We start from the raw sequence: 144,179 nt of genomic DNA on the forward strand, positions 1-144,179 counted from the left end.
AACTAAGATAAAAGTTTAGTTTCCTCACTGTAAATCCCATGCAATTTCCTTGCCAAATACAATGTTCTTCAAATATCCCTTGCGTAATTCATGAAAGTGGAAAATAATGTAAGCAAAAGGATTGTAGAATTTCTTACATTCTTTGAGTATATGTTAAGTGATAAGATAAAATGAATGCCTATTAGAATGCCTTTCAGATAGCATTTAATTAGTTGCAAATATAATAGTGTGCAGATTATAGGCCAATGAGTTTTAAGCTTGTGCCCTGTAGTTTGGGGTTTTATCCTTCTAAGTGATTCTGATTCCACTGTATTGTGATGATTTATACTTCCTTTAGGTGGTGGTGGCGGGGAATCATGCTGGTACATTCTTGGGCTTACTTATAAAGCTAAGTACCCAGTGAAATCTGTATAATTAGAACAGAAAAAACTCAAGAGTATTTGAACTTGTGAAGATTTCCATGGAAATAACTTTTGCCAATTAGAACCTTAGAGATGCGACCAGTTATATTGACATTTGTTCCACTCTGACCACTGGATGTTATCAGACTGGTCTTGTCTAATGAGGCTTTCTCATTGATTTAAGAAATATATTTGAAAATACATGTAAATGAATAGTGTATTTATATATACTATAATATATTTATAGTATATTTATATATCCCCGAATTAAATTAGAAATTGTAGACAATTTGGCTTAACTTTATTTTTCTAAAACTGATTGGAAAATGATATACAATGAATAAAATATTAATTATATCTACAGATTTTTCTTTTCTAGAAAATGTGGTAAAATCTTAGACATTTAGAAGACATACCATGAAGTAATAGTGCACTAAGTAATTAGCATCTACTATTAAGACAAATATATCTTACATCAGAATAAAAAATTTTGAAAGTAAGAGGTTAGTGATTTTGAATCAGTGATATACTTTATGGTAAATATGGACTGACATTAGCATATAATTTTAGTAGTGCTAAGTACTTAAGCTATTTTCTTGCATTTTTATTATGTGGCTGCATGTTATTAAAATTCAGACTTATTATTTGCTTTGTTGTTGTTATTGTTGTTATAACTTTGTCCAGAAATATTTAAACAATTGTGAATGTTTCAAATACTATGAAAATTCTGATCTTCTAGAGTTGTGTAAATAGACTACAAAATTTGCAATAATTTCCGCAGAAGCATCTTAAAACTAAAATACATTTATCATATGGGAAGAATATTATCTTATTGTAATTTTATATCACCACTGCTTTGTTAATGAACATGCAGCTGTAGAAAATACAACTCTTCAAGAAGGAAGAAGAAAGAACTGGAGATTGGTAGGGGAGGGTAAAATCCTTCTCTGTAGGAAAAGAGGAGTGGTGAAAGGTGAGAGATAAAGAAAACAGTAACACACTTGAAAGGGAGTTCTAGATAAGAAGACTAGGAAGGATAAGGCTTTAAAAACTGGAGACAGATAAGAGTTTATTGTGAAATGGAGGAACAAAAAGATATAAAGAGAATGCAATTTTTAGGAAGAGAGAATCAATAGATTTTCAATGTTAAAAGTAACTGGGAAATAAAGATAGAAGATCCAGGGTAAGGGAAACCTCAAAAATAGTCATGTATATGAGGAATGTTAGTGTGTGTGAGTGTGTGTGTGTGTGTGTGTGTGTGCACGCATGTTCCTAGTGACACACCTCTAAAACCCAGAAAAATGGGAAAATTTTAGAACTCAACATACCCAATATAGGCATGAAAGTCACCTGTTGTGTGAGTTCAGATGACTGAAATTTTAAATTGAATTTTAAAGTGATATAATGGAGGAGTGTTATGATTTTAATTCAAGAAAGAACAGCAAATGAGAGCAGAGAGAAATATGTAATAAGTAGATACCATTTTGAAAAATACATTATTACTCTGTGATATAGTAGCACTTCATGTATAACAACTTTCATTTTAAACTTGGTATTTACATGTGTGAGGTCCTGGGTTCAATCCCTGGTATTGGGAGAAGAGGAAGGAAGGAAGGAAGGAAGGGAGGGAGGGAGGGAAGAAGGGAGGGAGGGAGGAAAATTTAAGTTCTGTATTCAAATACAAACATTCAACGAATTTTTCTAGAAATAACTGACCTTTGGGAAGAGCAAGGATTGTCTGTTTTATTTAATGTTATAGAAGGTATGAGAGAAGATAGTATTTATCGTATATATGGGTGTAAAATGTTTTCTAGATGTAAACATTGTGTATTTGTTTAAATAACCACTCATTACATACCATGGAATTTTATTGGCAATCAAGGAAATTTAAAAAAAATCTTCTTTTAATTTGGAAATCTTTTATAATATTGAAACATAGTTTTATTTTATGCACAGTTGTTGCATGTTGCCAAAATTATTTCTTAGGAGTTCTCAAAATTGTCTACAAATTAATAGTATTACAAAATTCTGATGCTTGAGTCTCTTCCTTAGGGGTAAGACCATAATATTTCTTAAAATCTTCTCCTGTCCCCAATATGCAATTCTAATGTGAAATCTGGTTTTGAGGACATTTGCATTAGAGGGATATTATATACTTGCAGCTTATATATTAATAGGGATTATCCGTCTTCATTGTTGGTCATATTTCCTCAATATTAAGTATTAAGAAACAGAGTCATATTCCTTTTAATGTTGCAGAATATTAATGGATCATGAGTAAATACACCTCTTTTTATTGCTGATGGACAATTTCTATTATGTAATCATGTATTTGGGACTAATTTGTTAGGCTCTAAATTTATTCTGCAGTTTCTAGAGAAGATTCTATGAAACATTGTCTGTTTCCTGGGACAAAATATGCTAGTAGAACCCTTTGATTAAAATGTTACAAATAATAGTAAGCATACGATCAAAATAATTTTGTGTCAGGTAGTTTTAAATCTTCCTAAATTGTCTCATTTTGAACATATGATTAGTGACATAGATTTTATTTTCTACTTGTGATCACCTTGCTGCTGGGGAATTATGGAGTAAATTGGTAATTGTGCCTTTCACTGAACTATTGCATTTCTGTGGGTTTTTAATTGTTCAGATGCTTGTAGTTAGAGTCAGCCACCTGCACACGTGAAAAGTATGAAAAGTGTGGATTTAAGAATTTGGGTACTCTACATGCTTTATTTGGGGCCTTTTCCCTTGTGCCCCACCCAACCTCCCACACCAGAGTTTATTGTATAGTTCATCTCTGTTCAGCTTTAGCACGTATGCTGTTAATTGCTAAAGTTTGTTAAACAAGTCTTCATTTTCAGGGCTTCTTGCATTATAATATGGGCTGTTAAAATGCCACCAAAATAAAACACAAAACATAAAAAATCCATTGTAATTCAAGGAATGAGGTATTAACAGACAGGAACAGACATTGCTCATATGGGTCTGGGGTAACTTTAATTCAGTATAGGGTTTTTCCATAATAATAGTCCAATAGATTTTGCAATTGATGATGTAACTTATTGTATAATGCTTTTCCTTCTGAGTCATGATAGTTGTCTCCTATTGATAAGAGCTTGTAATTGTATAACTATGGGATAAGACCTATGATAAGCAAGTTTTGTTTGTTTAGAAACTTTAATAGGTTGGGGAAACCTAGCAACTAAGAGATACAGCATTCCATCAACTTGTAAACTTAGTGAATCCTTATAACTGTGCTTCTAGAGAGAACTGTTGTTAAAAAGATCCCTTGTAATATTGTTCATCTTTGTTAAAAAATCAGTTATTCAACAAACACTGAGCTCCCAATATGTTTCACATTGATGTACAAAATAAATTCAGCCCCTGTTTTCATTCAGCTTGCATTCTAGCTAACATATGAAGGGAAAAAAGTAGAAATATACTTTAATTAATAAATACATAATTTTATGCCCTTAATCAATTGAAAAGATAATTCTGTATGATTATGAAGCTGTAACAACGTGAACCTTGTGAGTTTGTTGTGCTATCTGAAGCATGTAGTACGTAATATTTTCATCACAAGCATATGATAAATGTTTGTTGAATGAATAAATGAATTAATAAATAATCCCAAATGTTGGATTATTGTGAATTAATTTTTAAAATTACAAAGTGCTCTACAAATGAAGATATTATTTCACAAATGACTACAGTATTGCTTACTGATCAGCCTACCTAATTATTTAAAATCTGTTGCTATGGATTATGGATGAAATATCTTGCCAAACAAACTGACCCAATGTTTTGGGGTGAGCTAATTGGGGTCTGCTTGTTGGATATAGAAACTAGACTGGTGGTCCTCTCATAGTGTTGAATTTTTAATGATTGAATATTGCTTTATTCTCTATAAGTAATTATTAGAACACCTACTCATAAAGTAATATAAAAAATCTTAAAAACACATAATAATTCAAAGCACTTTGAAAAGTCCTCTGCTCACTTAAAACTACTCAGTAATGCCACCATTCATTAAAAATAATACCAAACATTCCAAAGTTTTGGTGAGTATTTTTACTATTCATTTCCAGGTTTTCTTTAACAGCTAGTAATCAGATGGAGGAGAAGCAAATCTAAGTCAGATGGTGGTGTTGTAGCTCTGCTCTGTCTTCCTTTGGACCACTGCATACATACCATCTTCTGTTTATACGTTTGGCTAAAAAGAGAGTGAACTGAAGGCAATTTAATATCACAGATGCTGCTCTGTTATGCCGGTGCAGCTGCATTCACCAGCGTGATTCCAGAAGGGGCTACCTTCCCTGCGCTTTCCATTGCTACCAGCCTCTTCAACCTCCTGAGCAGCTTCATGGCCACCTTTTTGCCTTACCCACTCAATGTAATCTAAGATAGCTAGCTTCTGCTTAAAAATTTTATGATCATATTATAATGGTTTTGTATTATTTTTCAAATTTGAGAGATACATTTAGGAATTAAAATACCATGTACAGTGGGTATCTCTAGCATTTGGTGTAGTCTTATTTTCTGAAGGGAGATTTTGTTTCAAGGAGAAAACAGCACACCAGCAAACAACAACAAACTAGAAGTGAAATTGGAAGAACCTTCTAGAACAAAACAGACTAGTAATCAACTCAAATTCCTGTTGAGCTAGTGTCTTTTGAAAAAGCTAGAAAAAAAATGAAATTCGTCAATTGGACATGGTTGATTTCTATATCCATGGTATAAATGTGTCTAATTTTAATGAGGAAAAGAAACCTGAACAGAAAGAATGAGTTGAGAATACTTCCTAGGTGGATTCCATTGTCTCTGCTTCTTGCCAGAAAGTCATTATGTTAGTATAGACCCAGGCAAATACTAAATTGTGAGGGGTGGATTTTTACTAAGATTCCTCTTCCTGAAGTGTACTTTTTTTAAGAACAAGTCTTGTGATGATCTGGGTTGTCTTCAGTCTTTACCTTTCTTCTCCTGCATGTGATTATTCAATAGGTTTAACTCCTTGTCTAATCTCAAAATAATGCTTTGAAATTTGGAATGTTTATACTTGGCAATGACAAAATATTTTATCTTTCAATTTGCTTTCTTATACAAAGATACAAATCCTACCTAGAAATTCAAATGATATGGTTAAAGGCATTTACTTTTCATAAAAAACAAATCAAACATTTTGTTTAGGCACTAGCATTTCCCATTTATTCCTGGAAGGTTTTGTCTTTATTTTCCTTTCCTCATCGCACATGTTGATCTTTTTGGAAAAAAATGAATGTTTGCCAAATCTAGTCTTAAGTTAGAAGGGAAGGTAGGGGGAGGGTGAACACTAAAACTTGTGACCAAGAATAGTAGCAACTGATTTCCAAAAAGGAAGGCTATGTGCCTGGGTAAGTGATTAAGTTATAATTATACCAATTGATATCATAAATCATACTTTGGGAAAATGAGTTTTTGAGACTTGTGACACCTAATCTCATTTTTATTTTTTACATGTATTTTAGGGAAAACCACCACATATGGAAGATAATAAGAATGATTTCTTCCTCTAGTGTGGTGCATTTTAACTTTATAACTCCATGCTTAGCCCTAGAAAAATGAAGCAAATTGATAACATTGAAAATTTATTTTAAAACACAGAGGAAAAAAGTGTAACCTACTATATCTGGGATATGTCTTATAAATACAGAGAAATATTTTACTTTTAAAGTAGCTTCTCTGAATCTCTGTTGAAGACCAGAAATTATTAGTTTGATTTGCATATTAAATAAACTATTTCAAGGATTTAAGCAGTACAAACCATTTTTTTATTGTTGTTGAAATAGTATTTCTTCACTTACTTCCAATCTGTACTTCTAGTATTCTTTGCAATCGCTGCTACTGTGGCATCCTGCATGACTATTAATAAAAAAAGTTTCAGCAAGGCAAATATCACACAACATCATTGAGTTTTAGTGTCATGAGTTTGTATAAGACAAATGATGCACACAATAAGATTCTGCAAGCCCTTTCAGCATCTTGCATTTACCAATAAACTGAAAACTTGTGAGAAATATGACTTTTCTTTATGCACTCAAAGGAAATATGTAAAAAGAAATTAAACAAGAAACCAGGCGCCTCTAGGTAAAGGAAAAACATTAAAATTTCATAACAGTTCTAGAATTTGCTCAATAAATTTATGTTGGTATCAGAATGCTATTCAAGACAATGAAAGTACTGTGAGTCCTAAGGTTAAGTGAGTGCTTGTGAGGAAAATTATAGCTGCACAAAAATATTGTAGACTTCCAAATTTTAAAAGCATTAAACATTAAGGATAAACACGTACTTTGCTCATTTCCTTGGATTAAGTATGGTATTTTAGAAAGGTGTACACTTTCCCCATTTTACCCATCAAATTTTAGAAACTCAAATTTCAATCCACATGTATTCATGAAGAATATTAAATCCCAGCCAACTTGTATTTATTTGCATGGGTTAAAATAAATTAAAGTTCTGAGAAATATTTATGGAAAATATCTAGTTTGTAAGACTGTCTACATTTCAACTGAAACAAGTTAAGAACCATGATACAACATCTTAGGGTATATGTGTTCAACTGTACTGATTTAATAAGAGAAATATGACTATACTTTTCTATTTAAAAATTTGATATGTAAAGACACTTATTAGAGCTGTGTTATCTACTGAAGTAGTGTAACAACTATTTTTTGAGATATATTTACAAATGATTAAATTTCTACTGTGTCATTTAAAAAAGTCTAGCTATCATTTAGAAACAACTAATTAACCCCAATTTTCAACCTGTTCTTTTACTTTTTTAAGAAGAATACATCAATGATTTTTAAAAAGCTAGAAATAATCTCATATAGAACTGAGACATATCATGTTAAATTAGCTACAACCAGAGACTTAATGTAAAAGTGTATTAAATGTGTGCCCTTAAAAGACAGAAAGCTCTAAAGGAGTGCTATATAAAGTGGGTGGCAAAGTTTTTAGAAACTTTGCTACTTGAAAAACCAGCTTTTATTCCCCCTGGAACTCGTATGTCCCATACATCACTGTTCTATGTTAGATGTGTGGTTATAAAATTGTGAAAATGGAGGCTTTTCTGGTAGCAAAAGGGTTAAGTTCTTTTTGCTTTACCAGTTTCAAATTACAATGAGAAGCCTCTTCTTTCCCAGCAGGGTTGTGCTTACACTACTCTTTAGATCTCTCTGGAAGAGGGCTGGTATATTTGTGCCTGCTGGAGGTGGAATTAACAGTAAGAAGGAGAAAGGGATTGAATGGACTTACAGGAAGGATTTCAAGTAAATTCAGGGAAACACATTTACTTGAATAGTACAACCTTGAGTCTTATTTTACACTAAGACGATACAAAAGATGTTAAAGTTATCACCAAGCTGCCGGACAAATATATATTCCAACACCAAGGTGCAGATCAGCATAGATCTGTGATTCAGAAATCAGGATTTGTCTTGGAAAGAGCTCAAGGGTTGAGAAGAACTCCAGAACAAGTGAAGATAACTTGGGAACTACAGTTTATCAGAAGATCAGCTTCCGTTAATTCAAATACCAAAGGCCTGATTATCATAAATTCATATAGGAATGCATAGGTCATCTGATCACATAATATTGGCCGTCTTCTGCTCCATCAATGCAGCAAAAACTCTTAGCAACTGTGGATAACTGGAAATCTGAGTTTCAGCTTTCTTAGAAATAACTACTCTTGACACATTCCAAAATATTTAAAATAGGACAGGAAAATCAGTGAGGATGTCGTGTTCAGAAATGTCACTGTCATGAAGATAGGTAAATTTGTTTTTACAGCTACTGGGAAAGTGTACCTCCTAGCAACTTAGATTTGTTTTTAAGAACAAGGACAAGAAGGACTAAAAATATCAACTTTTACTTCTGGACAAAAATGCATCTGACTGTATTTTTACTTAGGGGTGTTGTGGGTTTCCTCTGGAGCTGCTGGGTTCTAGTGGGTTATGCAAAAGGAGGTTTGGGAGACAATCATGTTCATTCCAGTTTTATTTATAGAAGACTACGGAACCATGAAAGACGGGAAATACAGAGGGAAATTCTCTCTATCTTGGGTTTGCCTCACAGACCCAGACCCTTTTCACCTGGAAAACAAGCATCCTCTGCGCCTCTCTTTATGCTGGACCTGTACAATGCCATGACCAATGAAGAAAATCCTGAAGAGTCAGAATACTCGGTGAGGGCATCCCTGGCAGGAGAAACCAGAGGGGCACGAAAAGGATACCCAGCCTCTCCCAATGGATATCCTCGTCGCATACAGTTATCTCGAACAGCTCCTCTGACCACCCAGAGCCCTCCTCTAGCCAGCCTACATGACACCAACTTTCTGAACGATGCCGACATGGTCATGAGCTTTGTCAACTTAGGTATGTTGTTCATTTATTTGTTAATCTGTGTTATTACAGAGTGGAAGTTTTCCTAATGGTAAAGTAGCTGCTTGGTAGGTGGCCGTGTTTATACAAAGTCATTTTCTGTAACTCTTCTCTCTAGCTTCTGTTTCCTTTCTTTCACTGATAAAAGGTAAGATTTTCCTTTAGGCAACAAAATCATGTCTCTATCTATATATTTAATGTGAAATTCTAGAATTAAAGTTATAGTTTGGGTAGATTTGGGTCTCTTCAGAGCTTTGTAAAATTTCAACCTTGCTTAAATATATGAAGAAAAAGGCCATAGTCTAAAAAAGGGAAATTTATGAGGATAAATGCTTTAGGCAAAAAAGAAAAAGAAAAAGAAACAAGAACATATGGGAAAGTAAAAGTAACATCCTGAACCATTTTTTTGTTGTTGTTGGAAATTTAAAGAACGTATACTTTCATGTACTACTTAAAAACTCTCCTGTAGGGGAAGCAATTACTATAAAATATTGATAGGAAATTAACCAAGATCAAATAATACTATTAAATATTACTATCAAAGAATCTGGGATGCAATTCTGAAATTCTATGAAAACTATTTTAGAAAAGAAGCCTCAACCTAACATTTTTTTTAACTATAATGATGAAAATATATCATACCTACTTGATTTTTTTCCACAGGCAAGAGACCTGTAAATCATGCTTTGATAATCTTTAACTATATATAATTTTTCTTTTATTTGAGGTAAAATGTTTAATTGAGGATTTCTGTATGTAGCAATAATATTTGTGAATAATTTTTTAAAATTATGTTTTATTCATTGCTGGAAATTTAGGGTAGTTTTTAAATGTCGACAATATCAAATAGTAAATTGGTGCCCCAAATTCTCTCTGACAATAATAGTAAAGAGTTTATCAGTTCAAAAAACTTTTACAAGGGATGTTGTTCTTTTAAATATTTCCATAAAAACTAAAGGTTAATATACTATCCTTAAATATTCAAAGGAAAATAACATTGAATGTTTAATTTTTAAAGACTAAAAATTTTACCAACAAATTTAATCAACTGGAAAAAGCTGAGAACTTTATAATGCAAGAACTTTTAAAACACTATTTTAAAAATTACAATCTGCTTTGACTTAAAATCGACATGTTTTATTACACACTTAATTAAAAACTTCCTCATATCTCAAAGCAAATATTCTTTGAAAAGTCAGATAGCAGCAAATCTTAATGACACATGGATGCTTTTATAATATATGTTGCTTAATATGCTCTGCTCATTTGCTTTTAGCAATGACTTCTAGCATGAAGGATAAGGTGCTTAATAAATCATGTCTTATGTTGGAGACAAAGCTCTCATTATTAAGTTTTAGTAAGTCATCATTTGTGGTACTGGTCAGGTATTCTGGAGGCCTTTTCTTCTATATATAATTAACAGGTTTCACTTGGACTTCTAAAACAGCTTAATTCCAAATTAGTTTGATTCCTTTTTCCTAGTGTAAGAGGCATGAAAATGTAGCTCAGAGTACATTTGACTCTGTAGCATTTCTAAAGTATTTTCAAGACTTTAAATTTAAGCTACAGTATTTTAATAGTAAATTTCCAATCTAGCACAATTTACATATTCAAAAAAAATTTAAATCACTCAAAGTATCAGTTCAGGTCATCTAAAATCTGACAGACATCCTCTTTTTAAAGTATTATATACTTTAAAAAATCAACTCAGTCATTAATTTATTCTAATAATGTTTTAATTGGGTATTTTGATTGTTTGTAAGAGAAGTATATGATAATTTTATAAAAAATTAAGTCTTTTTGAATTCAGGTGCCATTACATTTTAGAAATCTACATACAACAAGAAAGTAAAAAACAATAAACAGCTTTATTAAGTGATTTCTATGTTCTTTTTTTATTAAGAGACATTTTTAAATCATTGAAATTTTGGTTATATTGTTTATATTATAATAGCACAGTGATTTATAAGTTTATTACCAAGAAATATGTTCATTTATTTAATTTTAGAGAAACAATATTGGATATGAACTTTAGAAAACTATTTTTATTATACTTGAACTACTAAATAATGGCTTATCCTCACTAACAAACCATATCATTTCTTCATCATCTAATAATTCCAAACTAAATTCTTACAAGAAATTATTGATTCTGATATTGGCTGAATGATTCTAGTAGTCTCTGAGGAAAACAGAACCGTGATTTTATTACCCTTATAACGTGCCTTCTAATATATCCACTTCTTACACCCAATCACTACTTAGTAAAAACTTATTAACTTCTGTATTATTCCACAGTAAAACAGGTCAAAGCATACTCAGAAAAGGTATAAATGTAATATTATTATGAACTGCCCTAAGACTATTACCTGCAACATATTTCATGATCTTATAAGACCCAGGAGAATTTTATTTATTTTTTGTATATCTTACAATATGTATATATAGTGGAAACTAAGTGCAAATGAGACAAATTAACAGCAGAAATGGATTTGTACTCAGGAAGTAACTTGGACATGTAAATATGTGGAAAGAATCTGTTGATATTTCCCATAATAAGGTGAATTATATAGAAAGGATCTACTAGAATACTTTTAAAGAATTCTTTCATATTGTCATCTTCAAGCCAAATAATGGATTTGGTGCATTTATCTTATCATTTAGAAAGACATATTTTCCAATATAGATTTTGCTTATCAAGAACAATTAAACTTAATCCAGACTCAAAATCATATTTCATGAAATATCTACTTTTAAAAAATGTGCAATGTATTTGTTATATCTACTTTTTAAATTTCCAGTGAGATAATTTTGTATTCATAAGTGGAAAATATAATTTTCTAAAAGGCAAAATAAAATGTAAATAAATAGATTTAAGTCATGTAAACACCTAATACAAAACCCAAGTTGTCATTTTTAACTTTAAATTATTTTAAGTGATTTGCTCACTTTGAAGAAACAAATATGAATGATTAATTGAATGAAGAGTAACTTTCTACTCTTTTGTATGCATTATTCTTAGGCCCGATTTTGTCAGTCTCAGAGCAGGAGATCTTTGCAGGTTGAATTCCCTTGTTTTTCCCTGAAACTGCTGAATACCAGTGGAAGTTTTGCTAAATCAATACCACGTTATTTTGTTAGTAATAAAATCACCTTACTGGTATTTTTTTTTTTTTAGCCTCTCTTTTTCAACAGTGTTCTGTTAGTTTATATATTAAATACCCATGCAAAGGAAAGCAGTGATTAGATTATGTGCTTTCAATATTTAAGTATAGTATATTCTTGTTTATATAAAGAAAAAATGCAGTGTATTTCTAAGATTTTTTTTAAAATTAGAAACTAATTTTTATTTGATCTTGACAGTATAACTAAAATGGCATAACATTGTGGATGTTTCAGGGGAAATTACAAAAAACAGTAAACACAGGAAATTCACTTTTGTATTATTCTTTGTATGTCCTTTTATGAAAAAGTTGAACTTTGGTTTTCTTAATGTTATTTTATTCACTGATCAGCTAGTTGGCTTGCAGTCAAATCTATAGATATATTTCAAGAATATGCATTAATGCTCAAGCATTAAAGTATGTAAATAAGATGCTTAAAGTTTTTCGTGTTTTCTAACCACATATTTAGTGTGTTAGATATGAAAGAAAACAAGGCTTTCAAAAACTTTAAATTAACTCCTCCTTTTCAAAATCATTGGACTCTCATGATATTGGAAGAAAAAAAAATGTTATGTCTTAAATTGACAGATTTGAAGGACATCACTGATATTTATTGTTGTTTCTGGCTAACTCAGGTGCCAGTAGAGAGGAATTTATATACACATCTACCTGAAGATGCCTATCTATGTTCTCTCCAACGGGGTTATTAACACCTGTGTAACATAAACACAGCCATAAACACATGCAAGAATTTTTTTTGAAGTGGGGGATGGGTTGAGAGGAAAGATAATTTGAAACCAGTGTGATACATGCTCATGGCCTGTGCCTGGAATAATAAATGCTAATATTGGATAAAACAGCAGTCATTCTTTAAAAATTTTAGCTTTTGAAGAGAAAGACATTATGGAGGGAAGAAAAATTTTTTTTTCTCTTCCTCAATGACCCTTTGTATCCATAAATGTGACCACAAAGATTATTATTCCACTTAAAAACATTTGATTGTCAAATGCAGCTGCCATACATAGTTATAATGATAGTTTAATTAAACATTTTTGAAGCTTGCAGGGGTCACCAACAAATAGCCAATTTCAAAAGTTTAATGAGAAATAACAATGGGAATAACATCTGAAGACAAGGCCTGGAAGGATTTGGGAGTCCCCCACCATCACCTCCAGCTCCTTCCCTTTTCTCTTCTCTCTTCTCACCCCACCCCCAGCATTCTTTGGTCCTTCCTCTTTAATTCTGTGGTCTCTTTAGCCCCAGGCTCTCTGGGCACCTCTCTCCCTACTACCCCCACCTTCCTGGGGTCTGCCTTTGGTCCTAGTTTCTTCATACTTAGAGGCTTAGATTAGTTGAAAATCAATTAGTTCCAGTTTGAGAATTTAGGTACAGTCTCCTGTTTTCTCTTTGGTTAAGAAGGAAAGGTTAGGAGGTGCCAATTGCAGCCTCCACCCACTGGGAGAAAAGCTCCCCAGGGCTTCAGAGCAGCCCTGGGTTTGCCAGACCCTGTAATTGTTACTCCTTCATCCCCTTCTTCAGGGTCTCCTCATCTCTCTTGGAGGCTTCCATTGAGAGAATTTAGTATTTCTATTCCTCTAGCCTTAGAGAATCATTAAAGAATTAAAAATGGAAATTCAAAGGAAAGTGAAAGAGAGGAAACAGTACAACATTGAACAAAAATAATTTATCAAAATCCAGTTCCCATCTAGTTTATAAAAAGCTTTTGTGTTTATTATCTTTAATTAGTACACATGTCATAGAGTGAAGAAATTATTATTCCTTTTTATTTTAAATTCAGAAGAGATGATAACAGGATGAAGAGATCAAAAGTAATAATTGGAGGCATAGAACAATGTTGATGACACAGGCAGAAAGAAAACAGTCTGTAAAAAATACTTGAAAGAAAGAAAATGACTGAAACCAGTCATTAAAGGCTGGTCTTTGAGTTTGCAGGTGGAGGGTGTGTTGGGAAATCCTCAGTCTACCTCATACTGACACAGCAGCTAATTCAACATCCCCAACCACATCAGCTCCAGGGAAAAGCCTTTCATCCTTCCACACTAAAATACCAAAGTGGGGAAAAGTGGGCGGTGGTGTCTCAGTATGTGTATACAAGAAGCATACAGAGGGTCTACTCATATTTACAGTCATAAATAATGTAGTAGCCCAGCTTTAAAAGAAATAAAACAAAACAAAACATAAAAAACAACCCACATGTTAAAGGAAGAGGCTTCCCTGATGCACAGAGAGGGGCTGAGATCAGAGGAGCCACTGAAGAGTTGGAGGGAAACAATGAATCCCTTGTTCTAAGTAATATTTATGAGTGCTTCTTTGCACCTTTGGTTCATATTTTATTGGCTGGGCTGTGGGATTTCCCCGTTTGCTCATCTCTTAAAATAATACCCTTGGCTCAGATGTCCTTTAAAACATACCAGTCTGTTCTGACAACTAGCTCATTTACTTGGGAGGGGAAGGGGAACTATTTTGATTTTGATGTCAGATTGGGATGATTAAGATTCAGCTTACAAAGTTTGGCAGTGAAATAAAAATAGTGATGATAGTATTCACCTGCTTTTTTCAGAGATGTTTAAGAGAATCCAAATAATCAACTGGCAACCCCTTGGTTTGTAAGAGTCTTGTCCAAATGATGGTTAACACACTACAATCTAAAAAGGTAGACAAAAAAATCTATTAAAATATACAGTGTTTAAGATGAGGAGGAAAGTCATTTGTAGATTGGTAAGAAAGATCTTTGGCACTTTGAGAGAAAACAATTACAAAAGCAAACTTTTGTATCCCAAGACAATAGATCATCCTCTGCTTGGAAGACAGTGAATTCAAGGGCTCTCCTGTAATATTTCCATACCAAAGCCTTATTTAATTATGCAGAATTTTATGTAGAAATTAAACTAGGATTCTGCAATTTTACAATTTCTAAGTCAATGAACACCTTCTCTTCATAATCTATCCTTTAATTTTTCTTTTCATAAACAGTAGAGTATTGGTGTTTGCATTACAATAAATAATTTTGTATTTTAGAAATGACCTTCGTTGTTTTTAATTGAAACAGGTTTCCTGGAGTAGTTAGAAATAAAGAAAATAGTTTAAAGAGATCAGGATCAATGGATGTAATTATTTAGATTTTAGTCAGGATTATGATTTAGGTCATGTCTAGGTCAAAATTAAGAAAATATTTGATTTTTATAACATTTGCAAAAATCCTTTAGCTATTTTTATGCCATCATGATATGAGAAGTTCAATAGTATATGTTTTGCATAGATTTTCAGCCCCTATTGTGAATCTCTGATGAGCCTGTCTGTATGGGAAGCACAATCCTTTCCCGAATTTAAAGTCCATAGCATGTTACTGCTCACATGGCTTTAATTTACAATTAAACCTCATTGTTTTCTTTTCTGTGCTTCTATCAAAGAAATAGAGTAGCATAGAAGAAGCCAGAATGTTTGGATAGGAATCCCATATTTCCATACTTACTAGCAGTGTGTCTTTGGGGCAAGTTACTTCAATTATCTGTGCTCTGGCCCATTATCTAAAAAGTAGAGATAAATAATAGCACTTGTCTCATTGGGTGTTGTGAGGATAAAATGAACTAAAATGCATACAACTTTAAGAACTGTATTTGAAATACATTAAGACTTCAATAAATATGTCATTGTTATTAGTTTTGTACTTGTATCCACCATCTGTACCATATTTGCAGAAGTGGTACATAATCTGTGAAGCCCAGTACAAAATAAAAATATAAGCCCCTTGTTCAGAAATTACTAAGGATTCCCATCTTGGATCCCAAGATGTTCTGAGCCTAGGGCACCCAAACAGACCTCATGCCCCAAATACTGGCCCTACAGGTTTGAATACATACAGTGACAGCAGGACCATATCCTATTTATCCTTTTTTTTTTAAACCCCCTTAGTGATCTATCAGGTCACTGAAGGAGAGACAACATTTACAAATTGAATCATTTGAAGAATGTTTAACTAATGTTATGACTATATTGTTGCAGACAGAGTTTTTTAGCCAAACAAAGGATAATGCACTACTCTTAGATGGGTGGGGAACTTTCTTACTCTGGGGCAGAGGGCAGAAACTGTTGTTAGAAAACTCATAGGAGAGATGTATGGAGAATGTACAAAGAAATGCCATCTAATCAATCCCTATATATTCAGAGTGAAGAATAAATTCCCAGACCATACTTTTATGCCAGGTTTCCCATTAATTGATCCTGAATGATAGCCAGAGGATCAAGGAGCCAACTAGTGCAACTCATGAAAGTCAACTTTTTGATACAGAGGGTGGGGTAATGAAATGTGAAGATCTATTTGTGAGACATAAATTAAAAATGTTGGGCAAAAATGGATAAATTAAGGATTGGGTATATGGTCGATAATCATTGTAGAATTACTTCAATTTCAGTGCAAGTTACTGATATATATATATATACTGTTTTGCTTTGTCTTAGCTAATTTCGGATGAATTTGAAAAGAGAACCATAATTTATAATGGTAGGAAATTACTTCAGTAGTTGATGAAGTAAAGTTATAAAAACTAATCTTGGGTTATGAAAAAAGATACTTAAGTTGTATATAGGTAAGTAATTTTAGCTGATACATTAAAACTAATTTAGAGAAAACTGAAGTTAACAACAAGGAAGCCAAGCAAAACCTCTCAAACAGGGAGAAGTAGCACTTTGAGGTCACAAAACAAAAAGAGACTGCAATTTCCAATCAACAAACCCAGTAAGGAAAGTATTAGAGTATAGGCAAATATGTAGAGGAAATACAAAGAACAATACGTTTTTTTAAAACCTAAGCCTGTTTATTATCAGTCCTGATCCTTCTGAAATGATCCCTTGCTGTGTGTTAAAGTTTTTGAATTCGGAGTGGAATCATGAAACTCACATTTACCATTTATACACCACGGCCTATGTTACAGACAACAATAATGTTAGGATGAAGTAAATTGGGTTTATTTTCTGTCTTGTTTGCTATCTTTACTCTCCCTGAAGTTTTTGTGACTCAGGCAGAATTTAGTGGAGGAGCAGGTATGTCAGCTATTTAGTTCTCATAAATAACAAACCACTAAGCTTTGAGGTCAGAACCATCTCCCTGCCCTTTCATCACAGAAAAATACTGACAAGAGAACAACTTCTTTCCTGTATGTTCTATGTCCCAGCTTCAAAGCTGCTAAGTATGATAATTTTACTTCTGTTACTACCGTTATTATTCTATAGTTATTAAAGGTGGAAGAGGAGAAAATCCAATTTGAAAATTATGTAGCTTCCTCTGTAAATAATCTTGATGCAGATGGGAAAGAAGTGAAAGTCACTGATTAGATAGGTTTTATGTTAATGTTTTGAAGATTTTTTTTTTTTTTTTTTTAAATTGAGGAGGAATCATTCTTTCTCCCTTAACTATCTCAATAGGGTTTACATGTAAGGGCTTTGAAGTCAGACTGGTTTGAACACCAGCTTTGAATTTAGCAGCTACATATCCTTGAGCAAATCATTTTACTTTATTGGAACTGTTTTTCATCTTTATAGTGCATATCATAACACAAAATTGTAGTTAGGATTTAATAAGTTAATATTACAGGCCTATAAGCCTACATGAGATAAGTATTAAATAAATGGCCCCTACTGCTACTAAAACAACTGTTACTATGGTAGATTCTAAGTAGTCCTAAGGAGATTTTAAGGAGATCTACATATACATTCCACAAGACTTTGGCACATAAATGTCAATGAAGTTGTGAAAGATACACATCACATTTCTTCTGTCCAAAAGAAAATCAATCATTGTATTTTAATGACTGTCTTCAGGTTGAACAGTTCATGGACTTGGTTCCCCCATTGGGATGTCCTGAAAAAGTCATTCTGTGACACTGCCTTCATGTGACAGACCATGGTACTTCCTTTTGAACACCCAAGGCAACTTTCTCTGAGATGAGTTGCTGGTAGTTGTTTTTCGTATTACCTTTGGTCAGATTCCTAGAACTGCTTCATGGTTTTACTTGAGTTGTAGATATTATTATAAAGTAAGGGAAATTGATTATAAGCTAAAGTAATAATAATACACAATTAAAAGAAGTCTCTGAAAGAAGGAAACAACTTGAACAATTTTTAATGCTTGCTTTCATAAATCAACTTGTTTTCTCAGTTTTAATTTGTGTGTGTGTGTGTGTGTGTGTGTGTGTGTGTGTGTGTGTGTTTTACTGGGGATTGAACCCAGGGCCTCAGGAATGCTAGGCAGGTGCTATATCACTGAGCTATATCCCCAGCCCTGAGTTTTAGTTTTTTGTAACATCAATTCATGATGAAAATACAGGTGAATAAACTATTGAACTCTATGTAGGAAAGTCACTATGCTTAAATAATTATTCAATCCTTAAGCTTTTAATATTGTCTATAACTTAAATCATGTTTGAACTTATGATTTCTAATTTTTAGCATTAGCATTACTATTTGTATAATTACACAATTTTGGTTTTATTTAACCATCTAGCCTTAAGTATTGTGACTTTCCTGGACTATTTATTTGGACTGACTTGTTTTTTTCTTCAGATGACATCCAGATCTTTGTGTCAATTTTCTTGAGTTGCCATAATAACTGTTATAATATTTAAAGCAGGATGGGAATTTATGAGTTTGATACCAAAAGGCACAGAAAAAGCTATTCATGAACTGTGGACATATTTGGTTCATGGTATCTACATTGTAAATTTATCACAATTATTTTTGATATTTCAAAATATATTAAGTGAGAAAATAGGGGTTTATTAGTTTTTTATTATTTGGCAAGTTGCTAATGGGAGTTAAAATCATCATTTCTAGCCTTTTAATTGTGGTGAGTAAAGTTCTTAAATTATGAATTTCAGCTACATTTATCTATATGTTCAAATTGACATTAAAGATTTTCTTCTTCCACATGACCATTTCAAAAACAGTTATCATTCTATAGTTGTTTATGTTGAGGAAGAATTTTACTTTTTAGAATTAAGTGAACCAGAGCTGGGGTTGTAGCTCAGTGGTAGCATGCTTGCCTGGGCCCAGGTGAGGCACTGGGTTTGATCCTCAGCACCCCATAAAAACAAACAAATAAATAAATAAATAAATAAGGTATTGTGTTCTTCTACAATTAAAAAAAAATAGAAAAAAAAGAAGTGAACACCATTTATTGCTTTTTTTGTGTGTTCAAGACTTTTAATGTATATGACATTGTCAAGTTGTAGTATAATTGTAGCAGCAATAGTATTTAAAACAACAATAAGAACAATATAATTTTATGCCAGAAATGAGGATAAGTGATTTGCATGCATTAATTGAAAAATTAACCCATACTTTTTTTTTGTTTGTTTTTTGTTTTGGGTATGAGGGATTGAACCCAGGGACACTTAACCACTGAGCCACATCCCCAGCATCCACTCTTTTATTTTTAATATTTTATTTTGAGATAGGGACTCACTAAGTTGCTTAGGGCCTCTCTAAGTTGCTGAGGCTGATATTAACCCATATTTTAATTCTATTGGTAAGTATTTTTCTCTCCACATTTTATGCATGTGAAAGTTTAATGTTATCGGCAGGTTAATGACTTAACAAAAGACATCCAGCTATCTCATCTAGCTAGTCATACTGTAGCCATGATCTGTCTGGCTACAGCTTTTATGTTCTTGGCCATTATTCTCTAGCTTTATAACCCCCTACTGAACAGATAAGAAAGGTGCAACTTTTAACACTAATAATGGTTATGCTTTGAAAAGGCATCTGAATGTGCGTTATGTAGCTTCATCCAAATTGCTGGTGTATATAGCACTCAAGGAATTAGATATGATTCCATAACACATATCTATGGAAATGAGCTCTGAAAGGTCATTCATTCAGTCATTTACAAATAGAAGCTGATTACCTACCATGGGGCCTGCCACTGTGTGAAAGATTGTGCATGTTTTATTGCCAAGATCACAGTGCAAGGGAGACAGGCCTAGGCCCAAAATTCTTGATTTTTGCGCCAGGATTTTTTTTTTTTTTTTGCTCAATGATACATATTTAAAATAAATCACATCAAAAATATAACATTAAATAAAATTAAAAACACTAACAAAAACCAAAACAATGCATTCTTTGTTATTTAAATAACCAGATTTAATTAACCTCCTGCACATAGAAAATATTTTTGAAACCTCAATCCCTTTAAAGAAAATTTTTAAAAAAATCTGTTGCCTTAAAACAGAACCTAAGGGCAACTTTTAGTCCAGAAAACAAGGAGTAAAGGCAGAATTAAGCTGCAGCGAAACTTAAGGGCTCTGCCAGAAACCTGTTTTTGTAGCTTAGGAACTTGGTAATATGGGGCCTCCAGTGATATTTAAGGAAAGGCCTAAAAAGAAGGTTAGATTTTACACAGGATGCTAACTGTGCATTCCAGAGTATAAGCATAGTTCAAATACTCATTTTTTGTTTGTGTTGCACTCAGGAAAGGAAAGTAAAAGAATAGCCAATTTTTAAAAATTAAGTTGTTTGATCTGTCTCAGTATTGGCCCTGGTCTAACCTGACTTCTTCAATTGTATGTAATAAAGCTGTATATACTTGTATTCTGTTGCTAACAGGATTAAGTTCAGTGTTTACTTTGTTGCTGTCTATACTTACTGAGCATTATGTGGTTTCAGCTTATAATCAGATTTAGGATTACAACTTAGGAAATTTAAAAAAAAATTCAAGAATTGGTATTAGGTCCTTTTGGTATATTTTCTTGAATCTACACAGGATGTAGGGCATTAAGTAATAATTATAAGTTAATTATTGGGAAAATTTGACCAACATTCTATGATTGTTTCACACTTTACCAACAGTCAACTATGATTGTAAAAGGAAGATTGCAGCAATTTGTGGATCTGAGTCTACTGGCGGATCATCATCATTGTTGAATATCCACCTGTCAATTTACGTTAACAAAACCCCAGATCATCTAAGTGTAATTTAAAAAGTAGATCTCAAGACCTGTAATAAGTCCTGCTCTATTGGATGTTCGCTGTCTTGGATAGATAGTACTGCTTATGATATACAAGTGGATATGAAAATATTATTTCAAGTGCTAACTTATCTAAGTGACCCTATTTTACAGAGGTGGAAATATGACCCTGAGATATGAAGTCATTTTCCCAAAGTGCTACATCTTGGAATAGGGGGAACTGAATTAGGAGTTCAGTCTACCCATTGCTGTGCTGCGCTGCCCTTGAAAGGCTGTTTTTGGGACATTGCTTAGCTCTTAGTAAAGCTCTATGTATTTTCCCAACATATTGTGTATAGAATTTGCAGTATTTTTACTTAATTAGTAATGGACATAAAAATGTCATAAAGTGACATAAAATTCTTATGAAAAAATCTAATAATGAGTTTACCAAGAGTCTTCCCCCTGGAGTTCAACTCTTATGGCCTTTGATCTAAGAATTATGCAGCAGTGGCTTTCTCAAGGAGGCAAATACTATAAAGAAGTACTTTGCAGACACCAAGCATACTGACCTTTGTGCCATGCAAACTAGCTGTTCACTAACAAGGAATAGAAAAAAAAAAAAAAAAAACAAACAAACTGATCTTTGTTTTTGATTCCTATCTTTAAAAGAGAAACTGGGCAGGAAAAGGAGTAACATTTGGCAAAATGGGAAAGAGGCAAAATATTAAAGTTACAAACAGTAATAGGCCACAAGAGCAGGGGTTAGAGGTTGGAATAAATAATAGAGTTCATTTGGGATGCTGGAAGATTTCCAACCTATTGGCTAGTATAGAAGGCCACACAAGCAGGGTTGCACTGAAGCTAAGTATGAGATTTGTCTCAGCTTCTCTGATCTCACCCCAGATTGGCCAGTGAATCTCGTGAGAAACCTACTAAAGTGGAAGTTTGGGCTATAGAAAGATCTACAACCTATCAGTTAGGAAACCCCTGCTGCTACAGATAGAAACTGGCAGATAACATCTGCTCTGTGCTGCAGAGCAGCAGCTCCTCTGTGTTCCATACATCCCTGAACACTCCAGATTTGATACGCATCTCTTAATCTGTAGCATTTATAGCCCTACTCATTTGTATGTGTAATGTGACTTCCATTCACATAGCTTACTCTTTGCACCTGAGCTGCGCAAAAGCTAAATGCATTTTTTCTTCTCTTTACGTATATTATAAATTAAAAGTTAAAGACTTTGGGTAATTCAATTTTTCCTATAATAATACCTCTGGAATAACAAAATTTCTCAAAATAAAATGCTGAAGTACATGAGGACAATTCAGTCCCAGTTATCCTCAACTCTCAATACCATGCAGGGGTAAAACAGCAACAATAAAACCAAACAGGGAAAAAAGAGATGATATTGTTGATTTATTAACTTTTAGCTAACTGCTCTGAAAAGCCAAACAAGATGTAACTAATGAGAAAAAGTTGAGTGTTTAGGATATCATATGCTGCTTTTTAGAAATTCAGTTTCTCTCCCTACATCCCTAAACATTCCTTCTCTGTCCACCTATACCATGGCTGTAACATAGGGAGTTGTATGAAGGATCTTGACTTCTCCTTTCTAATAATTTAGTCTTACCAGGAAGTCAGATGCTGAAATTAAAAGCCAATGAATAAGCCAAATATTTTATTTAAATTTAATTAGATGAATTTCATTGATATATGATAATTAAAGTATGTGTTTAATCATAATTGTTCAAAACTCTTAGTCATTTTCAATCATTTACTTTTTAAAATCAGAATTCTTGTTCTTCATTTACTAAAGTGTATTTCATTGAGAACATTTCTATCTCCTTTCAGGAAGTGTTTTCGGAAAATTTGGAGTCAAATAGATTTGAAATATGTGAATAAATAGTAATTGAATGGGGTTTTCCATTTTCAGGACAGGACTTTGCATTCATTATGCTAATGAGCATGTGAATCTCTGCAAGGAAGATATGGATTACAGTGTCTCACATCCACATTGCAGTCTGGACCTTCTAACAGAGCACCATATGTATGTGCCTAGTATTAAAGGAAGTCATCCTGAGAAAAAGTTGTCTATGAGGAATGTCTATTTTATCAGAGCCATTTTAGAAATACAGCAAGTAGGGCTTTGTGAAAATCAACTTTGTTGACACTGTGGGCACACCGTACAAAAATTTTAAGTAAGCAGAAAAATAAAAAAGAGTATAATTCCATGATCTAGAAAACTATTATTCATATTTTATATATATATATGTATATATATATATATATATATATATATATATATATATATATATTTTTTTTTTTTTTTTTTTTTTTTTTTAGGTGGTGCTGGGGACTCAAACCCAGGGCCTGAACTACATCATTAGCCCTATGCCTTTTTCATATACTTGAATGATGTTTATTTACTTTATTTTTGTTATTTTAGCATATGACTTTTTTTATTTGTTCATTTGCTTTTTTGAGCAAAGTTTTTATTTTAACTGATACATAAGACATACGAATTAAACATATTAATGGCATAACATGTGGTTTCAATACGTGTATACATTGTGTAATGTCTACATCAGGCTAAATATATCTTTCTCCTAAAACATTTACCATTATTTTTTGGGGAAACATCCAAAATCCTTTCTTCTAGCTTTCTGAAATATACAGTACATTATTGTTATTTGTGGTTCCCCTTGTCTGTGGTAATACACCAGAACTCTTTGCTCCTATCTAACTACATTTATCAACATTTCCTCATTTCTTCCTCCCCTCTGTTTTCCTCTGGCTTTGGTTACCACCATTCTATTCTCAACTTCTATGAGATCAACATTTTAGATTCCGTAAGTGAGTGAGATCATGGATTACTTGTCTTTCTATGCCTGACTTATTCACTTAATGATCTCTGGTTCTATCTATGTTGTTGAGAATGACAGGATCTGTTTATTTACGTATTTATTTATTTAATGACTGAAAAGCATTCTGTTGTGTGTATGTGCTCTAGGTTCTTCATCCATTGATGGAAATATAGGCTCTTTCCGTTTCTTAATGTTGTGAACAGTGCTGCAGTGAACATGCTGTTGAGTTTTTGGAGTTCCTTAATTCTGGATATTTAACCAAGCAGATGAATGGTTTCAAAATATTTTCTCCCATTCTACAGGTTGTCTCTTACTCTTGATTTTTTTCCCTTTGCTATGAAGAAGCTTTTTAGACAGATATGCATCCATTTGTCTGTTTATTTTGGTTTACTGTGCATCTGGGTTTTTCTTCTCCAAAAAATCTTTGCCTGTTCCAATATCCTGAAGCATTTCCTTTGTTTTCTTCAAGTAGTTTCATATTTTCAGATTTTTGCATTTAAATTTTAATCCATTTTGATTTTTTTATAACTTATGGTAAATAGGTGTCTAGTTTCATTCTTCTGCAATAAGATATATGTGACTGAAGAGTAATCAGAATTATGCAGGTATAATTCCTCATTAGTTATACTATTTAAAGGTGCTATTCTGGTATTGAAGGAAGGGACTAAATGCAAAACTTTATTTTGAATTGATCAGCAATTATATACTTTTACCTACAAATTACATATTTTTAGTTCAGTATCAAATTTGATTTTTGAGTCAAAGCCCTTTCACCTATGTGAAATATTCTAAGATGTTTGGGAATCACTTTATAGTATGAGCCATTTATCTATCTATCTACCTATCTATCTATCTATCTATCTATCTATCTATTTATTTATTATTGTTTGTATAAGAGCAATATATTTACTTTTTATATTTGTATAAAGAAATATTGAAGGGCTAGGGTTGTGGCTCAAGGAGTAGTACGCTAGCCTGGCATGCGCGGGGTGCTGGGTTCAATCCTCAGCACCACATAAAAATAAAATAAAGATGTTGTGTCCATCGAAAACTAAAAAAATAAATACTAAAAAATTCTCTCTCTCTCTCTCTCTCTCTCTCAAAAAAAGAAATATTGAAAAATTATAATAAATGTTTATCAGTCTGGGGCACAAGCAATATCTTAGACCATGTTTTGCAGAACTGTTATTTAAATGATCACATTGAATGAATCTATTAATCCACTTTTATAACCTTGACATCTTTAGTGCCTTCATGGTGGATAATTATTTCTTATGGTTATGAAAGAGTGCCAGGTACCATTACAATTTTGTTTTGGCTAAAATTGGCTTCTAACTGATAACTGATGAATTTTCTTTACAAATATACAGCATCTTATCAGTTTTTCAGCATTGAAAAATTTTCAGTCATTTCATAAAAACTCTTTGAGTTTCATTAATGTATTAGAGTGCAGTTTTTTAAAAAGGCATTTTAGTAACAATCAGAAATATATATTCACATAAGATATTGTATTAACTATAAAAATAACTCAACTGAACTAATAGTCAGAAAATTAAATTTTGAAAATCAAAGAATAAATTATATTAAGACTAACAAGTAGAAGAAAGTGAGGGTCACAGTTTTATATTAGCAAGCCTAGGATTCAAGGAAAAATGAATGTCACAAAGCAGAAAATTCACTGTATAAAAATAGCTATAAAACTCTATAAAGCTCTGACATAGCCAAATCTTTGCATGGAAAGAAATTAATCAGGGGCTGGGGCTGTGCTTCAGTGGTAGACTGCTTGCCTAGCATGAATGAGGCACTGGGTTTGATCCCCAACACCACATTAAAAAAAAAATCAAAATGTATAGGCAAAAATTGTTAAAAGTGCAAGTAAAAATTAATATAGGCAAACCTGTAGTATGAAATCTTATCATATAATTAAAACTGCACAACATAGCAAGCCCACATACTAAATGTGAAGTAATGGTGTGTTTGAATAATAACAACTAATAGCATTAAACTAATTTGACTTATGCCAAGGATTGTACTTTGAAATAAGTTGACAAGAATCAAATTGTGTAGAAAATATATGTTTTGAAATCCCACAGAAGATTTAAGTAAGTCACTAACCAGGTGTATATTCCAAAATATAAACATTATGGACAGTTAATAAAGACACCAAAACACATTTGAGTGCGAACAGGATCATAAAGATGGGGAACAGATTAGTGTTTGTCAGGGATTAAAGGTACGATAAGAAATTGACTACCAAGCAACTGTAGTGATGAGACTATTATGATTGTTGTGGTGGCCACAGGATTCCACACAGTAAAAAGCTATAAAACTAATGGAAAATTTTATTTGAAAAAAAAAACTAGATGAGGCAGATATTTTATGTGTCCTGTCTACAGTTAAGTATATAATTTCATAATATATTTTATAAACATTTAAAATAAAACTATTAAATAACTAAAGTAAATTTACTGCTTATGAAATAATATTTAGGAAATACCATAAATAAAAATTTATCAAAATGTAACATTGATTGCCAAAACTATACTCTCTGATAAATTAATGCCTTTAGAATTTTGTATTTAAAATATGGAAATGAATGTAGATTAATAAACAACTGACTCGGCATACCCCATTAAATCCTGAAAGAATGATATTCAGAAACAAATCCAAAATAGACTAAACTAAAAGATAAAAACTGTAGAATCATTTAAAGCTTGTTAATAACTGATCAACAAAACTTTTGACAAATGTAATAAAAATAAAAGGAAAGCAAATAAATAAAAAGAGAAATAACAAGTAACCAAATTATCAACTATAATACTTTATATGTTACTACATTGACTCTATTTTAATAAGTTGAAAAATCTTAATGAATTAACTCAGACATGATAAACAGGAATAAACAACACCAGTAGTTACTGTTACTGACAATTTGATCCTATCCTATTTTTCAAAGGAATTTTGAAGTTTTGCCATTTTGTTGAAAAGGGAATAAAATAAGATTGGGTTAATAAGATTTTAAATGCATTCACAATAAAAATTTTCTGCCAAAATATCCTCATGAGATAATTAATGAGTCTTTTATATTGCTTTAATGTATTTTTTGATTCACCTTACTATATTTTTAAAATAAAGAAAAATATTAACCAATATAAACATATTGGTCAGACATTTAAAAATAAGATAAATTTGTTAGAAATTCATAAAAATTGTCTTTCACCATCAACTCCACAAATTGCAGTATGACATGGTTTTGTTTCTTTGTATTGCAGCTAGAAGATTTCAAATGTTTTCACATTTGAAAAATTTGCAATAAGATATCCTCAAAAGAGAATTCGCCATAAGATGATATTGTATTTGGTATAAATTTCTAAAGTTCATCATTATTTGGAGTTGTTTCAGCTTACTCAGGTGCTGTTTGTGCCAATAAGTTCTGTGGTACTGCATATTCCTGTGTCAAAAGAGATTTGATTTAAACAATGATAACATGGTGCTTGTAAAGAAAAAATAGAACTAAATTTTTGCTCATCCCTTGTATCTTTGGTTATATAACCGGTAATTCTTCATAGAGTACTATGTATATTAAAGTATAGATAATAAAAATGTGCTTATTGCAATTTCATAATATATTCTGAAAATGCAATATTCATAGTGACAATTTTTGAATTTTAACACCAACTTTTTTTCTGAGAGAAGTATTTTGTTACACTGTTTAAAAATATTGAGACATATGATAATAGAAAGCAGAATGACTTATGGTTGATATTGTTTTGCATTTAAATTCTCTGCAGAAATAAATTTCTTTCTTTCCTGGACCTGGCATGGCTCTCTCTATTCTCCTACCCTGGGTACCTCAGTGATCTTCATAGAAAGTTAATGGTGTCTGATAAAATCAACCTGGTTCCTAGAGAAAGGGGTGGGGGTGGCAACAGAACCTTGACAGCAAAAACTAACAAGTGTGTTGGTTTATCACCACCAAAAATTAACATAGGTCTGAAAGTTCTGAAAATGTTGAAAGTCTCAGAAGCATAGAGTTATTAGTAGTGCTTACCTCAAAAATTAATTGAAAAGTTACTAAAATAAATTGGTATGAATAAATGAGTAGACATAAAATTAAGAACAAAGCACAGTAAATTTCTTCAGTTTAAACTATAGCTAGGTAGAAACTCTGATGAAAAGATTATATTCTGATGCAAAAGGAGTAAAAGATATACCAACATAATAGTGAAGAAGGTTTAATTGGAATCCTTAATTAAAAAGAACAGGTAAGACTTCTGAGTAAAACTATAAAAATAAAAAAAATAAGTAAGTTCAAAGACAGATAATCTCATGAATGAGAAAAAAGATGTAAAATGTATATAGGTTTGCTGTAAATCTCACCAAAGTTCTTAACTGGATCTTTCTTGAATCTTGAAGAAAACACATAGGGATTCATTTTCCAATGAAAACTAGATAATAAGTAGCAGAACAGGAAGTTTAGTAAGTCTTCTTACCAAATCTTATGAACAAAGCTCTACCAAGTAATAGAGTATCTTGTCATAATTTAATAGTAGAAGCAGTATAGTATTTGGGTATAAAAGGGTATATATCCATGAAAGAGGATAGTCAAGAAAGAAATATATTTCTTTATAAGTCTATGTGCAATAAGTGGATACTAGCTAGTGAAAGGGGAATTAAATGTTTAATTAGTAATGTTTATTTAGAAATATTCATTGGAGAAAGAAACTCTATAGTTAATGGAAATGGAAAAATCTTGGGAAAAAGACAGCTATATTTAACTAGACAGCTATATAACTATATCACAAATGAGCAATTTCTCAACCTGAGAAAAAGAAAATCATCAGAAGATCAACAACCAATTGGACTAAAATATTTGGAATAAATGTAAAATATAAACATTGCCTACTACATGGATAATGAGCTTATATAAATTAAAAAATAATAAGTCTCAGATAAAATGTGCAGAATGTAATAGATGTATGGATCAAACTACACTTAAGGACTATTACAACTTCTTATGCACATGTTTTGAAGACAAATTACAAATTGCATAAGAAGAACTACACCAATGTTCTTATTCACTTAGTCTCTGAGTAATAAATCTTATATTTTCTTCTTTATATTTTATTAGTATTTTACAAGATGGTATATGGTATTTGTATTATCATAAACAAATATTATTAAAGTGCCTATACCAAAATTTCTTTATGTTATGTATTTTATATAAGTTCTAGAGTTTTCTTTTTTATTGAGCACCTGTTATTGTAGAACAAGATTTTATATAGCATGTTTCCTGATTTGGATTGATTTCAAAACAGTGAGGACAAATAGACATAAACATTAAAAAAAATTCTGGACGTTTTAATAAATTCTCATTACTGCAGCTGGGGTTGTGGCTCAGTGGTAGAGCACTCGCCTCTCACAAGCGAGACCCTAGGTTCGATCCGCAGCACCACATAAAAATAAATAAATGAGATAAAGGTATTGTGTCCAACTGCAACTAAAAAGTAAAAAAAAAAAAAAAAAAAAGAAAAAGAAAGAAATTCTCTGTACATAATAAGGTTAACATTCTTTTTTCTGTTTTTCAGTAAAGAAGAGCATGAAATTTGTGTTAATGAAATTTTTTTCTGAATGTACTAAAAATTAATGAAATCTTTAACTCTCTTGCAGAGCCATACACTTTAGATAGCAGTGAGATAAATTTCTTAAAATCTGACACAACCCAAATCTAAACTAAAAGAGGCTTTTCAGAAATCATGATATGAAGTTCTCTAAGAAAAACTGAAATGCCCTCCATATTACAAATTCTCAGATTCTTTTGATGTCCAATTGGCTCACTGCCCATCCCCCTCTCCAAGAATATTTCAATAATATTTTCTGGGGTTGAAGGCCCACTTTGTATTTCTCTTCCAAGGGCACTACTTTCTACCTCCATGAATAAACTGGCTTTGGGCCACCTCCTTAGTCTTGCTATTCCTGCCTGTCTCCTCAAAAGCATTAGCCCCTCTGCTTCCTCCTCTGACATATATAGCATAGTCCCTTCAGTTGCATTCAATTACTGGTCCAAAAAAAACAGTCGGAAGGGGGGTTTTCTACAAGTAACCTTTATTTAAGTGATAAGATAATCCCCTGAAAGAAAAGATAGCACAACAACCTGTTTAACTCCTTAGAATGCAGAAAGGAAAATTAATGGAAAAAATTATAAAGAGCTTTCCTTATTCTCTTCAAATAACAAAAGAAACAAGCAAAATATACTAAAATCTCATGACTCCATAGTTTAGGGAATATAAAGAAGAATGGGCCACAATTTTTTCTTAAGAAGTGCATAGTCAGCCAGGCAAGGTTGAGCACACCTATAATCCCATCGGCTCAGGAGGCTGAAGCAAGAGGGTTGCGAGTTCAGAGCCAACCTCAGTAACTTAGCAAGGCCCTAAGTAACTCAGTGAGACCCTGTAGCTAAATGAAATACAAAAAAGGGCTGGTGATGAGGCTCAGTGGTTGAATGGTTGAGTGGATTCACTCCCCAGTACAAAAATTAAAAAAAAGAAGTGCATAGTCTATTAGATAATTCCAAATGATAACTTTATTATCCCCCATTTACAGATGAGGAGCTTGAGGCTTGGAGAGGCCACATTTATACAAGTCAGGAAGATGGGATTATAATCTTTCTCCTAACCACTGTGATGAATAACCTCTATATATACATTTAGTGGATGCAAAATAAATATGTGATGAAAGAATTTTTGGTAGCAAGCACACAGCTTATGATATATGACAGTGCCCCTGTCAAATAAGCATTATTTTGAATGCCTTCAAAGAGGTCAGGATGACTATGAGTAGATAGAGGGTGATGGAAAACAGGTGCCCCAAATAAGGCCCACATTGAACAGAATTTGGGACAACAGAGCTCTGTGGGATAGAGTAATGGTTTGAATAATACCATGCCTATATTTATATATTTATTTTTAATGGTGCTGGGGATAGAACCCAGGGTTTCCACACACTAGGCAGGCATTTAACAAACGAAGCCACATCCCCAGTCAATGGTGTACATACAGATTATGCATATATCATTGGGTCCCTGGTAAAGACATATCTACCTACCAATTATCTTCCTATCTAAAAATCTTTAAGTGCATATGTGTATATCCATAAGCATATATATGTGTGTGTACATATATAAACATATAGTTAAAATAGTTATTAAAATAGTTTAAAATACATATACACACATAGTAGAAATAGTTAACATTTATGTACTACATGACATCTGCTAGGCATATCCTGAGTACTTTATACACATTATTTATTTATTTCCCAACAACAAAGTTATGGTGAAAGTATATACTATTATTAATCCCCATTTATAGATAAATAAAATAGAGTATAGAAAAGTCAATTAACTTTGTCAACACAGTACACCTAGTAGATAACACCTGGGATTTGAATCCAGATCGTTCAGGAAAAGGTGGCACATTAGAGGTAAACTTGAAGTTCTACTCTAGGCCAAAAAATAGAAAAGAAAATTACAACACTGACAGACCTTAGTAAAGGCCATGTGTGCAAAAGATTTGCAAGTGATTTTTAACCACAAGCTCAAGAGGAAACAAATTTTGCCAGAAAAACTTACTGAAAATTTAGGTTTATTAATAGAATAGATTATCAAAAACAAATGGTGTGACTCTACTTTGTACACAACCAGAGATATGAAAAATTGTGCTCTATATGTGTAATATGAATTGAAATGTATTCTGCTATCATATATAATGAATTTTAAAAAAGGTGGAAATAGTTCTATCTTACTTGTCAATCAAAGAAACCTAGGATTATTTTTATTTATGTCTGTTCCCTATAATTTGAAGTTCATGTAGAAAAAGTACAACAAGTTCAGAAGAGGCAAATGTTTGGCTGTGAGAGTATTCTAAATAATTTAATTCAGAAGCACTTGAAACATTTTAAATGCTTTCTATCATAATTAGGATAAAATTTAAACCCTTATCTGTGTTGAACAAGGCTCTAAGTAATGTAATTTCTGGTGAGCTTTCCTACAAAAAATTTTTTATTAATATTTTCTTCAGATCACTCAAATACAGTCTGCTCATTGTTCTATTTCTTACACAAGCTACTGCTCTTCCTCTGGGCCTTTGCACCTGCCTTTCCTGCTGCCCTAATATTTGTCTCCAATATGTGTATGCTGCTTACTCTCTTTTTACTAAACAGTTACTTCCTCAGTGTCTGTCCTTGATCATCATACCTAAAGTAGCATTCACATTACTTTCTATCTTGTTATCTTGATATATATGTATGAATGTGTGTGTATATATATGTATATACACAATAAATCATAATCAATGCCTGATAATACATATGTGTTCATCAGTTCTTAGTATTGCTATAGTTTTTTTTTTTTTTTTAGGAGATAAAACATGAACTCTAAGGATAGGTGCTTTGTCAGTTTAGTTCATTTCTGTAGTCCCAATCCCTAGCACTGTGCCTGACATACAGTGGGCTCACTGTAAATACTCATTAAAGGAATAAATGACAGGTCATTACTTGGAGAAGGGAAAATGCAGTGAGGAAAATTGCTTTCATCAAATATTTGAATTGCTTTTTTAAAAAAAAATTTAGATGTTAATAGACCTCTATTTTATTCATTTATTTATATGTGGTGCTGAGAATTGAACCCAGTGCCTCACACATGCTAGGCAAGTGATCTCCCACTGAGCCATAACCCCAGTTTTTAATAGTTGTATGATTAGACATAATCTGAATGAAGCTAAATTACTAATAACCAATTTTGGGCTCAAAATGAAGATGGATCTTGTCACAATTGCAGCTATGCAGAGAAAAAGTGAACTGTTTGTTACAGGTGGTGTTCCTTCTTACCAAAGATGCTCTAGCATTGATGGCCTCATTGGGTAAGATTTACAGAGGATCACACTTGGACAAGATGAACTCCAAGAGACAATTGAACTTGCAATCTTTAGTTTCATGATTAGAAAGGAAAGAAAAACATCCCTGCAGCATCCTTTGTCCTACTTGACACCTGAGTCATGTTTCTATTTTAGGGCTGAGAAAGACTAGAGAACTTATAGAAAATCAAGAAGAAAACTAGGAAAAGATATTATCCCCTTGCAACAAAGTCCATGATAGACATCCACAGACTACAGCATAAAATCCTCACTCTTCAGTCATCAGTAAATAATTATTAAGCTCCAACTACATGCCAAGCACTGTTTTCATACCTGAGGTTACACAACATGGGAGGAATAGGATGTTTTTTTCCTCATCTTGATGACATCCATCATTTGGTAGTTAAACTTATATGTATAGTTAGGAGGTACATGTATGTATATATAGAATTTATACACAACATAAATATATTGAATTTTGACTAGTACACCTATCAAACAGCTAAACTTTGTGCATTGCTACTGAATGAAAAAAGTCAACAAAATGTGGGGACTGGGAAGTGCTGTTTTTGTTTTGTTCACAAATTCGCATTCTTTTGGCTGTTGAATGATTACACCAAAGTGACAGTAGTTGGTCAACCAGCAATTAGGAGTCAGCTGAATTTTTGCAGGATATTTATTCTTACATTAGGGTGGTCTTCCAGGAAACAGAACAACAAACAGAACATTTTACAAGCAGCATTATAGAAATATACACAGAGAAGCATTCTGGTTGAAAGTGGAAACTTTTGACCTCGCACAGGGAAGTCTAAATGTAACAGCCCACACTAGCAGTTTTGACTAAGAAAGTAAATAAGTATTTGAAAAGTTATTTGTAAAATAATAGCTTAGGCATCTTAATGCATAGAAGCATTCATCCTTAGAAAAATTTTAATTGGCATAAAATGAAAACGGCTCTGAGAATATTAGTGATCTATGTGAAAAAACTATTGGTATGACATGAGTTATTGTAGAAATCCTTTTGAAAGTTTTGGAGTGCAATTATCATCCTAAGAACATTGACATATATCACTGACATTTTGTCCTGTAAAAATGGACACCCTGTACAATGAAGATCTGACTGTTTCTTGTATAAATTTCTAAATGTATTAGGTAATGGAGATGTTAAATACCCTGATTTAATTATACAATATGCCCATGTATTGAAACATCAAAATGAAAAAAAAAAAACAAATAGAGCAGACTTTCAGGCAGATTTGAGTATATAAATTACTATGACAAAAAATAATATGGACTTGAGTCACTTACACATGAAAAGAGAAAGAGGACAGTAATTAGTGTGTGGATAAGAGTTCAAGTTTAATTGAAGAAGGAACACATGACAAGAGAAATGATCCAGTGCTGAACTCGACAAACTGGGAGACTATTATTTTTTCTGAAATGAGGCTGTAAATAATTCTATCATGAGGCCTTCTTGCTTCCATCTTTTCTAAACTACCTTCTGTGGCATTTCCCAGGTGATCTTCAACAACTATAATAATAAAACTACTCATGAAACAAAATTATCAAGTCAATACTTGAACTTTCCTTTTTATTTTATTTAAAGTATACATTGACTAAACTACAGAGAGAAAGCAAATAATAATTCAAGATAGTGCCTTTGCCCCACGTCAGCTTCCTTATTCATGTTGAATTTTTTGTATTTTCAGATAAATTCTTATAAAATAACTTTTTCTTATTATTAATGTATGCACAATCATTATTAATGTATGAACAATTTATATTTATGGAGTTTATAGTCTCCCAAGTCACTCAAAGACTGTGTGGGACCCATGACAATTTATTCACTATGAGGAATTCTGACATTCCAAAATATTTTTGCTTTTTCAGCTAGATTCCAAGGTTCCACATGTTTTTATACTCTCTGTATAGGACATCCTTCTGCCTCTGAGATTTTTGTGTCTTGAAAGAGGATGATGATAGAAAGAAGAAGGAATTAGATTTGTGTCTTTGTTCCCAATTACCTTCTTTCATAAAAGGATGTGAATAAGGAGTTAAAAATATCTGCCTAATGGTACAATGTGTTTTCCAAGAACAATGGCATGGAGAAATTTTGATAAATTGAATCCAGAGAGTTTATAGCATAACCTCCATGTAACAGAGGAACAGAAGCACCTCTGCTCCTGTATCAGAGGGAACTGATTCTTGCTTCCCAGTGTTTCTGGAAAGGCTTTCTGCAGTGCTTTTTATGATAGTTCAATCTCACATTTTAATCAGGATGAATATGGTGGAAACATAAGTGACATCAAAGTGACAGTTCAATGTTACTATCACCCAAGTATAAGCATAGAAAGCAGAAATCATCTTAAGATAGTAGGAACATTTAGTACAGTAAGTGGAGCATTGCACATTCACACAATTTATGGAAATTCCTCCTCCCTAATTATATCACTACATCAAAACATCAAGATCATAATTTTGTTCCAGAAATTGCTACACAGACTCATTTTAGGTCTCAGCTAAATTTGTTAGAGTAATTTATTTACTTGCAGTTGTCAAGTGATTTGTATGGTAAAATCATATCTTGGAATAATGCATAAAATTCCATGTTTGTTTTTCATTGTCTCAGTGAATCTGATTTGTTGAGAGACTAGGATTTCTTGGCAAAATATAAATCTCATTATAAATGTCCATTGAAGTAAGTATGACGGCTCTGTTTCTTATTATGTACATGTGCAGTGTGAAGATATTAGCCATAAAATTTGGTGAATGTCCTCTGGGGAATTTCAGATTTTAGTATGTTTCAAATAATGTGCAGAATAGCATTTGTTTATAGTTTTTCATGTGTATAGGAAATAATAAATACAACTGACAGTCATATACATGGTGAATTAAACCAAAGCTATATGATATATACAAGGTGTCATATTTTGCTTTTTAAATGAATTTAGAATGAATTAAATGTGTCATAGTCAATATTTCAAAATGTACAGTTTTAGTTAAACATCTAAGCCTTTTAGAAAATATTTTGGTTGGTGTTAAACAGCATTATTACCTTTTTTCTTGATAACTTTTATATCTTGATGATTCCATTTATATGAGATCATAGGTATGTTTCTGTAGAATTTCAAAAGTTCTGATGGCAGGAGTTAAACTGTACACTTACCAGATTTTAAAGGTTAAGGAAAGAAATTTTCAGAAGAGCATGTAAATTTTAAAAAAATTCTTAAAAGAAAGCATTAGGATTCCATTTATTGAATACACATTGGTTTTTAACTATCTGCTATGATCTATTTTGGAATCTCAAGTTTGGGTAACAGAGTAATCTACTAATTTGTAGAAATCATAAAATCAGTCTCAAGGAAAAAAGTTCATTGTAAATAGGAAATTACTTCTGGTTTAAATGCATGATGTTAAAAATGAGTGAAGATATTTATAATCTATTTTAGTTATAAAGTTGTATAGTTTATGGTACTGTTGCTTTCCCATATTAATAGTTTTTGGTTTTGATTTTTAAAAACTTGCTGTCTTTATAATGACATCCAATGAAAGGGAACTTGATGGTGTTTTCATTGATTATTCAATTCAAAATTAGGATTAATAAAACATATTGACAGAAGCATAGTTAAAGAACAGATAAATTATCAGTGGAGTACCTCTAAACTCTGTTCTTCCTCTTCTGAGCCTAATGTCTTTACTGGGCGAAATGGCTTAGTCTAGAAGAGAGAATGATCAGTTCTTATGCTCATGACTTACTGAGTCTTGACTTATATCAGAATATATTTATAGCTTTCTTACTTTATCTATTCCTGAATGATTGTGCTTGCAGGAGAACCATCTAGTACTTTACAGGTATATGCCATCTATTCCATGGGAAATTCAGTCCCCAGCAATTAGGTTAATGCAAAAAACAATGTAACTCTGAATCTGGAGGAAAATGTGATTACAACAAACATGATCAAGTGTTTAAGATAGCATGAAAGTCTTTGAAGCTTTAGCTACACTTGTCTTTATGGAGATGCACTCTTAATCTTTAGTTGGTTATATTTTCTGAATTCAGAAGCATCTTAGTTTATGAAATGCTTAAAAATTTAGCAGAAACTCTTTAAAATTTTAATGCTTTCATAAAACTATCTAATGAGATGATCAGTTTATTTTAAAAGCTAGCGATTTATCAATAGTCTAAAAATCATATATCCTAATTGGTAATTCTGGAGAGAAATAGAAAGGTTATTTTTACAATAGGATAAAGTAAACATGAAAATTAGTTGTCTTCTTTTTTCAAATTCAATATGCGTACAGAAAAAGCAAATTTGGAAAAAGTCTTATTGCATTTTTATTTTATAATATATTTATGTTTTTGCTTTAAAGTTTTCATAATACTCTGTATCAGTGGTCAGGAAGAAGATTTAATGATATTTGTTCTTAGGAAGGTGCATTTGGTGTGGTCAAACAATTAGTTTTTTTTCAGCCCCATAGCCAAAAATGTAATTGAGTGAAGAAAAATAATACTTTACAGTTGAAATTAATTATTTTAGCTCAAAAATTTAAGTTATGTAAATATAGTTTATTCTTTTGGTTGTGACAGCTAACTGGTTTTAGACTTATAGTTCAAATGTTACAACCAAACCAAACAAAAATCCAATAATCTGGAGAAAAATTTTAGGTAACATTTCTAGACTTTGAATAATAGTCAGTAGAGAACTAAATCTTCAACAGAGTGGTTACACACAAGGTAAAACCCCCATTAGCCCAGACTTTTTTGATTGGAGGCATCTTTGTAGAACCATAATGCATGAAAGTGGAACCTAAGCAAAGAACAACAACCAGTGAACTGTGAAGGTAGTGAAGGGAGTCCTAGACTCCCAAGGTGGATGGGAATTTTAGGAAGAGGTAGTATAGGAAACCGCGTAGAAGTACTGAGCTTTCCTTAAGAACTTGGCTTAGGTTTAGCCTCTATATGTGCAAGTTGAGATTCTAAGGTCTAGCAGGGAGCAGCTGCTACAGGATGACTATTGCAGATATGCCAGAAGTCAAGCCACAAGAGACCTGGGGGTTATTGCCCAACCAGAGTAGAGAGAGCTTGCTGACTTCCTGGACATTCATTTAGAATCCCAGAAAGGCCACATGTTAGGAATAAGAGTACCTAAGCTAGAATCATCCCTAGAACTAAGACAAATTGAAGTAGATTCACTCTGAGGAATTTTACAATGAATTGTGACTGATTAAGAGAACACAATTGGAGCCTGGGGTTGTAGCTTAGAGGTAGAGCACTTGCCTTGCATGTGTGAGGTACTGGGTTCTATCTTCAACACCACATAAAAATGAAAATAAAGGTATTGTGTCCATCTATAACTAAAAATAGAAAAAGAATTTTAAAAAAGAGAAAATTTATCTGGCATTTAATTTGCTACTAGAATAAAACTCATCTAGTCTTAAATACTGGAAACATGTATATTGTCTCCAGAATACCATTCAAAATGTCCAACTGGAAAAACAAAAAATGATGCAATCATGATCCAAAGCAGTCAACAGAAATTGACCTCAAGATGATACAGATGTTTGGATTAGCAAATAATGATTTGGGCACTTTAAAGCATGCTTAAAGTTGGAAATCAGCCTATCATCTATCTATCTATCTATCTATCTATCTATCTATCGGATTGATCTTCTTTATCCATGAATACTTTGTTCCTTCCACCTCCATATTTTGAAGTCCTAACTGCCAATACTCCAGACTGTGACTACAGTTGGAGATGACGCCTTTAAAGAGGTGATTAAGTTGACATGACCCTTTGGGTTGAGCAATAATCTGATGGAACTAACATCCTTATAGGAAGATGATATTTGGACACACAGAGATACTAGAGGTGTAAGCACTCATAGACAACATTGTAATGAGGCCAAGAAAAGGCCTCAAAAATCAAATCAAAACAAAAACAAAACCTACCAACCTATACTACTTCTAGCTTCCAGATCTATGAGAAAATAAGTATCTGTGGTTTAAGCAACAGTGTGTGTGGCATTTTGTCTGGCAGCTCTAGAGAACTAGTATAATATATAAAGGAATCAAATGAAAGATGGAATGTGGGTTAGTGAACTTGAAGACAAATGAATGGAAACTATTTAAAAGTTTAAAATGAAGAAAAGATTAAAAAAAAAGATTAGAAAATAAAACAGCTCCAGTGACCCTTGGGACTCTCTGTTAAGTGGATTAAGAAAAAAAAAAAGTTGAGTAGTCAAAAAATATATTTGAAGAAAAAATGGCTGAAAATTTGGTAAAAAAAGTCAACCTAGAGATTCAAGAAGTATAGTGAAGCCTAAGCAAGAAAAAACAAAAACAAAAACAAAAAACAAAGAAAGTTACACCTAGTTACATTATGTTTAAGCTGTTGAAAACCAGATGAAGGAAAATTCTAAAAGCAACCAGAGCCAAAAAGGACACATTACATTAAAACAGTGATTCAAGCAATAACTGATGTCTTATCTGACACAATGGAAAACAGACAACAAAAGAACAATACCTTTAAAATGATGAATTAAAGTCAACCCAGGACTGGTGTTATAGCTCATTGATAGAGCACTTATACCCTGGGTTCAATCCTCAGCACCCCAAAACAAAACAAAACAACAATAAAACTACTATAAGAAACACTAGATGAAAAATTTCAGGGCACTGGGTAAGTATATTAGTATTTTAAAGAATGTCTATGTGACATCTCTAGTTAACATTATGCGAGAAGGTGGGATAGTAAGTCATTTCCCTCTAAGATATAGTATTAAAAAAAGTATAACTGTCCTTACTGTGTCTCCTATACATTGATGGAGGTCCTAGTCAGAAAATTAGATCGGGAGAAATAAAAGACATAAAGGTTGAAAAAGAAGTAAAACACTCTTTATTCATAGATGACATAAATATATACAAAATACTAAAAAAAGTTTACACAATCAAGAAAAGAAAAAAATTGTGCACTTAGCCTATACAAAGTCAATACAAAAAAATGTATTTCTATATCTGACATCCAAAAATTGAAAAATAAAATTAAGAAATACTATGTACTATAGCATTGAAATAAATTCAACAAAATATATTTAAGACTTAGATATGAAGATTATGACATATAGCTGAAATAAATTTAAAGAGACACACAATTGGAAGGAAAGATCAACTTCATGGTTTTAGAAACTCAATGTTATTGATATGACAATCTCCCTCAATTTGATTTATACATTAAATGAAATAGCAATTGAAATACCAATAAAGTTTGAAGACACTGAAATTGATAAACTGCTTTTATACAGTATGTGAAAATGTGAAAAATCTAGAATAGCCAAAATAATAATGGAAAGTTGGAAGACTTTCACCATCTAATTTTGGGAGTTAGTATAAAATTACACAATGGTCAAGACAGTGTGGTATTGAAGTAAGAACAGACATATACAACAATGAAACATTTGAGAAATCCCCAAAATAAGCACACAGAATTACTTATGAATTTTTGACAGTGTTGGCAAGGGGAAAAAGAACTTTAACAGATAAGAGAAATTCCTTTTAATAAATGGTGCTGACACAACTCGAACATTTTTTAAAAAGCTGCATCTTAACTCCCACCTCAACCTCTGAATTTATATTACTTAGATCATAGTATTAAATGAAAAACTTTAAACTACAAGGTTTTTAGGTGAAAACAAGATGATACTGTCATAATCTAGAAAGAAAGAACCATTAAAAAAAGGTAAATTGGACTTCATCCCCCCATGAAAATTTCTGATCATATATCACCATTAAGAAAATGAAAAGGAACTCTTGCATGGTGGTACACACCTATAATCCAGCTATTGGGATACTAAGGCAGAAGGATCACAAGTTTGAGGCCAGCCTTAGCAACTTAGTGAGATCCTGTCTCAAAATAAAATCCAAAAATAAGGCTGGAAGTGTTGCTCAGATGTTCAGTTCTTAGCATGTGTAAGACCTTGGGTTGAGAGAGAGAGAGAGAGAGAGAAAATATGGTGGGGTGAAGGGGAGAGAGAGAGAGAAAGTCATATCCTCAGGGGAAAATATCACTATATATATCCACCCAAATGACTAACATGTAAAATACATGTTGATTTCTACAACACTTAATAATAAGATTAATAACCCAATAGCATATGGACAAAAAAAAATGAGCAGGAACTTCAAAAGAAATGAAAGGGCAAAAAACATGCAAAAAGTTCTTGAATATCATTAGTTATCATTAGGGAAATGTAAGTTATAACTACACTGACTAGCAAAATTAAAAAAGAAGATGGCCTCAGTGTTGGAAAAGAGAGATAATAGAGATGCTAGAAGTCTCCATGTATTGCTAGTGGAAATGTAAAACAGAACAGCTGTTGAGGGACATATGCCCTATGACTCAGCAATTGTATAATCATATACTTGAAATTCTATGCAATTCATTATATCTCAATTGTATCTCAGAAATTAACTCCATATGATTTTCCCAATAACTCTAACTGTGAAGTTCTTTGTCACAGACAAAATATGCTAGAGCACAATCTGTGTGTGTGCTACCATGGGGTTGTCTGTAAAATCACACACACACACGTAAACCTTGCCTTTGCATGATGGCATATTAACTGAAACTTATGCATGTTAAAACCGTGTCTTTTGCTCCGAATGGTTCCATGCAACTGAAACCATGACAGAACACTGCCAAGTGAAGACAGATTCAATATGCACAAGTTTCAGTTAACTTTGTATCATGCAAAGTGAGCTTGCCTCTGTGTGTTTGTGGATGTCTGTTTTTATTTTTTTTTCCACCAAGTTTACCAATTTTTTAAATTGGTAAATTTAAATTGGTAAATTCTGCAATCTTACTAATTTTTAAAAATACACAATCAAGATATCACTTCTGTGGCTTTTGGAGTTGGGTTAAATTCCAAAGAAAATGAGAATTAAATGGTATTTGGAACATACTATTTATAATATATTATGTTCCACACAGGTATAGCAGCAAAAGCACCATAAGAGTGTGTAATTGGATGTTTCCCTAGTGTAATAATAGGACATAAAAAAACTTCTTTAAAAAAGATATAAATAACTTGGAGGAGGTCCAGATATGGAAAACATCCACAGAAGTATTTGAAGCAGTATTTAATGAAACAACTTTAAAAGGCTGGGATGATTCAGGCCAAAGTAAACTAACTCTCTCTCTCTCTTTCTCTCATTCTCTCCCCAGCCTCCATCCATTAATTATATCTTATTATGGCATAAAGGATTGTTTTAAAACTCATTTATAAACTATCTGTCAAAATAATATTTTAAAAATAATATAGAACGTTATTTTAAAACTTGCTCTATTTAGGTAATTTTCAGCAATTCTTTCCATATTTTCAATTCTGGGGAAAAAACACACTTGACCCTAATATGTTTTAAAAAATTAAAGAAGTTTATATACAATTAATTTATTTTAGCCTTCCATATATTTTTCCTGATTTGAATGTTTATATCCCTCAAGTTCAGTATAAGAAGTGTTTTAAACTTGTAGTCTGAGATAGTATTTACATAAACTTTCTTAACATTGATATTTTGTATTGAAATAAGAGGTTACAAAAGAATAGCTTTGTGAATCAGTTATTGGTTGACACCACCCTCTGGAATATGTTAAACTGAAATGTCTCTACATCCTACACCTTGTCAACTGGCAGTCTACAAAGTCAGCAGACAAGAATCTCATTCTTACTACTGATTCATCACACTTGATGTTTAATTTCATTTTGCTAAATTCAGTTTTCACGCTGGACAAAGCAACTATTGCTTCTAGATGTATATTTCCTTAAACTGGTAGAGGAATGTTTTTATTTGTTGGTTTTTGCTTTTGAAATACATCCTCATCAAAAGTTCTACATACATATGCATTTATAGGATTATGTGCATATGCAGTATAGGATTATATACATATGCAAATTATAGGATTGGTTTATATTCTCTACTTAATGCTAAATAGTTTTATTGCAAAAATTCAGTAATAATCACTTTTAAGATTACTTTGCATCGATTTATTGATTTTTATATAGCATTTAATAAGACAATGATTATTATTCCTAAATATACTGTATGACATACTTTGAGCCCTTATAAATACCACATGTAATTAAAATAATTATTCATTCTCTGGTGGTTTTAGGAATCCTTTGCATATCTTCACAAATTTGTTAATTTTTCATTTTGGTTTGGTTAGGGAAATTGAGCCATGTAGCCTTCACTTAGATAAATATTTATATGGTATTATAATTCTATTTCATACATAAAAAAGAAGTCAGTACTTCATTATGTTAAACCAAAACATATTGAAAACACACCAACAGTGGTATGGATTATATGCCTATTTTTTAGTTCTAAACTAGTACTGTTTAACTTTAAATTCATATCTCACTTTAGTTTTAAATTTAAATTGAAAAGTGTTTGTAACTCTTTCTCCCAAATTGTTTCTGACAGAAAATTTCTCTCTTGGTCCCTTGTCACTGAAGTGATTTTCAAGTGTTGCGAATCTGCTGTATCTGGTACTCTCTTTTTGAACAAAATAAATGCTAGAGTTGGCATTCTAGAAAAGAAAAATGGGTTACTAGAGACTGGATAAAATCCAAGTCTCAGACAAAGAGAAATGGAAAATGGAACCATAGGCCCTTGAGCCCCGAATAATGCAGATTAGGGTAAAGCAAAAAAGTAGTATCTATAATGTCTATACTTGGCAACAGATCTGCTTCCACTTTGAACTTCAAGCTGAGCACTCTGTGCATAATATGTGCTCAGTAAATGTGAACAGACAGATTTGCAGTTTATTTACAAGTTTATTTTCAGTTTATTTTTGCACTGATATGCAGTGCAAAAGGTAAAATAGCATTATTTAACTTAGTTTTTCTATACATGTGTATTTGAAAGCAAAGTTTAGTTACTCAGGACATTGTATCCCATCCACATTATTCAATTATTTTTATAAGCTTTGATGAAATCTTGGGTGTTATTGTCTTTTCATTGTTGGGAAGTTGGTGAGGAAAATTTGAGACACTGTACAGGTTTTCATAAAATTATTATTAGACACTCTCTTAAAAAGTAACGTGAATAGTTCCCTGCAAATAAGGTTATATCAGAAAACTAAACAGATTTCTATTCACAGTGATGTCTTCTCAAACTACCCCTATACAGATTTTGTGTCACTTGTTTAGTATTTTCCAAGCATTTATATAACTTGTTTCTGTCAATTTAAATATATTTTTTTACTTATTTATAAGTAAATTGTTGAGAATATATAAGTATTGAGTTTCACTTATTTGGGGGAAAGGGCAATGTGTATTCTCATGGACATCTAGCACAGTGTCTGCCATATGCAACAGTTTAATAAAATGATGATTTAATTGAATTTTTGTAACAAAATTGAAATGAATGGGTACTGACCTGCAAAAGAACTGTATAAACCAGCTGAGCTTGTTTCCCTTTGTGATAGTTCAACATCCTACAAAAAGTAAAGACAGCCTTCTATATCACAGACAAGTGGCAAGAAATGCTCCCCCCAAATATATAGTTTTACTCATCAATCTAATGCAGGTAGCATTGATAATATTTATATTTATGGAGTTATTTTCTCAAAATATAAGTAAAAGTGAATGGAAAGTAGGATTTAGGGGAAGATAGGACATACCTGTTCATAGAGTCTAACCTAAAGTGACTGAGAACAGGACTGTTTTATATTACAAGAGAGACATAAGACACACATGGAAAATGCTTAATTTAATTAACACTAGTTTTGTACTTCTCTTCATGATCTACATTTCTTCTATATTTTAACTCTCTCAGGGAGTAATTCTTAATTGCCTTCAGTAAGATCACTTTTTGTTCTCTCCTTCCCCACCTTCCCTTTTGTTCCCCAATCTTCTCTGCCTAAAATTGCTGACTTAAACATTCAATAAATTTGAGCTATACTTCCTTTTTTCTCTCTCTCACTAAATACATATTATTTATTCTAAAATTGTCAGCATTCAATATAATGTCTTGTAAATATTACTTATCATTTTTCTAGTTACTAGTATTCTTGTTAGTGATTCTCTGAAAATTACATATTCAAAATGTCTACACAATCTTCATAAACTCATTGGATCATTCCATGACTAAATATGGGATATTTTGCATGATTTTGAGAAAGAAGAAAGAAGACACTATAGTCTCCAGTTTCTGTGTTGTTCACAATTGGCTTTATTCTTCTGAGATTGTTGTCCTGAGTACATCATATTTTATGACATCCCTTGCTTGAGTTTATTACATAATGAATCTTAACACCATATTCTCTAAGATGCATTCAATTTCTCTTTCAAATGAGTTTACTTGACTATTTCCTTTACTGTTGTCTGTCTGTTCTATTTCAGGATTATTTATAGCTTCTTAGAACTATTTTTAGTTTTACTGGTTTCCTTCAGGAAAGAAAAAAAGAAAGATTAGTTCTAACTGGAAATATGTGAAGTATCTCTTAGGTTTGAGATAATTGTTTTTCGAGTGTCCCTGAGTTCAATCCCCGCCCCCCCCACCCCCCGTCCCTGCCCCAGCCAAAAATAAAAATAAGAGTAATTTGAACATGTTTTCATGTTTGCTGCTATGAGCATACATAAAGAGGTGAGAAAGCAAAACAGAACTTTAAAACATTTATATACAAGAACAATTTTTGGTGTGTTTGGGTGTGATTATAAGAATAACAGAGGGATTTTGGAGAGTCTAAATAGACTACACTCTGATCAATGCCATGTGATTTACTGAAAGTCCTCTCCAAAGTTAGATATTCCAAATCAACTCTATGATTTATTTTTAAAGGAGAAGTTGAAAAACAGTAGCACAGTAGCATTTTGGAATTAGCATAAATATTGGGACAGTATGTAAAGATAAAATTTCAAAATCCATGTAGTAACCTCATGGAATGTTTTGTAAAAGGCACTGTTAAAACTAGATTTGAAACCATGGTTCATGATTTTCCACATATATGAACTTGGATAAGTTATTTTTTCTTCCTCAGTTATATATGTTATATTTTATCAAATACATTTCACACATAATTAAGTATAAAACCAATTACTATTAAAACAAATGGGAGGCACAAAACTCCATATTTAAGTAAATGTATTTGGGTGAGTGTTTCCAGAAGATGAAATAAACACAGCATTTAAGTAAAATTTTGATTCAGTTGCTTGATAGATTTTAAAGACTCCTTTCTGGGGAGGTATGCCATGGGAATTTGGGGAGACTGCTGTGTGGCAGGGCTACTTATGGTCCAGCCAGCCAACCCACAGTGAAAGATATGAGCTCTTCTGCATTTTCAGATTCTATGCTCACCAACAGTGCTGAGTCTTGCTGTCCCAGTATGGGCTATTTGTCTTGGTGCCTGGAGCACAGCTGTCATTTGAGATCTTCCTTGATCAACATTCTGGGAATTATCTTTCATTTTTGTGTTGAACCTTCTTTTTACAATATCCATGTCTTCATCTTCTTTCTGAATTACTTCCTTGTTTTGGTGAAGCAAATTCTTTAGGAAGTTACCAAGTTGTTTTGGGGGGATTCAAATTTTTGATATCATTGATGTGTAGAAGTACCCTTATTATAATAATGAAAATTTGATAGTTTGGTTGGATATTGAATTCCAATTTGAATGCTGATTAATTTTCCATCATGATTTTGAAGGCACTATTCTCTCGTCTTCTAGATTGGAGTGCTGCTCTTGAGGAGTCTAAATTAATTTTGATGTCTGATTTCTATGTATGTAATTTGTACTTTTGTCTCTGAAACTTTGCAGAGTTTTGTGACTACTTCCAGTGTCCTCAATTTTCATGACATTGAGTGTTCACTGAACTGAACACACAGTAATTTTGAATCTTGAAAATTTGCATTTCAGATCAGTGAATCAAAGTTATTCCTCACCTCTTGTTGTAGAAACACTATTATTTGGGTTAATTCTGGACTATTTTTTCCTTACTTTTAACCATCCTCACTTCTTTTCCACTCCTTTGACTAATTTCTTTTCATTTTGACAGTTTCTTCAAGCCCGTCTTTCACATTGAGGTTGATTTCTGTTTTACTTCCAACACATGTTTTAGCACCAAGTATTACTTTCATAGAGCATTTTATATTTGTTTCATAGATGCAGCAGTTTCTTTTAGTACTCAAAACATATAATGGTAGTTTTATAGTGGGTTACTTAAAAATCCACTTTTTAAAAGTTAGGTCATTTTAAAATTTATATTTCAAGGTTGAAAAATTTCTGAGAGTTTATAAATTTCTTAGAGGGTTTATAAATTCAGACTCAAAACCAGATACTACCAATCTAATAGATATCTATTAATCTTTAGTTGTCTGCTCTTATTTAATAGCCAGATATTAAAATGTTGATTAGAGGCTCTTCATATATGAGTGAAACTTGTCAGTGCCATTTGCTCTCTTAAGATATTTTACTTTTACTTTTACCTTCTATGGAGATAATCTTTTCTGCAGTAAGCTCAGATTTCAAGGAGAGGTCTCTCATTCTCTTATCTAAAAGACAAAAAGCTGGCTGTCAATGAGTGAGGAAAAGAAACTTGGGAACTCAGCATCACATATACATGTATTTGATGTTCTTCTGTTGTTGTATACTGTACTGTCACACTCTTATCTATGCCTAGTGATGCCAATCAAGGATTCTCTGTCATTCCCTCTCTAGAAAACTTCGAAAATTCTGCTCACAGTTAGTTACTCAGAAACTCAGAATGTGGAGGGAATCTGAGAATTTACCTGATTTGTAAACATTTAATGCTCAAGGATACTTATTTTAACTTCACACTTCTATCTGTTCTTCACAGTTGGTTTTGAAGGTACTAGGTTTTATCAATGTCTGTCCATTTTGAGGAATATGCTTTAAATCAGGTTGGCATCCAGCTTTTTTTTCTATTGCTGAATTCAGGCCTTTATGTAACAGTACATATGGGTCGATTGGATGGATTATTATGTTATTACTTATTATGGGTTATTATCATTAAAATCAAGTCAAACTTTCAACAATGAAAGCACGAGAAAAGAGCTTTCTAATAACTAGTAAAATTGGATAGGAGATTCAGGAAATTATTAAATTTGAATCCAAAATGAGATGGTTTGACATGGATCTCAAAAGACTTATTGTTCCTTCCAGGTGTGCATCTAATGAAAACTTAGAGGGTTTACAAATTCTGACTCCAAACCAGATACTGCTCATAGAGTCACAGCTGAATTTTGTTCTGAGTTTTGTGGTTGACCTTAAATCCCAACACAAAGGAAAGGCTCAGGAGTGTGAAACCAGATCAACCAAAATCTGAGACTGTTCATATGAAAAAACTGTGACCTGAGACCACTAAGGATCCCATAAGTCTAATTACAATGTGGTCTTATTCAATGGATTATTATAAATGTAGGAAGACTGTGTGATTTGTTTATTGATTCTGGCACTTATATCTTTATTAAATCTTCACATGTTCTGAAGTAGGTCTCCAGTCACAGAAAACATCTCTTAATGCAACATATTGATTCATATAACTCATATTTTAATAATGTATAACTAAAACTTGTTAAACAACTCATGTACAATATATTCAAGTTTCCAGCTGTAAACATAAAAACTGATCAAACGAGCTTTCACTTTGGAGGATGATATTAGAAAAACTTCAATCATATAAAAGCCATTGTAACATCCAAGCAAAAAATAAACAAACAACCTACCTCACAAAACAACCATATTTTTGATGCCATTAAAAGCCAATTTTTAAAATTTTTACCAGAATAATTAATATAAAATTATATTAAGAATTCAAACAATCAGAGTGCATCTGGTTAAAAACAGAAGACCCTATTTCTAGCTCTTAGAATCTGTTTCCTAGAGGTAACCATGAATACATGGTTCATCATGAAGAGAATTTCTTCTGACATTTTAACATGTGTATACAGAGACATTTAGGCACACATATGCATAACTTTGGGATTACCTTGAGTATATTACAGACGAGCTGTTTAAATTATCCTTACTCTTTCTGCCTATTTTGTTCGACTTAAATAGTTGCTGTACCAGGAATGAGAGAAAGATAGGCAACAAGACAGGATGAATGAAATCAAAGAAAGGAAGGTGGGTGGAAGTTGGAAAGAGGAAGCAAGAAAGACAAGGCAGGCAAAGACAGGAGGAGCCTAATACTGTGATGCTGAGGACAAAGACTATGCAAACCCAGAAATAGACACATTCACCCAACCCTACTCTCCTGCCTCTGGAAGTTCTGGAAATTGCAGTAGGTATGGGGTTTATGATGGATGTGTAGAAGCTTACATTTTTTGGTGTTTGAATGTTATACCAGTCCTGCATCCCTGTGTTGATTTATATAGACAAGATTCTCATTTGGGATAGTACAAACAACCATATTTTTAAGGAAACCAAACATTTTCAACATTTTAGAAGTTTAAAAATTATGAATATATTACCAGATATTTGGAGTAATTATGCATGCACACACACCCACACACAGAGAAGTAAAATTTTTTTATATGTAAAACTTTTGATTAGTTTTGTGAGAAACACCAGTGAGCATATAGGAATTAGATTATTTTTAAAAACAGAGTACACAGTGTCTTCTACAACATATCATTCATTCTGTAAATTATTTTAAATAGAACTCTATTACTTATCATAACTTAAAAGCAAAATTATTTCTGTTTTCATTTTTTCTCCTCCCAAGTGTAATATATTCACTAGGGAATCCTAGAGTTCATGACTAGCCTAAGCTAACATGTATTTTTAAAGTACCAACACACCTAGTATAAAACTGAAAATAAAAACATGACCTTAGGATTCTGTCTAAAATATTGTTATTTATTTGAATTTATTTCAAGCAAAGGAAAAATATAAATATATTTTTGGACTAATACTGATTTATAACATGGGCTGGGCAAATTTAAGAGATGTTTGAGAGGTTTTGCTTTTGAATTATTTGGAATTAGAAGGTCTGGATTTACTCTCCTTCCTGAGACAGCCAACAAACTAAACCAAACAAAACACCCCCCAAAGCTAGACATGTATTTCTACAGTCATTCATTATATGTGTATGTATGTACTGAACAGGTACTGTGTAACAGGGATTGAAGTAGAGACTGAGTACAGTAATGAGCTAAGCAGAAATACTTATATTTTAAAGCTGAAAATCTACTGTGGGAGAGAAAAACAAATAATCACATTTTGGAAACAAACACAGACCACCAGTGGCCCCTTGCCGTGCTCCCTTAAATAGAATGGACAAATCAGCTCTTACTATATGGAGTGTATATGCAATATATTCTTATTGTTTTATTTATCTTAGAAACCAAGTAGTTGTTTTTCATAAAATTTCTTTCTTTTCTTTTGGTTTCCCTTTAGTTATATATGACAGTAGAGTCCATTTTGATAAAATTATACATGATTGGACTGTATCTTATTCTAATCAGGGCCCCAGTCTGTGGATGTACATGGTGGTGGGATTCATTGTGGTCTAGTCATATATGTACATAGGAAAGTTATGTCAGATTCTTTCTATATAAACTTTATATGTCAATAAGTCTAATCATATTTCTCTGTAGTTTCTTTCAACATTCCAAACTTCACAGATACAACCCATTTGGCAAAAATAAATTTACATTTGTTTTTGTTTCAAAATGACAGATTGAATCACAAATTGAACTTGAGTGAACCCTATAAAAGTTATCAAACCAATTTAAACTTTAAAGCAGTTAATTTGAGAAAGACATTTATTTATTTGTTCAGCTACAATATCTCAGATCCTTTAAACTATGCAAACTCTGTCTTAAACCCACTTCCTTTATCCCCCATAGAGAAGTCCTGAACCAATTTAACATCAACTTTAAAAATTTTTCAATGATTGTTTTCATTGAGCATAATCATTTTTTTCTGAATAAAATGTTCTTAAAGTTCTACAAAATAAACATTGAATACACTAAAATTGTGCCATAAAAACTTTGTTAATAAAAACCCTAACTATTGATAAGCTTCATTTTGATGGCATATGTAAAATGACATCTAGATTATCTCTCAATTGTGACCAAAAGACGTGAAAATGGATTTCAGGGCAGGGAAAGAGCTATTAGAGGGTAATAGACATTTGATGTCTGTCTTTTCACAGTAGCACAATAGCTAATCCTGTGACTCCTGACCTTTTAGTGTCTTGTAACCAAGTATTGGCATTAATCTGCTGCTTATCTGTCACCCACCACATTTGATAGTCCCAGTCTGTTTTCAATTATCAGTCATTAGAGAAGGCACTGAGCAGTTTCAGAAGAAAACTCACAAAACCTTTGACCTCTTGTTGTCAGATAACCACAAATACTCACTGTAGAGAAACTATCATTTTATTGATTTCCAGATGTAAAGGAAAGTTCTTCTCTGAGCAAGGACTTACTGTAACCTCTATCACCTTGAAGTGGTTAAAAAAATGGACTGTTTTTTTTTACTGATGGAGCAGAAGAATTCACAAGGTCATTAAGTGAAATCTGGATAGATAAGAATGGTTGACCTCTAGCTGCCAGGCAATCTATAAAAGGAACAGGTTTTTCCACTAAAGAAAACATGAGAGCTAAATATTTACCAAAAGGTCATTATGGGAGAGTTGTGCCTTTGTGTTGACTCTTTACAGGTAAATGTGAAAAATTTTCAACTATTTGTCCACAGTGTGATTGAAATCTATTACTTACATTGTAAATGTATTCATTAATCTTTAAGGATCATTTTTTTTTATTATACAATATGAATTAATCAAATACCATCATCTGTATTTATTCTGAACTAGTTTTGACATATAATACTAATATTTAACCCACAAGAGATGAATATTTGTTTTTAATTCCAAATAATACTTTCCTTTATGAAATGCTCAGAATAAACCAATAGCAAAATAATTCTACATATCAGCACGTGTTTAAAAATAGCTAGTGAATTTAAGTCTCCTGTAGAAAGGAGTGTGTCAGAACTAGCAAATTTTTTTTTACTGATATTTCTGGTAAATACACAAACATAAAAATATGTGTTACTATAGGGTCTATATCTTGTAGATGAAAATATCTAAACAAGATATCAAATAAATTTAATTATTTTCTATCTATCCAGTTTTGTAATATATCTAGCCTATAGACTAAAAAAAAACCTCTACAATAACAAAATTTTTTTAAAATCGACTTTACCATTAATCTAACCTGTGTTACAGATAAACATAGGTTTTTATTTTTATTTTGTGCTGAGGATTGAATCCAGTACCCCACACATGCTAGGCAAGTGTTCTTCCACTGAGGTAACTGCCCAGCCCTTTTAAATTTTTATTTTTGAGACAGAGTATCACCAAGTTTCCCAGGCTCCTCGCATACTTGGAATTTCCCTGCCTCAGCCCCCCAAGTAGTTAGGATTATTGGCATGTGCTACTGTGCCTAGCAAGTTCTTTGGTTTTTATGTCAGTTAGCAATCCTACATAATTAAAGTTATATTGATCATTTACTATTTGGGTAGGAGGAGAAACAGAAAGATAAAGTGCAAAACAGAAAATATGGATACTTCTTGGAAGTATACTACTCACATAGTAAATAAAAAGTGACTGAATAATTACAATGCAAGTTGAAAGTGACAGAAGTAGCTATCATGACAGCAGTTTCTTTTTGAGAACTTGCTATTTTCTAGGTACTGTGGTATAATTCTCTCTCTGCCTCCCCCCCTTTGCTTCCTTCCTCCCTTTCTCTTTCTCCCTCTCCCTCTCCCCCTCTTCACCTCAATTTCTGTCTTTCCTCTCACCTCATATGAGAAATACCATTTAATCTTTACAACAACACTGTGAAGAAGGCTCTTTCATCATTTCCATCTTGAGCTCTTAAGTCTTTTCTTTTTGCATTTTCTTAACTATTAGAGGTCATCTCAGAACATGCATCTAATAATTATTTCAGGGTTGGGTAAATGTAGTAACAAAACTGCTTTTAGGAAAATCAAAGTGAGTGCATCAGAAATGCATAAGGAAGGTAGAATCTGACACCACAAAATGCCTGGACTTATTCCCTATGTCTTGTCGTTACTAGTGGGGATGGCACCTCAGTTAGCCTATTAAATGAGATCAATGTCACAGAACAACCTAATTGGACAAGAATTTTGCTACTATGAGGGAGGAATACAAAAATATCACTTCATAATCATATCAGACCAATGTTCTTAAAAACAAGAACATTTTTCAAATTTCAATAATGATCCCTCTCTTTCCTGAATAATATTACTGACTGCTGCTTCTTTACCAATTAAAGCTTTATCTTTCCTCCCTTATTCTCACATTTGATACCAAATGATAAAATTACCTCTTCTTCCTCAGAGCATACAGTCCTCAGCAAAACTCTGCCTCTTATAGCCCTCTACCACTCCCTTAAGATAATCCCAAATGAACCCTTTCTAACACCTTTGCACTGAGATTCCCTGTGGTAACAGTCCCATGACATGTGTTAGTCAAATTTCCATTGCAGTGACAAAGTACCTGATATAAACAACTTAGAAGGAGGAAAGATTTATTTTGTCTGATGGTTTCAGAAGTTTCAGTCTATTATCAGCTGGCTCCATTGCCTTGGGCCTGAAGTGAGGTAGAATTATGGTGGAAGGGCATGGTGGAGAAAAGGTCCTCAGCTCATGACAGCAGGGAACCAGAGAGAGCAGGAGAGGAGGAGGTCAGGGACAAGATATAGTCCCCATAGACACACCCCTAAGAGTTTAGTCCTTTCATCTTGGTTCCATCTCCTACAGTTTCTACCATCTTCCTATAGTGCCACTTGAATATGAATTCCTCAGTGGATCATCTATTGATGAGGTCAGAGTCTTCATGATCCATTCGCTCCCCCAAATGTCTACCTTGAATGTTGATGCATTTGGAAACAAAGTCTCCAACATATGAACCTTTGGTGGATACTTTACATTCAAACTATAACAACATATATTGAAACAAGTAAAGAAACACAGCTTTATTCACCTTAGGGATATTCCCAGTGCTCTATTTTCTTCAGGGCATTGACATAGGAGGAGAGAGTAGCTAAATACGAAAGAAGAGAAAGCAGAAAAATGGGTGTGGGAGACTGGGGTCAAGTAGAAATATTGATCTTGGGATGGGAGAGAAAAAACTTTTGTCTTGAGGCACAAACAGCAAACATTACTAGTTGAAACTATGGTATAAACAAAATCTTTAGGCTATTCTTAGCTTTGTAGTTAACTGTGATTTTGAAGAAATTATTGTGTTTTTTTTCCTTTGCATTTTGGGAGAAATAATGGGGATTGTATCTTGTTAGACCAAATGAAGGAGAAGAAAAGAACATTTGGAATATATTAATTTTATTATATCAATCATAGATTGATATAATTTCGTTTATGATCAGTTTAAATGTTGAATGTATTAATTTTTAAGCCAGTTCTTGATATGTTTAGCTATTATTATTATAGTATCCTAAATAATCACCAAGGAGGGCTCAGTGCTGGTTCAGGAAGGCAGGAATAATTATGGGCCATTTTCATTCCAATTCCAAAGATTTACTTAGTAAGACTTAATTCTTTGTGCTCTTAACTTGTTTATATTTTTTATTTTATTTTATTTTTATTGGTTGTTCAAAATTGTTTATATTTTTTAAAAGCAAAATAACATAAACATCTAGGCTCCATCTCCTATAGTTTCTACCATCTCCCTATAATTCCACTTGGATATGAGTTCCTCAGTAGATCAATCTATTGATGAGGTCAGAGTCTCATCAAATTTCAAAATATATGCATTTTATTTTATTTATTTAAAAAATTTTAATTTGTTTTAATTAGTTTTATATGACAGTAGAATGCATTTGTGCACTTTGGTATATCATATATAGATGGGATATAATTTCTCATTTTTCTGAGTGTACATGTTGCTAAATCATATCGTTAATGCAGTCACATATATACATACAGTAATAATGTCTGTTTCATTCTACTATCTTTCCTATGCCCACATCCCATCCCCTTTCCTCCCATCATTTCCCTCTACCTAATTAATCTAAGGTAACACTATTCTTCCCTAGTGTCCCCTGCCTTATTGTAAAATAGCATCCACATATTAGAGAAAACATTTGGCCTTTGGTTTTGTGAGATTGGCAAACTGGCTTTGGATGATATTATTATTATTATTATTATTATTATATATCAGAGTATTTAAATTATTTAAGTATGTCATCTTTTGTTTTGATATTTTCCTTTATAAAATTGAATTAATGGAGCATGTGTGAGTAAAAATATTTCAACTACTGAAAATTTGAATACCAATTGAAATTGTTCTTTGAAACCAAACTTTCAGGGGTCACTTTGTTTTTGTTCAGGTCACACATTACTGTTGTTAAAAGGCTCTCAGGACTTCTGGAATCTGCAGTTTACCACACTCTCTGGAATGGTTATCCATTCGTACAAAACATGTACATATGCATTCACTGACCAATAAATAGGTCTTTATAGGGCCAACTTTATGTTTCTCCGTGGACTAGTCAGTGAAAGATATCTTGCAAAATGATACATTTTGGTAGTCACATGATAGCTTTACCTTTTTTTTTGTTTTGTTTTGTTTTTCCTTTTTCTTTTAAAATGAGACACAGATAAGTAATAATTCTATGAGTAATCTCTTAATGATTTTTTGCACTCAGCAGCAACCAACAATCTGTATTCTTTCAACAGCTGGCTAGGCTCCTGGGAGAATGCTATCTTTGCCTGCAGCTACTGATCCTATGTTACAGCTCTTGTGTGGGAGATTAAGACTGATTGCCCATGAATGCATCTTCTTAAAGCTGCACATAAATCACTAAGTAGATAAAATTGTAATCTTCTTTTAATTAATTCTAGTCTTCAGATACTGTAGACAGGAAACTATTTAGCACGGGACATTTCTATTTAATTTCTATTAGTTACAAAGTCATTCAGAGAGGTATCTGTTTGGAGAAAAACAGTCCTTAAATTCTGTTATATCTCAATAATAAAAGGTTTCAGTGTGTGTCTTAGAAGTTTAATCTTTGTAGGACTTTGGCAATTTAGAGCATTTATGATGTAGTTTGGTGCTTACAGAAAGACAATCCTGTTTCCTTTTACTATCAGCCCATTAATCATGGAATGTGAATTTTTTTTTTTTTTCTGGTACTACTGGGGATTGAACCAAGGAACTTCTGCATGCTAGACAAATGCTCTACCATCAAACCAGACTTTTTTTTTAAAAAAAAATATTTTGATACAGATTCTTTTTAAGTTGCCTGGGCTGGCTTTGAACTTGCCATCCTCCTATCTCAGCCTACTGAGTAGCTGGGAATACAGACATAAGGCACCATGCCTGGCTGAATTGGAATCTTTTGATTCAAAATTTTACTCCTTGCTTTCTTTAATATTCTGCCTTTTTAACATCAAAGCATAGAAATAAGTTATTTCTCCTTTTCTGCCAGAGTAATTCAGTTTTCGGTTGCTCTAGATAGCTGTGGTTTCACAGAGATAGAAGTTTGGGGTATGCATAAAATCTTAGAAGAAAAAGGAAGTGTATTTACCACCATGATGATGATGATGATGACGATGATGACGATGATAATTTGGGTGGTAAAATGTTTAAATTTTGCTGATCTTTTGATGGATTGTTTTCTATGAGTTTGTAATAACACAGCTCAATATATGTGTATATACATACATATTTACATATATAAACATGTATATACAAATATATAAGAAAGTAGTGTTTGCAACCATCAGTTGCTGAAATGTGGGATTATCTAGACCTCATATAAGAAAATAAACTGTACCATTTTAAGCTATATATATGATATGAAAATTTAGAGAGGTACACATTCTTTTATATACAGGGATGATGGTTGAATTGATTGATACAGTGTGTGTTTTAAATCTAGCTATACTTGTTCCTAAAATATATTTCTTGTTCACATGAGAGAAATAATATCAATGGTCTGGATAAAGGAATAGTTTCTGCTAAAGAAGTAGTAGATCTCAGTAAGTCTCCACACTATGTCCATCCCCTTGGGTAAGTCTGGATCTGAATGAGTTAGCCCTCCTGCTTTTGTTGGTTGGTTGTTTTTGTTTTATTTGTTTTTGATCAGTTAGTAAAAGCCTTTTCTAGCACCAAGAAGGACTCAGGCTTTTATGGAGCCTCAGAATAGATAACATTTACTTGTCAAGATAAAGTTGGAAGGCAGTGTGTTGAAGAAGAATGAACAGAGTCCATAAAGAGTGATAATCCCTATTGTAGAAATATCTTAGGGGCCAGCATTATTTGGAGAGAGGAGAACAAAATCACTTAAAAAATATCTACTTTCCCAAAAAACAATCAGATTAATAAAACAATCGACAAAACTATAGCCAGAAAAACACTTAGAATTATATTGATGAGGGGAATTGAAAATCTTGATGCTGGGATGAAATCTTTAATCTTTCAATTATGAATTTTGGGCTCTTAGGCAAGTCATAAATCTGATGAACATAAGTAGGGCTGTGAGAGTTAAATGAGACATGTGTCATACAAACAATACTTAAAGAAGTTACTATGCCTACTATGGGGGAATTCATCAAGATCACACTGGAAAGAGAGGGCTGGTGTTTGGACCATTTATTCATTCATTTAACTCACTACTGTCCACCTCCTTTTCTGGATCAGGTATTGTATTTGTTAGGTGCTAATTACACATTGGTGAACCCCTTGTTCTCTAGCCTCCTTTTTACTTCCTTGTGTACTTCTGAATGACACTGTTTAAATATACTAACAGTGAACTTGTCTTTAAGTGCAGAAGAGTAGGCTGTCACTACTTAGGTGGTATGGGCATTAACAAGGATTTATAATGAGCTTTAGGAGACAGACATCTGTTATTGCCTAGCTGTCACCACCCAATTTCTTATTTTTAAGTCAAGGATATTAATATTTGCCACCTCCCTAGCATTACTATTTGAGGTAACTGAGATTACCCTGTTGAATATTTGTGGGCATCATTAGGAGTGCAAGGCTATATAAATACAAGTCTTATTCCATTACTCACTCCAACATGTCCCATGGAATTTATTGTTGCAATTATGATTCAAAGCAATAGGATCTAGGAATCTGAATCACTAGACAAATCTGCAATGCCACTTTATTCTGTGTGGTATATTTAATACAACATTTTATTAAACTCTTTGAAAATTTGTCCCCTTAAGGGTTTAGGTTAAATAGCCTGGATTAGAAAACTGAAATTTTATAATAACAGCTGAAATTCTAGCTTTCCACTTTATTACACTCACATCTCACATGGGATCCAGAACAGTAGATGACTTTAAATAACATGAATTCAATACTCATCTGCATTATGCAGGTGCACACTTTAGATGAGATCCTGAGAAATTAATGTCCCAGCTCTTATTTCTAGGACTGTTAGTTTTTTGGTTTAAATTTCAAATATAGAATTTATCATTAATGAGAAAATTGGATAATTGTTATTATCACTTAGAATTTTGAATACTGTCTTTCTCAATGCAGAAAATACAATAATGCTTGGTTGGTGCATATATCATGGTATATGAAACTCTGTAAGTGGGTTCAGGGGCAGAGCAACTAGGCAAACACATGAACATTTCTACAAGAAAGTGATAGAGATTTAAATAAACTAGGATAGACAGAAACTGTAAATCACTTTGTATATCTTAACTTTCAGTTCATCTTTCAAATGAGATTAGAGCCAAATTTGATTTTTTAGAATTTTTTTGAATATTAGACTTGGAAAGTCATGGCTTTAAATCTGTATTTTTAAAAAATGGGACAAAGTAACATACAAATAGAAACAGCACATCCTGGCATTTAAGAGTCATAGGCCAAATTCTCAGGTTCAAATCTGTCTGTGAGGCATTTATTCCCTAATATTCCTTAGTTTTTGTTTTATTTTCAAAATGAGCATAATAATTGGACCTATCTTGAAGGCTGTTATGCAGTACAATATTAATAGTAATAAAATGATAAAATGCTTTGAATAATATCTGGAACATAACTGCTACTTAACTACTGTGACATAATGTCATCTGCTTAACTTTAGGATCACAAAATAAGAAGGGAGTGAGTTAAATTTAGTTCTGTGAAGACAAAATTTGTGGCTAGTTTTAATATTAATACATGCACATTGATATATTAGATATCCAATTAGTAGGTATTTTTTACACTTAAAATTTCCCTTTCCTGTGTCTTAGGCAGGAAAATGGAGAAAAGGAAGATGAAGTGCTCATAAAAGTCTGCACTATTGCTAGCAGAAATTTAGAAAGAAAAAAATGTAAATTATGGAAACAAAAAAATTTAAAATAACCTAAAACAAACAAAGAAATTAAAGAGAGAAAGAAAGGGAGAGAGAATTTCATCAAAACAGGGGAGAGATCAGTAGAGTAGATGAAGGGGATTGAAGAGTAAGGAAAAAATGGACAATAGGAAAAGGGAGAAACAGGGGAATGAATCTGACAGAACTTTCAGATATGCATGCAAGAATGTGGCAAGGTGGGTCCCAGCATCATGTATACATACAGGACGCTAATTTAAAAAAGAAAGGAAGGAAGTAAACCATAAATGGATTGAAGAGGGCTCTGTGGAGCCAAGGGAGGAAAGCAGGTTGGAGGGAGTGATGGGAACTGAATCAGACAGAGCAGGTTGTGTTTAATACTTTTGTGATAATGTCAGAGTATGTCCTGGTGCTGTATGTAACTAGAATGAATAAATTTTTAAAATGGAGTTTTCATCCTTATTTAGGGAAAAATTGATTAATGATCCCTCTGGAAATGGACCTCTCTAGGAATAAGATAATAATATTATTTTCAGCACCTCTGCTGAGCACCGCAGGACAGACATGCCTCCAGATGTGACTGACTTCTGTGTGTAGCTTAGGTATCTGAGGTGCAGGTGGAAATGAGCTTCTGTTGTCCTGACCACATCCTACTTTTCTAGAGAAAATAAACCAGAGGCTTTGTGGAGAATAAAGGCAAGGACTTTGTGAGCTTCCTTTAGTCACTGAGCAATCCCTCGAACACAGTTTCCTGGATGTTCCCAGAATGTCACGATCTTCTCTATCCCTTAGCTAATTCTTCCTCTTAAACTCCCAAGTCTCATGTATTTATGACCATGTTGATATAATTTCAGTTGATCTTCTAAAGATATCTTTATCTTAATCAAATTTTTTGAAGCTTTGAATCCATTAGTACCATTTGTACCACAATTTTAGCTATAAAATACATCTTTGGAAAAAAATTTTAATTGCTATAGGCTATAATTATACAATACCTTGAATGGACTTTTTGTAACACTGCCCTATAGTATCTGAGATACCTGAGATTTTTAGAAATCTACCAATACTGTGAAGCTTAGCTCCATCAAATGGTAGTCTATTTCATGAATGAATCCTTTGTATGGGTAGCTCATTAAGAAATTTTCTGGTGTGCACTAAATGTATACTATATCAGGCAATACACTCTCTAACCAAATGACTCAATAAACCTAAGACTTCTTGCCCTAAATCCTTTATTATTTCTTTAAATTCTCAAGAAAAATATTTATTTGACATTATTTGGTAGGAAGGTTGCTAAATTCTAGTTTCCCCTCTTAATTCTGAGGAAGAAGAGACAGAAGTCTTTGGAAGACTTTATGCTGCACCAGGATAAAGAATTTATAAAATTTGTCAGAAGAAGAAGGAGGAGGAGGAGGAGGAAGGGGCATGGGGAGGAGGTAGGAGAGGGAGGAGGAAAGAAGGAGAAGGGAGGAAGGAGAAAGAATAAGAAGAAGATTCCATTTGCTGAAGGAGAGAAACTTCTGGGGGAAACATTCTAGAAATAATCTTTCTCCTGGCTATAAAGTTATAGCTGGGCAGGAATAAAGAGCTGGGCTTGTGCACAGAGGATGGCTCTAGATGACAAAGATGTCCTACAAGAAAGGACTTTCAATGTTTTCATCATAAGAAAATATCTGAGGAAATATGTTTAACTTGGTATAAACCAATTACATAATGTATACATGTATAAAACATCACATGGTACCTCATTAATATCTATAGTTTTTTGTATCAGTTGAAAATAAATTAAATTTAAATGAAAATATAGTATTTCTGTAAAGAATAATCTGTTGTATTTACTTGATCTTTAAAATGCCACCAATACAGTTCTTTGTGCCTCCAGTTCCTTAGCTCTCCTTCCCATTTTCCCCACTGTGCTAAATTCAACACTGACTTACCTGGAATTCTGGAGGTTTCTATGACATCCTCCTAATTCCTGAATGAAACCTTCTGTGTTCTGGTACTTGAAACATACTGGTAATCACTTTACCACCTTCGTTTTCAAAAACGTTTTGGACAGCCTTTCCTTTAGGATTCTGGAATTTGTATAAAACCACAGAGGTTACATTGCTTTTGAACTAAAGGCTATTGGTTTGTGGAATTTCCTTTAACTGGAAACACATACGAGTCTGTGGTTTTAGTGTTTTCTCAGTTTTATACTATCCTGCTTGTTTGTTTTCATTTTCAAAGGTAGAGAATTTCCATATTTTATAAAGGGCTAATTTTTTCTCTGTTTTCTTTCTTTCTTTTTTTTGGTTCAGTTGAAAGAGACAAGGATTTTTCTCACCAACGAAGGCATTACAAAGAATTTCGGTTCGATCTTACTCAAATTCCTCATGGAGAAGCAGTGACAGCAGCTGAATTCAGAATATACAAGGATAAGAGCAACATTCGATTTGAAAATGAAACAATTAAGATCAGTATATATCAGATCATCAAGGAATACACAAATAGGTAATAACTTTATATCTAAATTGTTTTTTCTGCAAACAAATGTTAAATCCTTGTTAAAAGTTGTTGATAACCTATGTGATCTGTCAAACCTTGTTTTCTTTGGAGGTAATGACACTTAGAACTAGGTATAGAAATATTGAAAAGTAAGAGTAATTGATCTAAAACTTTCCTTTCTATTCTTGACACCAATCCATGTACTAAATGGATTCCCCCTGGGCTTTCCAGATCTTTTCATGCTGTAAATTTGTCCTTCACCTAGGAAACTGCCATTTTATTCTGCACATATGAAATTTTTAAATAGGATGATTTAAATCATTTGGTGTTCCGTAAGTCAGGGGAGAGCTGCTTTACTTTTCTCTGATACAAGTGTAAATCGTATGTGCCTTCTCATGTGTATTTTGAGGTAAAATGATTCTTTAGCAACAGGTCCTAACAGTTAACCTTTATGTATTCTGTCTAAAGATGCTTAATTAAGAACTGTACTAAACGAAGTATATGAAAACTTCACTGACAATTACTACAAATGAACCCTCAAACATAAGAGCTGAAAAGGGATGTTAGAGTTGTTCTCTGACCTTTAACCTGATACAGAAATCACTTGAATAGCACCTTTTACAAATAATGTTATTTTTGTTGCATATGTATGTTACCTATACAAATGTGTGTGTTGCATACACACCAATTGAAACTCCAATTGAAATCCTATATCTGTCTTCTAGTAGTGTCTATGCGTCAGATCTAGATCTTTCTTTCAGTGAAATATTGTGTCTTTCTTTGATGAGACAAATATGTTAAATAGTTTTCCTGTCCCCTCTAAAGCACACTTCTGACTTGCTATTTCTAATTCCTGATGTTTAGATTTTTTTCTTGGTTTTCCAGTGTGCCAGTTTCCCAGCAAGTCTTCCATTGGAATATTAGTTCCCCATAATATTCAAAGAAGATAAAAAGCTTCTAAGGTCACAATACATTTGAAAAGCCTACCTGTAAACCATTTTTTTAGAAGACTCATAATGCAAATCAGAACATTAAGGTCTTAGAAAGGCTTTGTGGTAATGATAAATACCTATAAATTTTATTTGACTGCAAACTTTGGCATGTAGTGTACTCCTGGTGTGTGGTGCTGGGTATTGAACCCAGGGGCACTCTACCACTGAGACACATCCCCAGCTATTTTTATTTTTCATTTTGAGACAGGGTCTTGCTGTGTTGCCAAGACTGGCCTCAAAATTGCCATCCTCCTGACATAGCTTCCTGAGTCATTAGGAATACAGGCATGTGCCACTACACCTGACTGGTGTATAGTACTTATTAATATCCTGTGGAACACTGGATAAGCAGAACATATTTTAATATTTACTAATTTATATGCATCATATCATTATTTTTACAGCAGTAATTTTAAGGCATATAGGCCTGTATTCCTATCTCAACTTTATCACTAACTAGCTATTTGTCTGTGGGTAAGTAATGTTCTTTTATTTTTTTTTAAATCTCAGTTCAGTGGTTGTATTTATAAAATGAGGACACTAATACTGTTTTCTAGTAGATAGAGCCCGGCTTTCATAGTGAATATTGTAATACATTCTTTATATTAAATAATTATAGTGTTTTTTGAAATAAAGTGGAATGAATTGAAAGCAATACTCAAAATATTACTTAATAATAGTATTTCCATAATTAACAAATTATTTTATTTCTAATTCTATTTCTTGGATTCTACATCTGGACTGTACACTCCTTAAAGAATGGTTAATGATGTTGGGTATGATGGTGGATACCTGTAATCCCAGCTACTCAGGAAGCTGGGCCAGGAGTATTGCAACTTTTAGCAAGATTAAAAAAAAATTCAAAAGCAGTGGGGATATAGTAGTAGAGCACCCCTGGGTTCAACCCCAAGTACCAAAATCAAAAAGAAGAAGAAGATGAGAAAATATCTTAAATTACTTTTACCTATCTCTAGCACTACTGATTTGCTTGGTTTGAATTAATATTATGAAATAATTATAACTCATTGTTGAGATATTTCTTTTATCAACATATTCTAAAATGTTTGAATTATGTTTATTTTTAGTCAGTCACATATTTTTATACATTTAAATTATAGATAGTTATTATTATTGAAAGTACTTTTCACAGGAGCCATTGGTATACCACATTTCTATCCTCTGGAATATATATTTTGATTGAATCTAAATACAGTATTTTTCATTGACCACAGTTAAAAGATCTAACATTGTTTTATGTCCTGTTGTGGTGTGGGAGGTGGACCTTTAAGGGGTAGGACTTTAAGTGAGGTCCTTAGATCCTTGGCTCATACCCTTAAAAGGGATTGTAGAATCTTGTTGCCTTGTTTTTCAACACCTGCTTCCTGGCTGATGAAGTAAGTCGGCTCTGCCAAAACTCCTACTGTGATGTGGTACCTTATCAGAGGTCCAAAGCTATGGTGCTGATCAGTCATGGATTAGAAGTTCCAAAATTGTGAGCTGAAACAAACGTTTTAAGTTAATTATCTCAGGTATTTTATTATAGTAACAAAATTAACTAATACAGGTCTGTGTAAGCACAGGTCTGTGTTCTATGTGTTCAGGATATTGTTTTGAATATCATCTTCTTAAAGCTCTCTTTGAACTTTATTTCACCTATTTTGTAAGAATATGATTCATATAATTTAATACAGGATAAAATGATAAAAACAAATAAAGAATAGAAGAGTCTAGTGCTAATAAGTTTTGGATTTATTTCTGAATGAGCTAGAGATGATTTTATTAGTAATACATTTTGAATATTTATGGTTATTGATGTCTAGTTTATTGAATGTGCTAGTTTGGGAAATTGTAATACTCTTAAAAATGGAACATTTTCTATCTTGAACCTCATTATTTTCTAATTACACTTGGTTTTTAAAATATTACTCTCAAAGTTTCTGAAATTACATTTGTAGTTTCTTTTAGTATTATATAGTTTGTCTAAATCTTCACTTATTTTGATATATGTTTAAATTGCTCTTGGGTACAGTATTTTAATAATTTTTTCCTGTGTCTTTTGAGTTGATTTATAAAATCTAAAGTACATGTATGTATTTGCTTGGAATTCTCTTGCATTGCCATTCTGTATTCTGGCCTGGCAAAGGTTCCTAACCAATTTCCTGAATAGTATTTTTAAAAATTCACTTCAAACAATTCAATATTAATTCAATTCTAGAAAATTTAATATTTTCAACATCTAATGTTAAATATTGTTGCTTTTCATATTCTAGAGTTATATTGTATCTATTGTCCCTCATAGTATTTGCTTTTGCCAATGTATTTGAAATTTTCTTTTACCAGTTATCTTTTTCAAACTCTAAAGCTTTCAGACACATTCATGTATATCCTATATTTGAATTTTATATATCATTGATTAGGTTAGAGACTCTCTGGCAAAATACCTCCATTGTCTTTGAAATAGGCATTTGCCTATTACCAGGAGTTTTTTATTCTTCATAGTAAGAAAATATAATCCTATGCCTGTATATACAGGATTCACTTTTTGCACTCCCCTTTTTCTTCTATAGAAAAATGTTCAAGGGATAGAATATTTCAGGGTTCTTTTTTTGCAAATTTTCAAGATCACAATTTATATGTAAAACCCAAACCTAGAAAATGACTAGAAGAAAACTTAGGGTAAATGCTTTAGGATGTTGGTCTAGGCAAAAAGTTTTTGAATATAACTTCAAAGCCCAGGAAATAAAAGCAAAAATCAACACACGAGATTACATCAAACTAAAAAGTTACTGTAGCACAATGGAAATAATCAACAAAGAGGCAAATTATAGAATGGTAGAAGGTATTCTCCAAATATACCTCTGACAAGGAGTTAATGTAAAGAACATATGAGAAAACAAATAAGTCAAAAACAAGAAGAAAAAAAACAATCTGAATGAAAAATTAGAAAGTGCAAAAGTTCTGAATATATCCTCTCAGAAGAAGACATCCAAATGGCCAAGATATCTATGGAAAAAAAAAGAGCAAAAATGCTTAATATCATGGAGATACAAATCAAAACTACAACCAGATGTCACCTTACACTACTTAGAATTAGTTAGAATGGCTTTTATCAAGTAGACACAGATAACAAATGCTGGTGGGGATGTGAAGAAAGGGGAACTCTTATACATGGTTCATGGGAATTAAATTATAGCCTCTTTGGAAAACTGGGGAGGTTACTCAAAAAATTAAAACTAGACCTATCATATGGTCTAGCATTCCCTGTGTTGGGTATATGTACTAAGGCTATGAAATCATTATGTTGAAAAGACATCTGCACTCATCATATATTTATTGCAACACTATTTACAAGAGTCAAGAAATGGAACCAACCTAAGTATGGCAAATAAAATATACACCCACTTACTGGGATACTTATCCAGCAATTTAAAGAAAGAATAAAATCCTGTCATTTGCAACAGACCTGGAGATCATAATAATAATTGAAATGAGCCAGGCAAAGAAAGATAAATGTCATGTGATTTCACTTATATGAAAAAATTTTAAAAGCTGAGCTCATAGGTGCCAAGAGTAGAATAGTGGTTTCTAGAGACTGGGGAGGGTAGGAGTGAGAGGATATGGGGAGAGATTGGTTAATTAATGCAAAAATACAGCTAGTGAAGATGCATAATTTCTGGTATAGTATTATATAGAAGGATGATTATAATTAATGATATTGTGTTGTGTAAATCAAAATAGCTTGAAGAGAGAAGTTTGAATGTTGCCACTGTAAAGAAATGATAAACATTTAAGATAGAAAACTAAATATCCTGAGTTGATCATTAAACAATGTGTACATATACTTAAATATCACACTGTAATGTATAAATATACAATTATTATCTGTCAATTTAAAAAATCAAAAATAAAAATTTAAGTATGAAAATAATCTAAAATAATATAGCAATATGAGCAAGGATTTGGGGATTCATATATGGGAGAATGCTGTACCTCTTGGAGTCTCAGTTACAAATCTGAAAATAATAAAAACAAAAGGGTAAGTATTATAGTATAAGAAAAAGTATTTCAGATGTTTGGAAAGGACAAATGTTTAACCCAATGCAAAGACTATAGTTGATATGTAATAAATAAACAGCCAATATATTTCAGGTGACATAATTGGGGCATCTATTTTGGTTTGGAGAATTGAAAGTTAAAGAAAGGAAAAGTCGGTTGTTACTATAATAGCAATAGATACTGTTTGCTAACACCTATGTTTATGCAAAATAAGGGAAGTTTTTTATGCTGGGTGCCTTTATTCAATAAATAATTATTTTTATTACTTGATCTTTGATGCATTCAAAGAAAAACAATGTGTGAAATCAACACCTCCCATTTAATAGAAATTCTGTTAAAGCTCTCTGTGAACAGGGAAGCTGAAAATTCAAGTGTTAGATAAATGATCAAATTTTTGTTTAAAACATCCCCCACTTTTTTTGGCACCAGGGATTGAATTTAGGGCACTTTACATTCAGCCACATCCCCATCCCCAGACTTTTTTCATATTTTATTTAGAGATAAAATCTCACTGAGTTGCTTAGGGCCTCACTAAGTTGATGATCTGCCTTTGAACTTGGGAACCTCCCACCACGGCTCCCCAGCTGTGGGGATTACAGGCATGTGCCACTGTGCCTGTCCTTTAAAACATACTTGAAGTGATATGAAGATGGGCTGGGCTGAGGTGGGGATTTCTTCATAAGTTGATCTAATAGAAATATCAGACACATATACAAGTGTAGACAAAGACTCATGTAAACTGTCACTGTATTATTATTTGTAATCATAAATTTAAAACATTTCAAAGTTAAATGAAAAGAGAAAAACAGAACTTATGTTTTACTCTATTTCCTAGAAAGATAATAGCAAAAAATAATTTTGTTGTTAAAAATATTTAACAACACTGGAAAGTGCTTAGGCTATAACATCAGTTGTCCAAAAGGAGTAACGTAATTATGAACAGTACTATGCTAATTTAAAATAAAGTTTTGTTTAAACAAATTGGAAAGAAGAATCAAATATTCATTGCAGGCTTGTGAAGAATTTAAAATTTTAATTCTTTAATCTTTTCTGTATTTTCTAAAGTTTTATGATGAAGATTATTTTGATAACTTAAAATGAGCATAATTATAGTTGAGTGAGAGAGAGTGAAAAGATAATGAACAATTTTTGCTACTTTTATGTTTTTACAATACATACAAAAAGCAGAATTCTCAGCTTCTCCCTGGTAGACAGCAGCAAACACTCAAGCACTAGGATTTAAAAATAAGTTGCTCTTATTTTTTTCTTAAGTTATAGAAGACATTTTACCCCCAGAAAAAAAAAATGAAGATAAAGGACTAATTTTTTCTTTCATTTATTTGATAATAAAAATTTCCTGCTAATTTGAAAATTTGACTTTAAATCTCTGAAAGGAAGTATAGGGTCAAAATGCTTACAAATCATATGATCACAGTTAAAATAGAAAGTCTTTAAATATGAAAAAGTGATTTTAAGATCCAGTTAAAAAGTTTATTGATGATAAAGGAAACACACACACACACACACATTTCCTTTTGTTATTTTTAAAGCAAAAGTCACATCTCAAAAATTCTATCATTATCCAAGTGTGGTGGTGTGTGCTTGTAATCCCAGTGGCCTGGGAGACTGAGGCAGGAGGATCTTGAGTTCAAAGCCAGCCTTGGCAATATATCGAGGCACTTACCAATTCCATGAGACCTGTTTTTAAGTAAAATATAACAAAAGGGCTAGGGATGTGGCTCAGTGGTTAGGCGCCATTTTGAATAAAACTCAAAAACATTTGAAAGGTCAGTGCAGTTTGTGCTCTGTGCATTTAACACATATATAGTTCCACATATATAATTCTTACTTTCCCTAAGGAATTTCCTAGATGTGTCTGGGTAGGGATCCTTGCAGTAATCTAGACTGATGCTTTATGGATGTTTCATATTCAAAACATCGTTCAATGTATTAACCATATAGTCTATGAATACTTTTGACAATGCTATGTAATCAAATTTAAAAACTGGCAGATTCATTATGTCATGTCTTGCCCCACTTACTTACTTTAGTAAGCCTCACAACTCATAAAATTATACATAGTATTCCTACCATCTATCACCCCCCAATTTATGCCTACATGTATTTAAATGTGTGTAAGAGTATTCTGATATTTATCCAAATCTCTATTTTTCTTGGTAAAAAGTTAACACACTTTGTATCATTTCACTTATTTAATCTTTCATATAAGGCTGACAGCCCCAAATTATTTATAGAAGGCATTGCTCTTCAGTCACACCTCATATATGTGGCATTATTGGGAAATGAGGTTTCCACATGATTGAATTTTCCAGATAATTCTGCTGAGTTTGGCATGCTTTTGTTAAGTGTCTACCATGTGGCAAGCATAGAGGACATAAGGCGGGGTAAATAAGACCTCAAAAGCTTATAGCCTGAGGGCTAGGGGCTGTGGTGGGCCCGCCTCACACAGACTTTAATAACTATAATACAGGGTGCTAAGCACTATGATGTAAGTATGCACTAAGTGTTGTGGAAATACAAATGAAGGAAAAATTAATTCTTTATGTGGGAGGGTGGGGACCTTAGGGGAAGCCTCTGAGTGGTTTTACCTTTCAGTTGAGCCTTTTGAGATTGGCTATAGACAAACAGAGAGACAGAGAAAGAGACAGAGAAGAGAGATGTCATAGAGGAAATGTTCATAAATATTAAAATGCTTTAATGAATAATTAATTAAATAATATTGTACAAATAAAATTATCCATGCCAGTATTACCACTAATAAGAATGGTAGTAGCACTTAATGCATTTAAGAGATATTCACTATGTGTCTGGCTCTATATTTAGTGCTTTACTTGAATCAGATTTTTCTCAAAAAAAATATATACATCTATATAAAAATCAAAGAAAATGTGCTATATGTAAGTCAACATTTTCCTAATGCTTTGCTCTGAATATACATTTCTGTACTCCATTGCAAAAATATTTAAGCTAGCCTGTTCGATGTCATTAGCCACCTTCACTACTTGGATATATTTAGTTAAGCTGTCATCATTTCCAGTTCACAGTCAGCTTCATTTTTACATCATCTCCTTCCTCCTGATTATTTAAGATTTGGGATTCTTCTGTGGGCATTCTTTGGAATATACACTGACATTTTCTTTTCTTTTTTTCTAAATACCTTTATTGTATTTATTTATGTTTATGTGGTGCTGAGGATCAAACCCAGGGCCTCACAAGTGCTAGGCGAGTGCTCTACTGCTGAGCCACAACCCTAGCCCTACACTGACATTATCTCTCTCTTTTTCTTTTTTAACTGACATTTTCTACTCAGGGATATTTCCTGGGCTCTTGAGAGCAGTATACCACAGCAGAGAACTCAGATGTTAAATGATGTTGTCTCTAAAGCATATAAGAACAATATGCAAACATAGCTTGCATGCCTCTTTGTGCAGAAATTATCTTCTATCTCAGTGTTTCTCAACTGGGGCATCTTGGTCCCCAAGGAAACATTTAGCTATGTCTGGAGGTATTTTTGATTGTTACAATTAGTGAGGTTGGGGTTGGAGCTGTATGCATGCTGCTGGCATACGTGTGAGTGTACTGAGATAAGTTATGTGGGTAAGGACGTTAGTAAAACCTTCTGCAAGGGACAGGGTACTGTTCTCCACAACACATATCACTAAGGTTGAGAAATTTCTGCTCTATTAGAATATTTAAGTCTTAAACCTAAATAAAATGTATCTTTTAATTATTCTTTGACATTTGTCATTTTGGGTAATAAGATGAATAATAAAAGAGTTCTTAGGAACTCGTTCTAGGTACATTGCTCACTCATTGGGTATATGTGGCTGGCTTACTGGTTGTAGTTTACCTTTTTTACTTGTTAAATAAAGGACCTACTATTTGTATTCTGGTAGCAACATTTAGATTTTTCTCTGCAGGGGAAAAATATGGGATGATGTAATTCAGGAAACCAGCTAAATATTAAAAATATCTTGATTGAATTTTCTTAGTCTGAATTCAACTTCCTTTTCATTTATGCTATAATATTCTTTCAATCCCAGGTAACATTATTATTTTACCTATTTTAATCTAGATCTTTTAAATATACAATGAAATTAGATATTCTGAAAAACTGATATTTGGTGAGATTCACAGAATTTTAAAAGTTGCCATTCAAAAATATTAATCATTGAGTAAATACAAATTCTATTACTTTTAAGCCAAAACTGCCTGTGAAATAAACTTTTAACATAAACTCTGGAGAACATAATTTTTTAATTTATAGTCTCTTGCTAACATTCTCAGTACAAGAACTGTAGATTGGGTTCCTAAATGTTATAATGGCATTTACATCAAATACCTAGAAAAAGATAGATGTTTTCTCCTTTGGTGGCCATCATTTCACTTTTACTAGACTCCATAAGCTATTCAAAGAAAACAGGAAATGGAAGGAGGTGAAATAGTTACAAAAATAGAAACGCTGGGAAAAGTGATGTCATTGTGGACTGTAAGCTTTGTGCTTTGTGGAAATGAAATAGTATAGCATATTTTCCTCTAAAATATATCTGTGTAGCCTCCAGCAATTTCCCAAAGCTTTTCTTGGCTTGGTTTAATGCTTCATGATTAGATAGGGGAGTAGCGATACTCTTGGTTAGCTATGCCTTTTCTTTCTCCTTATTCATACACACACACACACACACACACACACACACACACACACACACACACCCCTAATGAAGGATGATTATTTTAGATTTTGACTTTTTGTCCATGCACTTTTCTTGTGTTAAAATGGTGAGAGATGTTCTATTTTCTGAATATGAATTTAAATGCATCCTATAAACATCTCATATATCTGTTAATGAAAAATCTCTCAACTTGATTCTGTTTGCACTTACTTCCTCAGATTTGGACTATTTCTCCTTTCCATATTTTTAACCAAGTTCACTGTGTATCTCTAACTCTCTCTCTCCTCTGATATAAGAATACTAGTTATATTGATTTAGGGCATTATCTTTTGAGTTCAAATGCAAAACTTTTTATAAATAAATAATATTTTAACAAGAAGGAGAGAGTAAAATAACATACACTGAATGGATCCTTTATTGGACTCCCATTTATCTTTCACTACAATCATTTTTTCAAGTGTACTATATCACAGACTCATGACAAATATTCTTGCTCTATTTTAAATATGATTAACAAACATCTTAACTTGATTACCTTTACAAAGATACTGTTTCCAAGTTAGATCACATTCACAGGTGCCAGAGTTAGGACTTCAAGATACTTTTTTGAAAGACACAATTCAACTTATAATGGAGAGTAAGTCAGTTAGTATTTGGTAAGAGGAATGGAACAATTTTGAGTGACAGGAAATAAGGGATTTGTTGTAGGGATTTTACTTTCTGCCATCATGGGACCTGGATAAACAATTCATGTAAGGTTGTGGCTTTGACATCTGGTTGTGGGACGAATGTTGGTAATATAAATAAGGAAAAGGGAAGGAAAATTGATAAAAGAGAACAAGAACTAGAACTTGCCAGGATAAACTGGAAATCCCTGGACAAATTGAAACCCTTGTCTGACTCATGCTTCTCGAGCCTTCAGCTTCCATGATGTGAGTAACCTGCAGGGGAAGCTGATGTGCTTCATCATGAGTTGCACATAACTTTTGCCCAGCATGTACAGAAGCTGAAGGAGGTGATCTTGCAAGGGGAATTACAGGCTAGGTTTTCAGAAAGCAGGTTGAGTCAATACTCAGTGGGAGCTGGAAGAGCTACAGCCTGTTCCCCAGCAACAAGGTGAGCCAGCAGAGCAGTGACAATGCATGTGAGCAGTGTGTAAGCCTGGCACTTTACTCATTGTCTAGTTATAAACTCAGCTGCTTCTTTCCTTCCACTATCCAACTCATGTGCAGATTTTTCTCATGGCTAACTTTTAACAAAGAACCAAAGAGGGAAGGGAATTTGGGGATACATACTTCCAGTTTAATTAATAGGGAAATATACAAAGGTGCAGCAGCCCGATCAATACCTTTTATAACCATTCATAACTTCCAAAAGTATAACAACAAAATAATTCTTCAGCCTTTTATTTCATCATTGGATGTTGTTTACTCCTTATCTGGCTAAACTGTATTCCCCGTTTGATATGCTGTAACTTAAGTCCTGAAATATGAGGTGAGGTACTATAAAAACTACTTTTATTATATACTAAGTGGATGAGGAATGGAAGAGGAAAAAGATTACTGGTTAATATATGCATACATATGTTAATATCAAAATAAGGAAGAAATACCATAATAATATACTCCTCATTTTTACAACTGGTCATATAGTTGGAATTGGTATGTGTAAATTCCTTCTTCCACTATCCAATTCATATCCTCTTTGTTTTAGCAAGAACTATAGCTGGTTATTTTTCTTTACCTAGTGAGATAAATCAAACACTGATTCTTTATTTTATTACATTAGCACAGCTGGGGATTGAACCAGAGCCTCATGCATGCAAGGCAAGTGCTCTATTACTGAGCTACATCCCCAGCATTTATTTACTTAATTTTATTTTGTGACAGGTCTCACTAAGTTGCCCAGGCAAGCCTTCAGCTTGAGATACTCTTGTGTCAGCCTCCTGAGTAGAGGAATTATAGGCATGTTTGGCGTTGCCCAGCTAAACATTGATTTTTAAAGTCTTTGGCTCATTATTAGTAATGACTGCAGAGAGCTACAGTTTCCCATTGAATTATGTTATATGAGAAGAGATTACTAAGAAATAATACTCCAGGCAACTCCTTGTATTCTTCCTTACTCATGTTATGGTGAGAACAGTCCATTTTATTTTGATATTTAGAATCATTTATCCCACATAGTATAGTAGATTCTTATTGACTTCTTGATTCACAGTCATGAGAATGCCAAAATGGCCAGGTGGCTTTTTCAACTTTCAATCTAAAGGAACCATTGCTATCTCTATTAGTGTCAGAATTGTGCCATTGGGGACAAAGAGCTTTGGACCACTCAGAGACAAATGTTTCAGGAATCAGAAGCAAAACTTTTGCTAGTTTGATCAGGCAGAGTGAGTGAATAAGAAGAGGCCTGCCATTCCTAGCCTTTGATTTCCAGACCTATGATTCATCTGGCTATGAGAGAATAGTTATACTGGATATCTTAGTTATTGATTTGGATAATATAAAATCTTATTCCTTTAGATATTATTTCTATGGATATAAGTTTATTCTTGTAAGACATTGGCATCCAATTTGTGGAATAACTCCGTCATCAAAAAACCATTCCATTGTCCTGGGCCAGGATTTCAAAGTGATGTGAAACCTCAACATCAGTGAATTCCATGAGCATGAGAACACTCTGTTTTCTCTAAAATGAATTTGTCAACCAGTAGCAATTCTGTATACAATTCTATGAATAAGTGAATTAAACATTCTATAAGTTCATGATTGGTGATTTTGTGAGAAGCATCAAGGGCAGATAAGGCAAATCCATATTCATAATAACTATTTCAGGGCTGGGGATATAGCTTAGTTGATAGAGTGTGTGCCTTGCATGCACATGACCACATGGCCCTGGGTTTGATCCCCAGCACCAAAAAACAAAACAAAACAAAACAAAAAACAACAACAACAAAAAAACCCCATAATACCTATTACAGAAAGTACATAGTACTGTTCTTCTAGTGCTGAAGTCAGTTGTCCAAAATGATAAATCAAACACAAGGTAGCTGTCTAATCCTTCTGGGGAACACTACCAGAAGGAGTTATTGCAGAGATTTGACTTCCAAGATGGTGGGATTTAACAGTCCACATAAGGTTTTTGTTTTGCTTTCAATGCTGGACATTAGGTTCACAGGACAGTCAGAAAGGAAAGATAGATGTGAGTTTGAGGAAAAAAGAAATAAAAAAAAAAAAACCACAACCTGTGAAGATATCTGGAACCCATGAAGACAAACCTATCCTCAAGCCACCAGCTTCAATGATGCAGGTGTTTCTGGCTACCAGATCCTTACAGGTGTTCACATGCTTTGCCCTGGATCCTGAGAAACAGAATTAAGGAGAATTAGTGGGATCTTAAAAAGCTGTGGGTACAACTTCTGCTCACACCAATAAATGGTGCCAGCATATGTTGACAGTACTCCTAAGCTATAATAATGCTTGATCATAAAGCAGACTTCTAAGCATAAATAAGTCTACTGCTTTTACTTTCACTTTCCAAATGTTACCTAAGTTTCTTTTGTAGCCAACCCTAATCTAAAATCATGCAGAAGGCTTCCAGTTTTGTCGAATTGACATAGTAATATAAAACTACCATAAAGAGTGTATAAATGTTAAACTGAAAAAAGTGAATGAGTTAGTGAATAGATGGATGGATTTGTGTGATGTTTTAAGTCACTCTTTGGCTCCATTTTGACCCAAGTGGGTTGTTTTAACCTAGTGGCTCAGTTCAAACTTTTAGTATTCCAATCCAAAACCCCAATGATTTTTTTTTTTTTAGAATAACTAAAACAATTAAGGCATAGTTTGAGACTAAAGGGAGCTGTTATTTTATAAGAGAAAGTTTTCTGAAATTGGCATGTGGAAACCTGAGGTGTTCCTCCAATTGCCTGAGTGACCATGGGAAATCAATTTATTTCTACTGAAAATTCCTCATGAATAAACTGCTTTGCTAAGTAATTCATATCTCACTAATTCTAATATTCTATGATTTATTTTAATTACTTTCAGGAGTAAAAATCACAAACAATTGATTTCACATCAGACACTTTCAGACATAATCTTTTTGTGGTCTGCTAATAAGATTATCCCATTTATTCAGCTCAATAGGTGGGAAAGAAAATGAACATTTCAAACATCCCATACAACCTGCAGGTTTACTAATAGGCATGTTTTCACTTCTTATATGCCTGATTGTAAGGAGAACACATTATCATGATATAACCATATAGATAAAGATATTCCCTTTACCCAGGTAAAAAAGTCAAACAAATGAAGAATAGGAAATTGAATATTTATGCACTTGGATTTGTGTCTAGACATAGGTATATGATGAGTACACTTAACATGGTCATAACTATAAGAGTTTATTAACATAATTAGTTTTACTCTTTTTTTTCCTTAAGGTACAGGGGATTGAAACTTTCATGCATGCTAGGCAAGCACTCTACCCCTGAGCCACATTCCCAGCTCTATGTATTCATATTTTAAACCATGATTATAAAATAATTTATTTTTTCTTGTTTTACTCTTGAAACATACATGTGATGACTCTTTTCAAACATGTATTTTTGACATTATATATTTATCACTGGAGCCATATTTTGAATCATATATTACAGAGTTAAAAAGTAAATGATTTTCACTTCCATTTTTGTTACTTCAAAAAGAGTGATTTTTAAAATTTGTGTATGATATTGTCAATAGAAATATTTCCATCAAAAGCCCAAGTATCCACAGGTTTTTGCTGTGGATAAATGCTGTATCTCAAATGCAATATCTACTTCTATGCTTATGTAAGTTGTTTTTAAAAGGGTGAATTACTAAGACAGGCAATAGTTGGATAATTGAGACAATATTCTTAGGAATAACTATTATATTTCTTGGGTCTTCTTCTTTTGTACTTCCTCCTTTTCTTTTTCTTCCTTTCCTCATTCTGTTAACCCCTCTTTCTCCCTTTGTATTTTTTTTCCTTCTAGTAAACAATTATAACAGCTAATTTGAAAATCCAAATTGAATATTGATTAATGTCATTTGAAGGCAATATGGCTTCCCACATATTACATTTCCAAATCTCACAGGTCAAAATTAAGCAATTAACAGACGTTTGTGTTATGGTAGATCATGTAAAGATTCAACAATAACTTGTCTGTTCTTTCTTTCTAATATATATTATATATTGTCTCCATATTATATTATATTATATTATATATCAGTCTTGAGAAAATCTTTTAAGTTTTTATCATACCATGTTTTTATACACGGGGAAGCAGAGGCTGAGAAATTCCTTGATTGTTCAAGTTCTATCCCCAAATCCTTTTATTTCATTATAGTCCACAGATATTGGAATAAAGATGATAAAGTTAAGTTTTAGCTCTTCCATCATCATGTTTTTAGATATTTATTTCAGTTTTCCATTCTACCAATTTGTATTCTCAGATGAGTTATAAAAATGGTGGTAACTCAAATTATGCCTCCTGCCGCTCAGTCTTGAGTGATGTCTCTACCCTTCTGAAATTTTAAGATTCCCAAGGCTTGTATGCAAAATTCTTTTCTCTTTCAATAAATAAAAAGCACTCTCACTAGTAAGTATGTACCAACCCAACGATTTCCCATACATGATTAGACATATCTAAACCTCTGATTAAAGTCAGATCTGCTCAAATGTATTTGTATTGAATATAAGAGTTTATACACAGTGTATATTATATTTTTTACCTTTGAATACTTATACTTAATATGCCTAGATATTTCTTATCAAATAAATCTATTTGTGTGAGTACTGCAAATTCTTTATCTTTTTGTTGTTGGTTGTTTGCAGTACTACAGACTGAATCTAGGGCCCCTGCTTGCTAAGCAAGTGCTCTACTACTGAGCTATATCCCCAGGAACCTTCCCCCTCCTTTTAAATTTTTATTTTGAGACAAGGTCTCTCTGTGTTGTTGAAGTAGGATTTGAACTTGCAATCTTCCTCCTTGGGCCTCAGAGTGGAAGAGATAACAGGTATACCTTGTCACACCTATTAAATCCTTTACCTATTAAACAAGATTCAGCTTTCAAAAATGCATGATGACTTCATTGGCTGGAAAGCAAATTATTATGCTGATTTATATAATGATTTATATCATTCAGGCAAATGCCAAAATTTTACCTGAAAAGGAAAAATACAATTTTAGTTGTTATAAATCTCTATCAATATAAATTTATTTTCACGTATTTGTTTTTGCAAAATTTCATTATTGGTAAAATTGCTGTAATGTCAACAAATATTGCATGTTTTCATATAGGATTTTCCTTCCTTTTATAAAAGAAATACTTTTAAACAGTGTTATAGGCTGAATTTTGAGTCTCTCCCCACAAATTCATATGTTTAAGTCGTAGTCTTCAGTAAGACTTAGTCTCCATATGAGCTAATTTGAAGATAGGTGCTTTGCAGCGGTAATCAAGTTGAAGTGGGGTCATTAGGGTAAGTCCTAATTCAATTTGACTAATGTCAAAGTTGGACACAGAGGCATTTATAGAGGTAAGATGATTATCTATATGCTGAGAACCCTGGAATAGCTTCTTCCTTCAGACTTAAGAATTCTGCTAACACTTTGAGTTTGGAAGTATATCCCCCAAAACTATGAGACAATAAATTTGTCTTGTTTAAATAACCTAGTCTGCGGTATTATATTATGGAAACCTTGAGAAATTAACACAAATACCATTCTGAAATATTTGCTTGCATTCGTTCATGTAAATGGATTTTATTTACTTTGCTAGAAGGTAGATTTTAATTTTAGTTTTGCTAAAGTTAATTTTCCTGAAAATTAGTTTTATTATCATTGTATGAAATGTAAAGGGATTATAGAATTATTTCTGCTATAAGTAGATATATTTTTTCTATATGTGATTTCTCTCTACTGTATACTTTATAAATAAACTTTAACATTTTTTATAAGAATTTCTTCAAAAAGTTAAAATAGTGAGACAGATCAATTTTGACAAGTTTATTTTATACTGTTCATAGGAAATGCTTAGAATATTTTACTATTTCCACTGATACAAGTTCCATATTTCAGTGGACAAATTTTATGCTTCAAAAAATCATATTTAACTTTTGAAGAATGGGTGGGGATTTATTTTAAGTACTATTATGAAAAGTGCTCTATGAGTAAAAATTACAGAATTGCTTTCACTGAGATTATTAGTAATAGCTTTGATTTTCTGAAGAGATGTCTTTCAAAAGTTATCTTTGTTCTTTTTTTTATTTTTTCAAGTGTTTTAAGAATGGCATTATATGCTTTGTGGAGTTGATTAGGACATTTTTTACCATATTTCAAGTGAAACTTGAAAGCAGTGGAGCCCTTGAGTATTTCTTAAGTCACAGAGTGACTCCTTCTTCTGTTTAAGAAGTGAATACTGTGGTTGATTCCAAGATTACAGTCTGAGAGGTATTTAGCAAATATCTCAAAGCTTTAAGGACAATCCTTCTTTTCTTGGATTATGTTTTTTTGGTGGGTTTTCCAAGTTAGGAGAAAGAGGAAGAATTTGATTGACATTCTATGACGCTGTGACTATAATGGGTCCTTAAAATTCAAGTTTGAACTAAATGAATACTTTTATCACATTGTACTGTATGCTTGTCGTGTCTGCAGTATCTGAAACTGAGTCATTTGTCACATCTAACAAAGCAGCTGAAGGCTTCCTCTAGAAAACACTATTATTGAAGTGGTATAGAGAGAGTAAAGTAGGTGTAGTTCAATATAGGATAGCCAGATGATTTACTTGATCCTATTATACTTATTTAACTTATCAAGGCCAATGGGAGAATAGTATAAGTCAAATTAAAGAAACAAAGATGTCAGTTCTAAAATATTCAATGGGTATGTTTTACTTTCATTTCTGTTAAAAATAGTTTTATTTTCAATTTTAGGGTTCTTTGCTAAGATAAATAATATATGTGATTTATTCAAAAATTGTTTTTTACATTTTGTAAGCCACTTTTGAAGTGACTTCTATGATGTAGATTGATAGCAAATGCAGTAGAATAGTACTGCACTTATGACATACTTCTGATTTTCTCTATATAAGTAAAATGCTTTTAAATAGATTCAGCATAGTATAAAAGGTCATAAAAATGTATAATAGTGCTATTTCTATTTTACCTTCAAGGAGTTTCAATTTCATTATAATTAACCTATTTGAGCTTTAATTTCATCAATATGAATGATTAAATGAAATTTAATAAAGATAAAATGTCAGAAATAGTTAACATTTAGCTTAGAGGCTGCTGGTAGTAAGGAAACAATGAACAAAATAATCTGTTATATTTCAACAAGTATATACATTTGTGAATTTAATGATAAAATCAAATTTCATAAATGTTAACAACCACACCCTATGCAGACTATCCTGGAACAGGCGAGTTCCTTTTCATAGCCACAACTGTCCCTGGGGACTTACTCTTGCAGAGGATGTTATTTTCAGTCATTGTAGGTTGTGCCTCTCAACTCATGGGATTCATCACTTAATCCAACAGTGCCGTCTGTGACCCCTCTTGGCCTTCAGTATCCATATAACAATTATAATGAAAAATGGAAAATATTAGAAAACTATCCCTGAAACAGATGCTTGACTCATATCCTGCCTGTGCTCCATTCTTTTGAGAATCCATTTTCATCCAACATGGAGCAGCTTCTTTCATTTTTGACTGTATTTATTTGATCCTTTGTTTTGAGGACTACTTACAGATGTTAGTTTGAAGGAATACTGATGACCAGGGACCAGATTAAGACCACTAAGTCAGTTTGGAAAGGCCAGGAAGAAGCAGGAAAATGGAAATTACTTTCAGATATTACTAATCTGCATCAGGTTTGGATTAGGAGACCAGCAATAAAGGGTTATGTATCTTATTACTCATCACTTGAGTCACTTGTTCCCTTGTTCTTTAATCAACTCCTGTTATTTTAAAGAGTGCTTTTGAAATGTTTTCACTTAAGGATAGGAAATGATGATCTTCATTCAAACCTTTAACTTATTTTTTGTTTCTTTTCTCCTTAGGGATGCAGATCTGTTCCTGTTAGACACAAGAAGGGTCCAGGCTTTAGATGTGGGTTGGCTTGTCTTTGATATCACTGTGACCAGCAATCATTGGGTGATTAATCCACAGAACAATTTGGGCTTACAGCTCTGTGCAGAAACAGGTGATGGTAAGCACTGAATTTCATTTTTTTTTTTTTTGGTGGGGCTTCATTGAACACATTGAGAGTCACTGCTTTGTGTGGGATTTAACCAATATGTGTTTTACACTTATTTATAGAGTATAACACATTCCATATGATCATGCAGTATATTAATTAGTTAACTGATTTAGGTACTCATTCATCCACTACACATTTCTTTGCAGGCTTTGAGGATGGGAGGTAAAGAAAAAGATTATAGTGCTCCTGACCTCAAGGAATTTTCAGTCTGGTGTTCAGGACCTGTGTGAAAACAAGTAATTACTATAGAATAAGAATACCAAAAGAAAGCCATATGCAAAGTGCTACGGAGCTATGTTTTGATTGTGGTGGTAGTTGTACAACTATTTAATTTGTAAAAGTTTATAAGTCCGTACATCAAAGAAGAGTGAGAATTACTGTAGACAAATTTTATCTCAAAATGGGACTAAAAAGTGACAAATATCCAAAAAGTGCTAGAGAAACCAAGGAGATATCAGGGATATAAGGGAGGTGAGAGGATGAAATTCAAACAAGAGTCTCAAAAATTTCATAAAATAATATCAAATTAGGTCATAATACAGTCCCATGTTTGGTCAAAGACAACTGTTCCAGAATTGTTTGTGGGAGGGTCTGTAGGAAATCTTTTATTTAAGAAGCCACAGAAGAAATTCTAATTTTTATGCTCCCAATTTTTATTGAGTGCCTACTATTTGCCATGTGTTGGTTTAATATTGGAGATACAATGGTGAACAAAGGCAGAGTTGCTCTAAGAGGTTTATAATCAAATGAGACATGGGATAGTAATCACACAGTAACCTTGGTGAACACATGTCACTATAAGTTGAGTAGTCCAGTGGACATGTGAACATCAATGAGCAGATCTGAATTTCAACCTGAAAGATAAAGAATATATGATTAGGGGAAGAAATTGGTAGGGGTGGGGACAGGTGTTTTGGAGAAATGGAACATAATTTGTAAAGACTATGTGAAGAAAGACTTTGGCACATTCAATTAGAAGTTCAGGGAAGCCAAGGCCAATATATTCAGAGCTTTGTCAGCCTCTAATCACTCCAAACATTCCAAATTGAAATTTATACTTCTAGTTCATTTGAAATTATCTCAGGATAGGAGGATAGAGCATAATATCTTTAATGATGTGTTGACCTGATTAATGATTTTAAAACATTTAGAAATACACTATGAGGATATATGTGGTGCTCTTGCCTCTACCTTACAAATGTCACCATTAGTCTTATGGAGGCTAATCTTTAAGAAGAGAATAAACCTTATTTAAATTCAGTGCCTTTAGCTTTCCTCAGAATCAAACAAGAGAATATTAGCCACAGAGCCTGTCTCATTCATTCCTCCTCTGTATTTCACTAAAAGCCTACTTAATAAACTACAGAGTGAAGTACAAGTTGGGTCTGTCTGGGACAGGCTAAGACTCCATTGGTGGCATTTTTTCCACCTATAATAACTCACAGCCTGTGGATCATATCATAAACAGTTTGTGACTCCAAGGATTGAACATATAGAATGAGGATGACAGAAACAAATTAAGTAGATCACAGGGTTAGTCTAGTGAAGATTTCATGAAACTCAAATTCTGATCTGGATAAAGAAAGTTCTTTCTCACTGAGAGTGTTAGAGACAAAGTTTCATACCTTTCCTCCACCCCAATCCAGACCTTTCTATAGATCTTAATTACAACACTGAACTTTTGAATTTTTATAAACAATTCAAATATTTTGGATTATAGGTTATTTCCCTATTATGGTTTTGAGATTATTGTTAAGGATCCTCAGAGTTCAAGCATTATAAATGTAGGCTGAGAAAAGCACATGTTTAAATAATCTTCCAAGAATTCTTACAATGTTAAACTACTGTACATTTATGGTCAGAAATGTGACTGGGAAATCTGCACCGTGGGGGTAAGCCAATCGTTTCTTCCCTGGTATGTGGCCCAAACAAGAAAAATTAAATTAGTGGTATGTGCTTCTCCCAGTCTTTTCCTTGGGGATATGCTTGAAATGTCTAACTAAACAAATCAAGAAATCTATGAAATATGATCAGCCTGTTTCCTTTTGATTTCAACCCCCCTCGTCCCACATGAATTTTCTTAAGTTTTGTTCTTTTGTTTTTTTTTCACTCTTTTCTTATAATTCTTTTACAATTTGTACAACTTAACTTCTGTCTTTCTGTGAATTTATCTTTTTTTTCCTCTGAGAACTACTTTGTATTTTGAGTTTTCCTTTCTCTCATTTCTCTTTTATCTCATAGGTAATTTTACTTTAAGTACTATTATACTATTTCTCTATTTTTTTGAGCCTAAAATGAACTAACATTTAACTCTTCAAAGGTTTCCAAATTTTAGGATTTGTTTTGAGATATGGCCTTTTTGTTTTTCTAATATCGTCTAATTTGAAGTATATTAAAATAGTTGCATGTGCTAGGCTAGCTGGATTTTTGCTTTATGCAATCCTTAAAATAGATTTTAAACAGAAGTGGAGACTACATGACCTTGGAAAAGCAAGTGACCTTCCTGGTACCTTAGTTTTATTAACTGCAACCTCATGGAGACTATACACATGACGTTTTTCTATAAATATGAAGAACCAGATGCTTCAGTGTGTTAGAGTGTCACTCATTACCACTGCTGGCATTCCTAGTGCGACATTGCTTCTAACTGAACAGACCATCTTTAATTGGCAATAATTGTTTCTGAGTATGTTTATTTCTCAGCAAAAGAATTTAGAAATCAAAAGGATAAAACTACTCAGGAAAGTCTGCTTTCAAATTCATTTGCTGGCTATTATTCATTTGCCTGACATAAAATTACTGTCTATACATGTTAAAAGTTGAAATGTTCAAAGAGCATATACCTGGGACACAGATACGTGTGTGTATTTAACTATAGAAAGAATAGAATGCCTTCCTGATAAAAATATGCAATTAAGACACTGTGAAAGTCAGAATATAGATGATTAAAAGCAAATAGAACAAAGCCAAAAGAGCCTTGGTTGGGGTGGCTTTTAAGCTGCATCAGCTGGGTAGGCTGTTAAGTAGTAGAGATGAAGAAGAAATCACAGGGGTGGTAGTGAGAACAAGAGAGAATTCATTCCTGGATGAGGAAACAATGTGAGTAAATACATAGAATGGCAAATGCATGGCATATTCTAGAAAAATGTTATAGTATAGAACTGGATAAAACAATACTTATGTATAAAATATGGTTGCAGATGCTATTAGGAAAGTGATCTAGGAACAATTCATGGGAGAAACATGGCATCTAAATTAAGTATACTGTATTCTTGTAACTTAGTTCCTAAGTCATAAAAGAACTAGGCTTGTTGCTTAAATAAATCACAGGAACACAATTATGATTACATAGTTGAATGAATATCCATTTCAGGAGGTCCTGGCATGTGTATCTCTCCTTCATAACTATATCCTTGATGCTTGGCATAGTGCAGGTTGTAAATGCTAAAAAGATGTAGTGGATGATCGAATGAGCTTGTTATTTAAAAAGTTCTTTTAGGCCATCTGCCAGTGAACATGTCTAAAGAAGACTTTTTGATGTTTATTTGGGGTGATTCTTAACCAAACCAATTTGATATAACACAGGAGCAAAATTTTGTAGAGCAAACCTGTATATTGCAATAGTTAAATAGTTTCGATTATAAGGTGAGAAAAGTCAGTGATATATATTATTAAATTTAGTTTACCTTACCTCTGTAAAAAAAATAGCAAAAAGGACTAAATATATTTTGGAAATCAAAAGGCTGTTGAAATCAAAAGTAGCACTATGATTCCTCAGAGCGCCTGTACAAAATATGGCAGTTTGTGGAATACTCTTGTTAGAAATTTGTTAAATGAACTGCAGTAGATTTGGCAAGAGAGTGTAAGGGTATTTTATTGATTTTTTTTTTTTTTTTTTTTTTTTGCTAAACATAATTATCTGAGCTCCATATGTTTGTTTCAGCAAAATAAAACAAACACATGAGCAAGCAAATTAAAAAAAAAAAAAGCATAGTTGCTTCTTAGTGGCAAAATATAGAGATTACAGACAAATTGTTTTATACAATTGTGTAAATTATTTTCCAAGTTCTCAAGTACTCTTTTTGTCGTTAATAGATCTCTATGATAAAATAGGTACTATTTTTATTTTTAATAGCAAATGAGTAAGCTTAGATCTATATATTATAGTCCATTGTAAGATTTTCAGTTCAATAAATTGGAAAGACACATTAATCATCTTACTTATTAGTTCTTTATTAACATTTCTAATAAATTTATGGCGATGATTTTTTCCCCTAGATGCATACACATGGTTTATTATACATATAGCAATTTCATCTAGCTTTTAAGACTTGGATTTTCCCCTAAAAACTATAATTTTCCATTGTTTGATGCTTTATATAGTTCTAACTTTCCAAGTAAATTAATTCTTTTTTCAATCATGGGTTTATAGAATAATTTAAAGAAGGAAAAACAAAGATAGTATTTTTGGGTTCATTATAATGTCTTTTAAAAACCCCTATGTTTTCAAACATTTTAGGGCTGGCAGTACTCACAATGAATTTTGCCAATGACTTTTTTCTTTTTTAATCAATCCCGCTTATATGTCAAAGAAAATTCAGTCCGTATGTTTCTGATTCATTTGTATTCAAGTCATCAAAGTGTTGTTTTGTTAGAATATTGTTTAATGTTCAAGAAACAGTATGATGTCCTTTTTAAAATAAGACTCTAAAGGCCATTTTTCTTTGACAAAGCCACAGTCTAATATCAAGGTAAAATTTTGGGTTTAAATTCAGAGATTTCAATTTTCACTGAATTTTGTACCAATATCAAGAAAAAGATTTCAGAAAAGAGAGGTATTAAACGTCAAATTAAATTCCATTATAATTGGTGCTTAATGGTAAAATGAATTTATAAGTATTGCTTATAGATAACTTGGAATTTAAAGTTTTAATAGTTAATTTAAATGAGAAGGATAAATAGAATCTATAAATATTCTGGATATATAAGTCACAAAAAGAAATCATTAGGAAAATAGATTAAAATACCAATGTTGATGAACATTAATATTTTAATAAATATTAAAATTAAAATGAATATGATAACAATTACCCCACAAGAATTGTGAGGTTGTGTTGGCAGTAGTATCTGGCATGTGGAAGTGCAAGAATTCAGGTCTGTATACTAAAATGAACTAGAGATTACACAGTGACTTTTCACTCACTGTAGATCTGGGAGGTTCTCCTTTCAATTAGGACAAGGTCTTTTATTCAGGCAGTTGAACAGATTATTTAAAGAGGGTTTGAATAAATTTACATGTCAAACTCTGTGTATGTGAGAGAGGGTTCTTCACCTAATTTTTTTAACTTAATAAATCCTGGAATATATTCTTTTTAGATGGAAGTTTTTGGATAAATACATAGGGGAAGGGTAAAATTGATACATGATCTAAATTTGAGTTGGCAGCACAGTGTATAAGTTGTTTTGTTCTTAGGTTCATTTTCTTTTTTTTTTTTAAGAGAGAGTGAGAGAGGGGAGAGAGAGAGAGAGAAATTTTTGATATTTATTTTTTAGTTATCAGCGGACACAATATCTTTTGTTTGTACGTGGTGCTGAGAATCGAACCCCGGGCCACACGCATGCCAGGCGAGCGCGCTACCACTTGAGCCACATCCCCAGCCCCTTAGGTTCATTTTCAATAACTTTGATAAAAGCTTACTGATAAGAAACTTTTAAATATGTTCCAATCTAAGACACAAATCCAAGAGATATTAACACAAAGAGACATGTATCATGTTTAATGGAAGTTTTTATTGGTTGGCTATTCATATGTAACATAGAATATTAAATTTTTATTACTTAATGTGGTAGTAAGGCTCAATTATTTTATTTTTAGAAAAATAGCAGTTATTTTGGGGGTAATTAATTGCACCAAATGGAAATAGGACAGTTTTTTTTTTGTCTCTCAATATGGTTATGTAAACAAAGCTAATTTATGATAGGCTGATCTACATTAACATCAGAAAAAATTTTCAATTTAAAGATGCCACTGTATAGATTAGTATTTGACTCAATAACCTATAAATCAGCCTCAGACATTACAAGAACTTCTTACAAAAAAAGTAGAATTACAGGCAGGACTTTAATGCTCATGGAACACATGGTTCAAGAATAGTGATATTCTTTGCTAAAGACTAGGAACTAATGGTTCCTAATAATACATGTTATACTGATATTTATAGCAAACTATATAAAATCACTTTTACTGTATATAAATAATATTTCCCATAAAATAATGAGAAAACAAAGAGATTTCATGAATTGATTGGAAGAACATTAAGACAGACCTTATGGGGTGGGTTCATAGGGGCAGGAAAGATGGTGGAATGAGATGGACATCATTAACCCAGGTACATATATGATTGCATATATGGTGTGATGCTACATTAGGTACAACTACAGAAATGAAAAGTTGTGCTGCAGTTGTGTACAATGAATCAAACTGCATTCTGCTGTCAAATATACCTAATAAAAATAAATAAATTAATAAAAAATAAAAGAGAGGTTGGTAAGGAAACACTGAATTTTTATCTTAGTTAAAATCAACCATTATGCCAAGATTACACTCATTTCTAAGAGTCAAAGTACAATTAACTAATTATATTTTACCAGGTACTATATTTTAGACAAACTAAAAAGAAGTTGCTACACTAAGTATTTCAGAGCTTTATTCATATTGAGAATAACCATTTCTATCATCAAACAGCATCATACATCAACAACAAACACTGTAAGTACTAAAAATATTTCAAGAAAACAAACCACTGTAGGGGCCTCCTGCTCAGATTATAAACTGTACCGGTCTGCATGTATTTCCCACAGATGTAAAGAAGTTAAGTGTTTATGTGTATATGAATGTCACAATGAAAGCCACCAATATGAATAATCAATCTGCACCAATAAAAATAATAACAAGGTAAATTTACAGCTTTATTCTGCTTCTAGGTTCACAATAGTTTTTTCTATTTCATTTGTCATAGTCTCAACAATTTAGTTCCCTTTTATTTTCTCAAAGTTATTATAAAAAAATCCAGAACATCTTCAGTCATCAGAAAAATTAAGTGTAAATGAAGATATTAAATTTTATGACCCATAATTTTCCAACTTCTATACTCTTTAACCTGTGATTATTCTTCATTCATTCCAGAAATTGATAACTGTTATGGCTATGTTAATAAGGTATTATGGTTTGGATATAAAGTGTCCCCCAAAGACTCATGCGTTGAAACATTGGTCCCCAATTCAGTAATATTCAGAGGTTGGGATTTGGGGAAGTAATAGCATCATGAGGGCTCTGACCTCTTCAGTAGATTAATCTATTGAGGGATTCATACTTTGATGGTTTTATTTGGATGTGGTAGAATCTGGAGGAGGTGAGGCTTAGTTGGAGGAAGTGGGTCACTAGAGGTGTGCCCTGGGAAGGTTTACCTTGACTCAGGCTTCTTCATTACTCTCTGGTTCCTGGCTGCCCTGAGGTAAGCAGCTTTCCTTCACCAGACCCTTCTGCCATGATGTCCTGGTTGACCACAGGTCCAGAAATAGTGGAGCCAGCTGATCGTGGACTGAAACCTCTGAAAACCAAAAGCCAGCATAAATCGACTCTCTGCTAATTAGGTTTTGTTTCATGTATTTTGTCATAGCAATGGAAATCTAACACATGGTATGGGATTAGTTGTTTTCTATAACCTTGATTTTTAAAAATTTCTATTGTTTCTTATTATATGAGAAGTCATTTAACATACTAATAAAATTTGTGTTCAAAGTTGCTATACACTATAATATTTCCTAAATATGCCCTGTTAAAATCACATTTTTCCAAAATTTCTTAGTATCTTTTGAATAACAGCATATTCCTAGTTAGAAAAACAGTCTAACATCTAATGTTTGCATTGATTATAGAGTATACAAATGAGTATGTTGCTAATTTTTTCCTTTTACCTTTATTAAGAATAAGTGTGTTTGTTAGGGTGGGATATAGCTCAGTTGGTAGAGTGTTTGCCTCACATGCACAAGTCCCTGGGCCCAATCCCAGCACCACAAAAAAATAAAATAAAATATAAGAATAAGTGTGTTTGTGTGAGAGATAAAGAGATTTTAATATAATATGTACTTAATAAGTCTGGTATGTATTCTTTTCAAATATAAGTTTATGGTTAAGTAAGTTTGTCATATTATCCTTACTGTCCTTAGGACAGCCATTTTTACCTCAGGGAAAAAAAATCTCAAAAGTAAGCATCTGTTGTTAAGGACTATCTGTGTCAAGGATCAGTTGATCTATGTGGCTGGTTAATCTGAATATCAGCTGACAGAGCTAATAAGTAGCAGAAGAAATTCAAAGATCAAGGGTGATATTTTCCTTTTTCTCCTGCTGTTTTGACTACAGTTTCTCATTATTATTTATCTAAGTTCACAAAGTTAAATTATGTCCACTTATCACAGGATCTTTTAAACATCTTAAGATTTGATAATATTCCTCTCCTTTTTCTGAATGTTATCTTATAAAGCAATTAAGTCATTTTTGTTTATAAAACCATATGGCTCCCTGTGTGCTGAATTTATGGTGATGACAATTAGATTTAAATACATGAGAATGTCTATATCCAGGAAACAACAAGTTTTACATATCTTTCTAGATGTTCTGAAAGGAAAAACACACTCCCATGATTTGTTCTAGATAAATATTATAAATAAGTAGTCCTTTATGCTTTATGTATTCTTTCAAGTTAAGGATAAGCAGAGCTTCAGTCTTAAATAAGTATTTAATAATAAATTAGGAAGATAGTTGAAAATAGTTATCTTCAAATACTTCAAGAAATTAAATTAAAAAGTTGGACTCTCTCTGTAGTCCAGAAGTCATATAAATGTGTAAAAAGGGCAGATTTAGAGCCCAATTCAAGAAAAAAGTGCCTGAGAAATGCAAGTTAATGGTCATGGAATTGTTTGTTCTGTGAGTGAGTGAACTACATGAGACCGGAAGAATTAATCATTTAGCTGATTAGGGATGATAGCAAGAAATAATTTCTCAGGTAATTTCGAAGGTTTCTTAGAATGTTGCTGAACTACATAATGTAAGCCAATTAAAACCTATAAGCACATAATTATACTTTAAGCATCATACATATGTAGATAATATATGCAGAGATAGTACTTAAATAGAAATGTATCATTTTTAAAAAAGCTGGTATTAAATAGTTACATTCAAAACAAAACTCAAGGTATTGATTTTCATGTGTAAAATATGAGACAAGGAAACTGGCAAAAGGAAGCAAGAAAGATTAGACATCTTTCTTTATGTGTGTAAAAGGGAAATATCCAGGCATATACACATTCTCAAGTATTCATGTGAGAGATCAAATATAAATTCTTAATTGAAAGTCTGTATTTGTTGAGTTTAAACTCCTCTTCATTGCATTTAGCCTTATATTTTCTTCTACTTTTAACTGTGACAGTAATTTACTTAGAATCACAACAAAACATAAAACTCAAACTAAATTTTTCCAGAACACATCAATTTTATTTGCATACTTTAATTTTATTTCATTTTTTGCTGGACTGGGGAGTAACCCAAGACCTCCTACATGGTAGGCAAACCTCTACTACTGAGTGACACTTGAACGCCCAGAGCATTTTAGAGTGACTTCTGTTTCTATCATATTTCTATAGAATTTCATAATCATTAAAACAGAAATTAATCTTTAAGAATGTATTAGATTCTGAAAATCATTTTCTGTATGAGCCAAGCCTTGGAGAGAGAGTTCAGAGATGGCTAAAGGAAACAAGTGCATTTGTCATTTTTTAAAAATATTAATTTTTTAAGTTGTAGGTGGACACACAATACCTTTATTTCATTTTTACGTAGGGCTGAAGATAGAACCCAGTGCCTCACACGTGATCTGCGAGCGCTCTGGTCATTTTAATGCGAATGTTAACAAAAGTAGACATTGAAAAAAATTCTTGTACATTTTTAAAATGTTACTAGATTGTAAAAATTACTAGATTTCTACTGAAAATTACCAGATTTCTACTGAAAATAAAGATGACATAAATTTCCCTTGGGGATTAAAGTCAGTATTTGTTAATTTGTCAAAAACCCAAGTAGGCTGTGACCCATGGGTTTTCTAACTGGGGTAACATCTTAAAACATTATGAATATAAATCTTTCCGCTTTGCTTAGTTTTTTTGCCCTTTGCCCACTGCTTAAAATTTTCAAAATCATCAATGTGTCTTTTTTTATGGCTAGAGTAAATAAATGCAATTATTGGAACACTGATAAATTTCTACTTTATTCAACCAAAGAATTCATATTTTTATTAATCATGATTTTCATAAACTGTACTTCATGTGTTTTCAAACATATCAACATTTATTTTCTGACTATACAAATATGCTTTATATATTCTTATTTTGGTAATATTTTTACTAATAACAACTGTTCTTCCATGCTATTATTTCACCTTTTTAAATTCTATATTGTCAATTCAGGTTTTGCCTCTTAAGGACATCTTTAATTCATTATTAATAAGTATTTAAACCATGAATTTGCTGCGATGGTCAATTAAAATCATGTTAATTATATTAGTGGAAACTAACATTTTCTGACAGCTTACTAAATGACAGGCATTTTGCTAAATTCTTTGAAAGGAATGTCTACTTTTTCTTCTCTATTATTATCTCATTTTGTACATGAAGAAGCAGTCTTAGAAAGCATAAAAATCTTTTGCCCATAAATCTAAAATGGACTGGTTTTCAGAGCCTGTCTTTTATATACTAACTCTTGATTAATCTTGTACAAATTCCAAGCTAAAAAATGTACTTTTATAATTTCCTATTAAAATGATGTTATTAAAAATGATTATTATAGGACAAAATTGAATCTTATTTTGGATCTATTGGGAATTACCTTTGAGTTTCTTTACTTTCTGCCTGCAGTTTAATTGTGATCTGACCCACACAAAACAATAGCATTTCTACCATTCTTTCCCTAAATCTAACTACTTCAATTTTTCTTTTAGTCTCTTACATAATCATAGTTAATTTGATAAATTCATAAATTGGAAAGAGGAAAATGTAACTTTTGTTAGTCATTTACTTCAACATCTAATTAAATTTAGCTAAATTTAATTTATTTTAATTTGATAATGATCTTCCCCCTTCTTTTCTGTCTTATGCTGCTTAGTAATGTGTTCAGACTTCCTTCCCTTATTTTCTCTATTTTTCCCTGGCTCATACTCCCTACCATGGAATCTTTATATGTACTCCTTTCCCCCTACCTCCTCTTTAAAAGACGTTATTTATTTTTCAGTATACAGCAGTTTTAGGTTAAGAGCAAAATAGAGAGGAAGGTTGTGAGATATCCCATGTGTTCTCTACCCCCATACATTCATAGCCTCCCCCACTGTCTACATGCCTCACAACATGGTACATTTGTTACAGTTTATGAGCCTACATGGACACAGCAATAGTGCTCAAACTTTGTATTTGGGTTAACTCAGTGTTGTACTTATGCTGAATATTTTTTATGCCCTAAAAATGTTATATGTTCTATTTTATGCCTCCTTCCCCACCCTGGCAACCACTGATCTTTTTACTCTAAAGTTTTTCCTTTTTCAGGATATTATGTAGTTGGTTTTGTTCAGTATGTAGCCTTTTCAGATTGGCTTATTTTATTTAGGAATACACATTTATGTTTCCTCCATGCTAGGAGGTGAATGAAGCAGGAGGATCATAAATTTGAGGGGAGCCTGGGCAACTTAGCAAGACCCTGTCCCGAAATAAAATTTTTAAAATGGACTGGGAATAAACTTCAGTAGTTTAGTATTTTCCCTATTCATTTATTTTTTTATTGAATATTATTCTACTGTCTGTATGTACCAAAGTTTATTTATCCATTCACTACTGAAGGTCACTTTGGTGGCTTCTATGTTTGGGCAATTACTAATAAAGCTGCTAGGAATATTCATATGCTGGTTTTAGTGTACATACACTTTTTCCTACTTACCAAGGTTTGTAGGATCCCATAATAAGAATAAGTTTAGTTTTATAAGAAACCACCAAACTTTCTTTCAAAGTGGTTGTGCCGTTATGAATTCCCATGTTGACCAGTGAGCCCTATTGCTCCATATCTTCACTAGCACTGGTATGAGTGTTCTGGATTTAGGCCCTTCTGATAGGTGTGCATTTCCCTGAAGATACATGATGTGGAGCATCATTTTCTAGGCTAATGTGCCATCTGTATATGTTCTTTGATGTGGTGCCTATTAAGATCCTTGGCCCATTTGTTTTTAACTGGGTAGATGTACTTGAGTTTCAAGAGTGTTTTGTGTATTTTATCAGATATGTCTTTGGCAAGTATTTTCTCCTTCATTCTGGCTTGTATTTTCCTTCTCTTGACAGAAGAGATTTTTAATCTTAATGAAGTCCAGCTTTTCAATTTTTTTCCCCATTGGTCATGCCTTCAGTAACCCCCCCCCCTTCTCTACCTTTTCTTAAAATGTCACCTGATGCTTAAGCTTGTATTTTAAAACAGGTACAGCAGACTCACACTGAGACTAGTCAAGTATTCAGTTTCTAAAACTTATTTACTTTTACACAAAATTTTGGCATAAAATCCATTCTTTCTCTCAACCTACTATCCCATCTCCAAGTATCAAAGCTGATAATCAGCATTATCTCAGCCATAAAGAGTCCTTGTGCTACTTGGATTATATTTTGGGGAGCAACACATTGGATGAACTTTTCCACCCAAAATTTAGAAGAAATACTCTGTCATTTAAACCTATTTTTATTTGTCAGTGTGTTTTGCTTTTTTAAAAACCTCATATTTTGAACAAAATGGTTTTAATGTAATTTGCAGATCCCTTAATTTAGTTGAAAATGTAGAATAATTATCCTGATTTTAAAAAATTATGTATATTTTTAATATCTGTTTTTATATTTTTCTTCAATCAGTACTCTGAAATGGACCTTATGCATAGTTCAGTTTAGTCCTGTATAATGATTAATAGGGAGGCAATATTTTTTCCTTAATAAATAAGTGTGTTTATAAAATATATTCAGTAATAAACTAAAAGATTCAAATATGTTATTTTATCATGTCCACTATATATACAACATTATAAAATTAGGTTTTAAAAGTAATTGCTTTTGTTTGAATAGTATATTTATATTTGAATGAGAGCTGCATGGTAAACATAATTACTTATCCAAAGGTTAGCATCACAACTCCAGAACATACTTGAAAAGGGGTTTTTAAGATCAGTGATCTAAAGTAAGCAGTGACAAACAGGAGTTAGTTGTGGTTCATTATCTGGTGAAAGATGTATTTTACAATTTTTAAATATTTCTCTTAATGGGAAGAGATATGAAAGTGTTTAGCTACATCTGTATTTCTGTTTTTGATTTTCCTTAATTCAGAACAGTAACCATGGAGCACCAATCTTGCCAAACAAATGCCAATGTCAGGAACATATTCCAGTTTTTGTTGCTTTATTCCTATTCTAGACTCTTAACTATGGCTAAACTAATGATCTGAGGAGTAAATATTTTTCATGGTAATATCAAGTTGTGGCCATGAAAAATGAGAAATAGTACTTATTATCATCATGCACTTCAGTTAACTCTGTTTTTTCTATTCTTTCCACTTCAGTTTAACTTCTTGCTGATACCGATTTCTCAAAGATATATTGCAAAAATAACAGTAGAGCTGAGTGGGAAGAGAAAACTTTTCACCAGGAGAAGGGAGGAGCTGTAACTGTGGTTCTGTGTTCCCAAGAGTTGAACTTTGGCACTCTAGGAAAACCCAACAGATATAAACAAACAAACAAACACATAAAACTAACAACCAGAGCCATAGTATGTATTGTGAATTGTGATCCCAATTTGGAATTAGAGGAAGCATCCTATGATAGAGTGATTATATATCCCAGCTTCTTAAAAATGCATACTAATTTCTCTGTACTGTGATAAGTTTGTTTCTTTTTTTCTTGGTACTGGGGATCAAGTTCAAGGCTTTCTGCAAGCTAGGGAAGCACTCTGATACTGAACTATATTTTCTTTTTTAAATTAAAAAAATTTAATATGATATATATGACAACAGAATGCATTACAATTCATATTACACATATAGAGCACAATTTTTCATATCTCAGGTTGTACACATAGTAGAGTCACATCCTTTGTGTCTTCATACATGTACTTAGGGTAATGATGACCATCACATCCCACTGATTTCCTCCCCATACCCTTCCACTCCCTCCCCTTTTCCCCTTTGCCCTATCTAGAGTTCATATACAATGGAATATTATTCAGCATTAAAATATTTTGAATAAAATCATGGCATTTGCAGGTAAATGGATGGAGCTGGAGAATATAATGCTAAGTGAAATTAGCCAATCCCAAAAACCTAAATGCCAAATGATTTCTCTGATTTAAGGATGCTGATTCATACTATGTTGAGTTACATTTTCAATCCTTCCATTTTTATACTCTAGACAGGGTCTAGGGTCTCTGTAAGTTGTCTAGTCTAGTCTCAAACTTGTGAACCTTTTGCCTCAGTCTCCCAAGCATCTGGGATTCTAGGAATGCACCTCTGTGCCCAACACAAAATTTCAACTTGAATGATAGAAACTAGGGAAACCACCAGCTTTCTCACAGCTGCCAAGGAGTATTGAATCCTTATATTCCTACTTCTTAGGAAAGACTAACCCTGAACTTAATGAAACAGGCAACTATCACAATACTAAGTAATATATATATATGTATATATATATATATATATATACATATATATGTGTGTGTGTGTGTGTGTGTGTGTGTGTGACACTGACAAGCATGAGATGGATGGTTTTCTTCTTAAGGTGGAAAGCTTTTATACAGAGACCCATGATGAAAACATCAGCCCTAACCAATTACTAACACTGTAATCTGAGGGGAGAGCACACTACTTTAGGAATAACAGGGCTGTTAAAATCTGGCCCTTGTTAGATTGATTGATTAATTAATTAATTTGGTACTGGGGATTGATCCCAGGGGCACTTAATCACTAAGACTCATCCGTATCCCTTTTTATTTTTTATTTTAAGACAGGGTCTTACTAAGTTGTTTAGGTCTTCACTAAGTTTCAGAGCCTGGCTTTGAACTTGCAATCCTTCTGCCTCAGCCTCCTCAGTTGCTGGGATTAGAGACGTGAGCCACTATGCCCAGCCTTTGAACATTATTTTATCATTTTTTAAAGATATGACTGACATCTTATTGTGAAAAGTAAATAAGATGATGTATGTAAGTCAACAGATAAAACATCCGTCTTCAATAGTTTGTAGCTATTTCTTCTGTTTTGATTTCAGAAGTATTCAATCTGTAAACCTCTCAATTTCCAACTTCCTGATTCATTTGAAAGACATGCTTCTTATTGCTCTTAGATATGATTTATATTTATTTGTGGAGGTATTCTTTATAGGATTTTTCTCTGAGGTGGCACAACTAATAGAAAAATGAAAATCGTAGTTATGCTATGAGGTCAGATGTTGCAGCTGAACTGAGTTGAGCAAAGGATAAAAACTCCTGGAAACCAGCTATTATTTTGCAAGCAAATGGTTCAGAAGGATGCTTTTTCTCTGGGTGCCACCATGAAATCATGGTGTTATGCCTGGTCGCTAATGCAGGGTAAGCCAGATTACATTTTTGACATAATTAAAGACATGAGAAAACCATGAGGAAAAGATCCATTTCTTTTTACCGGGAAGAATGATCATACCATTCTATGTGAAGGAAAGAATTAAGCCCTAAATGTCTTAACTCCACATTTTTGGAAGTAAAAGTACATACTTACTATGGCATATTATAGTAGGTATTTCAGTATTAGTTCTCCACTGTGTATTTTAGAAAATACCTTTACTTTTTTCACTCTTCTCTTTACTAGGTATTAAAATAGTTTATTTTTCCTCCATTTTGGTAGTATAAAAGTAGCTTGTAATCATTTTACAGATTCATTTATCAAATAAAAGTGAGATCAAATATTTAATGAACTATGATTTGCCATATTATATAAAGCTTTTGAATAATATATCAATTAACTGATAAAAAAGAACTCTTATTATTATATTATAACACATTATATTTTTAAGACTGTTGGTTGATTTCTGCTAAAACTTTGCTTCTCAATAATTTTATTTAAATCTTCCATGCTATTAAAAGAAAGAATTCTCTGTGTACACTTTTTTTTTAATTTTAAAAAAAGCCATATAATAACTGGAAAATAAACTAAAAATAATTCACTTTTCCCATGGTTTTGTGAAAATAATGTTTCTCCTTTCTTAAAATAAATGAGGGCTATACAACCAACTGCTAACCAATCTTTTGGGGGCATGTGAGAAATGATGTCGGTAAAGCTCATAGGGCCTCTGGGGAAAGGTGCTATATAAAGACTAGAGCTATTAAAAAATCAGGGCTTTTGTGGAGGTAAACCACAATTCTTAGTATGAGATTCATATTTCAACCGGCAGAAAATATTGGGCCCCAGGATAAACCATCTGTTGGGCTTGTCATGCCTGAGATAGCAAGCCCCTCATTTGAGACCCAAGTCCATGGAAGGAGACTTGCCATTATTCATCACCTCATCTCTGCCCTTCATGCAGTCAAAGATTTTAACATTTTGGGCAACTTCCACAATTGTGAACAAACCTTGATCCGGCTCCTTTATGACTCTCAGTCTCTTGGTCCCCAGGCTCTCCTTCCTGGAGTCTCATGGGCTTCAGTTCCCAAAGGTTTGTGTTTTTCTTGTCATGCCTTTAGTCATCCTGCCTGTGTTTGTGACCAAATATCCCCATTCCTTTTCTAATCCCCACCATGTTCTCAAACTGTAGGGTATTACAGACTCTCTGTACAATTTTTAGAAACAATGTCAACTCTTTTAAAAAGCTCTTCCCCTTTAAACTTCTCCACTCCTTGTGTACCCCAGTCAGAGAGGAAAATGAATTTCTTCTGCTATAAGTTACCAGGATCCTTACCACGTTACTCATCCTCAGAAAACTCACAGTTCACATCCCTGTGTCAGGGTATGTTCCCCTTGGATTTTATGTCTCAGGTGTGTCTGTTTTCCTTTCCTTCACCTGCAAAAAATCATATGCTTGTTTACACATATTATTCCATTTTTCCTTCTCTTATTTTTATAAATTTTAATATTAAAATAATTATAAATATACTTGATGTAAAACCAAGTGGTTATGTTTAAATTACTCTTATAAATGCCAGTATACAGATGAGAATGGAAAATTCTAACAAAGCATTGCATGAGAAGCTTTGTTTGCTAAATAGAACTCAAAAATTACTGTGAAGAATCACTTAAAAATCTTACCTTGCACTCCACAGTTCAAAGAAATATTTTTCAAATACCCCTTAATAGTGAGTTTCCATTACCACTGAAACAGTTTTAAATCACAGTTTTTCCTTGTTTTTGTTTATAAGGCCATGTAAACCATTTTAAAATTTGAGCAGAAATGTTAAATTACATTTGTGGTATTTCATATCTGTGGCTTATATGTGGAAATGGGTCTATGTTTTTAATACAAAACTGAAAAGTATGCTAAATTTTCATCAAAGTATAACAAAGTTGAAATTGTAACTAGATTACAATATGCTTAATTTAAGGCTACACTGAATTAAAGTATATATGGAATTTAAGTAGACAAAATTCTATCTTCCCTACATTTCTTAAAATTTCATGTAAACATGATTTAGTCTATATGCTGGGTAGCAAGTTCTGGACGTTTTAAATCATCCCTTTCCAAAAAGAGTAGAATTTCAGTATAATTTAGAGTAACAGAATCTGTAATTGAAAAGTATCAGAACCAAAGTTAACCACAGGTTGAAAATAAGTGAAGATCAAGTAGATATGTGAATGAGAAACAATGAACTGATTTGTCTTCCACGAAATAGTCTATAAAGGAAGTCTTCCTCTGAAAGTCTTTCTCTGAATGAATGAAAGATAATTTGTGCATCAGTTTCATCACAGGTGTTTTTGGTTAAACAGTCATCGCTGTGGGTTTATAGGAGAAAAACCAAAGTTGGATTCTTGCTAACATCTCCGAATGATATCAACGTTTAGACTCTGATAAATCCTCAAATGAGCATTTTTCAAACTGTGTATCCTACAAGGAAACTAAATGCTCATATTTGGAACCACTTATCCTTATAACATCAACATATGTCTAAAGAACTGTTTTATGTCAGAATCTCCTTTAATAACCGTGTTTAAAAAGAAATAAACAATTTGAATGCCACATTTTGCAAAAGAAATGGTCTGAAATACAAAACCAGTGAGTTTGGGATGGATCTTTGGTTCACCAGCTGACCTCCATTAATATAAATTTGAAATAATTTCAGTTGGGTTCTTATGAAAGGGATATCCTGGGACATTACTCAAATCTATACTCTGTCCCAGTACTCAGATAAAGTCGTAAGGGTCAGAGTGTTAGAACTGGAAGTCGGCAAAGTTTAGTAGCCTCACAAACGTTAGTCTTAATTCCTGTAAACATTTCTTTAGAAGATACCAACCCAACCCTACCTTTATTCATATTTATCAACAAAACAAAAAATAAAAAAACAAAACAAAAAACTTTATTTTACCTTGCTATCTTTACAATAAGCTTGAGGTGAAAACAAAATGGCCAAGGTGCAAATAGTTCTAAAAAAACCTTTCCATATACAATAATTATTGGACATCTCAATACCAAACTCTGGGCTCCTATAATTTTTTCATTACTCCTTGTACTTCATCATCCAAGCATTCCATAATTCATAAACCCGGGATAACGAGAGACACAAACTGACATCAGTGAGATCAGTGGAAGACTGGCACATTCTTCAAAGAATCTGTTCTATATCCTCTTCATCATCTCCTTTCCCTTTCCACTTGTGTGGGAGAACACAAGTGCATCTCTGCTTGAACAATTCCCAGCAAACATGTTCCTCACTTCCTGTTATCACTCCACATGTTTACCAGATCACAGCCTTACCCCAATCCTGGTGTACATCATAAACACATGTGTATTCCACAGGGATTTTTTTCTTGCTCTGAGAGCATATTCCAAAGGGAGTTTTCATCCCATGATTGGCCATCTCTTGCTTTAGTGCAATTGCCAGGGTGCCTGAAGAATGTCATTGCTGTCTGATTGCTATTCTGATCAATTACCTTCCATTGGCTGCTTCTCTTTTCTGGAGTCTGTGCTGATGCTGACACCGAAGCAGATGTGTGATTTTAAGCTTGTTCCATTGCTGCCATCCTCTCCCATTGTGAAACTGCTCAGAAGCTATTTGTCTAATGTAGAGAGAATATTTTTCTACTACTGTGTCACATTCTGTTAATCAAGTGCCAAAGTAGTGCTACCTTGTCCTCCCATATGTTACAGAGACTTTGGATTAAAGAGTTTATTAGATTTTCTTTGAATCTCTTTCCTTTAAAAATTAGAAATTCAACCATTGGAGCTGTGCCAGAAGTAACTGAATTTATAGGCTCAAAAATCACTACTTCCTTTTGCTCCCTGAGATATTGTTATTGTTTGAATGTATGCTTTCGGGGTTCACCTTTCCCTTAGGTTGACTTTTTGCCCACGAAGTAGCTCCTCTTCATTCAAATGCATGTCTGTTAAATTAAAACTACCAATGTTCTAGCTATATCTAAACATGGCTGAAACCATGGTGACTAAACTTGAAATCTAGCTGGTTTGGTTCCCATACTTTTATTTTAATGCTCATTTTATAAATGGTCTATCTTACTTTTCGTTGTGTTGTCAATGTCTCCATCTGTCTAAACTAGAAACCACTCAAAAATAAGGGTCAGCTCTGAAAAGCATATCCATGGTGGTACACAGACCATGTATAGTTTTCCTTAATCAAAATGCTTTAGGTAGTCATCTTTAATTATGTATTTGTAATATTTTAAAACATACTATATATTTAATAACAAAATTGAAAATGTTCAAATAAACTTTTATAAAGTATTCACTATTTTAATATATGCAATATAGACTGGATTCCTGTCAGTATTTTAAACAAAATTAATTGTTCAGCCACTCAAAAGCTTTAGTTAATATAATCAGTGTAGGTATACTATGTCTTAAGAAGTAGGCTAAATAGTTAATGCTTCTGTGTGTAGTTCAAGACTAAGGGTAACTGAGCAAGCACTAACTTATGGAATCTTAATAGTCATCTCATTGCTGGAGTAAAAAGGAAACCAAGAGGAAACTTAATAATATTAAAAGTTATTTTAAAGGGAGTTCACATTGATTTGAAGGGTACTTTGCTTCACATACAATATCTACCTTTGTAAAACCTAAGAAACCCATATTTGTAGCATACATCTTTATAGTTTTCAGAACATAAATCTTTAGAGTAGTATTATTTCTCCATAGATAAAAATTAAAAGATTGAAAGTCTTTGGAATAAAAATAAAAGAAATCCGCTTGCAAACCAAAGGAAACTTGGAACTTTGAGTTAAGTGCAATTTAACTTTAAAAGGGTCAGTGTGTGTAGTAATGAATGGAAAACTGATTTTATTATATTCCATTTGTGAACATCTAGCAGCAACCTATTTCAGCATTAGAAAGATCATATATTAAAAATGATTTCTGTAGTCATCAATGTATACAAGTAAAAATTTAGTTCCTGTTAAATTAACACTTCATTAAAACATCAAAATAAAAGCTTTGACAAATACTTTTTTATGTCATACTCCAAGACAGAAAAAAGTTAGAAAATTTGAAGAACAGATTGCCAGTTATTCTATTCTGTAACAGTTAAGTTTCTCAGTTCTTTTTTTTTTCTTTCTTTCTTTTCTTTTGCTGAGCTCTCTGTCACTGGAAACATCTTAAACCAATTTCAAGTGCTACACCTGAATAAACATGTTGTAAAAGTGTTTATGTATTGAAGTGGGTCAGTTCAAGGTATGGTATTTGGCTGGAACTTCTAATTTCTCTTTTTACAGCAAAAGGGCTGCCAGAAGGAGGAAGTCTGAGCTGAATTAATACATTTGTTACAGTGGAAGTAGAATGGAAACTACTCTGACCACAAATCAAACTGCCTCTTTTATTTATGCCAGTGATAGAGTTTTTCTAAGAAATGTAGACTCTGGCATAGAGCCACTGTAAGTTTGCATTTAAAAGAGAATTCTATATGCTTATTTGTTCAAGGTTTACTGCTTTGATTATTTGTAAGTCCTTTTTCTAGTAGGATTCAATGTAGTGGCATTTGTGAGGCAGATGACCATTTTAATACTTGTATGCATTAGATAATTTTCCCCAGTATGTTGTAGTACAGTTGTTGAGGACACCTATGCCGCCTGGATTGGGGCAGACTCTCTTTTAAAAATCAATATCTCCACATTTAAAGGACCTCTGTGTCCTTCCCAACAGCTGCCTAGTCTCACATGACACAATCTCATATTCTGACGGTAGAAGCTCTCTGCACAATACAAGTATACACAAAAGTGTTTATGCTGCCAAAATAAATTTTGTTAAGAGCAAGGGTTTATTTGCTAAAATGCCATTGATGCTGTTTCAGGACTTGTTTTCTTTTTCTTTCTTCTAAGGTGGGTCAGGTCCTATAATGGACTGAGACTGCTCCACAGACTTTACAGAATAAATATTTTAAGAAAACATGCACATTTCTCAGGGGGAAAGCCGGAGTCAATCATGCACATATTTCAAACCACATTATAAATTATTCTTACAGGATTGGTAGTGTCCATATCTAAGTAGTAACTTTGTATAAGTTTTGAGTAATTCTCAACTAAATTTACAACTTAAGGTTAAATAATTCATCCTCTTTGAGTGACTTTTAGGGAACCAGATATCAGTCAATGGTTTTCTTTGTATACATAGATATTATATATAAGTTGATATAGTACTTCTATAATTTTTACATAGACTATATTTAATTTTTAGTGACAATTATTTTAAATTAGAAAAGGCTAACAAAAGTATATTATAAAAATTCACCCGAACACTTTTCTCTTTCCTGAGAGTCTTCAGACTTGGTTTGCTTCTTCTGAAACTTTTTCAATAAACATTATTCAGGTATGTCAAACTCAGGAGTGCAATTCTAAAATTTCCTAGTTTACTTCAAGATACTTCATAATGAGGATGAAGTGCAACTTAAAAGCAAGCCTCCATCCCCGGAAGGGTCTTCCAGAATGACCTGTGAAGAGCTTTAAGTAGAGCACAGAGTTCTCAAGTTTGCTAAAGCCCTGGGCAGAGGCGAAGGCGGAAAGGCTCTCAGCGTTAATTAATACCTGAAAGGCTGAAATTGGCTGGAGAAAGTAGAAACACCTTCTAGGCATTCAGCTTTTACCACTTAGAGGAAAATTATGAGGTCTTTAGTGTGGAAGAATCTGCAGATGAGATTTCTGGAATTGTTATTCAATGTGGACATTTCCAGGCTGATGGGTAGTCAAACCTTTCTAGGAGTGTCCCTGACTTTGAGGCCTGAGAAGATATCAATGAGTGAATGTGGCCCAAGGGTGTTCTGTGGTGAAAGAATGATCACAATAAAAAATTAAGCATGAATGTTTGTCTGTAATAGTAGCCCCAGGAATGATAAGAACCTTGGCCTATAAAGAAAAAAAAATTCTGATACTGCTTTAAAACTTTTGCCTTTTTCAAAGTACCCTCAGAATTGATTCACATCAGGTAAATTTTATCTCTTGTAAAATAATTCCTTGTGCGTTGTATTCTAGGACGCAGTATCAATGTGAAATCTGCTGGTCTTGTGGGAAGACATGGGCCTCAATCAAAACAACCATTCATGGTGGCCTTCTTCAAGGCCAGTGAGGTACTTCTTCGATCAGTGAGAGCGGCCAACAAACGGAAAAATCAAAACCGCAATAAATCCAGCTCTCATCAGGACTCCTCCAGGATGTCCAGTGCTGGAGGTAAGATAAAACTAGAGCAGCAGTTGTGCACAGAGAGTTATGAGGTCATATGTTGCAAATCAAGTAGCCACAATAAATTTATCCTCTGTATAGACCTTCATTTGGTATATTAAATCTTCCAGTGATGTTTCTAGCATCCCTAGAATGTTTCGTCAGTGAATCACTCAGTAATTCATTTCAAAATAAGTAGGACTTGTCTTCATATGTTGAAAGATTCAGTTCAAATTAAAATCAAACTGGCATTAATTAAATTATGAAATGGCTAGATCAACAAAGTCAAGCCCAAACTAAATGACATAACTTGCTTTGTTTAACCTCCCCAGGGCCTCTAAATATGGATGCTCAACCAGGAAAATCAGCATAAATTCTTCTCTTTAGTGCTATTTACTAAATTCTTACTCTTTAGTACTTAAATAGGGATAAAGCAACTCATTTCTTATCTGAATATAGGAACAGGACAGATTGTATGATAATTAACGTAATATGTATATTTCCTTAAATTATTTGGAGGACTGTTATTTGGTGTATGACTACATATATATATATACATAAAATGTTTGGGCAAAATATTGATGTTCAACTGATATCAGTGTACCAGGAGTTTAATCTGTTATTTAATAGAAGAGGAGATAAAATTATAAGTGATCAGAACGCATCTAACTTCCAGAATCTAAAGTGACAAAATCAGGCTAATTATACCAAGAAGACTTTATTGAGTCCAGGCTACAAACAAGTTTGAATAACTTGTTCTTAGATGAAAATGATGGCTATTTTATTCCAAGAAATTATTTTTATCTACAAAAATATGTTTGAACATATTCACCTAGAACAAAGTATTAGTTCATTTATACAATATGTATTCATTTTTGTTAATATCCCCTGAATCATGTCAGGGACAATGGGTGAGCTGGTACCCAAACAGACATCATTCCTTCATGTGGTATTTCTGCAAATTACAATTGTAATTTAAAATTGCCTTTGACATTGTCCCCCAAATATTCTTTTTCCCAGGTTTCTTGAAAATGAAAAATCATCCAGCAGCTATTTATTATTCACATTTATTATGTATGAGTGTTTAGATAAGAAACAGATTGTAAAAACTTTGTTTTTTGTTTTTATTTTTCTGCATCTGAAATTCTCCACAAAAATACTAAATGAAATTCATTGAAGATTTCCCAAAGTGTAAACACCAGGAGAATCATGTTAGAATGAAGTCCCTTTGGTGCCCAGCAACAGAGGCAGGAGGGAAGAATTATGCATAGAAGAATTATACATTATACTGAATTAAATACTACATAAAAATGATGTTTTAAAATAATTTTCCACCAAAGACATTTAACCCCTCTTTCATTTGAGAGTAAACATGATATTATGCTGTGTTACAAAGCTATTTTGTAAAGATCTTCACAAGATATTTAGTTTGGCAAAAAGTTGTAATTGCTTAATATGAAGAGGGAGAAAAATAACTTTCCAAGACCCTTTCTTCCTTGTAAATACTAGCCTGTCAAAGTTGTATATTTTTCTTTTCATGTAGAATGGCTCTAAATTTGGTTGAAATGTTTTTAATTTAATGTAGCAGACTGCATTAAGAGAAGGGTTGGCTAAACTTTGAATAGAATAGTAAATAATTTTTGAGGAAATTACAAAGAGAAAAGTAGAAGTCACATACTTAGTATTAGAATTCCTAATTACTCTGGCAGAGGCGTTCCAGCAATTGAAATCATCAAAGTCCTTTTCCCTATTGGCTAACTCTATTTATCTTCTTCCTGGCCACAAGTAACAAATGTACTTCTATACCCATAGATGAATAAAACACATGGAGCAGAAATCACGTAACTTTTCACCAGTTTCCTAACACCATTTAGAGTACGAAATTATTCTAATATAGACCAATATTTTCTTTTTTAAAAGTTTGTCATTGGCAACCATTTCTGTGAAATATGTGGTAGATGGTTTTGGAGCATGTTCATATTTTGATAATAAGAAGAAAGAAGGTAGCTGGTTTGTGTCTATGAGACTTAACCTTTCAATAGGTAGTAATCAAGGGAACTGGGAAAAGCCTCATAGGATTTGGCCTAAAAGACAGGGGTTTAAGGAAAAGGAACACTTAGTATAAACAGAAAATTTGATACTTAGGGGACTTGAAATGCCAATGAAAATTTTAAATTATCTGAGTATAAATAATAAATGCTATAACAGTACTAGCTTTTACAATAAAATACTGTTTAAAGGATCCTTGGCTAAGAAGGAATAGAAGGTGGCTTTTAGGGAAGAAAGTTGTATTCCATGTTTAGTTGCATCTATCTTTCTTGTCTTTTTTTCCTCTCTCCCTCCCTTTCTCTCTTCCTCCCTCCCTATTTCCCTCCCTCCCTTCCTCCTTCCTTTCCTTCCTTCAAAGCGTATCATTAAATGTTGAAAATATCAAATAGCACAGGATACAGGAGGATTAAAATCCAAGTTATTTTTGCTGTCCTTACCCTCATTTCTTCCCTCTTTCAAATTGCTGTCCTCTGATTTCTTAATGCATTTATTCTTCCATATCCCCATGAGAAAGCTTAGAACAGTGTACAGCACATAGTGGAAGTACCCCGAATCCCTATGGAATAAGTTAATGTGTTGATTGCATGGGGAAAAATAGCTTCCATAAAAACCATTACATCTAGGTTTTCTGCAAAAACTGCCCACCTCTACACTGTTCTTCTTCAGGGTTTTGGCAAGAAGTTTGAGCCAGGCATTCTGTGGGAGATATCGCCTATTTCACATTAATGCAACACAATGAATATTCCCTTGAAATTTGAATATGTGTGGGAAAGAAATGGAAGCAATAGCTGAATTTTAAGGTAGCTACTCTTTAAAATATGAAGACACTAGATTGGTAGGACTTTTAAGGAACTACTTAAAGAACTACTTAAACTTAAAGAACTACTTCTAAGAACTACATAAAATGCTAAAAACAACCAAGTATAAAAACTCTGGAAGAATTAACAGGGAAAATGGTAGGTCCTGTTGTTTTAGTCATCTTTTTCATTGCTATGACCAAAAGAACTGTCAAAAACAGTTAGAGGGGCTGGGGATGTGGCTCAAGTGGTAGCGCGCTTGCCTGGCATGCGTGTGGCCCGGGTTCGATTCTCAGCACCACGTACAAACAAAGATGTTGTGTCTGCCGATAACTGAAAAATAAATATTAAAAAAAAAAAATCCCCCCCCCCTCTCTCTCTCTCCCCCCCCCCCCTCTCTCTCTCTTAAAAAAACAAAAAAAAAAAACAACAAAAAAAAACAAAACAATTAGATGTGAAAAGTTTATTTGGGGGCTCATGGTTACAGAAGCCTAAATTTATAGACAGCCAGATCTATTGCTCCTGCCCTGAGATGTGGCAGAACATCAGGGCAGATGAGTGTGGCAGAGAGGCTCAGGGCATTACACAAGGAAGCAGAGAGACACAGACAGCTACACTCTTGAGGGACAAAATATATTTCCCAAAAGCACATCCCCAAAGACTCACCTCTTCCATCCACACCCTGCCTGCCTACGGTTATCACCTAGTTAATCCCCATTAGTGGAATAATGCATGGATTAAATTAAGGTTCTCATAATACAATCCTTTCACCTCTAAACTTTCTTGCATTCTCACACATGAATATTTTGGGATCACTTTATATCTAAATCATAACACATGTCATTACAGGATGGTGAAAAAGATTATTTATAGCATGTTCACTACTAAGGATTAGTGTACATTTACTTCTCAATTTTTATAGGCATTGTCTCTTGCCTAATAGATTGTATATAAATCCATGCCTCTTGACACAAGAGATATTAATTAAAACAAGAAAGTAGAATTAATTGGAATTATTTCTTCAAAATGTTTTATATTACATAATTAGTGTACTCTTTAGTATTTAAAAATAATAAAATCATAATGTTTTCCCTTATTAATTCTTCCATGATGTTGCCCTGCTATACTGATACTAACATGCTAAGTGTACTTCCAAATTTTTTCTCCACATACATTTTCTCTCTCTCTCTTGAGGTACTAAAGATTTATTCCAAAGCTCCCCACATACTAGACAAGCACTCTACCACTGAGATACATCCTCAGACCTTTGTAAAATTATATTTTGAGATGCCACAGGGTCTCCCAAGATTGTCACAGGGTCTCACTAAATTGCCAGACTGTCCTCAAACTCAGTGATCCTTCTGACTTAAACTCCTGAGTAAATGAATCTCTAATCCACATTATTTATATAGAATTAACATTAATAACTATTATCTGTTCCATGAATCATGCAAAATTCAGGTACCATTCCTAAAAAATTATTATTTTAGTGCATATAATATGTAGTCAGCTAGCTTTATCTGTCCATTTTTTCATTTAGTTATATATTGTCTATTTTTAATTTAATCTTGGCTCTACCACTTTCTAGTCTTATAATCTTGGATTAGACATGAATTACTTACCTGAGGAAAAACATAGACTTTTTTTTTTTTTTTTGAAAAGTGAAGGGATGGATGAAACCATTGCAGACAGATGTACACAGTTCCAGGATTATGTACTGGTGTTGAATGGGTAGTATAAGCAAGCATTTCTTTGTGAGAAGAGTGGAATATCAACTAGGAAGCTATGCTTAGGCCCTAAACCATAATACATATAATCAGAGACATAGGAAGAAAGAGCTGGAAATGTAACTCAGTAGCAGAGGACTTGCCTACACAAGGTAGTGAGTTCAATTCTCAGTAATGCAAACAATCAAAAGCCCACAAAGAAAAAATAAGAGATGTATGAGGTGAACAGAAATGAAGTTTTATCCTAGGATTCAAAGTTACTGGAAGAAGACAGTGTAGAAGGAAGAGGTAACCAAGAGTACAAAGGGCTTTCAATAGGCTATTAAAACTAGAATAGTGAAGTGAGCCAAGTAATGGGGCTTTGTGGACTAATCTAACATAGGATCTGAGGGAGAAATAAAGAAAATCAAGACTCTTTCTAAATTTTCAGGTATGGGCTGATGATATATTTCAGGTATGGTGACTGATGATTCTGTTAACTAAAATAGTGTTGAAACAAAGTAAGGTCAAAAGTAGAAATAGTCAAATGGATAAAGAAGATGTGGTATATATACACAATGGAGTTCTACTGAGCCATAAAGAAGAATAAATCTGTGTCATTTGATGGTATATGGATGGAAATGGAGAATATCATACTGAATGAAATAAGCCAGACTCAGAAAGTCAAGGGTTGAATGTTTTCTCTTATATGTGGAAGCTAGAGAGAAAGCTAAAATAAAATGGGATCTCAACAAAATAAAAGGGCAAGTAGTAGAGTAGAAGCAGGAGACCAAGAGGGAGGGGAGGCAGAGGGGAAGAAATGGGAAATTAACTTAATGAAATTATATCATGTGCATGTATGAATGTATCACAATATATTCCAGTTCCATATATATAACTGAAATGCACAAATAAATGAATAAAAGAAGGAAGACCAATAGAGTAGAGGATCAAGGGGAGGAAATTGGGGAGGGAAGGGACTAGTATTGGGGTTGAAATGGAGAAAACTATTTTATATATTTATTATACACATTTCTATTATGTAGAAAATTATTCATATGTCAAAATAAATACCACTATTATGCATAATTTCAATGTACTAAAAATTAAAAATGGAAACAATAAAAAAATAAAAAGCAGAAATTGGAGGCATCTGGGAAATTTTTCAATTAGAGGTCTTGCAAGCAATTAGAAGCTAAATATTTTGCTTAAGCTTTTATTCCAGTGGGTTCTCAGGTGAAGATGTTAATTGGGTCATTCAGATGTATGACTTGCTGAGCAGAATTAAGGAAATAAACCAGACAGTTATTAGTTTAGGGTGTCTGTTTTATGTTACCCATTCATACCTAGACAAGCACAGATATCCCCATACTAGGAAAAAACATAAATTGTTCCTGTTTTGTGCGTATATTCAAATAGTTAATTTGCTGGGGTGGAATGTGGTGAATAAACTGGAGTAGCTATATTTTTAAAACCCCTTCTTTGGCTGGGATTGCTGTTGTTTGTCAGTTTATCACATATTTCTCTACTCCCAAGGTCATATCAAATCTACATTACAGAATAGTCTGTTGCTGTAGCATCATTCTTTCTTTTGTGCCTCTTTAACAGACCTTCCTTTACTGTCATTGTCCATTGGCTGCAAGTAAAGTCCTTTGTTCTAATGCTTCAGGTGCTGACTTCCTTTTCCCTTTGGGCACTGGGAATGAGAAAACTAACATCCTGTCTTGCTGTAAAGCTGTTGTGATGCTTAAATGCTAAATTCTATTTTGAATGTATGATATCTATTTCTTTCTCTCTCTCTCTCTCTCTCTCTCTCTCTCTCTCTCCTTTTACCTCCTGAAGAAGCTAATACTATTTTGAGACCAATGTTGATAGATGGAATTTTTTGGATTTCATTATTGTCTGTTCTCTTCTTAGCAAGGCTAGACTACATTTATTTGTTTTCTCAGGAACTAGTATGTGTCTTAATGTCTATGCAGATTTCAGGATGTTTTTAATACCACTTTTTATGTCCATATCTTTCTTTTTCATATTTTCTAATATTTTAAAGTCAGACTTTATTATATTGTTGTATGCATATATGAATGTGTGACAACAAAGCCCATCAATATGTAGAACTATAATACCCCAATAAAAAAGTAGAAAAAAATTAAATTTATACTGCATCTGGAAATTAGCCACAAAGAAATTTGTGTAAAATTCTAATAATAGTTTCAATGTTTTTGCTTTGTTTTCTGGACATTATTACCATTAAGGGAAAAAAAAAAAAACACCATGAAAGTGCTATACTATAATGCCTGCATTTTGTTTGAGACATGTTAGTGTACTTTTTCTAGAATCCACTGTGGCAACAGAACATTTTAGTAATTTCAGGTATGACTTTATTGTAGACAGGTTATTTAACAATAGAGTTATCTCCATTTCATTTTAATCTCCTAAGGGCTGCCAATTAATATTTTTAAATATATAAATCTAATGTCCTTGCCCTTTATCCCACAGCTTATTCTGCCAGTCATTTATTGTAAATTTAACTGTAGACTTTGCTGGTTTGGGTACAACATTTACTTCACTCGATATCCATTAATTTTTATTTCTGACAGAATAAGCATATGGTCCTAACTCTATGAAATCAGACTCTTGGAACCAGATTTCATTATAAATTTCATTGCTCGTTACCTTTATGTGATGTTACATTATATACATCACTTAGTCTGCATGAAAGCTGCATTGATGGAACAGATATATTTAGACTTTAAAGTTTTATTTTCTTTCTTTTTTTATAAACATGGAATTCAAATAACCATGCATGTAGTTTATGGCTTTTCATATATACTTATCCATTTCATGCTTAAAGTACAGTTGTCCATTGCCTGAATAAAGTTAATTCTTTGTGCTATTATTTAGATTAAGGGAGACTTTTCCCTGAAGAACAATAGTACCAAGTCTCAAATAATTTCTTTTTTCTCCATTTTTCATTATTTACTTTTAAAATTTGTTCCAATTGCACAGTAGAAATAATTGATCTAGAAATTTTAAAATCCTCAATTTCAAAATTTAATCACTCTCTTGTTTCCTAGACTGATATTAAAGATTATTTGAAGGATCCAGGAATGGCAGACAACAGGGCCCCCCCATGATGGACCCCATTTGACCTCTGGTTTTATTGAAGTTTGAATAATTAAAAAGGCAGATAGCACTTTAACAGAAACTTTCTTTGAAATAAATATTTTTTCTCTTTCATATTTCATATTAGAAACAATTGAACTGAGTTAAAATGTTATTTGTATAAAGCATGAATATGTTCCAGAGTAGACAACATAGAAAAATGTTCCATAAAGTTCTATGTTTCTTTAGTATTTTACTTCATTCCAAATGCAAGATTGGAGTTCTGCATTTATACTTACCTTTGAAACAATTATAAAATATTATGGGTATTCCAGATTACATTCCAAAATATGTAATGAAAATAATTTTTGGAATACTGAGAAATTTGTTTTATTAATCCTTCAAATGTTTATTGAATGCCTACTGTGTGTCACTTACTGTATCAGACCCCTGGGATATGTCAGTGAACTACACAGAGCCAAATAAGACTCTTGCTCTGGTAAATTTACATTCTAGTAAGAGAAAACAGACAAGCAGCAGTTTATATAATAAATGAGTGAACATCATAGCTAGCATTTGACAACACAGTAAAGGAAATGGGGGAAAAATAGAATAAAATTAGAAAAATCAAGAGTATCAGGTTTAGGGTTGCAACATTAATAGGGTAGTCAATGAAGGCCTCCTTGAAATGATGTTTAAGCAAAGACTTGAAAATAAAGCCTTGTAACCACTGTGAGAACAGTTCACTCTCCCTGAGATGGGAACATAGTGGGATTTCCTCCAGGGAAGTACCACAATAGTTTACTTTTTATAAGACCCACTTGACTGGTTTTTTTTGTTTGTTTGTTTTGTTTTGTTTTGTAGGAGAGCAAAGGCAAAAGCAGGGAGGCTAGCACTGAGGATATTGAAGTAATTCAGGCTAGAAATGGTGGCTTGTAATGGAAGCAATGATGGAGGTGAGGAGAGTAGGTGGATTTTGGATCTATTTAAAAATGGCGCATAAAACGCCTGGACAGACTGGATGTGAAAGTGAAAACAAAACAAAAAACATGTTTAGACTCCTGGTGTTTCTCTTAATTTTGCTTCGGTTTTTATGCCTGGGGCAACTGATGTCAGTCAAGAATGGAGAACTCTAGAAGTGGACAGGTTTTTGAGGATTGATCAGAAGCTCAATTTGGAGGTACAATAAATTTATGATATTAAAATAAAATAAACTAGTAAGATCCCAGTGTCTGCTTGATGGAATATGTTAAAAAATATTGTAAGAATATTTATTATAGAAAATATATTATGTATGACTAAATTAATGAATGAACACATATTGAGCAGTTAGTATGCCATGAGTGGCAATCATAAGATTATGCCCTGTCATACAGGTGGTAACATATAGGGCAGAAGATACTGTCTAGGTTTTACAAAAGAAGAAGGAACATGTGGCATGATTCAAATGCATGTGATTGGTCATTGGCTCTAGCTTTAGGATTCAAACTGATAATTTAAATCTTTAGGATTCAAACTGATAATTTAAATCTTAACAGCAATCTTATAAAAGAAATATTGTATACCTGATATTCAGCCATTTATATAATATGTGATTTTTAAAACAATCTTCAGATTATAATACAAGTGAACAAAAACAAGCCTGCAAGAAGCATGAACTCTATGTGAGTTTCCGGGACCTGGGATGGCAGGTAAGGATTTTAAGTCAACTTAGATGCTTCTTTTCTCCTTTATTGTAAATCCTTAGAAAGTCACGATCTTTGTCAGTAATTTTCCAAGTATAGTTTTTGATCATTTTGAATGACTCCTCAGGATATATTTTATCCACATAATTTTCATTTCTCCCTTTGGCTTGCTTTCACCCTTGATGCATAGTAAGTATATTTTATGGTATAATGCAGTTATCTGAAAAGAAGTATGAGTCTATAATATTTAGGAATTGAAAAAAAAAAGAATAGTGTTGTTTAAGTACCCCCAACTTTAAATTGAAAATTGGTAACATATTAGTTCAGATTAGTACTTTTAGGTTCCCAAACTATCAGCCTAGAAAACAGAACTATAATCAATAATGTCTCTGTCATAAAGTAGATGCACAAAAAAGATGTTTCTTTCACTTACAATTGTATTATTAGTAACAGGGTGTGGTAGTGCACACCTATCATCCCAGCTACTCAGATGACTGAGGCTGGAGGATTGCAAGTTCAAGGCCAGCCTGGGAAACTTAGACCACATTTCAATATAAGAATAAGAAGGGCCAGGGATTTAACTCAGTAGTAGAATGCTTTCTCAGCAGAAGCAAGAGCCTTGGTTTAGTCCACAGAACAAAACAAAAAATCGTATTGTTGTTAAAATATGCTTCATAAGTAAATTGAGGAAGAGAATTTAACCAAAGTAATTTTTAATGGCTCTGTGTGAAAAGAACTTAAAAATGAAATAGAATAGTCATTAAAAACTATTTTGTTATATTTCCTTTAATATTCTATTACAATGGATTCTCAACATACAACAATTTTATTGATAAATAATATTAATATGTAAACATTTTCAAAATTTTGATAAACCTTCAACATGAATATCACAATAATTTTTACATTTACACTAAGTTTTGTTTCTCTGGAGAGAAAATTCAGGGCAACAATTCTGCATTGCCAATGATTTAGTTTCCTGAAATTTTTCATGTATAGTTTTAAGGAATTTGTTCCAATTTATTTCTGCTAAGGAGTCCATAAAGTCAATGCAAGAATGAAAAGAAAAATAGCACATGGAATAAATATTAAAGCTTTAAGAAGTTGTCAGACTTCTAAAATGGGGAATGAGTTATTAAGAAATAATGAGAATTATCTCAATTAAGTTTATTTGTCTTGTCCTTTCTGGTTCACTTGAACTTTGTGGAGTTCATCGTTTCCTGTTTAAACAATATTTAGAATGCTATCTCATGATTATATTTTTATTCATGAATACATACATGGATTAATGCATGCTATAAATGTCTTACATAGCAACCTCCTGGGAGAAATGAGAAGAGGACAAATTCTTGCAAAAACATTTATACTTTTTTGGTAAATTTCAATTTAAAATTAAAGCGTGTGGGAGAGGCTATCCTGTTGGAATGCTTGTTGGATCAAGAAATAAAACCTATTCAGATGAAACTTCTTTGAGTCTTTATTTTCAAGTAGGTGATTTTATTTTTCTCTTTTCTCTGTGCATTTCAGGACTGGATTATAGCACCAGAAGGATATGCTGCATTTTATTGTGATGGAGAATGTTCTTTTCCACTTAATGCTCACATGAATGCCACCAACCATGCTATAGTTCAGACTTTGGTATGCTCTGTTTTTGTAGGATTGAAATGGTTTATAATGCAAGCGCAATATAATGTTGTTTTAAAGAAAAGTTATCCATTCATAATCATCAATGCATTAGGATATCTTCCCAAGATCCCTTGTTATTTTTTATAGCTAAGGTAACAACTGTGGATATAGTCAGGAAGTTCAGATTGGCTTAAATATTACAGAACAGGGAAGGATCCAGTTGGGAATATTGGAATAATCATGTGAAGCGATCCTCTGCACTGATTTCTTCACTACACAGTATGACTAACTAGGCAGGTTCCCAGGGAACTGTGTTTAACCGAACAATTCATTAGTAATCATTACAACAATATTGACTAATAGCTGTGCTGAATTTCATCTGATAGTTTTTGCTTTAAATGTTGAAGGATGTCCTATAACATACTTTAGTATTATTATAGTTCTTCAATAAGGTATTAAGTAGGAGACTGATTGCTGTTTCTTGATTCCTTCCTTCCAGTCCTCCCTCTCTCCTCTTTTTTCTCCCCAGCCCCATTCTCCTTCTTCCTGTGTAATCTTTAAAGTGGAAATGATCTTCCTTTTTCTCTTCCACATTCTCAGAAAATTATCGGTGATTAAATCTCTAGTAACTACGCTTATTTTGGTGAACAATATAGTGAAGTGGTGTTGACTTTTGATGGTTTCTGATGTGCCATCTCTAACAAACGTAGAAAATCTCTGGAGAATCAGATGTATCTTATGAGGTTCCCAGAGGATATACTAGATTATGTGATATGATTCCAACTCAATGTTTGGATCATTATGAGATTTATATATCTATGTATGTAGGAGGAAAAGGGTGGAACACACACTACTTTAGAATCAAGAATTAATGTTAGAAGTAGAGCTGCTTGGTGGATGGCAATAAGAGAGGAATGGATATTAGGAAAAAAAAAACTTTCTTTGGAGTGAGGCTGGTTTATGACCCCTACCAAAAAATAATGATAGTACTCTTAGAATTTGAGAGAAATTGACTTTAGAATGTTGACTTTTTCCCCATAATTAATTTAAAATTTAAAGCCAGTATAAGGAGTATCCTAGTTTCCTCCTGAATAAGGATTAATATATACATATAAACTGACAGATCAAATACTTGAATGCACTGATGTTTTACTTGCATCTTCATTAACTTCATAAAATGATACAAAAAAATTAGGATTCAGAAATGCTTATTGATGGCAACTACATTATGGGCATTATAAAAATTTTGGAAATAACCTTGGGGTAGAAAAAAACATATAAAACAAACATGTATTTCTGGTAGGTTGTCATTTACAAATGTATTTCTTTTAATGAGATTACCCCAGAGCAAAATTCAGGTATAGAGTGAGTTCCTGGGGGGTGCCTTCACCTTTGCTGTCTATAAATGCACACTCTTCTTGATATAACATAGCACTTCTTGGGTAGTTGGGAAGTAGGCAGAGTCTGCAAAGACAGTGTGTCATACATACCAAACCTCAACCAGTTGACAGGGGCATGCTGCAGCTTCACCTTTTGAAGGGACAGTCACAATTGCCTTCTTTTTGTAGAGTCACAGAAGAAATAGCTCCTATTTGCTTATAAAGTAATGTCACTTAATTTCTCTCAAAGTTCTTTGCCCCTTTTTATTGTTAGTTCAATAACTGCATAACTTTTCTTCCTTTGATATGTATTTATCTATATCAAAGTTCCCCTCAGGCCAAGCAATGTTTCTTATTGGCAGAAAGCCTTTACCAAATATTCCCTTCTCTCATCTTTTTCCTATAATAGATAATTATTATTGCAAGTCTTAAGGCTGAAGTCTAAAAGTCAATGTTGAGCAACAAACATTTAGAAAAGATCTGACATGAACTTGGAAGAAGACCTTGCACTGCATTGCTGTCCTGAGTGTAGGACATCAGTCTCTGCAGAACTCAAGCAGACATGGGAAGCTTGATTTTTTTTTTTTTCCTCGTATTGCGCATGCTCTTTATTTGTTCTATGAAGGACATGAAACAAGAAGACAGGCATGTTTGTTGTTAAAAGAAAGCATGTTTGTGACTAATAGACTTGAGAAATCATTCAAGAACAATCCGTTTTTTACAGAGTGACTGCTTCGTGGGGCTGCCAAGGCCATTGAAACGTGTGGGTTATCCATCATATATGTGTGGGTTATGGAAGATAAAGCTGATGAGGGACACAAGCTGCATCTGAAATTCATAGAAGCTGTCCAACTTTTAGTTTTGTGAGGTCTTAGGAAACTTCAAGTTCATGTCAGAACACCTCATTTTTTCTGCTGTTTCTGTCCACATGCAGGGCTCCTATATCATTTCAGCCAGGGAATTATGCAGCCAAACTCTAAGAGGCTGCACTTGCTTTTTGTAGATCCCTTAAGACTCATCAAAGGGACTTCCCATAAACTCCTTTGGGGGAAGGGCCAGAAGTGGGTGGGAAAGGGGGGAGGCACATTCTGACTCCTTGCTCAATTATTGCAACTCACAGGCAAACTGCCAGTCTGATCAGAATGAGCATGAATCCTTTACTTAAGCACTTCACTTTCATGTATGGCCACCTTTTTAGGCTTCTAAGGGGGATGGATATTCAATTTATAAAGTATCTGGTCCCATTGCTTCTGGTTTAGCTTTGCTTGCTTCTTGGCGCACTTGTCTAGTATTGGGCAGGGGAGAAAGAACATACAATGATGTTAAAGTTCAATGAATCTGATAAAAAATTCTGTGAAGAAGAGTTGAAACCATTGCTTTAAAACAAATATTGGATTATATCTGGACTTCATTTCATTATGATTTTTATTCTTCCTTCAACATGGAAAATTAAGAGTTGACATAACATTTATGATTCATTGTTTAATTATCTTTTTAAAAAATAATCCATACATTTAAATCTTTCTGCGTTCCAACTGTGTGTCTTCATTGATTTGTACTTACAGCTTACATAGTTCTCATGATGTGAATAGAAATTGTCATTTCAACTAAAAGCAACTCAGTGCTAGTTGTCATGTTCTTTCCCCAGGAAATTTCTACTGAAGAGACAGTTTTCTTTATTTGATGGACTGTTTTCAAGCCTCCCACCCCTGCTTAATTAGAACGGGGACATTGATTCTTGGTGTTGGTGCTTAAGAATACATCCTTCACTACCAGCCCCAACCCCACACCAGTCATGGAACATAGTAAGAGACAGTTGGTCAGATTAAGGGTGTGCCTGATGGTGGATGACAAAACAAGCATATTACTTTAAAGCTGCAAACGAATATCTCTTTACCCTATTTATTAAAAAGACATTTTTTTTCCCTTTCTCAGGTTCATCTGATGTTTCCTGACCATGTACCAAAGCCTTGTTGTGCTCCAACCAAATTAAATGCCATCTCTGTTCTGTACTTCGATGACAGCTCCAATGTCATTTTGAAAAAATACAGAAATATGGTAGTACGCTCATGTGGCTGCCACTAATATTAAATAATTATGGCAATAACAAAAGATTTGTATTAAGGTTTATGGCTGCAATAAAAAGCAGACAAAAGGGGAATTTCCTAAAATTAGTCTGGCTCATTTCATCTCTCTTCCTATGTATAATATCATGTATATAGTCATTTTTATTTATTTAAAGGTATATATTCTCCTTTATGGATGCCTTATCAGTTAAATCTGCTATATAGGTCACTATGTTATATATCATGCTGACTCCAATTTCATTCCATTTCAACATTTTTTCCCATACAATTTTTATATAATTTTTGAGATTAAACAGAACTCCTTTGACTGTTTAATATTGTTGAAGGAAATTGAATGCATTTGGTTACATTGTGCCAATGAAAACTATGATAGGATATTTATTTAGAAATAAAACTTAAAAAAATAACAACCCAAACAAAAAAATGCTTGGATAAACATAATTTTTCTTTTACACTTTCTGCTTCATTAGATAAAGTGAAATGTTGAACTGGATTTGAATAAATAAACGATAGGCAGAACATAGAAGCTGAAAGATTGCACATAATTGTTATAACCATTTGGTTTAACAAAATTTGTGTAACTGTAGGAGCATGTTTCTTCTTGGCTTGTGAACTATAGATTTTGCAAGGAGCTCAAAGCTTCAGGAATTCTGTGGAGACAGGCTTCAGCCTGTGTCCATAACTTTCCAAGTTAACACTAAAAAAATTGTAGAACAACCTTCTTACCTCAAATAAATCATGTCTGCCTATTATCTAGAACACTACTGCTGCAGATTTTTTTAAATTCAGATTTAAAAACTTAGTCCAAAATAAAGAAACATTTACATGTGCTCCACTTCTCTCCCTACAGACAAGTCACTGCATGCATAAAATGTGCTGGGGCCAAGGATGCCGACAGAGCCATTTTCTTTAGCCTTCCTTTATAACTGAGTTTGCTGATTGATGTGATGCAAGGGATTTTATTTGGAGTAAAAGCACTGAAACTAAACTGAAGGAAATTACCAAAAATCCCAGAATGGCTTTGACAGAATTGCCATTTTGAAAGAACAGCTGAAATCCATTTTTCATATCTTTGAGAATGAGCTCAGTGAAAACCTTTTTGTAAAGGGATTTTGTAAACCTTCCTTCAAGTACAAATAATTTCAAATGGGAAGATTATGTTGTGTGTGACAGTATGTGAGTGTGTATATGTGTGTGTCTGGTGTGAGTATTCTTCCCTTAGAAAATAATTTATTTTCTCTGTTGAAATGCTTTTAAAGGCCTTTCTTTAACAAACACTGATGTTTGGAAGCATAACCTTTAGACTGATAATTTGCTACTTATGGTGGCTCTATGGTTAGCCTTATTTGCAGTTCACTGAAAATATTTCTAAAACACCATTTATTAATCATTCCTTTGGATATTTCAAACAAATCTTATATTAGCAATGTTTTCAGAATCATTCTGGGTTTGTTTGTAATTCAGGTATATTGCAATATTGTTTTAAAGTACAATTTATCTTACAGAATATGCTATTAACTATATTGAGGTACATTAAGTAATATATTTTTAATTAATAGTGTACCATTGAGAAAATAAGAAATGGAAGTCTATTATATTATTCTTTAAATATGCTGTTTAAATATATTTTAAAATACATTAAAATTGTAATGGAAGTTTCTGCTGTGCTTGATTTGGTTATTTATTTAAGAAAAGATAAAATGTATTTATACCATAAATGTAGAGTATAAGAATATTTATCAAATGTAAAACATTTCTGAATTATGTGATTTGTTATATTACTTATGATCACCACAATTTAAAAAAATACTTTTTTAATAATTAATCACTATTAAATGGACAAAGCACCAATTCATGAACCACAGATTTTCTTGATGTATTCAAACAACAAAGAAATATTAATAATAGTGAAAAATAATTACAATGAAAAATGCCTCATACTTTTTCATATAAGAAGGGAGATAATTGGCATTATTATTTTTGCATTCTTTAAAATTATATATGATTATATACTCATATTCTCAACTATTATAATAAATTTTTAGTATTACTTTATAATACTCTAGTCAGAAATCAAAATAATAACCTATTTTAACAGGTAAAATTCATATCTGGTTATAGTTAATGTACTGTTGTTTATTTATATATTTTCATTTTTCTGCTTTGTGTGTGTTTTGTTATTGTTGTTTATAAAATGATTCTTATCCATTTTGGAAATAGGAGGCCATAAATAATAAATACTCATGTGTTTTAAAACTAAGAAAAAAATAGGCAATATTGAACTAAAGAAAACAGAAAACCCAAAATTCTTTTTTCTCAACTCAAGAAGTATCCTTCTCTAATTCCTGTATTGGCATGATCAAATGTGAGTCAGCATCTACTGGCTACTAACAGTCTGGCAAATGTCATCTCTCAAGACATTTACAATGAATAATTAGCTTATGCTACAACTCCACTCAGGACAGAAGAAATCCTCATTCTTAAACACAAGCAACCATCTCATAACAATTCAGTCAAGTGCTCAATTTATCATCCAGATTGCATCTCAAATTACCTGTTTTGCTGTTTTCCCTTTTTCTTTTACCTTTTGGCCTGGAACTTTTTAAAGTTACAAGTGAAGATATCTTTGCTGATAAAGCATATACATTACTAAGTACATATGTATACATCTGTGTTTTATCAAGTTTGGTTAAGATGAAAATTGAAGAGAAAGTAAAAATCAATGCCAGCATTTTTTCTTATTTAGATAGAAAACAAAACTATATTTAAGTTAGCAATTATAAAGAGTGAGGGTTCTGCAAAAATTCCGAAGTCTGTTATAATATTTGTTAAAGTCATTACAAAGACAGAGATTTCATGGAAGAAATCAGATCACATAGAGCCTTTAAAAATCACAAAGATACTTTCAGAAAATTCAAAACATATACCTGAACCTTTGCATCTGAGTTTCAACTTTCCTTGAGCAGCTAGGCTAAAAATCAAGATTGAAAAGTCTATGCATTTGCAACAAAGGCACAATGGGGAGAGGATTGCAAAAGTGTTGTAGCCTTAAATTCTGAAAATTTTATTTCGTATGTGTGTGTATATATATATACACACGCACATATATATGTGTATGTGTGTGTGTGGGTGTGTATGTATATGGGGTGGGTATATGGTGCGTATATGAAACAGGACCTAACCTGATGGTTTAGTGGGGTATGAGCAGTGTTTTACTTTTTAGTTCATTGTGGATACCATTAATTGGGAAATATAGTAGAACCTGCTTAAAACGTTGGACTGTATTTGTTTTCCTGCAAGTACCTACAGAAAAAGCCCAGAGTAAAACAGTTCTTAAACTTGTGTACAAAGTCAGTAAGATAGTTTAGACTATATGGAAAACCCTATATTTTTCAATGAGATACACAAACATACATTTACACACACTTTGTGTGTGTGTGTGTGTGTGTATGTGTGTGTGTATATATATATATATATATTTTAAACTGTTCTTAGATTGTGGAAAAATGAAATTGCTTAAGACAAGGCGTAATTTCAGAGAAGCCAGAGTAGACATCCAGCAGAGAGAGTGAATGCTGAATTCACAGACTGCAGAGGAGCAGGCCTCTCTGGCCTGGAGCTGTGCTTCTAATGATCATGCTTTAAGGACAGAAGCAAAGCCTTATGTATAGACATGCAAAGCAGGGAATCAGATCAGAGACATTAACATAAATCCGGAAATCAGGAAGGTCTAGACAACAAGGAAATTTGTCTTGGCTCTTGGGTGTGGGAGGAGAATATCATTCTGGATATTCACATGATTTGAAACCAGAAATCACACAATGTGATGTGTCTACACAGACTTATATACTTATGTGTGTGCTCATGACATAGTCTTGATTTTTTAAAAGTCCCTGATCTGATTGGTGAAGCTGAAAAAGGATTTGGATGAAGAAAATGCAAATCCTCTCTGGGGGCCTGTACCTTTAACCCAGGCTCCAGGGAACTCCTGTTGAAAATATGCCAAGAAATATAAACTCACAACCCAAGCAATGCACAAAGAAGCTATCATAAAAGTCAAAAGAACAAAGGGCAGAACCAAACTCATAAACAGCCTGTTTATTTAATTACTGAATATAGGAGATAATAAGCATCTTTGTGTATTTTATTTTAAAAGAGATTACAAACAAGTAAGTATAAAAATATTTTAAATAAAAAGTGTTTAAAGGGAAAAATTTAAACTCTATGAGATATGATAAATAGTGTTTTAGATGTTATTGAAAAGATAAATAGTGAGCTGGAAGGTAGATCTGAAAAAAAATTATACAGAAGGAAGGATTGAGACAGGTAAAGTAAGAATCAATATTTTAAAAACCCTGAAGTTCATGAGCATCAAAGGAAGTTACAACATTTGTTTAATAAATATTCTAAATAATTAGGGATGGTTTTTGGATTAACGGTTGACCTCTCAATCAAAACTCACCTCAAACAGGAAGATAACTATCTTCAAATGGCTAAAGAAAAACTAGGGAAAAATAAAAATATATTCAAGCAAACAAAACTGAAAATTTATCATTAACAGTAAAGCTACTGATATGCCTAAGAAAAGAAGAAAATCAACTCCAAAATGAAATATATGCAAAAGTAATGATTAAGAATATGGTAACATGGAGGTAGATAAAAAAATAACAATTTCTAACAATTGTGATTAGAAAAACAGAGCAATGTTAAAGAGTGTTGAAATAGAATTAAATAGAGCTAATTTAGAACAATTTTAGAATGCATGCTGGGAGGTAGAGGGTTGATAACATAGGTTTTATATTTTACCTAATGATAATAATTAAACATGATTTATCCTCAGAATTCGTGGTAAAGTCTCAAATACAAAAATGAAAGATCATGAGATGTAGCTAAGTGATGGAGCACTTAACTAGCATGCATGAAACTCTGGGTTCTATGCTGAGCACCACTCTCATGAAAAAGAAAATAAAGAAGATATCTATATCTTCTAAATCAGGATCAACAAACTTTTTAAATAAAAGCCTGATAATAAATATTAAAATATTTAATAAAGTCTTCTTGTCTGTGTTGCAATTATTCTAATTCTGCTTCTGTATTTTGAAAACAGTCTTAGAAAATATCTAAATGATTGAGTGTAGCTGCATTACTTTACTGTAGTACTTTCTTCACAGAAACAAGTGGTGGGTGGCATTTGGCCTTTAAGCTGTGGTTTTGTGACCCTGTTTTGAACCAGCAGAGGGGATAATTACAATATGATAAAATGCAGCTAATTTAACCAAATAGAAAAAGAAAGATAAAAAAAAACCATAAAAGGGGAAAGAGTGTATATATAATATTACTGTAGAAAGAAATCCAGATATATAATATTTAATACAACCAGACTGAAAAGATCACTAGAGCATATGAAATTTAAAAATAATTTCAACAAATACATGCTATTCAAAAAAAGCACACCTAAAACTTAAAATTACAGGAAGGCTGAAAGTAAAATGAAGGAAATAGAGATGTCAGGATAATAACCACCTCAGGAAAACTGGTTTAATTATATTAATAAGGGTATTTACACTTTAAGACCATTAATGATGGAGCAGACACATCCAACTAATGAACATGACTTAATGAATACATAGAGAACACTGAGCAATACACAATATATTCAAGAAAGTATTAAATTGTTTTTTGAAATTGATCATTTCAATCAAATTCAAAATATCATTTTGTTAAACCGAACCACATTCATAGCAAGAGTATATGAGCATATTGTAATAATTTATTTCTTCTTTTTCTCTGAAATTTGTAAGAAAACCATAAACATAGTTCATCCTTTAGAAAGATTTCACCTCTGAAAAGAATGTCATCTTTTTGAATACGAGGACATAGTGTTATTGCCTATTCAATTTTTAGCATATATTCTCAATAAGGCATCTTCCTTCTATAAAATGACTTTTAAAATTGTTTGCTTAAAAGAGAATTTTATCTTGGCAGTTAGTGACATCCTCTTCTTTAGGTTATTAAACACTCCAATTACTTGAAAACTACTTTAAGATAAAAGTTGACAATATTGTTTCCAACAATACACGTTAGTAAGCATTTCTAAGTTGTTCTATTTAGGAAATAAAATAGTATACAAGAAGGGGCAAATATTTCTCCATGGATGTTATGGTAGAGAAGAAGAAATGTTTGAAAAATCTTGGCTATTGAACATTATGAATCCAGTGAATCCCATTTCATGTGAACCTTCTATAACTAAAGACTATTATTAAGTGAAACAAGTTAAACTACTTTCTAATATACTAATACAGCTTCTGAGCCTTGATAGCATTTTTTATTCACCATGAATGTCCTCCCTATATTATGCATGTGTTTTCTATTGATTCCTAGAGACTCTTATCATTTTCTACTTCCCTCAAAAAGACCAATTACACCCAAACCAGATAAATCTGATTCCTCTAATAAGTCACTGCTACACTGGTATTTATAAAATGTCCATCAGATTATCTCAGCTACTATAGTTATTTGGAAACATCTTATACTCTTTTAATATTTTAAGATAAAGAAATCCTACCAGTTCATTCATTTATTAATCCCTTAAAATATCACAATGATATTGTCAGAATTGATGCTCAAAAAATCACTTGGGAATGTATAAAGTTTTGTTTTATTATTTTAAGGGAAAACAAATATCACACATAAAACAAAATTGAGAAAGAAGACTACATTCTTTATTTTGAAATCAATAGCTCCACAGTTTCTTTCAATTTTAGGATATTCTAATCTGGAAAAAAATGAGGAAAACTATCTGAAGCTCACAGGATGATATAGTTCTCCTAACGTAAAGCTAGAAAACAAAGTCTCCCATTAAAGTAGAATGTGATGCCCTATTAGCATAGCAGTGATATAGAATTGGGCATAGAGACAAAGAAATGAGAGTGTTCCAGACAAAGGAAGCAGCAATTGCAAAAGTGTGTTTGGCATTTCAGAGACACAGCAGATGAATGAACATGACAGTGTAGCTCTTATGGTTTGGGTAAGAGGTATCCCCCAAAATCAGCTGCATTCATGTAGAAACGTCAAAGGTGAAATGATTAGATTGTGAGAGCTATAACACAATCAGTACATCCTAGTTTGAATGGACTAACTGGGTGTTAACTTCAGGCAGCTGGGGTATGGCTGGAGGAGGTGAGTCACTGGGGCATGCCATAGAAGGGTTCATCTTCCTAAAAGCTCCTTTCCTTCTCTTTCTGCTTCTGGCTATCATAAATGAAGCAGTGTTCCTCCACCATGCCCTTCTACCATAATTCTGCCTCACCTTGGGCCCAGAGAAATGTACTGACCTTCTAAAATTCTGAGTCAAAATAAACTCCTTCATTTATGTTGTCTTTATTAGGTATTCTGGACACAGCCACAACAACTGAGGAACACAGGATTGAGTATCAAAAAGTATGGTCATTTTTATGCCATGTGTTTCATAAGTCTTTGGAAATGATTTGTGGGATGAGTTTGCAAAAGTTTTGCTCTCAGAGGCCACTGCACCAAGGTCCAAGGAGTTCTATCTATTGCTCAGGTTATTTCGGTCACAGCAATGAAAATCTAACACAGTTCTGTGCTGAGTGACAGGAAGAGAGAACGTGTGAGTGCAGACTGGGAAGAGAAAGTGAGATTATGCAGAGTCATGAATGCCATCGCAAAGACTTTGAGTGACCACCCTGAGATGTACAACCATTCAGAAATTTTGAGCCAAAGAGGCTATGACTGGTTTTAAAGGAATACTGGCTATTTTGAAAAAAGCAGTGAGTCAAATGCAAAAAGTAGCAGGGAGGACTGTTTGGGGAACATTAAAATAAACCAGGACTCATAAGTGTGGTTACTTTGCCTAGTGTGATAACTGTAGAAGTTATTAGAAGTAGTTGGAAACACTTCAAGCTATATATTTCAAATATATCAGGTGGCATTGATAAGATTTGCGGATGGAATGTGAGAGGAGAAAAGTTAAGAATGATTCTTATTAATATGACCTAAGAAACTGGAAGGAAGGAAACATCATTTACTGAGCTTCAGCACAGGACAGACAGAAATTGTTCCCAGGAGTTGAGAACTTGGTTACACAAGTTAACTTTTGAGTGAGATGCTCAGAAAGTGGTTAGAAATATAAATACTGGGATTACAGGAGAGGTTCTGACCAGAGTTATAAATCTGAAAGTCTTCAGTATGTGATGGCATTTAAAGCCATGCAATCAATGAGATCACCATTGCAAATATAAGGTACTAGTAACAGAGAATCCTTCTCTACCTTTTATTATCACAGCTTAATCATACTACCTGTGGGAAATAGGTATTGACAAGAAGGCATTCAGCATAGAAACTGGAGAAGTTTCTTATGCCAAAGGGCTTTATGAATCAGGTTATCACTATTTACTGAGAAAGGTCATTTGGGAATCCCTGTAAATATTACAGAAAGTAAAATCTAGGTATTCAATCACTAAGCGTCTTTATACAATTTTGTAATAAAAATGCCTGCTTCACCTTTAAATAGTCTAAAAAGTTCTTGGGAAGGTGAATACCATATGGCAGTGAGAAAAAAACAAAAGATATTTCTAAGTATCTGTATAAAATTTTATTGACATAAATGTTATATGCATATGATTTTTCAAAGAAAAATTAATAATGCTTTATAATTATATATATATAATGAGAAAAATAAAGAACTAAAATGGTAGCATAATACATGTAGGATAGAAATAAGGATGACATCGCTGACTTAAAATACTAGTAAATATTAAAATGGCTCTTCAAGGAAAGCTTTTGAGAAACCCTTCATAGAAGTGTTGTTGACATTGGATCTTCTCCATTGTCTCAGTAGTGACAAGCTATCCCTGCCCTGAACCTTTCAACTGCAAGTTCCTTTATATATACTTAAGATTTCTTTGGTTTACATAGTTTTATTTTGAATTACAATTATTGCTATTTTCAGTTTCTAAAATTGAACATTTTTTTCAGATCTAAGTAGCAAAAAAGATTTTCTAGAAAATGGTATATACATTAGTACAAAATAAATTAAGTCATAGGGAAGCAATGTGACAATTAGTCTAAAATTGCCTAGAAATAAAGCAAACCATCTTATACATTGTAGGCATATGTGCATATATACATTAAAATTATAATTGTAATATTAGTGGAAAAATCTATAAGAAGACAACATTATTATTGGGTTAAGACACTTTTTGTGATTAGACATAATCATGTATTATGTGTCATTAGGCATAATCATAGTATTATGTGTCAATTCTAATTATATAGACTATATAAATCTTTTTGATAACTTTTTTGTGCTAGATATTCTATTTCACTTTTTACTAACTTAAATGTCAGAGCTGCAAATTTTGTTTCTTGAGCCTAAAGCAGACTTTTCAGTATGCTTTTTTATTTTATCTGTTTTATTATTCAAGGTTTCTAACAGCTCTCTTAGGGAGTGCTGCATCCTAGATGATGCTGTAGGAGTTGACTTAGAGCTCAGCCAAGTCCTTGTGTGTTTAAACAGAATGACCATTTTGAAGAAATCTGTTATCTTAATTTCCTTGCAAACATCTCTTCATAAGAACATGGAGAGAATCTTACAATGAAATCCATCTGATAAGTAATCCATTTAGTAATAATCATATCACACCAGTTATGCCCAAGTAATATATGAAACAATATTCAACAGCAGTAACATTTATAAAAGTCAAATAAAGACCCCAAATTCAATAATGTTTCACACTAGATTTGAAAACAGCTTTTAAAGAATGTTGTAACATTGATTGTTATAGAAAATATGGGTTATAATGTTTTTGACAGAAATACTAATTGATAGAGATAATTTTGAAAACACTTTCATGCTCATGTTAAGAACAACATTCACATGCCTATTCCCATCCTATGTACTTATCTCGGAAATACTCCTGGGGAAAATGAACTAGGAAATTATATAGGAAGATTTATGGCAAAGCTGTTTATCTTGGATAAAAATAACAAATACATGCATGTATGTTATTAGTAAAAACATGGACAGATATTAATCTATAAAAAATGAACAAATACACCATATTACAAAGCAATAAAGATAAATAAGTCACAACTGTATGGACAAACTTTGTAAACATAATGTCGAAGAAATAAAGTACATCATAGATGATGAGTATGATGTAATTTTTATACATCTAGAAATAAAGCAAACCAACTAATATATTGTAGGCATATGTGCATGTGTACATTAAAAATTATCAAGGGAATGATTAAAAAATCAAAATTCAAGATAATGGCTATCCCAAAGGAATATGAAAGTGATTTAATAAAATAGGGGCTATTTGTAAAGGTATTTCTTTACTTGAATGGTAGTAAAAATGACTGTTTATTGATTTTTTTAAATGCATAAATACTTTGGTTCTCAGCTATCTTTGTGTAAGGCAATATCACTACATTTTAATGGCTTATAACAATGATTGTTCAGTTCATGATTCTGTAATCAGCAACTTGGACTAGGCTTAGCTATGGTCAATCTATTGATGTTGCCCAAACTCATTCCTGTAGCTCAGTCAATCTGTGCATCTGCTGGGACTGAACTGTTTTCCACATGCAAGATAATGTACGTGACACTTGATGCACACTATTTGCTGGCTTGGGCAGCTGAATATATGAGTGATAGTGGTGGCAGTCCATAGGACTCCTATAGGCTAACCCAGTCTTACCTGGTAGTGATCACCACTGTCTAAAAAGATAATATAAAGTCTTGGCAAGAATAACAAAAATGATTTTATATGCATGTCCATTTTTATATATTGGTACAGGTTTCCTGGAAGATTATTGAGGAAGGGTCTTATGGTAATTTTATACATAGTAAATTAAATAAAACAAAATATTAAAATCCTTTAACAATGTCACTGCCTTTAATTCTAGCCTTTATTTCTTCTTATCACTCCTACTATAATAGCCTCCTAAAGAGCCTCTATTACCATTCCCGTCTGTGGCAAGGTTTATGCAAGTTCTTTCACCAGAGTAAGTCATCTAAAATGAAACTCAGATCATGCTATTCCCTTACTTAAAATTCTTCAATTACTTTCAGTCTTCTACAGAATAAAATTCTAGATCCTTAACATGCCACACAAGACTCTTAATGTCCTGGAGTATGTATACTATTTTTTCTTTGGGGGATAATAACAAACCTCATCTGGTTTTTCTTAAGAATAACAATAATAATTTTTTTTCAAATATAATTCTTGACACAAAGAAAGAAATTAGTGAGTGATATTCTTGTGGCAAATAACTCTAAGAAAACTCCACCAAAAATTACCATGGGGTTGAGTCAAAAGCATTTCTGTATATCAGTGACAAATCCTCTGAAAGGGAAACAAGGAAGACTATTTACAAAAGCATCAAAAAATAAAATAAAATACTTGGGAATCAACGAAAGAGGTGAAAAACCTCTACAACAAAAATTACAGAATGCTAAAGAGAGAAAATAAAGAAGACCTTAGAAGATGGAAAGATCTACCTTGTTCTTGGATAGGCAGAATTTATATTGTCAAAATAACCATACTACTAAAAGTACTAAACAGATTTAATGAAATTCCAATCAAAATCCCAATGACATTCCTCATACAAACATAAAAGGCAGTCATGATATTAATTTGGAAAAATAAGAGACTCATTTTAGATAAAGTAATCCTCAGCAAGAAGAGTGAAGCAGGTGGCATCACTATACCAGACCTTAAACTATACTATAGAGCAATAGTAACAAAAACAGCAGGGTATTGCCACCAAAATAGACTTGTAGACCAATGGTACAGAATAGAGAACACAGAAACTAAACCACACAATTACAGTTATCTTATATTTGACAAAGGTGCCAAAAACATACATTGGAGAAAAGATAGGCTCTTCAACAAATGGTGCTGGGAAAATTGGAAATCCATATGCAACAAAATAGAATTAAACTCCTATCTCTCACCATGTACAAAACTCAAAGTGGATCAAGAACCTAGGAAGTAAACCAGAGACATTGCATCTATTAGAAGAAAGAGTAAGCCCAAATCTCTATCATGTAGGATTAGGTCCCAACTTCCTTAATAAGACTCCTATAGTGCAAGAATTAATATCAAGAATCAATAAATGGGATGGATTCAAACTAAACAGCTTCTTCTCAGCAAAAGAAACAATCAGTGAGGTGAGAGAGCCTACTAATTGGGAATAAATTCTTACCACATGCATGTCAAATAGAGCACTAATCTCTAGAATATATAAAGAATTCAAAAGTCTTAACACCAAAAAAAAAAAAATGAATAACCCAATCAACTAATGGGAACTGAACAGACACTTCTCAGAAGAAGATATACAATCAATCAACAAATATGTGAAAAAATGTTCAACATCTCTAGCAATTATAGAAATGCAAATCTAAACTACTCTAGAATTTCATCTCACTCCAGTCAGAATAGCAGCTATTGAGAAGACAAACAACAATAAATGTTGACTAGGATGTACGGAAAAAGGCACACTCATACATTACTGGTGGGATTGCAAATTGTTGCAGCCAATATGAAAAGAAGTATGGAGAATCTTGGAAAATTGGGTATGGAACCACAATTTGACCCAGCTATCCCACTCCTAGGTCAATACCCAAAGGAACTTAAAAACAGCATACTACAGAGACAAAGCACATCAATGTTTATAGCAGCACGATTCACAATAGCTAAACTGTGTAACTAACCTAGATGCCCTTCAGTAGATGAATGGATAAAGAAAATATGGTGTATATATACACAATGGAATATTATTCAGCATTAAAAGAGAATAAAATCATGGTATTTGGAGGTAAATGGATGGAGCTGGAGAATATAATGCTAAGTGAAATTAGCCAAGCCCAAAAAACCAAATGCCAAATGATTTCTCTGATTTAAGGATGTTGACCCATAATATGTTGTGGGGGTGGGGGTTGGGAGGATTAAGTGAACTCTAGATAGGGCAAAGGGGAGAGGGGGAGGGAACATAAGAGAGGGGACATAGAGGTAGGAAAGACAGTGGAATGCAATGTTCATCATTACCCTAAGTACATGTATGAAGACATGAATGTTGTGACTCTACTTTGTGTACAACCAGAGATATGAAAAATTGTGATCTATATGTGTAATATGAATTATAATGCATTTTGTTGTCATATATAACAAATTAAAATTTTAAAAAATTACCATGGGGTATGACTGTAGAAAGTGAGAAGTTATAAAGGCAAACAAATTAGCTAACAGAGTTCATAGTGTAAAAAACAAGCAATGTAGAAAGCTATTTTACCCATGGAATTAACAGAACATATCTTTGAGATGATTTTTGAATCATGCTTCCCTAGTTTATGAATTTATCAAAATGTAATGATAATGACTTGAGGTCTTTCTCCACTATCCTGAGAATGTTCTTAGAAATTTATTTCTGAGTACATAAGCAGTCAAGTCCACAATCAGAATGCCAAAAAAAGAGAATGATTTATTTCCTTTGATTGAAGCTACATAATCCTGAAGAATACAAATTATTTATTTTAAAAGAGGCAGAACTTCAGTTTTGCCAAATATTGCACAAAATAATGCATGATATTATAGAAAATTAGAAAGCCTGATACTATAATTTGTTCATGATTATTATTAAGATCCTTGTGACAGTTATAAACTCAGTATAGAGACTCTGGAATAGAACCGGGCATGGTGGCACATGCCAGTAATCACAACTACTCAGGAGGCTGAGGCAGGAGGATCACAAGTCTGAGGCCAGCTTACACAATTTAGCAAGACCCTCTCTCATAATAAAACTTTAAAAATTTACTGAGGTATAGCTTAGTGGCAGAGCACTTACCTAACATGGGTGAGGTCCTGGGTTCAATCTCTAGTACTACAAAATAAATAAAACTTCAGAAACTCTGAATTTGAAATCTAAACAATTTCAGGGCTGGGGATATAGTTCAGTTGGTAGAGTGCTTGCCTTGCATGCAAAAGGCCCTAGGTTCTAATCCTCAGTACCACAAAAATAAATAAATAAATAAATAAACAAATAAGTAAATAATTCTAAACAATTTCAGGGAAAAGCTAGATAGTTGTGGATGAATGTCTGAATTTGTTCAAACTAAAAATAGTTTCTAAATATTTCTGAGATTTGTTTACTTTCATTATTTACCTCTGTCAGATGGCATGTATATATGTGACTCATAAGGAACAATTTGAAAACAGATGAGATTCTGCAATAAAGCCAACAACTTAGAAAAAATTAATTCAATATTTATATTACCCTAGGTGCAATTTAGAAAGTGGACAGTAGGCAGGGGTCCCAGTAGGAGAATGCCCACTACATACGCACACTGTGTTATCCTTTGTGCTTGGTTATTGCATTTATGGTGATTTGCATTAATGTTTCCTAGGGCATCATGTTCAAGTAATAGCTCATAGTATCCACTTTCTCCAAATAATGAATCTCAGGCACCATGTTTCTCTAAATCACTTCTTCAGATAGACAGTTTGGAAGAGATATTTATTGTCCAAGTGAGGTATGTTTAATGAAAATTAATTGTGAATGTTTGGGTGATGCTTAAGTGAGAAATTGTATTATCTGTGTTTAAAAGCACATAAAAACCTACAGTTGCAAGTGTGAGGCTCTTGGGGCCTATGGAGGTAGGGAAGGCAGACAGAGTAGACCCTGGGGAAGACTCCTATGTGCCCCAGTAGGGGTGTGGCAGACTAATAAGAGATCTAGTTATTCACTCTTCCCTAGTTATTGATATCCTTAGGCATTTTACTTCAAAGTTCCTTTCCCTAGAAGCATGAAGTGGATCTATCCACTTTGAAGCTGATAAAATATTTATTTTATCAATGTATGTCTGATGGATTTGACGTGAACAAAGCTTTGGGAGTATCTGTGTCACTAGGCTTTCCTTATTGTACCTCTATTAATGCCACAAGGACATGTCTGTGCTAATCTCCTGTTCAGCAGAACGATGGGACACTCTTGGAGTTAAGAACTAAGACCATATGAAAAGATAAGACAAGATCAACAGAGATGCCAAGATTTGTCCAATTTGAGTGGCCGACCTATAGGTAACTTGAAGACTTTTGAGTCAATAAATGCTAATTCCTGCGTGCTTGTGGGCATTTTTAAAGTCAGTTTTTGCCTAGTATTCTTGTGGCTTTAGCTTAATGCCAACAAATTCTACACATATGTTTTAACTTTGTTGCAAGAGTATTCTCTTTATCAGTGGTAAACAAACAAACAAAAAAACCCACTTGGTTGAGCAATTTAGTGAGACCCTGTCTCTAAATAAAATATGAAAAAGGGCTGGGGATATGGCTCAAGGTTGAGTGCCCCTGGGTTCAATCCCTGGTTCCAAAATAAATAATAATAATAATTCTTAATACAACCCTACACAATAAGTATTTCTAATTTCTATTTTTATAGTTTTAGTGTATTGTAGTTATACATAATGGTGGAATTCATTTTTATTCATAAATGCATATAACATAGTTTTCTCCAATTCAACCTCTAGCACTATCCCTCTCCATCTTCATTTCCCTCATCCTAGTCCCCTTCTTCTATTTTTTTGGTCTCCTTCTATTTATTTATTTTTAATTGGTGAATTATAGTTGCATATAAAATTGGAATGTACTGTGATATGTGCATACATGCATATGGCATGATTTGATCAGCTTTATTCACCATTTCTTTTCCTTTGCCTCCCCTCCTCCTGGTCCCTTGTTCATACTTTACGGCTCACCCTTTTATTTTCATGAGATCCAGTTTTTCATTTCTTTTTTTTTTCTTTCTAGCTTCCACATATGAGAAAAAACATTCAACCCTTGACTTTATGAGTCTGGTTTACTTCACTTAGTGTGATGTTCTCCAGTTTCATCCATTTTACAGCAAATGACATAATTTGATTCTTTTTTTAATGGCTGAATAGAAACTCATTGTGTATATATACACCACATTTTCTTTATCTATTCATCTATTGATGGGTACCTAGGCCATTTCCATAATTTGACTACTGTGGATTGTGCTGCTATAAACATTGGTATGCACATGTCATAATCATATGGTTATTTTAGATCTTTTATATAAGTACCAAGTTGTGGAATCACTGGGTCACAATGATGATGGTTTTATTCCTAACATTCTTTTTTTTAATTTTATTTTTTATTTATTTATTTTTTTTATTGGTTCTTCAAAATATTACAAATCTCTTGACATATCATATTTCATACATTAGATTCAAGTGGATTATGAACTCCCATTTTTACCCCAAATACAGATTGCAGAATCATATTCCTAACACTCTTAACTCTCCATGCTCCTTTCAATAGTTGTAGTAATTTTCAATCCCACCAACTATGTATAAGTGTTCCTTTTTCATTTTTTATATTCTTGATGATTGCCATTCTGAGTAAGGTGAAATGAAATGTCAGTATAATTTTGATTTGCATCTCTCCGATTGCTAAGGATGTTGATTGTTTTCATATATTTGTTGGCCATTTGTATTTATTTTTTGAGAAATATTCCTTTACATTTTTTCACCTATTAATTGTGTTATCAGTTTTTTGTTGTTGGTGGTTTTTGGTTTTGTTTTGGTATTTTGTGAGGGTTTTTTTTTTTTTTTTACATATTCTGGTTATTAATCCCCTGTCAGAAGACAAGCTGGTAAAGATTTTCTCCCATTCCATAGGCTCTCTGTTCATGCTTTTGTTACACTTTTCTGTGCAGAAGTTTTTAATTTAATGCTATCCCACCCATTGTTTCTTGGTTTTATTTCTTGCACTACATGAATCTTATTTAGTAAGTCATTATTTAATAACATTCTGTACCAGAATGTTGGAAAGTCCTCCCTATGTTTTTCTTCTAGCAGTTTCACTGTTTCTGGTGTAGTTTCTAGGTCTTTGATGGGCTTTGAGTTGATTTTTGTGCATGGTGAAAGGTAGGGATCTAGTTTCATTCTTCTACATATGGATAGCCAGTTTTCTCAGCACCATTTATTATAGGGGCTATCTTTTCTTCAACTTATGCTTTCTTATACTTTTGGCCCCTTTGTCAAGGATCAAATGACTGTATTTATGTAGACTTGTCTCTGTGTCTTCAAGTCTATTCCATTGGTTCTTAAACTAGTATCCTGCTGTTTCTGTGACTATAGGTCTGTAGTACAATTTGATATCAGGTATTATTTCCAGCCTCATTGTTGATACTCAGTATTGCTTTGACTATTCTAGGTCATTTATTCTTCTACATTAATTTTAGGACTTTTTTTTTCCTGGTTCAGATAAGAATGTCATTCATATTTTGATGGGGATTGCATTGAATCTGTAGATTGTATATGGTAATAGAGCCTTTTTTTTTTTTTTTTTTGCTATTCTGGCCCTCTAATTTTTTAAAATGAATTTCATGACTGCATTTTTTTTCTATGAAGAATGTCATTGGAATTTTAAAAAGAATTACATTAAATCTATATAGCATTTTTTTTTTTGGTTGGGGGAGGTAGAAGGTTTACTGGAGATTGAAGGCAGGGGCACTCAACCCTGAGCCACATCCCCAGCCCTATTTCATATTTTATTTAGAGACAGGTTCTCAGTGAGGAGTTGTTTAGTGCCTCGCTTTTGCTGAGACTGGCTTTGAACTCTGGGTCCTCCTGCCTCTGTCCCCTGAGTTGCTGGGACTGTAGATGTGAGCCACCATGCCCAGCCATATAGCACTTTTGGTATCATGTTGATACTGGCTTCGTAGAATGAGTTTGGGAGTGTTCTTTCCCTTTCTGTTTTATGTAATGATTTGATAAAGAGTGGTGTTAGTCCTTTTTATAAGGTCTGATAAAACTCTGCCGAGAGTCCATCTTGTACTGAGCTTTTTTTTGTTGGAAAGTTTATTATTACCAATTCAACCTTTATGTGTCTCCTATAAATTTTCTTGCTATTGATTTCTAACTTTATTCTATTATGATCTAAGAATATGTCTTTTTTTATGTCTTTTTTTTTTTTTTTGTACTTGCTAGACTCATATTGTGACCTAGCTCATTTGGAAAAGGTCTATTTTGTAAAAGGTTCCATGAGCTGCTGAGAAGAAAATGAATTCAGTTGTTTTGAAGAGACCATGGAGATATAGTGTAATAGCATCAAGAACCTTTCAAGTAAAATGACAGCAGAAAAATTTACAAACCTTAGAAATGAAATGGAAATTCACCTACAGGAGGCATATACAACTTCAGATAGATAATTGAAAAAATCTTCCCAAGATGCATCATAATCAAAATGTCTAACATAGAAAAAAGAAAATAATATTAAAAGCCATAAGAAAAAAGTCACATTTAGAGGTGAACCAATAAGGTTCACTTCTGACTTCTCAACTAAGACCTAAAATTGAAATCACCCATTATAATTGTATTAGTGTTTGCTCTGGGAATCAATGTCAAGAAATGTTTGTTTTATGTAATTAGGTGCACCAACATTTGAGGCATAAATATTTACTATCATTATGTATTCTTGTGTGATTTCTCCCTTTACCAGTGAGTGAGTGATAGTGAGTGATCATCTTCGTCTTGTCTGATTAATTTTTGCTTGAAATTTGCTTTGTTAGATTGGCGATTAGCTACTCTTACTTGTGTTTGGACTCCATTTGCATGGAATATTTTTTCCATCCTTTTACTTTCAACCTGTGAATGTCTTTGCCTGAGAGGAGTCTCTTCCAAATAGTATATAGTTGAATCTTGTTTTCCAGTCTATTCTGCTAATCTAGGTCTTTTAGCACTCAGTGTTATTGTGAACAAATGCTTATTTTCTGCCATTTTTGTTTGCTTTCTGTATTCATTTTTTTTCTTAATTATTAAATTTCTTTTCTAGATATCTCCATTCATTTGGAAAATTTGGGGTTTGTTTTTTAGTTCTGCTGTGGGTAATATATTTTCAAGTTTTTTTTTTTGTAGTGTTGGCTTAGAAGTCATGAATTCTTTTAGTTCATTATTATCATATAAAGTTTTATTTCTTCTTTGATTCTGCAAGAGATTTGCAGAATATAGCAATCTTTGTGGGCAATTGTCTTCTTTCAGAGCTTGGAATATCTCATTCTAAAAATAAAATCATATGATTATATATGTGTATGCTTGAACCCATCAGTATGGCAAGAACACATGCAGAGACAGAATGGAAAATAAAAAAGAAAAAAATGCAAAAAAAAAATATTAAAGAGAAATAAAGGACTTGGTTCTATTGAAGTGGACAAAAGTGTTGACAAGGATGGTTGCGAACTGCCTGTGCTGTGGAGCCCCTATTTGTGTTTCTTTTTGGGCTATGTACCCCTTGGATCAAAGGTGCAGGGTTGTTAAACCTGACCTCTTCATGTTCCTCTCCAACCTGCCAGCTGGTGTGGCATGGAACTGAAGCTAGTTTTAGTAGCTCCCAGGTTCCCTTCTCACAGTACACGGTAGGACAGACTAGAGAGTACTGAGAATTGGAGTTTTATCTGGATAGACCATGTTGATGCACTCCTGGAACATGTCTGATGTATAGTTCTCAATAGAAAGCCCAGCGGCTGGGGTTTAGTTCTGACTGTCCTTTGGAAATTTGTTAGGTGGTATTTACTTCAGAAAGATTAGATCCACACCCCGGGTTTCTGGGAAGATGCTGATTTCTTCTGGATGTCTGAACCTCAGGAGCCTCCCCCCAAATTCTACTGGTACAGTGGGACAATTAACCCCTCCACAGGTCTCACATTTTCCCCTGCCTCACATATTCTCCAGGGATTTCCCTGGAGTACAGCTGTGCCTGCCTAAAGAGTTTCTGGCCTCCCACAGCTGGTCATAGGAGCCACCATAAACAGAGAGAAAACAAGACCCTCTTTCTAGTGTCCCCAGTCTGGAGCCCCTGGGCCCAATCCTCTCTGCTATTTCTCACTAGCTGGACCCAGCACATGCTGTCCAGCACACAGCACGTGCTGGGTCCATAGCTTTTTATGAACTCCTGAGCATTTGCTGCTAAAGGTGCCATGTAGCCACTTCCAAATGGCTCCTACCTCCACTTTCCACTTGCCCACTGAGGGAGCCCAAGCACTTTTCAATCATCAGCTTGACCAGCTGTCTTTAGGTCAGTTCAGATCAGCCTTCCCCTCTGTTTCACAGTTCTCCCCTGCCGATGTGTTTGCTTTGCTCTCTTTCTGCCTGTTTGATTCCCAACCCTCTGTGGTGAACCCATTGGGCCAATGCCGCTGATAGCTACAATGCTGGCTTCTCTCTAACATATTATTTCTTGTTCTATGTTCGATGCTCCTAAATTTCGGAGTCTCTATTATTATTTTACTGTTCAGCGCTGAATTCCAGTGAATTCCCTCAGTTACCCACCTGCTGACAACCAATGCTCCTGATGCTTGAATATCGAGTCATGGGGCCTTTAAATTTCCATCTTTTCTCTCCCCAGCTCATATTTGGTTCTGTTCTTGTTGTATTAAATCTGAGAAGTTGCCAGGGTGGTGTCACTAGTTTAATATTTCATCTTAGCTCTAGTAACATATTTCATTATCAATAAATTGAAGATTCTATTTGAAGATAGAAACTGTAGATACAATTTGAAAGGGGTTAACTTTATAAATGCAACTTTACACACTTTTCAGAGGGGAAGGTACTTTTGTATGGATGAATTGTGTGAACATACAAAAGTGGTCAGTTACTGTGGTTTGCTTTTCCAGGGCTCAACCCAGAAGGATTCATTCTGTATAACAATAAGTTTAGACCTACAACGATACTATTCCATATCAAAGTCCATCCAATGATATTATGCTTATGTGTTAGTCAGCTTTCCATCACTATAATGAAATACCTGGAATAATAAATTTATAAGATGAAAAGGTTTATGTTGGCTCACAGTTTTGGAAGTTTCACTCTGTGATCAGTTGGCCACATTGGTTTAAGTCTGTGGTAAGGCAGCATGTCACGGTAGGATTCATGGCAGAATAAAACTGCTTACAGCATCACAAGCCAGGGGGAAAAAAAAGAGAGTAAGGAAGAGGATGGAGTTTTCTTCAAAGGTACATCTCCAACAGCCTAAGCACCTTCCACTGGGTCCTACCTTGTAAGATTCTACCTCTTTCCAGTGGTGCCACCCTGGGGATAAAGCCTCTAACACGTGGTATTTTCGGGGGTCGGGGGGGATAATCAAGATGCAAACTAGCAGTCTTTATCTTTTGACAAAAACAGTATAAGTAGCAACATAAGATATAATCTGCAAAACAGCAGCAGCAGTGATAAACTATTGAGAGCTGATGAATAGTCCTAGATGCCACACAAAACTAATGAAGATTGAATTTACTAAAAGTAAATACTGTAGTAGTCTTTGTGTTAGCAAAAGAAAAATACTTTATATGCTGAAAAAATGTATGTTAAAAGCTATACAAGGTAAGCAAAAAAAAAAAAAAATATTACCATTGCCCCATATCAGGCATTTTAATTAACATTAAGTTTAGGGCCTTTTATAACTATTGACATTTTAAGGGCTCAATCTAACTTAATCATATTTTCCCCCTAGAATTTATCACATCTCACTGAATTGGCAAACTGGGTGTTGAGTTGAATTTGAAACATTCTAGAAAGTTGCTAAATCCTCAGTTTAACCTTTAAGTCTTTGGGTATAATTTCAACTCCAGGAAAATTAAGCACAAACACTTTGAACTTAAAATTTAAAGATCTTCAAGGGGGCCCTGGGATGTAGGAGAGTGCCTGCTTTGCATGCATAAGGCCTGAGTTCAACCCTAGCACCAGCAAAACAAAAAAACAAAACACAAAATAAACAAATAAACAAAAAAAAAACTTCACACAAACAAACTTCAAGGAAAATTCTTATAATCAAAAGAATGTAACTTTTAGTTACTCAGTCATACAAAATCGGTACAACTTGAGTTTGTTTTTTAGTTGACATATAAATGAGAATATTTTATAGGGTAAAGAAATACTTTTCTTAATGGAGTCCTTTATTTTAGAATCAACAATTCCAAGTGTAAGATTGTATAAATTCTTGATATAAAAATTCAATTTCAAAGTTCATCTCTTGTACCAATGGACTCCTGAATTCCCATCATGAAATAGTACAAGCTCCATATTAGTTTATTATGAAGAAAATGAAACATGGGTAAAATAATAAACAGCTAGTTTTATCTGCACACAGTAAAATGCAACACTCATCTGATGAAAAAGACAATTACCTATTCATGTGGTGTAGATGATGATGATATGTAATCTAGTTTTTCAAGCAACAACTGATTTAAAGTGCTTTATGTGTTGGTGGGAAAGAATTTGTGAGTTAGACTGGGCATTTCATCTTCCCCATATTCTCAAGGTAACTATTTAAAAACCACAGTATCTCTTGAAATTGTTTATCTTACATGATCTAATTTTCAGTTTATTAGCATTAGCTTAATGAACGTAAAGTATTTAAATAATATACATGATTATATATATATATATATATATATATATATATATATATATATATATACACATACATACATATATATAGTTTGTTTGTTTGTTTGTATTTAGGGACTGGGGATTGAACTCAGGAGCACTCACCATTGAGCCACATCTCAGCCCTGTTTTGTATTTTATTTAGAGACAGGGATTTACTGAGTTGCTTAGCACATTGCTTTTTGCTGAGGCTGGCTTTGAACTCAAGATGCTTCTGCCTCTTCCCCCTGAGCCACTGGGATAGCAGGTGGGTGCCACCGCACCTGGCTTAAATATTTTACATTTATTAAATGTGCATGTATTTCATATTTTTCATATTTAAGTTCCTATTTCTGTCCTACACGACACGACTCTAAGCTTCCTGATGGCAAAGATTATTTGTAAATTTGTGTAGTATTGTCCTTGTTATTTCTAGCATCTAGTCAAGGACTGGCATTTTCCAGACATCACTCAATCACAAATGAGTAGATAAAAGAATAAATGAATTAAATAATTGATTTAAGTTGTTCCATTTAATTGATAAAGGGCAAAGATTTAAACTTTAAGATATATGTTATTGAAATTATGCCTTGAGCTTAATATTTAGTATTTAAATTTTTTAATTGCTTTTGCTGTAAACTTTCCAAATCCAGAATCAACTTATCTCTCCGTCTTTGATTCCTGTACATTACTTACACTGCTTCCTACCACCAGATATTTGATTACTAATGATCTTATAAAGTACATTTAGTGAGATACCATTATTATGTTACTAGAAATATTAATATTAATAAGACTTTTAGTGCCTTCCCCCTATTTGTGTCAGATAACCAATCTCAAATTCTCCACATTTCTCTCAAAACTTCTTTTATATAACCCATTTTCTTTGTTGTTCAAATTTTATTTTGCAGGAAACAGAAATGGACTATATCTTGGTCAGAAATGGACTCTGATATGTAGAAAACTAGAAAGCAGAGTGATAAAGAATGAGTCGATTGCTAGAGATTTAGGTTTGGAAAATGGATGTTTAGAGAGGTCTCCCCTTTCTAGAATCCTAAACATTTAATAGCAGAATTTTTAAAACTCCGGTTATGTGAAGAGAGGAAGGGCAAACAATGTTCTGTTCATTCCAAAACTCTCTGATCCCTTTTTACAGTTTTCTACTATCCCCATCTCAGGCAGAAAGCCAGAAATACTCTGTCATATAATCAACAGGGACAGGTGTGGCAGGATCAAAGTCTTTGACCTGCTGAACCCGTGGGGCCACTCTGAAGCAGGTCTTATATACCCTAGGAGCCTCCTGTAGGATCTAGTCAAAGATGCTTTCTGATGGATTTCTATCAGAGATTTCACCTTTATTAAGTGTATTGTCTATAAAAAAAAATTGCCACCCAGTTTAAGACTTAAAACTACCAAATTATCATCATAGTTCTGAAAATCAAAAGTCCAAAGTCAGTTCCTATGGGCTGAAGGTGATGGTGTCAGTGCTGGCTCCCTTTTGAGACTCTAGGGAGATTCACTTCCTTATCCTTCCAGCTTCTTCAGGACATATGCACCCCTTGGCTTCTGCCCTCTTCCTTCATCTTCAATGCCAGCATCTTCAGATTTCCCTGTCACTGAAACTCTCACCTCCCCCTTTCACTTATAAGGGTTCTTGTGTTTATATGTGGTCTACCTGGCTAATCAGGATAATCTCCCCATTACATGAACCAGAGCGGGGTGGTCCTTTTGCTATGTAAGGAAACATATTCACAGGTTCCAGAAGTTAGGACCTGGACATCTCTGGGGTGGCAGTATTCTTCTATCACACTTGGCACCCTCCCTCCCCGCTCTGTGCTGCTCTGTCTACTCTCATTTTTGTTGCTGAAACAAGATTTTTCAATAAAGAACTTGCACAAGATTCATTGTATTGTCTCAGCATATGCTGTTGGGGGAACATGAACAAATACAGGGAGGTTGACCATAAAAGAGTGATAAATATCTATTAAAGTCGAGGTCTGCAGTTGACTTCAGGGAGTGTCTGGTTTGCATGTTTATTTCTCCTCCTGCCCACGGTTTCATTGAAATAATTATGATCACATTTTAAATAAGGAATTAAAACACAATAGTGTTGGAAAAACAGAAAATAGAGCTACCAGTGGAGCAGAAAGTTTAAACAAACCCTGGAAGCTAAAAAGCAGGTGGGATGGGAGTAATGGAGAAAACAGAGCAGAAGAATCCATGCCAAGATTCCAGAAGTGAGAGCAATCAATCCTAATGGAGCCCATGAGAAACTCTAAAATCAGTGACATCAATACAAAGAGTAGGAGAGGGTCCTGGGAATCATCAGGGAAATTAATTAATTAAATAACTGCTTTAGCAATAGCTGTGTCTAGAGAGACTCCTTCTCCCCACCCACCTCTGCCACATTTGCAGATGATACAACTGGCAGCCTAGTGTTTGCCTCCAAGCTAGAACCCAATGCCTGTCTGGGGAGATATTCTAGAATGAGTTTGGGCCTGAGAGAAGTATAGAAAGATTTGAAATGATTTCAGATCTTTACAAGAGATACTGAGAAGATATTAAATTAAAAGAAGAAGAAAACAAAAATAAAGTCCCATCTGGTAGTGAAATGCCGTAAATAACTTTATCCCTCAATCAAAGGGCTCTCTGGCCTGCTGATCCACACTCAAGCATCCTTCTGTGGTGGTGGCTTGTTAACATGACCCCCACTCCAGCAGAAACCAATAGTTGTCCTTCTCATTAAAGGGAAAAACTCTTGGGAAATTAGATAAACACAACCAGAGAGAAAATCTATGAGTCAACTTTTTATTCTTTGAATAAATTTGGAGTCAGAGGTAAGATCACAACTTTTGGGAGGAAAAAAATAAATGAAAAAGATAGAAGAAAATATATCCCCTTACTCTGGAGTGAAAACTGATGTATGGAATAAAGAGAATTTTTTATAAGTATATTCCAGGGATTCTCAACTTTGGTACTACTGACATTCTGGGCCAGAAAATCCTTTTTTTTTTTTTTTTTTTTTTTTTTGTGTGTGTGTATGGGGCTGTCCTCTGAAGTATAAAAGAGACTTGGCAATACCTATGGTACCTACACACCAGATACTAGTAGCAACTTCACAATTAGGATGAGCAAAAATGTTTTCAGATGTTCCCAAATGTCTCCCGGAAGGGGCAGGGTATTCTCATGAGGAACACTGTGTCTACTCAGAGAAATTTTAAGAGAATATTGTGTCAATAAATAAAGAACAGTTACTAAAACTAAAAAAAAAAATCAATATCAAAACTATAAGAAATATTATTTCCAAAATTGAGACTAAATTCCGTGAAAGGAGTAAAGAGTTGATGAAATCATTCACATGCAAAAAAATTAAACCCAGTGATGATACTGAACACTAGGAAAAATATAGCAGTGTCTTCAATTTCTTTTAAAAAATTGAACTTAGAATTCTATACCACAACACTGCCAAGAAAGTGAGAAAATAAATTAAAGTTGAGTAGTAATATAATTTAGAATATTTCTTTTTCATATATTTCAGTGACAAAATTACTCAAGAGAAATAAAATAACAAAAAATACATTTAAAAAACACTGTAAGAAGAAGAAAGAGAGTGTGTTCAGGTACTAGAAGAGTGGTAGTTGTCAGCAAGTATGAAAGCAAACTGAAAATATGAATACAGAGTATATTGGACCTTGGTGTTTGGGACGTTCTCCCATGAGTTACAGAGACATACTTACAGAAA

General features: G+C 33.0%; 1 protein-coding gene across 1 annotated transcript; it reads left to right on the top strand.

Moving 5' to 3' along the window:
• Positions 1-8,100: 8,100 nt before the first annotated feature.
• Bmp5 (bone morphogenetic protein 5) lies at positions 8,101-118,485 on the top strand. Its single transcript, XM_076860068.2, has 7 exons — positions 8,101-8,818; positions 61,376-61,568; positions 80,385-80,533; positions 103,350-103,544; positions 112,807-112,883; positions 114,405-114,515; positions 117,818-118,485. Exons 1-7 carry the CDS (start codon positions 8,329-8,331, stop codon positions 117,965-117,967), a joined length of 1,365 nt encoding a protein of 454 aa, XP_076716183.2. The 5' UTR covers positions 8,101-8,328; the 3' UTR covers positions 117,968-118,485.
• Positions 118,486-144,179: the final 25,694 nt, after the last annotated feature.

Source organism: Callospermophilus lateralis, chromosome 6 (assembly GCF_048772815.1).
Source record: "Callospermophilus lateralis isolate mCalLat2 chromosome 6, mCalLat2.hap1, whole genome shotgun sequence".
In the NCBI taxonomy this organism is placed as follows: Eukaryota; Metazoa; Chordata; class Mammalia; order Rodentia; family Sciuridae; genus Callospermophilus; species Callospermophilus lateralis.

Coding starts and splice junctions, on each gene's coding strand:
- Bmp5 (XM_076860068.2), top strand. CDS start 8,329: ATGCATCTGACTGTATTTTTACTTAGGGGTGTTGTGGGTTTCCTCTGG. Junction 103,545..112,806: donor CAGGATGTCCAGTGCTGGAG/GTAAGATAAAAC, acceptor AACAATCTTCAG/ATTATAATACAAGTGAACAA. Junction 112,884..114,404: donor TCCGGGACCTGGGATGGCAG/GTAAGGATTTTA, acceptor TGTGCATTTCAG/GACTGGATTATAGCACCAGA.